Source organism: Corvus moneduloides, chromosome 13 (genome assembly GCF_009650955.1).
Source record: "Corvus moneduloides isolate bCorMon1 chromosome 13, bCorMon1.pri, whole genome shotgun sequence".
NCBI classification, from domain to species: Eukaryota; Metazoa; Chordata; class Aves; order Passeriformes; family Corvidae; genus Corvus; species Corvus moneduloides.
This window is the reverse complement of record NC_045488.1, coordinates 4,317,853-4,461,386: the sequence shown is the minus strand read 5'-3', so window position 1 is coordinate 4,461,386 and position 143,534 is coordinate 4,317,853. Positions and strand designations below refer to the sequence as shown.

At 40.3% G+C, this 143,534-nt stretch overlaps 4 protein-coding genes and 2 long non-coding RNA genes across 20 annotated transcripts in view; 2 read left to right on the top strand and 4 right to left on the bottom strand.

The window, feature by feature from the left end:
• Window positions 1-26,120: 26,120 nt before the first annotated feature.
• LOC116450738 lies at window positions 26,121-35,077 on the bottom strand. 2 transcript variants are annotated; one of them, XR_004242955.1, is made up of 3 exons: window positions 34,977-35,077; window positions 34,459-34,525; window positions 26,121-26,388 (listed from the first exon to the last, which is right to left on the bottom strand). It is a non-coding gene; the product is annotated as an uncharacterized LOC116450738 (long non-coding RNA). The 2 variants fall into 2 exon arrangements; XR_004242954.1 differs by lacking the exon at window positions 34,977-35,077 and adding an exon at window positions 34,644-34,737.
• Window positions 35,078-49,227: 14,150 nt separating this feature from the next.
• Window positions 49,228-56,263, top strand: CFAP161 (cilia and flagella associated protein 161). Of its 3 annotated transcripts, XM_032123286.1 has the most exons (7): window positions 49,228-49,331; window positions 49,443-49,532; window positions 49,701-49,936; window positions 50,590-50,674; window positions 51,555-51,713; window positions 52,375-52,448; window positions 53,384-56,263. In XM_032123286.1, exons 1-7 carry the CDS (start codon window positions 49,269-49,271, stop codon window positions 53,550-53,552), a joined length of 876 nt encoding a protein of 291 aa, XP_031979177.1. In that variant the 5' UTR covers window positions 49,228-49,268; the 3' UTR covers window positions 53,553-56,263. The 3 variants fall into 3 exon arrangements, with proteins under 3 accessions (XP_031979177.1, XP_031979178.1, XP_031979179.1); XM_032123287.1 differs by lacking the exon at window positions 51,555-51,713; XM_032123288.1 differs by lacking the exon at window positions 52,375-52,448 and having other exon boundaries at window positions 53,384-53,494.
• A 10,762-nt stretch (window positions 56,264-67,025) lies between these two features.
• IL16 (interleukin 16) lies at window positions 67,026-105,212 on the top strand. 8 transcript variants are annotated; one of them, XM_032122541.1, is made up of 22 exons: window positions 67,026-67,246; window positions 76,334-76,387; window positions 79,788-80,184; window positions 87,875-88,011; window positions 88,678-88,810; window positions 90,147-90,240; window positions 90,710-90,852; window positions 92,034-92,144; window positions 92,541-92,655; window positions 92,852-92,925; window positions 93,016-93,232; window positions 94,267-94,384; window positions 95,541-95,673; window positions 96,413-96,500; window positions 97,222-97,697; window positions 99,091-99,232; window positions 100,483-101,569; window positions 102,075-102,258; window positions 102,464-102,565; window positions 103,256-103,508; window positions 104,372-104,497; window positions 104,747-105,212. In XM_032122541.1, the coding sequence occupies exons 2-22, from the start codon at window positions 76,338-76,340 to the stop codon at window positions 104,938-104,940; spliced, it is 4,374 nt and encodes a 1,457-aa protein (XP_031978432.1). In that variant the 5' UTR covers window positions 67,026-67,246; window positions 76,334-76,337; the 3' UTR covers window positions 104,941-105,212. The 8 variants fall into 8 exon arrangements, with proteins under 8 accessions (XP_031978432.1, XP_031978433.1, XP_031978430.1 ...); XM_032122542.1 differs by having other exon boundaries at window positions 79,779-80,184; window positions 90,147-90,201; XM_032122539.1 differs by having other exon boundaries at window positions 79,779-80,184; window positions 99,094-99,232.
• Window positions 105,213-107,026: 1,814 nt separating this feature from the next.
• On the bottom strand, window positions 107,027-112,088 carry STARD5 (StAR related lipid transfer domain containing 5). Its single transcript, XM_032122550.1, has 6 exons — window positions 111,975-112,088; window positions 111,847-111,896; window positions 111,613-111,745; window positions 110,130-110,247; window positions 109,015-109,108; window positions 107,027-108,490 (listed from the first exon to the last, which is right to left on the bottom strand). The coding sequence occupies exons 1-6, from the start codon at window positions 112,062-112,064 to the stop codon at window positions 108,343-108,345; spliced, it is 633 nt and encodes a 210-aa protein (XP_031978441.1). The 5' UTR covers window positions 112,065-112,088; the 3' UTR covers window positions 107,027-108,342.
• A 1,153-nt stretch (window positions 112,089-113,241) lies between these two features.
• Window positions 113,242-136,169, bottom strand: TMC3 (transmembrane channel like 3). 4 transcript variants are annotated; one of them, XM_032122546.1, is made up of 22 exons: window positions 134,172-136,166; window positions 132,727-132,870; window positions 131,374-131,449; window positions 128,672-128,753; window positions 128,155-128,261; window positions 127,162-127,260; window positions 126,927-127,069; window positions 125,317-125,464; window positions 123,999-124,042; window positions 123,708-123,855; window positions 122,833-122,942; window positions 122,632-122,710; window positions 121,887-122,114; window positions 120,195-120,323; window positions 119,473-119,540; window positions 119,101-119,229; window positions 118,200-118,310; window positions 117,692-117,817; window positions 116,257-116,335; window positions 116,021-116,063; window positions 115,127-115,424; window positions 113,242-114,398 (listed from the first exon to the last, which is right to left on the bottom strand). In XM_032122546.1, exons 1-22 carry the CDS (start codon window positions 134,279-134,281, stop codon window positions 113,558-113,560), a joined length of 3,342 nt encoding a protein of 1,113 aa, XP_031978437.1. In that variant the 5' UTR covers window positions 134,282-136,166; the 3' UTR covers window positions 113,242-113,557. The 4 variants fall into 4 exon arrangements, with proteins under 4 accessions (XP_031978437.1, XP_031978438.1, XP_031978439.1 ...); XM_032122547.1 differs by lacking the exon at window positions 123,999-124,042 and having other exon boundaries at window positions 123,754-123,855; window positions 134,172-136,169; XM_032122548.1 differs by lacking the exon at window positions 132,727-132,870 and having other exon boundaries at window positions 134,172-136,160.
• Window positions 136,170-141,671: 5,502 nt separating this feature from the next.
• LOC116450282 overlaps window positions 141,672-143,534 on the bottom strand; it is a 22,533-nt gene continuing 20,670 nt past the window's right edge. For both annotated transcript variants that reach the window (XR_004242742.1, XR_004242743.1), the window contains 2 exons: window positions 142,430-142,549; window positions 141,672-142,074 (listed from right to left, as the gene is read on the bottom strand). This is a non-coding gene — a long non-coding RNA (uncharacterized LOC116450282). The remainder of the gene's footprint in view (window positions 142,075-142,429; window positions 142,550-143,534) is intronic.

Sequence of the window (143,534 nt, the reverse complement as noted above, 5' to 3'; positions counted from 1 at the left end):
AATAGTTCCATTGCTTATCTGTTTATTTAATTATTTTTTAAATACCCAGCACAGTAGCCTGTGCAGATATGAAGCATTGATGTTGGTAGCAAATCAGCTTCTGTCTTCAGTGGGGACAGAGTTTATACCATGATTATCTTCACTGGATAAACTCTTTGTCCCTAACATCTCCAGATAGACAGCAGATCTACCAAATGACTACTAAATACTCATTAAATACTAAGTAATTATTGAATTCCTACAAATCCGCATCAGAACCAGCAGCTAGTTGAGATCTTCTGCTTATAAGTAGGGACCTCCATGGGAAATACATTTGGTAAAAGGTAAATGCTTGTCATCATTGTGCCCTGCCAGTGATTTTGGGTCTCTGCATGTTAGGACTGGGAAAGGAGGTGGAAACTTGTTTGGTCAAACAGTACAGCTCAGGGAATAAAAAAGCCCTTGCAGAGTTAGCTTGGATGAGCTGATAAATAGGGAGCTGTAGCTTGCTGATAACTGAGGGATTTGTAGAGCACATCGAGTCACAGTAGCTGCTAAGGGCAGTTGGGCCAAGTCTGCTCACAGTGAACCTTTCTTCTTCATCAGAACAAAAGCTGTATTGTCTATCCCAGGCTGTCATGCATCTTCACCTTTGAGGACTGTGCCTTTTCTAAAAGCACAGATAAAAAACAATGCACCTGTTTCCTATGAGGTATGTCCCAACAGTCATCACTTTTTTGTGGCTGTTTTGGTCCAGAGCATGGCACTATGCCATACTGTCCAGTGATGCTTTACTTTTGTCTTGCTTTTTACACTGTTGCTCACGTATTCCACGGTGCCCATCATCAGACTAGGAGCCATAATTCACCTCTGTTTCTATTTCCTCTCTAATGCTTCCAAAGATCTCTTGTACTGACTTTAAAAAACAGCTGGAGCTGCAACATCACTCCATTTTAAGCTCTGAATTGTATTAGCCATTACATTGGCTCCACACGCTGCTTGGGTGGAGACATCAGTTAAAATTCCCAACACGGCCAGAAATTGCAGCTTTGTGTAAGTGGTGGTGACTTTCTAGTTTGTAACTACATTACAGTAAAACAGAGGATTTTTCCCAGAACAACTTACCAAGAGGGGAAAAATGGAAATACTGTTTGAGGATGACCTTCCACCCCAGTGATCTGGGGGTGACGTTGGCTGACGTCTGTTAGTGCTCAGCTTCCCTGCCGTGGTTTTGCAGTAGTCGAGTGCTTTGTCATCGCTGCTGAGTAGAAAACTCCTGAGCTCACTAAACAGTTTGTGAGGGATTTGGGAAATGGCAGAAGGATTTATGAATGCAACTGCAGAACAAAGTATTCCTCAAGTTTACCTGAAACCAACATGGATCCTGTTGGAGTAGACTTTGCCTGCATTGATTCTAACAATTTCTTCAATCTGAAGTGCTATTCCTGACGCCAAGATCCTGAGAAAGAGAGAAGTGGAGATTAAAAAAGAAGGGAATTACTTTGGAGCACTCCAGCATTGGAGCAGGAAAAGTGTTGTTTTGATTGTCTCCAAAAGAGAGGCAGTGCTGTAATTCTGTTTCGGTTTCGTCCACAGAACTTGGAAAGATTTTTCCTAGAAATGTGTAATGGGACTGTGAGAAAACAGACCCCTCCCCTTCCCAGTAGTTTCCTGCTGAAGTCATTTAAGGCCTCTCACGGCTTTCATCTGTGTAGGCACTGAGAGCTCATGGGCCAAGATTTTTTATTTTTTTCAAAGGGAACACAAGGAAAAGTGAAGCACTTTTTAAAAAGTCATTAGGAACGAAAGTTGGAAGTTTCTCTGCATGTGAAGCTGGCTCTCCACTTAATCAGTCTGTCATTTCCGTTCTGTTTCCGTCAGTCCCACTGAAGTGGCTGTAGGTGTTTTTCTTGTTTTAGGTATTGCTAAAAGCATGTATGTGAGCTGCCCAAAGGGGCGGAGAGGGAAGTTGTTCCTTACTTCACTTCTGGGACTGTCTGTTCAGGGCTTTACGCAGGAGGTGACTTGGAAAGGCTTGTGAATTCCATTTACTGTGCACTCAGACCTGATGATCGCAGTAGGCTGAGCACACAAAACCTGCTCTGCAGGCAACAGCCCTTATGCAGTAGCTATTTAGAAAAGAAATCCCTTTGTGGAACTGGCAGATAGCCTGCATTTGCAAAGATGGGAATTCGTGTTGGTTATATATACTATGTTTAACACAATGATCAAGGCGACGGGCTCTTAGAAGAAGCCATTACTACTCTGAATAAATGGATGCTACTCAGCATGCATTTTCTGACTGGACTGAATTCAAGCCTCCCATTCTGAAATGGATAGCTTTTCTGGATCGCATTCACTTGTCTCTCAGACAAATCTGTAGTGTGAATTTGTTCCTTAGATGAATGATACACATTTCATCTGGTTTCTTTCAAGTTGAACTCTGCCTGGCACAAGCATGATGAATGTTTTTTTCTTTCTCCTTCTTTTAGAACACCATGTTTTATTGTGAAAGATGAACTTCATTCCCAAGAGAGATGAACTGCACTCAGAGGTGGATTTACTGGTACATGTTTGTAGTGCTACAGCAGTGCCATAGGCACCTCATCAGACAGACATACGTTGGGGTAGTCTTGAGCCTTATCTGCACGTATCACCTCTTCTGTAAGGTTTTAATTGGAAGTTATATATCCTTAAAGCCTAGAGGAGTCTCCCCTCTAGCGAGCGAATTTTCCTGTTTTGTTTCACTATTAGTGTTTGGGGGTAGTACAGTATATACAGGTTGTACAGTGTTATACAGGTATAACATACAAATATTTCAGCCTTGGAGCACGAAGAGCTTCCTGATGTTAGCTGTTATAAATTACATATGCATTTAAGAGAAGAAAATGCTAGTATTTAAGTAGGCTGCCAGCATGCTGTGAATGCAATCCACTGCATTCATTTAAAGTGTGTATTTTCATTTGCTATGAAACTGTGCATACCTAATGTGTAATTTTTGGGGCTTTCCTTGATCCAATGGATAAAGAAGCTCCATGAGTTGAGTACAGCCTAAAGCGCAAATTTACTGCTTTGAATTAAACTCCCGATCAGGTCCCAGGATCACATCTGGGATGGCTGAACTAACCAGTACACTTGGAGAAAAACTCAAGTTCACTCCCAGCATCTGACCCTTATCCTGCAGTGCTGCAAGCTCTGAGCATTACCTGTCCCTGTCACCTCCCCACATCCCATCTGTCCTTGTGATGAGACCATAAGTTTGAGGCCAGCCAGACAAGATGTTCCCTGGCCTTTCTGATAAGGGCTGATGTGGCCTGAAGTGAGCACATGGCACTTTTAGACAGTCTTGATTCGGGCTGTCTGCAAGGGCCATCTGGAAAGGAGAAGTTAGGTTGTGGCTCAAGACCTGTTTCTAGGAGTGGCCATCTCAGGTACAATTTAAACAAACCTGCTTGATTTGCTATGGTTCTATTTGTGCTGAAAACTTACCCAGCCTTTCCCAAGGCTTTAGATCCTTACCTGCTTGCTAAGGTATTTTTATTTGTCTGTCTTATTACTGGAATTATTCTTGTTGCTTAACTACAGTGCTGGCAGAAGTTCTTGTCAAACTGAAAACAAGATTTGAACTGAATCCAAAGGCTGTGGAGTCGGTGCAGCTGTATGATGGGGAGGAGCTGGCACATGCTTTCTAAGATTTGAAACTATTAACCATATATTCAAGGAAATGGCATCTGAAATGTCTTTATTTCTGGTGGTAACTGATAATTTTCACCAAGTGCAGCTTCCAATTCTTATTATAACTTCTTCTGTCAAGAGGCTAAGACTAGCCAACCCTACTTCTGTGAGTTAGCAGTGGTAATTAGAGATGCCTGGTCTATTTTACTGTGGTATGTACATACACTGGTAAAGATTGATAATAGGAAACTTGTCACTCAGAAGCCATTCTGCCAAAATCTCTGTCTGCTGTTTGGCCCCTTGTGCAACGAATGGTGCCAGTCACCACAAGTCACTGGGGCTGACCTAATGACCAGTCACCACTAGTCACCACCTAGTCTCAGGGCAGCAGCATTCTTATATAGAATTGCTCTCTGTGAAAGCCCTTCTAGGAATCAGAAGAACAGCTGGCTCAGTAACTCAGGCAACCAACGTACAGGGGTGACAAAAAACTGTACAAGCAGTGTAAGCCTTCCTTGTGAAGAACAGAACAGTCAGAGCTGCTGGCAGAAAGTGATAAGAGTGTCAGTAGTTGCCTAGGTTAGGGAAGGATGGGGTGTGTTCGGTGAGGGGGATAATATTTGTTTAGGTTTTTCCTCCTGGGACTACTTTAGTATTTCAAGCACGTTTGGGAACTTTTTCTTCCCCCAGTGGTCTAAGACGTGAACTGGACAGTGTGTACAGATCTGAGAGAATAAGACTTAGCAATGCTTCAGAGAATAATAATGACATCTTTGTTTCTGGGTGCCTGTGTAGACTCAGTTTTTGCTTGCTGACTTTTCTTTCAGCTTAAAATACACAAGAAGATGTCTGTTGGGGCTGAAAAAACCTAAAGATAGACAAAACTGCAGAGTAAAATGGAGCTGAAACCAGCCCTGTCTGAGGAGTCCCTATGTGTGTTATATCAGAGGGAACAGCTGGGGTCTGCTACTGACACCATTCTGGAACCCACATCACTTTCCACCTGACTGTATGCTTAGTGTGCATGCCCTGTCCAGCAAAATGGAGGGCTGATGTTTGTCTCCTTTTTCTCACTGTCTGTGGGCAGGTCATTTAGAGCAGCAGGGCCTGAGTCACTTTGTCACAAGCCCATTCAAAAGGCATTTGCTGTATGTAAACTGCTCCAAGATGAGGAGCAGACACAAAGGGACATACTTGTACAAGTTCCTATTTAGAGATCTTGAAACGTAAAAACACATAGCTCTGAAGGAAAAGGCCAAGACCCTGAAAATAACTGGCCAGTGTAATGGAAATTGTTAAAAGAATGACTGGGAGCAGCCACAACCATTACCAAAATCATTAGATTAATCAAGCTGAAAAATGAGCCTGGTGGTAGCAGTACATCCAGATGGCCAAGGAATCCAAGGAATATTGGTAATCCATCCATTTGCCTGGTTGGAATCTTGTCCACCCACTAGCTCAGGGGCTCCCAGAGGGGCTCCCAGAATCATGGGCACTGAGCTGCTCTCAGTCTCTGAGCAGGACTCGGGCTCCTCAGCAGTCAGACAGTCGAGGAAGCCGCAGGTCCAGGGGAGCCCTGTATGCAAACCTCGGGCTGTGATGCTGACTTGCCTTGGATGGGGCCACTCCAGATCCTGTACTGCAGTGCCTGGGCCTGAGTGCTCTGTGTGCTGCCAGCATGGCTGGGTGCATGCCAGCAATTAGGGACCCCAAGAGGTCTCTGGAGACTGATGTACAGGCTTGTGCAGCTCTCCTTGCAGCACAACTTTTCCCAGCAGAGTGTGATTGCTGTGACAAGGGAAGGGAGTTTTGCTCTACGCTTGTTAAGTACCCTTATCTCTCAAGTAGCCTAACTAACATAATTAGATTAAACTAAGAGGAATTGGGCCTAATCTCGTCTCTATCTTAGATTCTGCAACTCCTTTTCAGACCCAGAGAAAGGACTTTGAGCCCAAAAGCCTGTCTGTTCTTTCCAATTATATTAATTGGCCTAAAAAAAGAATTTTTGGTGTATGTTCTTTTTCTACAAATTCTGTTTCGCTCTTGCTACAATACAATTGTTAGTTCCATCCTGGAATGATTGGCATGTATGTAAATTGGAATAAAAGGATCTGATCTGAACTGTTAACTAAGTTGGGAAAAAAAAAGCAGCAAAGTGTGCATTAGTGTAAGAAAGCTGTCATTAAAGGGGCAGTGTTCTTTGATACAGTTACAAATCAAATATTATGGTTACCATAATATTAAGTTTTTCCCACAATTCACCTGTCCTCTTAATTAGGAGAAAACTTTCCCCATAAAGCATCTATTTTATTTTTAGACAAAGCTGTGACTATTTAATGTTTAGCTCATTTTAAAAACTATTAGTGAGGTGGAGCCAACAGACAGTGACATTACAACAAAACCCACTCATTTTTCTTTGTAACCTTTTCTATGATACTAATATTACATTATGTTTTCTTTTTTGCACTGACCAGCATCCTCATAAACAACTGCAAAGACTTGATGTGGTAACAATGAGCACTAGAATAGTTGAAACTATCCTAGGTGTCCTCTTGCAATACATCAGCACTATGAAGTGAGGTGTGTGTCATCTCTGTTAGCAAAGTAAAGGTGCCAGGGAACAGGGACATCTTCTCACTTCTCCCATTTATGTAAATGTTGAAAAGACAAAAAATCTCCTCTCCAGTATGGAACTGAAATGTGCTACAGAATGATTCACATCAAATAAATAAATGCTTTTGAGTTGCAATCATTCCCTATTGAGCTGAAGTGGTATTATGCTGTTTTAATCTCATCAGTTCCAGAAAGCACGCACAAATGAAAAGAAGTGATTTTAACACTGTAGGAGGGGGAATAGCAGCTTGCACAGAGCATCCAGCCAGAGGAAGAGGAATAATTTTACAATGACTGACCTCAATTCTATACTGGTTTACAAATTCCATTACAAATAATTTCATTTTCATTTCTCCACTTCATTCCTGAAAAATTAACCCTGCATGGTAACCCCTCACACATTTAACCTGTCCACAGTTTCCACACTTTCTGCCGCATAAGAATTTAAAACATTTATAATCCTTTGCCAGTTTCATCTGATTGCCACTCCTATCCACCTTCACAGGGAAATTCAACTTCTGCTGCCATCTGCAACAACAATCAACCTTAAAGGGTATCAATGAACATAGGCAACAAAGCTTTTGAGATGGTCCTTTTGGGCACAAATGCACGCACAGGAACACTCCCTGCCTAATGCTGAAACACAGCCACCTCTTTGGGAGCAGCATAAGTAATATGACAGCTTGTAGCAACACTAAATAATCATCTACTTAGCCTAGAGCAAAAATTGAAGCAGTGGAAATGTACAGCATTTGAATCAGGGTTTGTTGGGGAAACATTTCTTTTGTGACACAGAAACCTTATTGACTGCAAACATCCAGAACTTTGATAGTGCAGTACCTAAAACGGGTAAATTGAGCAAAAATTCCTTCAATACTCTTGTACCTTGTTGTTAGTACCTATGTACTTTTGGAAAGATTTCTTCTTACAAACACCTTTGTTCTTACAAACTTCTTCGGGAAGATTTGTCGTTTGTACAACAGGAAGCTCCAGTCCTGCAAAAATATAATATTCTGGTGAGATTATAGTTGGAGATGGTGCAACAGTCATGACACTAATTTTTCACGTACAGCTACATGTTATCCTTGAATGAATCTCTCCCTCTTTGGACTCAGCTCTGTACTGCAAACACTTGGTTTAAGGGCTGAATTTGTTCTTCAGTACTTCCATACTCCCAGAGAGCTGAGGTCTGATGTTCCTGTTCACGTGGAAGAGCATCTAATTTCCCAAGGTGTCTATTGATTTGAACAGGATCATTTGGTATTAGATATACCATGGAGATGCTACAGTTAGTGTTTCTGAGGTTTGCCTATGCTAAAAAACAGGACTGCCAAGGACTTTGCTCATTAAAACAGCACTGAAAAGCAAATCTTGGTGACACCTGAATGCATTTAAGTTAGGTTTTCCAGTACACTTAAATAACAACAAAAAATATGTAGGTGATTTTCCTGTGCTATTGGTAATATCACAAACATGTATTTCTAGCATTATTTAAAGTTCAGTTTTTCATTGGTTTTGGAATGATGGAAAGTCCTTAATACAGAAAAACAAACAAAAAAATCTCTGTTTTCCCAGTGGTGCTCATTACAGTGGCAGACTTGTCAAATTGCCACTACATTGCAGAAAAGTACACAAATCAAAAGCCTTCATATACTGGAAATTTTAACAATTTGGCAAGCAGAATATACAATTTATATAGTTAAGAACAGGGAGTAGGCACCAAAAGAATGAAAATATCTTGTTGGTTTGAGGGCTTGTTATTACAAGAACATTGACTTGAAATATTAGTCATAGATACTGCCAGATTATCTGAATTCAGTCCTACTACCATAGCTGCCTTCTGCTTGGAAAAAATACATGCTAAGCCATTGTAGTTAACTAAAAATTTTTTGTTGTTAATTTGAAAACTGCACAGAACTAGTTGCAATTGTAAAATTTCAGATCAAACTGTTAAATTCTGTAACAAAAAAAAAAATAAAATTAGCAATGTTGGAAAGTCTAAACAGATCCATTTTGATAGTAGCCAACTGCTCGCTAGTAAATATGCTCCACCTCTCTACTAGGAAGCAGCAGATGAATTCTTGCAATTCTGTTTGTAACTCTGGTCCAAGTCCTTCTGAAGCCAGTGGAATGATTTATATTAAAACAGCTTATTAGATCTTCATTTTACGTGTTTGTCTCACTGAGATGAGTGCTTATTTCATCTTGTTATTTCAGGGCTTCCAAAGTTTGTCAAGAGCTGGTTTTTCTCTTGAAACTGAGGTAGTATATTAAAGAGAGCACTATTGGATAGCAACAGACATTTGTTACTGGTCCATGGCAAGATACCAAACCATATCAATGCTAAGAATATAATTTCAGTATATTTTGAGAGAAAAAGTCATACTGACCACACAAAATGTCCTCAGGTGACACCTGTAATGAAGAAGTCACTTTTGATAAGCAATTCTTGCTCTTGCAGGTGTACTCTCACAAGGCTGGGAAAGTCTTTATTTTTGGGGGTTTCCATGGTAATGCTGGCAGTCCTAAATGGAAACAAAAATATTTAAAAGGAGATGTTAAAAAAAAGCATGATTCCAGTGTGACTGAAAGTTTGTATTTTTCTAAGAGTAGAAAGCAGAAATGTTGTATGTGGGTTTAAAAATTCTATGTAAATTAAATCCAAAAACAAATTCAGGCACATTTTTCCAAACTCTTGTGGGTTTGGCATCATAAAAGACTCTTTAGGGGTGGCCTTTTAAGAATCAGCAAAAACCAAGGGGACTCTTTTCATGCTTTTTCTGAACCAGGCAGCCATTTTCTACAACCTGAATTTCCATACAATCAAAATAATCTTTGCAAGGGTGAAAATGCTTGCTCCAAAAGTACATAACACAGGTGTCCAAGAAGATTTCATTGATTTTTAGAAATAGCCTTTAAGCACTTCGAATGCTTGAAGTGAAACTTAGGCTGCCATCTTAAAAAGAACAGTCTGCCGCACTGCAGAGATTTTTAGATTTACTTTTTGCTGCTAACAGTGAAACCCTGTGAGTGACAGGACAGCGAGCACTCCCTGCCCTGCCCTGCCACCCTCCAGCCCCTGGGATGTGCCAGGAAGGCTCCGTGGCCTCTGGAGCTGCGACCAGTTCCGCGCTGTCCCCTCGAGAGAAGAGCCAGAGTGACAGACAATGGTGCTCATGGGAGGGCAGTCCTGGCACGGCATCAGCGAGCCTGTGAAGGTGCCACAGATCCCCAAAGACCTCCGGAGAGACAAGGGAAGCCTCCTCCTCTCTGCTCTGGCAGCAGGTTGGGAAGGAGGCCCAGGGCAGGAGCATGTGCTGCGAGCCTTTCCCTTTGCCTGGAAGGTGCACGCTCAGCTGGCCCAGTGCTCGGGCAGTGCAGGGACCTGCTGGCACTGCTAATTATACACCCTGCCTGAAAAAGAGCACTTGAAAGTGCCTCTGTTGTAAGGTCCTAGTTGTCAAAAAAACCCCAGCAATTCCGCATCTGTGAAAACTTCCAAAAATTGCTTTCCTCAGTGCAGAAGCCGGATATGTATTTGTTGAATCAGGCTCTTAATTAGGTAGGACACAAAGGGCTTTCTCCCCCTGCGATACTTCCTGCCCAACAGCAGTGTTCCCCCTGCTAACCCTGTGAACATTTCATGGGGGTCATTTTTTTTATTATTATTTATTTCCACAAAGATTTATTTCCACTGTAGCAATCAGCATCTGAGCCCTTTTCTTCTCCCTTCCCCCACCCCCATTTTAATTTCAGGGGTTTTTTTCCAGCCAAATTTCTTCCCACTTACTTGGTCTGGTCTTTTCATTAAAATTAGTTCTTCCAATGACCCCCAATCATTTGCCCTTCCTGTCCATTCTTGGTTATGCCAAAACTGTTAGTTCACAACAGGAAACCAATAGCTTGTGCTATCAGGAGACATTTCCTTCACAGCACAAAACGTCTGAATAATAATTTCAAGCAAGGCTTCACCCATTTCCTGTGAATGGAGGGAAGTTTGCCTATCCCAGTCCCTCAGAACTCTTTGTTTCCATCCCTTCATGATGTAATCCTTTCTACATAGGGAGGATGGATCATTTTCCCCTACCAGCACTGAATTCAATGTCCTGTGTAAAGTTTTGATACTGCTCTTCAGCAATAAAACATGTAACGTTTACAAATAATAAAAAGTTATGCTCTAGTTTGTACTTTTGGAGTCTCCTTCAAAAAATAAACTCAACGTTTGGCATCTGGAAAATAGCAAGAATGAAAACACGGAGGCTAAATACAGTCTGGTTTATGAAATGTTTTAGTTGCAGGCTATTTAACATGACAACTCCAACTACTGAGTATCCTCCCAGCAGGTAGGAGAGCCCACCTGGGATCAGCTCTTGCTGAGCACCAGAATGTCCCAGGCTGAAATGCCTGTTGTGGCACAGCATTCACAGAAATACTGCAGATGGATGGACTGAATCATCAATTGCTGCACATGCTTAGTTTCATCCCTATATAGCAAAACATGCACTGAGCAAATAGTGAGGAGTGACTGACTTTTCAAAGTGATACATCAAAGCCTTATTATAATGGCAGTGCTAAATTGCAAAAAGGGGACTATCAAGCAATACATGTTAGCTCTTCAGTGCTGAAGTATTTAGAATGCATAATTTTAGGCAACAACTGTGTTAAGCTATTCTTTATCTAAAAATGTTGGCATAGAAAATTCTTTATAGGAGCTACTTTTTCCCATTGAGCCCTATTGTGGTGCTTCTAAACTTATTTTTGTAAAATTATGCAAACTGGAATCAGAATCTGTACTTTATTTTCTACTTTTTCTTTTTAAACAAGCTTCATAAGGGCTTATGATTATGATTTTTTTTACATGATATGATTTTTTTTCCACTGTTAGGGGAAGCAAGAAAGCTTGAAAGGAGAATTTATCAAAGAGTTTGAGAACCTTAAAAATAGCTCGTCACACTTGTTTTTATAGTGCAGTCTTAATTACAGCATTTGCTGTCACACAAAAACCATTATAAATCTCTCCATTATTCTGAAGACAATACAATTTTTATTACATTTGTGTCCTCTCTGTAATTCGAAATGTTCAAGCCAACATGAAATGCTACATCTCTTATTCTAACTCACTTGTTCCCATCAAAAGCCTGAGCTGAGTCGTCACTGTTTTCACCCCTCCTTTAACCAGCACTCCTACTGCTTGTCTCCTCAACTGGGATGCTGCAGGAGGCAGGCACCTTCCTTCTCACAGATTCTAGTCATGTTTGCCTTGGGTAAATAAACTGATTTAACACCTCTGCACAAGGAGCTGTGTTTAAGAGCAGCAGCTTTGTGTTCCAACATCTCTTGCTTGAAAGGCCAGAATGCCGTTTTCTTGCTGCAGAGTGGCAGAACCTTTGCATTCTGTGTTTTCCAGTCCATTTCCAAAAGTGCATTTGTCAGTTATGGACCCAAGCAGCTGAAAGTCAATGCAGTAGGCAGATTTCACCCACCCTGACCACCTTCAGTCCTCACTTTCCCCATCAGTGACTGTAAGATGTGAGACAATGTCAGTCTCTTTGTATTTGCTTCAGAGGAGCTATAAGGATGAATTTTGTTTCACTTGATTTGGGGCTAAGGAAAGCATTTCTGTCTCAGCGTCTTCCACAGATCAGAAAAGTGTTTCTGAAGGGAAAAAAAAAATCTGTAAGGCATCATTCAGTCCTTTTTCCAGTTGTTCAACCTTAAACATCTTGTTGAAAACATCCTTTGAAGGTGATACCTCAAGACTATTGCTGCATTTTGCTCTTCTTTCTTTCCCTTCCCAATTTTGAATCCCCTTTCATCTGGGCATTTAAGTATGACTAAGTTACATTTAAATGTGTAACGAAACCTCAAGTGGTTGTTCATTCAGCGGTTTGTAAGGCCAAATCTGGAAACCCTTGCTTTGTTCTGGCCATCTGCCTCCAAAGCAGAATGGCAGGTGAGCTGGGGAAAAAGCAGTGCAAACACCAATGCTCAAAGACACCAGCTCCTGTGAGATTGGACATGCTGACTATGTCTAACTGTGCCTAATGGCAAGAAAAGCTAATGGCAGTGTTATTCTATGGGCTATTAGAAAAATACAATGCCAAGGTATAACCATGCATACTTAAAACAACAAAAAAATCAGGCCAATCATGAGAGAAAGCTTCCTGTCAATCCCATGTTTTAATACTATTAAAAGATCTTTTATAGTGACTGTGGGAGCACAATGTCCTTTTCAGCTTGTAAAACTACATTTGCAAAGCACTCTGAAAAGGTCTGTGGGTAATACCACAAACTGTCCAGAAGTGACATCCAAGTCCCTTTCTTCCAATTATTAACTTGTATTATACTGTACATACTCGAGTAAACGCTAAAAATCCTACGTGAATGGGAGTTTGTGCAGGATATTTCTGTTTTGCTATGGAATAGATCACAGAGCCCTGTCCATCTGTCAAAACACTTGAGAAAATTATGCTTAATCCTAATTCTCTAGTTGAGACTTGGAAAAAGTAGGAAACTTGGTAGAGGCTGCACAGAGAAAGAAGCAGCTCCCAGTCTGTTAGCCATTACAGGGGCTGCAACTGCACATGCCAGCTTTTGGGACACATCACACAGTGCTAGTGTGCAGAAGGTTCCAGACTTCTCTGTATAATACATATCAAAATTGTCAGAGATGTCTAGTGCCCTCACTGCAGCAGCAGTGATGCTGTCTGATATGGCTGGAGGGGCAGGGAGCAGGGGTGCTGCAGAACAACTCTGATAGATGAGGCAATGCCAGTAGCTGGGAATGATCAAATGTCCCTGCTAAACTCACACAGCTACAAAAGGAGCTAACAGCTGACATTTTTAGCACTGGAATTTTCAGGCAAGTAAAATCATAATTTTATCAGAATAGTGATATCAACATTGTATCATATATAACTGTTGGCTTAAAAGTCCTGGTAGACAACAGAGCACTCCTAGAAACTAGATACTTTTAAAATCCATGTGCCTTAAATAGGTTAAATCCCTCTAACACCTTTCATGGCAACATTTCTTCTGCTTAGCGCTCAGGCTCTCATTATGTTTGACTTTTTATTTCCACTATTGAGTTGTCTTTTCCTTGTTTTTGCTCACTCACGGGGCATGCTGGCCAGCCTACAAAAAAAGTAATTTGAATGTTTTAAACTAGACTAATATATTTTGACTGTATCCTCTCTGACACAGAGGACTGTAATGCAGCCAGCTGTTCATTGTTACTATGTTAAATAAAGTAGAACTCCCTTGTGGTACTCCATATGCTAACAAATGATGTAATGAAATTCTGGTCATGTGAAAATTCTGTCGTTATACCACCCAGCATCCCCCATGAGCACTCAGAGGTTCACAGACTTGCCTGAAAAGCCCCATTAGCACATTGTCCTTACAACACACAACCGCAACTGGTTTAACCTGATGTGCTGCTTGTTTTCTGTGTGCTACATGGCCCAGTAGTACAAGTACACTTCTCTCTGTATTGGTGAAAAAGTGCACAAGGCAGAAAACTTTGTTAACGTGATGTTATCCATCTGTGCACACAGGGTGTGAGGAGCTGATTGCAAGAAATGTGATCTACAAGTGGCAGGTGGGACTGCTCAGGTGGGCAAAGATAGAGGAGGGGAGAGAGAAAGCCATGCAAGGAGAGAAGGAAGCTGCATTCTCTAAGAGACTTTGGTGAAGTCAATTTAACAAGCTTGTCCTTCCTTCCTCCTTCCCTGCCTCCCTTTCCCCCCTCCCTCCCTCGATAAATGTTGTACCATTTCAGTGATCCAGTTTCTAACACAAGCCCACACACAGCTGTAGGATCACAGCTAAAGAAATAAAGAAATGCAGAGTGGGAGGGAGACCAAATGCCAACTGTTAAAGTTTTACATCAACACTGAAACCAGCTTTCATAGAGCTGTGCCCAAAAGTGTGAAAAAAGAAGCAGGGATAAGAATGAAGGAAAAGAAGTAGATGAGCTTTACCTTAGAAAATGTGGGCACAAATAGAAATTTTAATCTTGACTTAGGTGATCCTGCGTCACCTCTGTGACTTACTCACATGAACCAGGGCGGCAAGAGGTACAGCTCAAATGGGCTGGAGGCAGCTGAGGAAGCAGGAAAGGAGATAAAAGCTAGCACAATATTTTTACCAGGGGAATTTTCAGATGAGAAACCAAATAATAGCAAACTAAATTTAAACTTTTAGAAGTTGCAGATGGGTGCCCAGTTCCTCAAAGTAAAATCGACGTGTGGGGTACCATCCAGCCAGTCACATGCTGCACAGGACACTTGGTTGTGGAACTGAGTCCTTTAAATTGGCCAATCAGCTGTGGAAACTGGGCATTTCAGTACAACTCTGAATTCCCTGGAGGTGTACAAAGCAGTAGTCCTGTGAATTATGCACTTCTATTAGATGTGAAACATGTATCTCTTGCCCTCTTCAGAGCCCATACAACACACGTTTGGTGGGCAGCAGGTGCTGTCTGGAAAGTGGTGGGGTGGAAAGGAGAAGGTTCTGGACTAGCAGGGGAGCTGGAGAGAAAAGGACTGAGAGCAGCCATTCCCAGTAAGCAGTGGGGCTTCCAGGGCAATCCTGCACGATGCTGGGCTTTTTGGGCTCTCAGAATAGGATCTCTAGAGCAAGAACAGGAGCATTGTGTGATACCTGACTGTTGGATCTCAGTCTCTTTTATTGGAAACTGAGATATCGGGAGATCCCCAACATTGCATGACCATAGTTAAGCACTGCTAGCAGCAGTGAGGGCTGATTTCTCTGGTGGAAAGGATGTAAGTTTGTCTCCTGTCAAAATGAAAGGCCACAATAAGCTGAAGCATTTACAGAAACGACACAGCCTGAAATTAGAAGAAATCCTAGGCACGTATGAAGGCAGCAAAGCTTTGTGGCCCACGAGGCAGAACTGTTTGGGAGCTACCTCCATTCTCCTGCACAAGGCAGCAGGACTGTACTGCCCAGAGCGTGGCCACACTGAGGTAGCAGCACATGACAATTAGTCTTATGCAAAGCCCCACTGGCACAGCTGTCCTGCTTCGGGCTCTGGAGGAAACTTGTTTGTAGCCAAACCAGGTATCTCTACTGTGCAATGCAGACATATCCCGAGAGCCACTATAAACAGGTTAAAGCAGCCTGAATGCATCTCTGACAGCAGTGGGATACGTTTCTTTCCATGATTCACAAAGGACAGGCAGAAACAATAGGTCAGCAAACACCAGTCCCACGTAAGCTCGGCCTGATTAAGGTTTTCAGAGGAGGGATAAACCTCTCATCCGAGATTGAGCCTGGCTATGCTGCAGTTTTGTCTTGGTGTTTATCTGTTCTTCCCGAGAGAAGTCACTGCAAAAATGTCAGTGGGCTTTCACTAGCGAGGTTGGGGAGGAGGAAGAACACCATATGGCATTTCCCAAACGTGTTCACGTGCCTTTCACATGTTTACATTCCTTGACCATGGTCTGAGCCCAACCTCAAGGTAACCTTGAACCTTGCAAACTAAATACAGCCCTGCTAGTGCAGCTGGAACAGGTGAGAGAGCCAGATAACACTGAAAGAGCTTAATCCAGAGTCTTAAGAAAAGAAAGAAAAAATTACTCCTCAAAATCTGTGCTGCTAGAGCTACCCTTCTTGCTGCACTGACAACTTTTTATTCTGGAAATAACAGTGCAGTATGTTCACCACCACATATCATGGATCTGAATGAAAAATCTTACAGTTTTATTGCCTAAAGAGTGCACAGGATAAGGACACCTTAAGGACCCAGACAGACTGCTGACTCACCCACCCTTGCTTCCAGCTGAGCAATAGCCTTGGGGAACTGTGCAGCAGAAAAGCCATTATACAGATCTGCTCCTACTCTGTACTCTGCCTGAAGAAAATAAACAGATATTCCCTTCCTGTACCCTGGATGGTGTCTGTGAGCAGTGCTAAAGCTGTCCAACTCCACAGAGTCCCATCTATGCCCGAGCTCCCAGGAGAGCTGCTGACCCAATTGTAGCACCTGGGGGAATCCTGTGTTAGAATTCCCATGAGGAGATTCAACTGTGAAGCTCTGGGCTGTGATCTAGGGTCTGAACCTTCATGAAGCAACATAATTTGTGACATAAAAATACTGGCACTGAAGCACCAATAACACAATTCTTAATTCTTAACATGGCCTCAGACTGTTGAATCATAAAATACACATTCTACATAACATTTATTTTCTTTTTTTAATTCACTTTTTTTTTAAAAAAACAAATAGAACTCCCCTCCCTACTCCTCCTGGAAGACAGATAATATTTTGTGAAGTATTTTGGCAGAAGGCATAGATTATTGTATTTATGGGTGACATAATAATGAATTATAGTAAAAGGGGAAAAATAAAGCTATTACAAAGAGGTCAAATTTCAGCCATTTGTCTGGAGTAAAGTTCAGATTTGAAGTAATTTTTCAAAAGAGATTTTACAGTTACAAGTTATAATGAGGTTAATTTGAAACTGAATATGCTAATCATTGGTTTGAAACCCTTGACACCACAAATGTATTGCTTCCCTTGGTGTGATAATGTTACTTATCATCTTTCTTTTGCTACTCTGTCAAAAGAATAATTTCAATTTCAGTCAGAGGCTCTGACTTTCATATTCATGGAAGATTGTGCTGTTCCATTATCTTAACACTGGAAAAAACCATCTCTGGATGAATCACAACAATTGGAGTTGGTAAGGATGGAAAATAGGATGCTGTTTGCTGAACACTACCCTTTCAGGATTGCTGTGCATAGGCTGGGAGTCTTTCCAGAGAGCTGAGCATGAATTCCACCTCATCTAAGTTGCTGGTAAGTTTGTTTGGTTTTTTTTTTTTTTATTACTTACTTTTTTCTGTGACTTTTCTAGTGTCATCTATAGAACAACTCCCAGAAAGTAATGAATTTAAATATTTTCAGAATTTGCAGGTTTCATCCCCTGACTTTGAAGCACATACGAATTCTACAAGGCAGACAAATGAAAATAATGGTTTGCCTCCCACCTGTAAGCCACTGAGCTGAATCGTACTGCCTTGTAAGAATTGTTCAGCAGCATACTTGAGTGATGCTTATACCTTCAATACATTTCCTAACTTAGAGTCATTAACAACATCCAAACTCCTCTTCTGTCTAGCCCTACACAGCCCAAGTCCTCTGGCAGAACTTAAAAAGAGAGTGAGAATTGAGAGAGGCAGCAGCCCTAACACAGATGTTTACTATTCAATTAATTAATTCTGTCAGTGTTAGTCACTGGCACACTCAGAGAACGGAAGTGTGCAGGAGGGAGACAACATAACAGGAAAAAAAAAAAATCACAAGAAAATGAATCTATTTCAATATTAATTGGGCAGAAAATAAAATGAAAATTTCGATCCAAAACCCATGTGCTCTGCCCACAAATCAAAACTGACAAAACCACCCTGCAATATTGTGGTTTCCATGTTTGTTCTGAAACCCAACACACACAGAGGCATTACTGTGGAGGGAGTCCTGTGAAGAGCGAGGGTGCACAGTCCTCCTTGGCCTCCACATGTCTTACACAGCTCGGGGTATGTTCCTTCTCGCAAGGCTTCACCACTACACAATTTTCCTCTTTCCCCATTCCTGCCCAGCTCATAGGAACCTGTGACCACCTATGAACTAGCCGACATCCCCTTCCACCCACCTCTTTTCAGAGGCTGAAACACATGGGTCTACACGGAGGAACTGCTTTCCTGCTGGGTGTTTTACTGCCTGGACCAAAGTGTTCCGAGCTGGTGCGTCTTAAACTGTGAGAAAATAGCTAATGTAATGCAACAGCTATCTCCAGCCTAGAGCCTGTGGTTTTCCAAAACCACAAACTGACCACATGGCAGCCAAGTTCCCTACTTTTTTATATATATTTATGTATATGTGTATATATTTATAGAATTATATGTGCATTACAGTATATTTATACTCACTAAATGCATAACGAAGGAATCTACTGACTTATACACAGAAGATGTCAGTGTAGGCCAGTTTGGATGCAGGATACAGTTTGGATATAGAACTCCAAGAATTTTGTTCAGAGAAAAAAACATCAAAAATATCTGTTACACAGTTAAACACACTTATGAGCTCTGCCTAACCAATTACTTTTGTACGTTGGCTTGAAACTACAGCTGCAAGCTGTACAAAGGAAATGACGACAGGATATAAAGGACTAGGGAATATTCAATATTTACTAAACAAAGATCTTACTTTGAGCATGTGTTCAGTCATACCATAAGTATTTGACAGAAACAGCTCTCTGTGCCCGGACAGTTCAGACAGTCATTGCTGTCATTTTGCAGTGCACATACAACAAACCACCTCGCATTGAAGGTACATGGAATAGCTGACCTTGTCCTCCCCTCTTAAATTATGAATTCAAGCCAGAAAGGCTCTGGCAAGCCAAAAGCCATTGATAAATATCAGGACAAAACCTGAAACCCTGAAAGACCATGAACATTTTGAGAAATTAATTTCTTACCTTAGTTGTTCAAAGGAACTCTCTTCAAAGGAAGAATTTCCAAGCTTGGACTTGAAGACAGGTTAAAGTCACACCAACTTGTTGAAAGGGATTTTACAACTTCATCTGACTTCTTGGGTGACTGGAGAGCAGTTCAGAACATTTTTAATTTACCAGATGAGAGTTGTTCCTTTAACACAATGTGTTATGTCTTCTCCTTGGGAACTGGAGAAAAGGGCTATTGTAAAATATTATTATTTATGAACTGTGTTATGGTGTTTGCCAGATGACTGTGCAAGGGGCCCCATGTCTAATCAGGCTGTACAGAGCTTAGGCACTGTAGTGACAGACTGCCACATTTTGGGAGCCTTTAGTCTGCAGGGGCAACAGAGGCAAAAGATCGGAGCTGATTACCCGTGTTGGAGATGGCCAACAGTGACTAAATTACTTGTCAGAGAGTGAGATCTGCCATAAAGCAGGAAACTAAGCTCATGTCTCCCGAGGCCCATGGTTACACCACAGTTAACTCATGGTTGATTAATGATAATTAGGATTTCTGTTATGAGGGATCACCCATCTCCTCTGCCCTTCATGTTTTCTAGGACCGCTTAAGTGGTCATATTTTACCAGCACTCTTTTTTGTAGAACTTACTTTTGAGGCCCAGATATCTAAACATCTGCAGACATCTTGGTTCATAAAAGATGATAAAAGACATGAGAGAAGACTGATAATTCCCTGCCACTCATCCGAGCCACTGCAAGCAAGCGGCAGTCCCAGTTCTGATAAGGTATACATGAAAAGACCTTTGCTTTGTCAGTTGTGAATTTGGGGAAACTCTGATCTCTTTGCAGTAGCCCTTGACAAAAATAAGAATTACAGTCCTAGAATAAATTATTTGCTAACTCCTTCAAAGTAGACTCTCTAGGAGGGGGGAAGCTCTGGTGGTCCCACATTTATGATGGGCTTGCTTCTGCTTGCAGGTTTTCTGCTCTCATTTTATCAGGATCCTCTGCCATCATTGCATTTCCTGAATTTTCCCGTCATGATTTACTTTTTTGTTTAGATATATCCCTACTTCTTTTCTCAGTTGCTGCTTATGCAGAGATTCGAGCAAACTGTTAAGCAAACTGGATCAGTGTAAAAATAGGTAGGTGCTAACATAGGTACCAGATTGAAGAGAATCACAGAGACAAAAGAATAGTGGTAAATCAAGCTTTTTACACCTTTTGAACACCTTTGTAATGCATCTTATTCTTCTTTTACCTTCACAGTTCCATAGTGAACTCTAAAATAGATGTCCCTTGTTCAAGTAAAGCCTGACTCCTGTGTAAGATAGCAGAAAGTTTTACAGCCCTGCACTTCCCACTCATTCCAGAAACACTATAGCCTTCTCTGAGCTGGCTGCAGATCTTCCTTCCTCCCCCACCCAACTGGAAGTTGCAGGAGCAAAAAGTTGTGATATTTAGTTTCTCTGCAATTTTTTTAGTGCTGCTTATCTCTGGAAGGGGTTTGATCTTTTCCTGCTTTGATTAGAGGATGACCCAGATGGGAAGTTACTGTTACTTTGTGCTGTCAGCAGCATCACTAATTTGTTCAAGTTGACAGCCCACTAGACTCTCAGTAGGTGAGAATTTATTGTAGGAGGCCTTAAGGTATATAAAGCAACAAAAATAGCTGTATAGTATGTGGCTAGCAAGCCTTACCAGAGTCATTTACTTCAGGTGTGCTTGACATTTCTGTACGGGGAGCCCAATCATTACTCCGTAGTTAACTTTCTCTTTTATGATCTCCTTTCTCCTTCTAACTGTGAAATGGAAAGGGTTTTGCTCAATCCTACCAGCTTGTTCCAAAGCCAGGGGAGACTACATCCAGTATTGAACAACACAACAACATGTCAGGAAAAATAAATGAAATGGCTTTGTGGTGTCAGTTTGTGAAGAAATGAGATTAAATACTTTTTCCATGTGCTGAACGAGCCCAGACAAAATCTGTCTAGATACTAGACTCACTACAACCTTCCTGTAGCATTTTTGGAGGAATGAACAGTCTATTTTATGGCAGACACTCAACCATGCTACACACTCTGAAAAATACTCCCTTTTCTCAGAATAAAATTCCTTCATAGCTAGATAAAACAGAATGGAAGTTATTTGGTAGAGCCTTCTGGAACAGCAGAACACATTAGCTGTGGTTCTATACAGCACTCATATTTTTTTCTTCATTTCTAACTCCTCTTGAATCAGAACTAAATGAATAAATCCCAATAAAAGGAGAATTCAAAAAATTGAGCTCTTGTTCCAGGTGACCTCATATGTTGGAGAGCAAGTTCTGGGTGACTGTGGGTTACTGGAAGTCTATTCTGGCTGGAAATATATGTGATTTTTTTCTCCAGGGCTAGGATGAAGCTAGCTTAGCTTCTACTAAGCTGATTTCAGGTAAATACATATTATTTAAGCCTTAAATTTTCAGGTCACAGAAAGTTCAAATTGCCACTCTCTAATTCAAAACAAACAAACAAAACCAAACCACAAATACACAACAAAAAATCCAACACTCCCCCTGATGAACAACACACACACACACAAAAGAACCCCCCAAACCCAAATGAATATGAAGTCCATGTTATTCCAGGGAGGATTATCCAAGTGTAAAATGTGCATTTTTTCTGTCTTTGACCTTCCCACATTCCTGTGAATTTCACTTACTCTTAAACCACTGTCAAATAGGAATGACAGCATTTTCTGTAACTTGCAGCTGGTAAGTCTCATTTTAAACACTGAAAATATGACAGTGTCCAGCTTAAGGACAGCAAATTGAGCATGAAGAAGAAACTTTCAGGATAAGCTTTATGTGCAGAGCCTCACCGTGTCCTTGGGGGCCAAAAAGTATTTCAAAGAAATAACTTCTTTTCTTTTACAGCCAAGAATTCTTGAGTTTTCATTCACAGCTTCTAAAATATAAGTACATTAACACTCATAAAACTGCTTATTCCACAGCTACATTGCACATATTAGAAAGACTGTTTATTCACAGCAATTACTGAAAGCACCACCCATTCTCACTGTATCTCTCAGGCCACAATCACTGGTGTCAGATGTGTTTTTACTAACGAGACTGTGGAACTGGTGAGCAGAGAGCTTTCCCACCCTTCCCTTCTCCCAAGCATTCAACAAGCTGCAGTTTCAGGGTGGCCACACCCTGCTTGTTATTGTTAAATTGAAATATTAAAGGTGGGTTCTTTTATATTTTCCTTAGCTTTTCACCTCTATTTAAAAGAGAGTGCATTCAAGGGACATCTGTGTTACTGGCAACACCATCACATGGAGGAGCTTTCTATAAATAGCACCACTACTAAACAAACAGCTGGAGCATAGCACTCACCAGCACCATGAAGTCAGTATTGTACTATTTATTCTTAGTAGATCTGATGATGAATGAATAAAGTATACATTTATTTTCATTTTGAAATAATACCGTTAAGATGCAAAAAAAATTAAAAGGTAAGAGTCAGAAGACACATTGCCAAAATTGCTAAATTTCTTAGGAGACACTGGCAAAATGACTGATACCTGCATTCAAAAGGGGCTCCTGAATTTTTGCACTTACGGTTTTCAGAGGTCACTTTCAAAAGTGTGGTTTCTCATCTCTCTTATCTCTGTGTTTTTCAGCTGTAAAATGGGGTTAATAACACTTAACTAGTTCACAAAAGTATTATGATGGTGAAAACATTCACGTGAGTAAAATGCATTAAGTTTCTCTGACTGAATGAGTCGCTACAATACAGAAATTACTTCAATTTGAGATGTTTGGCAAGTGAAGGAGCAAGGTAAACACCAGATCATTTTCTTCTGTTTTCACAACTGAAAAAATTACAAACTTTATAAAGCAGAGGCCAGACTTTCAAAGAGCTATGGAAAAAGCTATCCAAATATATTCATAGCTTTATGTAGACATCCCTCAAACCCATCCTAAATTTGCCTGCTAAGGATTTTTCAAGGACTAGTCAAATCTGTGATTTGCTGGTGCAATTCAGTAAATTACTTGCTCTCTAAACTAGTACTTTTAAATACACTAATTAGGTAAACCTAGTTTGATTGTTTATGCTCTGAAGATATAATTGAAGATAATCTAATTTAAGCAAACAACATGATAAGAATTGGTTTTGTCTGAGAGAAACAGGGACAAGAAAAAAGATAAAAAAGGCATGGAAAGTGATAGCAGACATGATTTCACCAAGTGGACTCAGTAACAGCAAGCCAATTATGGAAGAAAATCTATGGAATTCATTACAATAGTACATAATTTTTCTATTCCTAAAACATTCTGTGTAATTTGATGAACATGCTAAAAGAAAAAAATGTGTATTTTTTTCTTCCCGTTAAATGAAGTAGTTAAAAGAGCTTCATAAGCCACATGCAAGACAGTATTAAGTACACAGAATTTCCAAGCATAAAGTCTACAGTCTACATTATATTTCTATTTTATGCTATTTTTTTATTTTTACATTTTAAAATGTATATGGCATTTCTCTAAAGGAGAAACCCATCCAGTTGAAAGTGATGAGCATTTTGTTAAAAGATTTTTATGTATCAATGCACAGTCCTTGGAAATACACAGGAATTGAAGTAGAGATGCCTGTCTAAAAACTGGACCCACCATTCCAAATTACATAGTCCAAAATGAAATCTATGTGGTTTCTGAAGAACAGTAAGGGTATCTAAGTCTTACTGTGCTCCAGGGTTTTCAAAGCAGACCCAAAACACTGACCAGTTTTCCTAATTTTTTTCTTTTCAAATCGCTCAACATCTCTTAGAATAAATTCACACAGAAAAGTCTAAGAATAATCAGGAATGAATAGAGAACCAAACAAGAAATATCTTCTTGCCACCATGTAAACACATTATTTACCTACATCCTATAGTACTACATGCAGCTCTGGTCCCTTTTCTTCTGAATCAACCACTGGGAATAATGCCACGTGTCATTAAATGGAAGTGATATTTGTATTATTTTTCAGGACAGATTGACTAAGATCTTAGGTATTTTTTATTGAGATGTATCCTTAAAATATTGAATGCTGGAATCAGTAAGGTTGGAGGAATACAACTGCCAAGTAAAACAAATCAGAATTAAATGTACATTTCCACTGCAGAGCTCCCATGAGTTGGTGTATGAGCCTTAGGAGAGGAGTAGGCAGGTTAGGTCTCACAGAGACTTATTTTCTTTGGCTGGTAAAAAACTAATAATTTTTTTAAACTTGGCTCTTGTTTCAGATATCACATTCTATATAACTGCCCTTATGTTCCCCTCTTAAGTATTTTGAGTTTCTTTCACATACAGCAAGGTCTTCTAACTCAAGACCAGTTTTTCACTTAGAATAAGAAGGCAATCTGCTATGTAGTATATTAAAGGGAAAACAAATATTTTTGGTGACAACTCAACACCTAAGGGTTCAAGCTGACCCTACACCAATGATTGTTATCCTATCCTGTATTCCCCAAGCCATATGGATTTTTGATTACAGTGCAACCACAGACTTGCATAATAAAGCAGGCACTACAGTAAAACACCAGTAATGACACAATCAGAAGTGTAACTTGTGCTGCTCAGCCATCAGTTGGCATCTGTGGGGAGCTGCAGCACCCCAGGGAGGGAGGCTGGAGCAGACACCATCTCTTCCAGACCAGCCTCACAGGACTGAGGACAGCAAAGCTTGCACCCTCTCTTTTCAGTTAAGCTGATTGACTGGCAGCTTGTTCTCTGGCATGACTGCAAAAACTGGTTTGGAGGCACTCAGCAAAACGACTGTTCAGGAGCAAGATTTCATGGGTTACCTCAGGCTGAGAGTACAAGCTCCAGCTGTGATGGACTCTTGCAAACTTTCCGGGGTGCTGGACTGTGGTGAGAAGCTGGTTCTCCTTACCCTCTCCCAGAACTGTACATTTTCCGGCATACCCATCTTCTGAGGAACTTCAGTGGGATCAATCTGCACCAGCTATGAAAAGAAGGTGCCAATCATTTTACAATTTGTCTGTCCAATTCCAATTACCCTTTGATTCTTCTGAGCCCCTGGTTTGCTGGCCCTGGGCACCCATACCCATTCAGGCTGGGGGCAGGTCACTGTCCTAACAACAGCACTGCTCACTTGGGAGGTCATTTCTTCAGAGCCACAGCATTATTTTCTAAATTTCACTCCTGATAGCCACCCACTCAACAAAAATCAATACATCTACCCCAAAATTCCCAATTTGTTTGTGTAATACCTTTCCCACTCCATCCAGGTCTCCTATGGTATTCCAGCGGCTGACCTGGATTTGCAGGCCATGCCTTAATAGCTTTGCACTACCACACCTGTGAAAAACAGTGATATGGCTGTAACTAAGCATTTCATATTAGCAGACTGATTAGGTAAGATAAAGCACTGTGGATGTCTAAAGTGCAACCCAAACACTGTATTTCAATTACAGCTACAGCTACAGCATCTAAAGCAGGTGCTGAAATACCTCAGATATATCCTGGCTAAATTAGCTAATGCTACTGGGACTGTTGCATAATAGGTCAAGAGATTCCATAACATTTCTTGAGACACACTGTTACGTGTAAGGTTTTAGTCCATGGAATCACAGGAGAACAAATAGGAATATGCACAACACTTAAAAAAAATCAGCATTTCGGTTTTAGGAGAAATCCACTAAGCTGCACATTTCATAAATGGAGAACGGTCATGATTTGCAAGTGTACAGTAGAAACCAAGATATTTAAAAGAGCAGTTCAAACTTCTCAAACTGCATTTAGTGTTTCTAAAGATTTCTACAGTTTACAGACCTGTTTCTTCCATCAGTTAAATCCATATTACTTTCAAATAACGGCTCCCTTTTCTTAGTTTCAATAATCCTGGTTTTCTACCAGCTGAACTTCCATTGAAAAAAACAGTCTCTGAAAAGTAGACTGGCACAGATACTCATCTGCATTAAAATTTTCATTTTCCCAGTTTGCTTCTTTACACACAGACTTCTCTTGATTCATTTTTTATTTCCCTCTTACTTGGCTCTGCCTGCATTTTCATTCATTTTATTTTATTTTGTTTTGTTTTTTTCTTTTAATCTCTCTGAAACTTAATGAAAACATGCTGCATTAAAGGAGTCTTGGAAATATCATGACAGGACTGTATATCTCAAACATAGACACATTCCTTTTTCTACAGTTATTTGATACCTTCCTCTTGTCTAAAAAAGAAATCCTTAAAAAACCAATTATACACATAGAGTACTTAAGAATGGCTGTCTCTGTGGGCCAGTAGCTTTATTTTAAATTCTAATTTCTGAAAACTTGACAACAAAATCACCTCGTTCTGTATATACAGAATGGTCATTCAAGAGTTTATTTATAATTTAATCATACACACACAAAAAGACACACATGCTTTAGGAGCTACTCGTTAACTGACTATAACTGCTGCTGCAGTCCTGTGCTAACAAAAATTAATGTTAAAAAATTCAGCTGACAAGCTTAGAATCTTCACACAGCTTTCTTTAGCACAAAATACAGATGTTGCTGCAAGTTCTTCAGACCAAGTGCGTCTTGAGGGTGGGAATTACATTTTCAGTGCACTGTTCAGGAGGTTGACTGCACAACCTGCGTTCATAAAGAACAGTATTAGTGCTTTTTAATAGCATTTTGAGGGTTTATAAGTTAAAGTAATGAAATACAGCTTTTATTGTGGAGCAAGAACAAAATATTTTACTCTGCATATATTCGTATTTCTTGATTAAAGATAACAAAGTCAGATCACCATTCAACTATTGTCCTTTTACAAGAGTCAGAAATTTATGTCTGAATTTAAGGGAGGTTGCCCAGACTCTTACAGATCTGATTCCATACAGGAAACATAAAAGCTGCAAGAGGAATCAAATGATTGCTTGACAGGGCAGTCAGGTCACGAAACAAAAATGCACCAGAACTTTGCCTTCAACAGCAGTCCCAGGTCAATCAGGCTGCAATCACACTTAGCATCAGAGGAAAAGTGCACTGATGGCAAAATTATGCTCGGGGCAAACTTATTTAACCTACTTACACAGGTCTGTACTTGACACTGTTCTAGCAGACAGCATATTAATCATGTGTATCTGACACTGTTCATGAGGATTCTCAGTTGACATCTATTACCAGTGCATTGCATTTACTTTATGGCTTACTACGACTTGGAAAAGAGCAAACTGGCTTTGCTGATGTTATACAGCTATTTCTGCAGTTTAACTTTTGGACAAACCCCAAAACTTTCACAGCACCAAATCCCAAAATACTTACAATCAAGTATTAGCTCATCTGGGAACTACTGAAAAACATTATTTCAAATAAAAGCACACAGAGCTCAGCTAATGTTTGTTAGTCTATCAGAATCAAACCAAAAAGAATTATCTGAAGAATGGCACAACATTAACAATAGTTTCAATATTAAACATCAGCAACATCTGGTTTTGTTACATCTTCTGTTTCCAATACAAGAAAAGGTAAAACCACCATACCATACCTGCAAAGCCTGTTTTCTCTCCCATCTACATCCAAGAGAAGGTGAATGGGGTTTTTGGACTGTGTCAAAGAGGCAAGCAGAGAGGAAGTGAAAACATCCTCACAGCCTCATTCACTGAACTCATTATGGGAATGCACCAGAGTCACTTCTTCTTAAACAAGGTGATCCCCTCAAAAAATCTGGCTTCTCACAGGTGACCTGCAGGCAGCCAAGTCAGACACCTGTGTGCCAGACAAAACCAGCTGTCTGTGCACTTCTGCCAGCCCACCTGCTCAATATACTTCCTACCAGAGGGCTGAGATCTTTCAGCAAATTCCCAGTTCAAGCACAAGGTTGTTTCGTGTTTTCCTTCCTTTTGCTTCTCCTTTTCTTCCTACTCTTCCCTAGGACCTCAATTTTGAAAGCATCCATTGATTAACTACAGTGACACAACTGCCTTTATTATCACCAGCAGCTGAACAGCACGTCCATTTTAGCTGATTATGGTAGAGATATAAGTAACACACACACACTTAATGAGTTACTATTAAATTGCTGTTGCTTCATCTCTCATAGACACATAAACACTGTGTTACTCAAGTTTTTGACAAAAGAATTATAAATTAAGGATAAGATTGTGTTTTCACACAGTTAAGCTATCAAAGGATTCAAGAAGGGATTCTGTAAGGGACAATAGAAATCTCTTTTGGCTGTGTCCAGCATTCAAAAGTAACTTAGCTACTATGGAACATCCATATATTTCACACACACACGCAATGGATAGACAAAAGGGATTGTATAGGTGCTGGACTCAGGAAGGAAAAAATATTTAAGTTGCCTTTCATTTCACCTCTGGGAGCTCCACAGTTACACACACAGCTGTTATTAACAGTATCAGAGCCTGAATTTATATCGAGGGAAGAAATGCCACCCCATCCTCCCTTCTCAGCAGAGAGGTTTTCAAATCCATCCTCACAAAATGAAATTTTCCCAACTCTTAACAAGGTATAGGTGGGTTTGTTGTTTACATGTGTAGCAGTAGCCACAGAAAACCCCCATTAAAGTCCCACAAAACCAAACTTTGTGAGTTGTCTCTGCTATCAGGTCTGAACACGGTACCCCATTGCTCTAAACATACAACAGGATTTATTTTTCCCTTCCTTGCCTACGGACCCACTTTCTCCTTAGTTTCCAGCTTAGTTGCTCCATCTGTTTTGGCAAGTGTGTAGACATTTGTCAGGATGAAAGGTGTCACTTAGAAAGATTATTTATAATAATTTTAACCTCTTTTATCTCTCATCCTGCTCATTGCTGTGTTACTGTTTTGAAGGAGGAGGATGTGTTAAATTTGTACAGAAAATGTATTGTGTCTGAAGAGGAATGACTGTGCATTCACCTTTGAAAAGTTCCCAACAGCTTTGCTCTCTGTTTGCTGGGTGCAGGGAAGCTTCTCCACACAGTGAACTCTTGGTTCGCTCTTTGTTCTCACAGACTGTCTATTTTCAAACTGGTAAAGCTGAACTGGTGCTACACAGGATGTGCCTGATCAGGGAGGCTAATACAAACCAGCAGGACACTTTCAGCACTGTGTTCATTCCCTTTCTATGATGTCACCCTACTGCTGTCGGGGGGGGGGCGTGGGGGGCTGGGGAGGTGAATGGATTTATGACTTACTTTTCTAAAATTTATAGGCAAATTACATAAAGTAATTGAAAATTCCTAATTTCAGTACATTTTGGTGTATTTTCTGAGGCAAAATACATAAGATGAGGTAAGGTAGAACATCCTCCCTCCTTTCCTAGCTTGGAATTGCTTGCTGTAAAATTTGTGTGTATCCATGAACTGCAATTTAAGTATGGAAGTTTACTTTTAAATAAGATGATGTCAAAAAGATTTTGGAAGTGAATCATTGTATTAATTCTACAGTACCTTTGTAAGTATGCAGATAGCATTCCAGTGCAAGCTTTGTTTGTGCTATCTGTGAGATAATGTTTCTCTTTGTATGGGATAGTCTGAAATAATAAGCATATTATCAAGGATTTATTAGGGTTAACTATTTCACTGGTTGGGATTCACGTGTCTTTAAGCCTTCCTGATTCCCTTTCTCCAAAAAAAAAGAAGGGGTGTAGCAAAGGAACATTCACATTTTTTTGAAGGAAGAATTTACAAGGGTTTTGAAGTTTTCTGTGTATTATTTCATCATTGCACCTTCTTAGCAGAGAATGGGATGCATGTCCCACAGCTGTGCACCATCTTTCAGAAATATTTTTGTTAGTGGTACAGATCTGCATTGCTTGCTTAACTATGGATTGGTCCCATTGAAACTGAGCTGGCAGAACTCCTAACAGTAAGAACTGGGAAGTTCTGTTGTCTTTAACTACATCCAAAGAAAAGGTAAAAACCCCCAAATTATTTTCAATTTGGACTCAAAAGCAAAACTATACTCTCGAATTCACATCGATCATCAAAATATGGGATGGAAAATGGTTCAGAGTAGGAGGATACATCTCAAGTTCATTTCTATTTTTATGTAATGTTTGTCCTATTTGCTACTGTCAGAATGGCAAGAACTCAAACAGAATATTCACATCGAGGTCACAGTTCACCCCTCTAAATACTGATTTGTGTGAGGGAATGCAAAGAATTTAATACAAGCTGCAAATTGTTCCATTTCCCTTAATTATTTTCCCTGTGTCAGATACAGTTCTTTGGTGGGTGTTTGTTTTTGCAACCATAGTGATGAGATATATTTGCTGGCTGCAGTCAAAATAATTCCAAACATTTATCTACTGGCATCGTTTTTTATTCTGAAAATCCAGACATTTGCCTGCTTTACACCCAAAGGACAGGAATTTGGAGGCTATACTCCCAAAATAACTCTTACACTATTTTTCAAAATGAGAGCAAGAGTTTTGGGGTTTTATTCATATTCATATATTCCTACAAAAAATTATGGTCACTGCTCACAGCGACACAGAGCTGCATCCATTTAAAATTTTCTTATTCCTTTCTTGAGAAAAATCCCCAGATGATCTCATTTAAATCATAAATATAAATATTCTTCAGAGCAACTTCCCTTATGACATGTGTGCAATAAATCACTTTTCCCACAGTGCTGCTCTGCTACTACTCCTCTTGGTGGGAAAAACTCACAGTATATGATTTGACAAACTGCTGACAAAACCAGCTTCATTTTAGAACCATGGAGGAATCAAATGCTCACCAGGAGATCGTAATTAACAGGCAGAAGTGTATTTAAAAGCATGTGTGTACATGCATCTAAATACACATTGGCTAGTTGACTTCACTGACCTCGGATGCAAGCAATGATTTTGACAGATCCATACTGGTGACAGCTCTGAAGAACAGGGTTTAACCCTCTGCAATGAGTTTGGGGGCTCTGATTACATTTTCTGCTGGAGTTATGAGCCAGCAGGATAGTGACCTTTTCAGCTGCTGAAGTCAAAATCCAGGAAAGACTGTGAATTGGAGCCTTCATCAGCTGCTGCTCAGTAAAGACTGAGCTTTATGGCTGCTTGCTCTGCTACCCCAGACAGCAGTGTCTCAGGGCAGGAACACTGCCCAGCTGCCACCCCTCCCAGTGGCCTGACAGCATCCAGGAGAACAGGCAGAGAGCTGGAAGCAGGAATCTCTTTAGTTATGCCAGCATGAATTGGCAGAGCTTGGGATTCCAAGCACGTAGTCACATGAGCAGGCCTTATTCTCAGAGCTGGAATAGCCCCATTGATTCAGTGTATCCAAAGTAATTGGATTATGAAACAAAAGTTAATTCTGTCCTCCTGTTTTCTCTACATCACTTCCTCTTCATAATGTGCTACTTTCAATTCTATTTTCAAAAAAGAGAGCATGGCTGCAATATAACTATGCTTAGAGTGTAACCAGCCAGTTAATAGTGCTGGGAAGCTGTGGGCTGTGAAGAGCTGAATATGCTGGTAGGAAAGGAAGGAGATACTTGATTTGGGAAAGCATTAGTGGTTAATACTGTTTCAAGTATTTCTGGGCAAGTACCCATCTATTAGAACTCAAAAATTGTCGCAGAGCAATGGTGATTTTGCCAACACTTCCCAGGAGGTGCTCTAAGACATTACTGGAAGTAGCAGAGGACTAAAGATTCAAATTTTTTGTCAAATTTTTGAAAGGAAACTAAGGCATAATCTTTGAATAAACTGTAATCAGCAAAATACTCTCTGTCTCTGGCACACAGTTTGAATCCAAACTGAGGGCAGAGATGGTTTCAGGGCTTTAGCTGGTCCCCTGACTGACAGCTTTCCAACATATTCACTTTCTGTCATGAAGAACACGCTGTCACAATGACTCTGAAGAAGCCTTTGTGCAGGACTGAGTGTAACAATACAGCATTGTGGAAGTAATTTATTTCCTTTTCATTAATGAAGATGTATAGGACATGAAGTACTGGTCACTGACTTTTCATCGTTTCTGTTAGAAGAGATGGCATCTGCTGTTCCCAACTTAAGCAGGAGTTGAGATGACTGTCAGAGCAGTTGATGTCCTCTAGGATGGGTGTTGCTAGAGAGTATTATTGTTTAAAAATAAAAATAGTTTCTAAATAAAATGTCGTAGGAGGATAAAAGTTCAGTAGAAGTTGGGCAGTGGCCAGCCTGGGCTTCATGGAGTAATTGCTAATTGTGTAAGCTCTGCCCAATGCTCTGTTTACCAAGGATGTTTTGCCCATTTTAGCAGAGGTGGGGCTCATTTCCTTAACAGACACAGAACAGAGCTGCAGTCTGCTCTGTATCCTGCTTGACAGAGCATGCTCAGATCCTTAGGCATTCATAAAACGTGAAAGTAACTTCTCCCCCTCCCTACTAAATAGTGAGCTCAGATAAAAGGATCAGGATGTCCCTCACATTCAATATTTACATTTTCTTACTTGAATATGTCAGAAACATTCACGGTCAAGTTCAAATCAGTGCTTATCCCAGTTAGTCCTTCCTGTCAGACTTGGTTTAAATGCAGCATTCCCAGTATTCCATTTTGACCATTAGGACATGGGAGCAGTATAAGAAACTGAATGCACAGTCCTTGCCTTGAGTTTGTTCAGTAACTCCTCACAATTACCAGCAGTACAGCAACACACGTGGTTGCTGACACGAGCAAACCTTAGTCCTGACTGCAGTCAGAGGAAAGATAAAGTTTATTTAGCACCAAAACTTGCTGTGAGTTACAAGCTCAATGGTGGATATTAGAACATTCATGTAAGTGATTTAACTCACATAACAGCCACTAGCTGCAAAACCACAGGGTATAAAAGCATCAGGTTGTTTGTTAAGGAGGTCTTGTCTCCTTCATTATAAAATTAACCCAAGGCTGAATCAAATAAAGAAGTTTTTAAAATAACCTAAAACTTAAAGCATGTGGTATTTGATTGAAGGAATGGTTTTAGGATGCTCAGAATTCTCTGCCAAGCATTCAGAAACTACAGCCACAGCACTTCTGCAAATCAGTGCCAGGTCAGAGGATTATAATTACCGTTTTACTATGATTATTCCTCTCATGCCACATTACACTGGTAATTGCTGCTACAGTTGCCGATAGGGCACCCACTTGTACTTTCTTATCTTGTAAACGCCACATTCTTAGAAATTTTTCAGATGTTTTGAGGTATTTATATAGTCCCATGCTAAATCAGAGCACTTGAACGAGTATCCTGAGCCTGTTACGTGGAACTGGGTAGGCACTGGATGGCCCACGTGGAGCTGCATAGCTGCGTTACACATAATGGTGCTGGAGTTAATTATGTCTGCAGCAGCAGTCTTAGCTCTGGATTCCTCAGCCTTCACCAACTTACATCTAGAACATGGAAAACCTTGTATGACTCTGTTTGTTTAACAGGAGTATGATCCACATACCTCCCCCTTATAAACAAGGAGTAAAGCGCTGGGTCTGGGAGCCTTTCACTTTTCACAATGACACGGCGCTGGAGAAGGCAACAGATACCAAATAAAGCAATTCCTCGCACCCTGTCCCAAATCTGAGTCATAGCCCTTGGGACCTCAAGACCTCTGAATAGTATTTCCTTTGCCTGTTGTCTTTAGCTTATTAGCACATCCATCTGACTGAAGGAGACTGCTACTGATTGTGTACCACCTCCAGCAGTAAGTCAGGGTGGGTCCTGGGGGGAAGGATGTTTGAAGTGCCTTGGAACAGAAGCCCTGCAGCCAAAACTTTAAGCAATATTGTTCCCCAGGGTTTAAGCTCACTGAACTGCATGTCAGTGCTTGAGAATGTGACACACCTGCTGAACAGAGGGGACATCCAGTTGGGCAAAATTTGAAGAAAATTAGAAAAAAATTCCTACTCTCCAGGAAAAGTTGCATTCTGTGAATTGATGTTCACAGGCTTCAGTATACCCCTGGCAAGTTCTATTTACAAAAGGTGGCATGTTTTGTGTTTTGGCCAGGGTCACTGCACATGCTGATATTACACTTTTGTTTCCATTCTTTTCTATTCGTGCATGTTACAGTCCCACAACTCCCTACAGCAGGGTTTGGCTGTCATACTTTGCAAGATTTCACAGACAGTGAAAACTACGTGCTTATTATAAAATACTTCAGCACTTCTGGTTCATGTTGGAATTATTGAGAATACTCATATTATCTCTGCAGAAGTCTTCTGTGATACTGCCCTAAAAACATCTCACTTACTGCAAATGCACTCTGTGTCTGTCCTGAAAATGTAACATGAACATATGTGGAATCTCCAAACTGCACAGTGTCTCTGCCTGAGCTACTAACATCCATAAATCCTGGACAAATGTAGAAAAGGCTCAAATTCCTCCAACAAACAAATTTCCTGATGGAAAAAGAAGACATGCACGAGGAAATCAGACCAAGCAGACCCTAATTCAGAGATGCCTTGCAATGCCAGTGCTTTCCCTTGTCAAGAAGGATGTGTGCACACAGTCTCCCCTTTTTCTATTCCAGTCTCCTGATCCTTCAGTGGAGAAGTCAGTGTTTCAAAGGTATCATTTGACACACACAAAAATGCCATTTAGTTGAAGAAAAGACCTTGCCTAATCAACTCAGCAAATATTTAAAAAGAATGTTTGCTACAAATATGGCAAACAAGAAGCACATATACCAAAACAAAGCATCTCTCCATGCTCTTCCACTATCTATTGCTTTGCCTTTAACAATGAAGTATTTTCCAGTTACCTGAATAAATGCTTCTATTTCCCTCCTCAAATCAGAGCTGTATCTCATGGCGAAGTTTCTCAAGAATCTGAGAAAAACAAACAAAAAAAGAGGTAAGACTCTGTTTCCATTCTCTTTTATGCCATTCCTCCCTTCCTTGCTGTGGTCCCACCCTTGCTACTTGCCCAAACTACGGCACTAATCACCTATTTTCATGAATCAATTGGGTTTATTCACTCGAGAAAATCCTGCCCTTTTCTTCCTGGGTGAACAGGTTAAAGTGGACTCTCTCAAGGGCTAGAAAACACACCAAGTGCTGGGTGTGTTAACCGGGAGCAAAGGAACAAGGTTATCCCTTCAGCAGTGGTAAACTACTAGATCAGCTCACCTTGCCTCGTGAAACCACAGGCTTAGAGGTTTCCCTCAACACCTGGAGCCACGCAGAAAATCCACTTAACCCGGCGTCTTTGCTGGGACTCTGGGGAAAGAACGTGCTCAGCCAACAGGATCGTGCCGCCCTCTGGACCCAGAGAACTCACCTGCAATCCAGAGCTCCTTTTCTGCCACTGAAGGAGGAGAACACCTTCTTCCTAGCACCTCTCGTCCAGAGCTCCACACACGGCTGCATTTACACCACGAACATCAGTGGGGCTGCTCCTTTGGTAGACATGGAAAGGGAGAAGGAGGAGAAAGAGAGAAGGAACCAAATGAGAAACTAAGTGCATTTACTGTTCCCTGCTTGCTTTCTCTTTTATTCACACACTCTTCCAGACCAGAGATTAATTCCTACTGCATGCTAACAAAATTTGACTTCATTGTTTGCGGTGTTTTTGGTTTTTTTTTTTAACAGAGACTCACATTTGCTAGGGTAAATCCTTTCAGATGTCAGAAACTGATCTATTTTAGTTAAATGGAAAGCAAAACTGCCTCCAAAAAGTTTGTTGAAATCAAAATATATGGAAATAGAGAATTTTCTTTCAGCAGAATTTAGGGGAAAAATCTGCTTTTAGCCATAGCCATGTAATATATTGGTACAAAGTAAGATCTAGTTTATTATGAAATGTTGGAGCAAGTTTTAATACCTCTAATGTCACTTTTAAAGTATCACAGTATAAACTTATATATAACATCATTTATAGACTAGTACACATTACTGACTGCCTTATTTCTAAAGCTTATAATTTCTGAAATTATGTTCCATAATTAAACCAAACAATACTATAATATAAGAGCATTAGTTTAATGAAAACCAGTTATGTATCAGTCTTCAGCTTAATTTGCTCTTCACAGACTCCAGAAATAAAGGGATTAACAATTGCAAATCCTCCTGGTACTTTACATTTAATCACAAGCAGTTTATGATAATTTATTCCACATGTCTGATGCAACAGAAAAAAATTTGCAAATAAAGCTTGCTGCTGCCTCCAGGAAGTGAGCTTTCATTCTGTTCTAATATTAGCAGCAGCCTGCACCAATGCAACATGGAACACTCACTCCATACCCCCAGTGCTGTCAGCCATCATTTTATGCACGTACAAAACCGAGTGTCTGACAGTGATTGGGCTGAGGAACATCTGCCACATCAGCACTGGAAGACTGTCAAGAACTGAAAAAGAAACTTTATTGATGTTCCAATCCAATGGTAGAGGAGTGTCAGAATTAATTTGCTGCTTTTTTCATAATTGAAGTAAGGTCTCGAAGTGAGAAAATACTTTTAACTATGGCACATGTTTTCCTGTCTTGATACTGCACATCCCCATAGTGATGGTTTGTTTTTCCATTTTATTTAAATCTGCTAGATTTTTGACAATCATAAGTTTCTTCTTATACTGGGATGCTGCAATAGAGGAATTGCCTTCTAGGCTATTGCCACCAATGACTGGCCAAAATACCCCTTGTATGGCAACCAGGGGCTCACAGCTCCTGCTGGATTTCACGGCAGAGAGATCCTCTGGACTCACTGATTAGCTCTATCCTGACTCTGGATGAGGCCAGGGCACCTGGCTCTCCCTCAATTTACAGTTTAGAATTAACCAGGAAACCTACTATTGGCACACACGACTTCTAATTTGGGAAAAGAAAATATTGTCTGGCAAGCTTGCAAGGCTGCTGACCCTGGTCTGCTGGAACAAGACAAATCACACTGCTCTGTGCTGCATCCTGAGCTAATCAGTCTTTCCTTGGCTTGCACAAATCCTTTTAAACTGGTCTGTGTGAAGAGGAATCTGTGTAACAGATCCACCATTTCTCTCATCATTTTATGTCCAGCTTTAGGGGTATAAATTTGGCATTTGATGTGATTTTTTTCTGAGCTTTTTAACTCCCATGTGAAAGCACAACATGGAAGCAGGCTTTTTTGGACCTTTAGGGTTCTGTTAGGCAAACAAGCACTCACTAGGAAATCGTGGCATGAAAATGCCTGTCTAGCAGCTGCCTCCATGGCCTCCAGTTTTTATTTGAAGAAAAAATACAGTAAAATGAATATTTAGACTGCAGAGACAGGCCAGGCTGGCATTTAGATTTAAATATTAATTCAGTTGACATATTAACGACTATTTTTCATTTGTCCATATTTTGGAAAGAGTTTCAAGGCTGGCTTCCCCCCCTCCTTCTAGAAACATTTGTTCTCTATCTTCCTAAGCATAGCTCTTCCCTAAAGGCTGTAAACCTAATTACGAGACAACTACAGAAATTGATTAATTTCCCAGTAGCACCATGTCTTCAGTCACCATGTGTATGTCATTAAGCAATACTTTGGTTTCTCAGCTTGCTGTCTTTTTAAACCCATTTTCTGGCCTGCAGAGACCAGCAGTGCTGAGCAACAAGAGCCATCTTGGCACAAAAAGTACCATTGACCTTGAAATTCAGATTATTAATTCACTTCAAGCGCTTGTTGCAAAGCATTATTTCTTCATATTATATAACATCTTGCTAAATGAGGTGATAGGATCCAAGCTAGAAAAACTCAAAGAAATCCTGCATTATTAAATGTCTTCAATCATTAGTAAGTAAATCACTTTCTTGAAACTAACTTAGAAGCACAAAGCAGGTTTAAAAGGCTAGAAGTGCTTGTGCCACTGGTAACAAAACAGCAATTCTGAAAAATTTAAAACATCAGGTCGGTTTTCTTTTTACAAATATTAACATGGAGCAGAAAATCAGGGAATTAAGATTTAAGAATCAGAACTTTGCTCAGGATGCTGGTTTTGTTCTGACAGATTAAACACCCAGAAAAATTGGGAATAAGGTTTAAAATATTCATTAATTTTCATTAGAAGTAAGAAAGAATAAGACCTGGTTGGTGTGGCATTTCTGTATGATTCATCTGGCTTTGAAAATCAGAAGCATTGTTACACATCTGATTAGGAATATTACAGTTTAACAGCTCTGAATGCAGTGGGTAGAAATAGAACCTTTTGTGTCCCCTGCAATCAGATTAAGGAGCATTTTCTTTAAGTTTTAAAAATAAAATTCCTGCTATTTTTGTCACCAGGGAAAGTTCTCAGACATGTAAATCACTAAAACTGCCCCCCATGTTTCAGCAGAATTCATGCCATGTTTACAAGCAAATATAAACCAAGGAAATCCTTCCCAGATACAAAGGCTCTTACTGCCTATTGTTTTCCCCAGATTTAAGCCCCGCTTCCTCCTATATACCAGAGCTTTTAATGCTAATCCACTACTGATGTGTCAGTTTTTACGGGCATTTTCAAGAGTTCATATGGTAGCATGTTTATAATTTGGGCAATTCTTTGCTCTCAAGCAGCTCCTGTTTTCTCTGAAATCCAAAATATCCAACAGAAATTACATGAGCAAATACACAATTCTGTCACATGAATGATGATCTTTGAACACATTTCAGGAAAAAGCGTGTGCTGTTCTAAACAGCATTAAAAATAGCTTCTGTGCAGACAGATTGATTTCTGCCTAGTGGTATTTGTTCTCTTCTGTCTGTATAAATGAATCACCTTTACAGCATAAAATGTGAGGGAAAATGATGAGGAGGGGAATGAGTGATGTGTATGGGAATCTCAAGGACGACACAGTTCCACTGTGTCTTTGCAGTGTAAATCTTTCCAGCTGTAAGGTTACAAAACACTTCAGTTCAGGATTTTAGGGCAGGTTTGGTATGTCCTTCCCTGAATCTATGGTTGGGTGAGGGTTCAGAAATCTTTCTACTGGACACTTCCTTCTAAAGAACAAATCCAGTTTGCAAAAACAAAAGTAGTTTCTTTTCTACTAGAAAGTATTAAAGCACAGGTTTGGAGTAATTCTCCTAATAAAAGATAAAAATAGATTTGAATAATTGCCAGTTTGTCAACATAAGTTAGGTCTGCATTAGTAATTTGGGCACAAAAGGAATGGACTAGTACATCAAAACAATTTATTCTCAGGCCTTTATGCTTACACAGTGTACTTTTCTAGGGTTTCTCTTTGGACTAGATTTAGTCCTGTCCCCAGATTAAATGTCTCCCACATGTACAGTTTTACATCAGCCAAAGGATCAGTCACTGGTACAAACTGCAAGGTTCCCATCAGGGCTTACAGTAATATTGAAGAGAGAGGTATAGTTAATATTTTAACCACTGTCCTCAGTAAAAAAATGAGTCTAATTAGGGTGAAATGGTATTTTATTCACTGAGAAAATAGGCATCCATCCTAAATTCCTTTCAGACTAAGGCATGATGACACATATGGCATTGTGGTGCCATAACACTTACCTGCAGGACTGACTGCCACTGAAAAACATTTTCCTGTTCCTGTCTTCAGCAAATTTCTAGACATAATCAGTGTAACAAGTGGAACAAATCAATTTCCAAGGATCACAGTGCTTTGGAATATCTACTGCTATAAACAAAAAATCACCAAGGTATTATTTGCTGTTGACCACATTGAGAAAAATCATTCTGTGTCACTGCCTCCTCTTCCTTCCTGAAGTTCCAGCCTTGTTCTCCATTGTATCCACAAGGCTGCTGGAATCATCATTTGCTTTGCTCGACACTCATCACGTTTCATTCCCTCCTTGAATCTCATTTACAGATTGCAACCTCCCTCTCCAAACTTCTTGTCTTTACCCTTCATGTCTACACAACCTCGCCTCCAGTGCCTGCTCTGACTCTAGAAGATTGTGCTGCCCAGACAGCTGAGGTACAAATTGCACCTCAGTACTTCTTTTAGAAAATACACAAAAAGCATCATTCAGGATACTGCTGTGGCAAAGCCTGAGGATTAGAACAACACAGAAATACACGAGAATAACTTGCTGCTGAAAAGAATGGTAAGGCCACTACAAGATTCCATCTGCTACCAACAAGCTTCTTCTAGCAACAAGCATTGAAACACAACTGATAAGAGCCTGGACAACAAAAAATACCACAAGGATGTTTTTAATTTCAGTGCTTTGAATTGCCTTTTTTTCCTTTTTGCACTAGTGACTGGTATAAGCATATAAGCAATGTTAGTCCAGTTAGAACAGAAAAAATCTGGACAGCTTTGGATGTCAGCTCTTCATACTGCGCTAAAATGCCTGTCTCAAATAATTCAGTGATTATGAATGCTACTCAAAGAAAACTGCCCTTAAAATCTTTTTCTCAAAAGTTCATTTCTCTTTCCAAAACTGCAAGTAATCCTAGTGCTGAAAATGGCAACATAGAAGAAGTTAATTTATTACACCTGGCCAAAAAATGAAAATTTTACTGGCCTATCTCAAAAACCATTGTAATAACTGCCAACAAAAGTGAATATTTTCATGCCTCCTAGGGATATCATGCATTATCCAGTGTACCCATCACCCTGGTTTTGTCTGAGATGGGAGGAAAGCTGAAGCATAAGCTGGAAGTTTTTACAGCTCTAAGAGATGCACAGATGACAATCCAGAATTGGTCCTCTATGCTGCCCAATCTCAGTTTGAAAACAACAAAATCATAGAATCATAGAATGGTTTGGGTTGCAAGTGGATCCTGAAAGGTTTCTCTTTTCCAGGCTGAACAATCCCAATTCTCTCAGCCTTTCCTCATAGGACAGGTGCTTCGTCCTCTCCTGGGTGAAGGCTAAGAGAACACTCACTGGAATTTGGTAGAGATGCATTCTGGACAACAAAAATGACCATAAGGATGATATTTTGTAATTTCAGTTCTTTGAAGTAAACACAGCTAGGCACTATAAGCAGATTGTGGTTGCATTTATCTGCCATTAAAGTGAGAAGGATATCATAGTCAAATATCTCCTTTACTACTTCCTGAAAAAAAATCTAGTTTAATTTTTGTTACATTTGATAACCTTTGCAAGGACTAGCAGTTCACCAGCTGGACACAGGTTAACAAAGGAATAAATTAAATGAGTTCATGCCAGGATATGAAACAATGAGAACAGTGAACCTCAGTAGCAAATTAAGCATGCTAAACTGGCATGCAAATATGAACCTCTTACAGGAGCAGCAGAAGTTATGAAAGCAGCAAAGCTGTCCTCCAGATTTCCAAATTTAACTAGAATCGTGCAGGATTCATAGCAGCACAAAAGATGTCATACAAAAAAAATTAAGACGCACCAGATATTGCCTGGCTTCCAGCATATCTTCCTCCTGTTTGGAACAGAATCATCCCTCATGATTTTACAGACTGAAACTCATTATTTTGATCAGCTTAGGCTATCAGTTTGCAATAGCCAGGACTATTTCTAACAATTTGTTTTGCAGGACATGGTTTGGCATTTCCTAGGAGTACACAGAGAGAAGAATCAGCCATGCTCAGTTGCAACCATTTCTTCTTTCTGATACGTGTTTATTCAGTTTGTTTGCTTCCTCCATTTTTTCCCCCCCCCTTGGCAAGACTTCACAAACATTTCGGAGGAAGAAAAACAGATTTAAAAATCATTATTATAAGTCAATGCAGACTGTGTAATAGAAAGACTTTAACTGAAAGTAGGAAAGCATATAATCTTATTATGAATAAAACTAGCCAAACTTCACACAACCATGACATGTACCTGCAATTTGGGAAAGGCCACATCTAATTTCCACAAATCATTGCTGCTTTTAGTCTCTTTCATATGCCATAATATGGAAGATGCAGCCAACAGAAGATGCTTGCTACAGAAATAGTGTTATAAAGGCACTCCCAAATAAGACACACTTATAAAAAATATGTAAGGAGCAACAGGATTTTTGATATAACTTTCATAACAGATCAAGGCACTGCCCTTCAATTCTATTGTGGTCCACATTTTACATAGGATTTAACAAATAAGCACAAGAGAGGAAAAGATAGAGGTGGTTGCAAAAAATAATGGGTAAAATAGCATATAATAGCTATGATACAAGAATTCATATCAGCAAAAATACCTATAACAGCAGCACCTCATCTGAAGTGCCTGTGAATTCCCAAAGGACCAAGCAGCCCTGACAGGTTATGTGAAATAGAAGATTGGGAAAAATAACCAAACCAAAATGAATGAAGAAAACAAATTGAAAGATAGCAGAAGTACATGGAATTTGAGAGGTGCAGGACCATGAAAGATAAGAGAATGGAAGGAGGAAAAAAAACTATGTTCATTCTAAAGCTTCCTTTAGAATGCAGCTGTCTGCAACTCCCTCACAAGGGGCAGGGGGCAGACACTGTTCTTGTCTCTCTGGTGACAGTGACAGGAGCCAAGGGAACGGCGTGAGGCTGAGTCGGGAGGCTTAGGCTGAATAGAAGGGAAAATGTTCTTCACCCAGAGGGTGGCTGAGCTCCGGAACAGCCTACCCAGGGAAGAGATCACAGCACCAAGCCTGACAGAGCTCAAGAAGCACTAGGACAACATTCCTGGGCACATGGCGTGATTTTGGAGTGGTCCTGCAGGGCCAGGAGCTGGACTCAATGATCCCAGTGGATCCCTTCCAACTGGGATAGTGTAAAAGATATTCTGGTTTTATGATTCCTTCTCTGTCATGATGTCACTGTTGCATTCCATATCAACCAGAACCCCATGGTCAGATCTGATTGTTTCTTCATGCTCCAGGTCTGAAAGAATCAGGAGAATGCCACCTATTCCTCCATCCAGCCATCAAGAGGTAAACTTTTCTCTCTCCTTACAGCTAGTGTTCAGATCTAGCCGGTCTCCCAAGATTAATTCACCTTTATCCTTTCTGAATTTATTCTCTGTTTTCCTAAGTCATATCAAATGCAACTAGCCTAGATTTCCACATGAAATTTCTTTGTTAATGTAACCAGTTTTCTGATGTTTCTTATTTTGCATTTTCACTAATATTTTGACATAAAATCCTGCCTTGTCACCCTAATTGCATATTTGTACTCTTAAGCCTTGGAACTTGCATCCCTATATGACCATCCCGATTGAGAATTTTTTTATCTCAAAGCTGACTCTACTGAATCACTTACATACCCTGTTACATCATGGGAAATCAAGCAAGTCTTCTGTAAGATACCATTGCTTCTTTAAGTTTTGCCAAAGACTGCTGCCAGGATCAACAGAGATTAAAAAGTTCTTTGTGGATTTAGTGATTGTTCTCCACAGAGAACTCTATCACCACATTAATTTTTTTAAGAGAGAAAAGAGTTTTTGATGCCAAAAGACTACATAAAATGGAGATAAATGCAAATGTATTTCCTCTTTGATAATCATCTTATGCAAATATCAGTCCACTGACATCAGTTGTGTACCCCACAACAAGAAGAAAATCTAACAGCTTTTCTCTTATTGAACATAACTCATTAGTTTATAATCATTAATTTTTTTCTTTAATTTCCTGTTTGTCATAGCTACTACTGCTTAAGATTGCTCAAATGTATTTGGGGTTTCTCTTTCCATGTGAAAGCCCTGGTTAAAAAGCTAAATAACCTTGAAATTTATCAAAAAGGAACAAACTTTCTTAGAGACCGAGTAAGATATGAACAGATCGTATGGATTAGGACAACTGTACATTCTTTTGTGTATCTGCTTCCTCCCTCCAAGATGGATTCTCAAAAGTGTAAATAATGGCAATGCCTATGGCCTGGTGATCTTCATCATGTGTCCTTACATTCCCATCATTTCTGAGATATTATTGAAAATACTCTCTGCTGTCAGAAGCCAGGAGAAGGGAAAGCTGCTCTTTGATTACCTCAGTGAACATAAATAACACATTTCAAACACATTTTATTCTGAACTTTAAGCAAGAGTTCCCTTTGCATATGAGACACCAGGGCATTTCTGAGCTGCTTCCAGGAGCTCCCCTGACCAAGAGGGGAGCACAGACCCACTTTGTAGAAGCTGCTGAGGGCTCTGTGTGATCATTAGAGACCCCAGGAGAGCAGCACAAAAATACTATTCCTGCAGACAGATCAGACACCCTGCCTCCTTTCTAAAGAGCTCAGCCCTTGCTTTTACACTAACCCATTTTATTTGTTAGTTTGTTTCTAGGAGGTTTCAGCTAAAACTCAGAGAAAAAATGGCCCTTTCTGTATCATTCCATTCCACTGAACAGTACAAACAAGAGGACTCTTTCCAATACTTAAAAGTTATTTCAGCAAGAAAATTGTTTCTCTGCAAAACAGGTGTCCATGGAATGAATGGTCCAGCTTTTCAGTTTAGACTGGCAAACTGAAAAGCTCTGTATATTGTACACTGCAGTGACCACTTTAGCAAATTTCTTATTTATTACATTATTGGTGTTCCATCCGTTGCATCCTCAGCATTACATTGCAGCAGCACTGTGGTCCCACAGCTCAAAGAAAAGCCACCAACTGAGCAGTGCTAATTTACAAACCCATTGTGACATAGAAATACCAAAACGTTCCAAGCCTCAAATTAGAGCAGTTGCCAGGGTCTTCAGACATATAAAATATTTTCTGTAGGCCGTGATGTCTGACATAAATACACTGCCAGAGTAGGGTCAGCCAACTCAACCCCTTAAATAGCAGAATGGTGGCAGAAAATGTTAAAAACAATTACAATACACATGTTCTTTCCCCCTTAGGACAAAAGATTCTCATCACGTTCCTTTTTGCTATGCCAGAAATATTTAACTGATTCATGTTTTGTGGTATAAATACATAAATCAGTTTCTGTTCCTGTTTCTCGACAGTTCATTTTATGTAACACAGATTCATACAAACCTAAATACTCTGATCTCTCTAATTTCCTTATCTCTAAACCTTAACTACCACAAACAAGCTTCTGATGGGGGCCAGTGGGATACAGCTTCTAACAAACAAATTTAGGAAAGGTTTGAAGATAGACTGACGTATCTCCGGTGTTAATTGTGTACATCATTACTCTGCTTCAAGACTGGAGCATATATTTGCACCATGGAAAATGAAGTGAACAGGCTGGTTTCTATCTTAACTCTATCTTCACAGGGAAGCAAAATCCAAAAGGAGGAAAGTGACATCACGGGACAATGATTGATCCAATGGGCAATTCACAATAAAGGAGAGGGATCATGCTGCAGGCAAGGCTAAAATGGGAAGCAAACACCAGCCCTGAGCACTGCCTATAGATAGCCCTAAAGTGGGAACAAACAGAATGATCTGGGTCACAAGAGGTCATGCAGAAATGCTGCCTTCCAGCTTCAGGAGCAGTATGTTCACATTGGCAGGACTCTATGCCTGAACAACCCACACAGTCAAAGTCAGCTTAAGTCATGGAGTTTAGGGCTATTTTTTTTTCTCTACAGACAATCACACTATTGCTTTTTACATACAAAAATTGTTAACAAAAAGCAAATTTCAAAATCTCGAGCATGAGTATTCATGGAAACTGAAGTTTAAACAGATCAGTAACCAAGAGAGACAGTGACCTGATTTCCACCCATTATAAACAGGACCACGCCTCAGGCACAATGATTTTGTGTCAGTGCCTGTGGCTGATGACAGAACTCTGCAGTTCAGCACATGCAATGCACTCAGTACTTTGCAAGTGGGTGAACATCATAAGTCTCTTCAAGTAGATCCCTGGCGAGCAGTTCTGAAAAGAAGTCAGCTGAGACATTTCCTTAGCCAATGACATGGCCAGTCTCAGTGTTCTGGTCATGATACCTTGGAGAAATACTCCACAGCTTGGAAAATAAGCATTTTTAAATTGCGTAAGGGTAGACATACACAGTGCACAGTCCTGTGAAGAGGTAAATATAAGAAGCTTCTTATAAGAATATAAGAACTTTGTTAATTGTGTGTCTGCTCACACTAATAAACACCAGTGTTCTCAGCTGAATTATTTCTTGCTGATGAAAGTATTTTAGCTTATTCAGAGTTAATACAGATCTCTGGAAAATACAGTGTTATTTCTTGGAATCATACTTTAAAATTTCTATATTCTTTTCATAAATTACTATTTCTGAAATGACAATATTTTTCTGAGAGATACAGAACTCTAGTGGTTTTTCAAGTCCATCTGCTGAACAAAATTCAGCCAGGCAGAGGAGAAAATCTTCAAATAGCTGGCACAGTCAGTCATGACAGAACAGATCAATTTGAAGAGAAAATATTCATTATACAATTTCTCTAAAGGGAATGCTCTGTACAAGTCTAAACCAGTAGAAAACACCATGGAGATGTGGATAACTCAATCCAAACTAATTGGCAAGCATTTGGTGGTCTTAGACACATTGCAAATTATTCTCTTTCCCCTTCCCTCCTTCTCCAACAGAATCTTTTGGTTATAAAACACTAAATGAGCAATAATAGCCATTTTGGATGTCTTTAACCAGATTCCATATAGGGTAACTTTCCACTCATCACTTTATCAGCAAACTTACTGCCAATATGACACACAGGAATCCTGCTCCCCTTTCTTGTAAAAGGCAGACTGAAAGATCTGTTTAATAGATTGCTACACTTCAGAAAATAATGTACCATGAACAGGTTTATTGCTTCTCAGCAACAAGCATTACAGGAAAACTCCACACTGAATCCACAGCCAAAACTGAAGGCATCTCCACAAGTGGCAAAACAACAATCCTTAAATCATATCTCATAAACAACTTAATTCCTTTTTTCCTGTGAACAGAGGAGTGTTTGGAGACTAGGTTAGAATAAGAAACTGTAGTTGTATTATTAACAAGCAGATGAATCACTTTAATAGCCAGAAACCTAATAACAGTGAAGAAAACTGATTCATAGCATGTGTCAGAATAGTGCTAGTGTAAAATAATAAGATGAAAGGAGACAAATTGTTCCAGAGAACATTTTCCTCCTGTGCAGTATTATTTAGTCTGTACTGTTAATCAAGCTTGGCATACCCACAATTTTCAAAAGGAAAAAGAAAAGAAAACAGGAAAAAAATTCATAGACACACTCCCAAGGCAGAAAAGGCAGGTATTAAAAACATTCTCATCCAACACATGTGTCATTTGATGACTTATTTTTAGTATTTTTTGCTCTGCCACTTTCTCCAAATAAGATTGCATTCATCTTTCATGGACTTAATATATGTTCACACCCGTTCAGACCTTGTCCTTTTAGCCTGATTGGACCAAACATGATAATTTGTACTTCTGATGTATACCAATGCTTGTATAATTTAAAGTATTTAAAACATGTTCTAGCTCATACATTTCTGACAAGCTTAACACAATTAAAAGTCCAACCAGGCCAGCCTTTTATGTAAACTAATGGCTTAGGCAACTCTATGTGCTTTTTGGGGTTTTCTCAACCATCTAGCTCCCTTTCATGAAAAAAACAGAAAGAGAAGATAAAAAGGGTAAAAGATCTGTAACTCCAGACAGTAGGAGAAGAGTCTCTGAAAGCAGATTGCTATAATTTTACCTGACAGTGACTTAAAAAAAAAAAAAAGGGGTAATACTATTGTTTTCAATAAATCACATAGACATTTAATTCTGGTCAATTTGTATTCTGGCATAACTTGACACACAAAACATAGATCAATTCTTCCACAAGCACAGCTTTTCTTCACACCATTTAATACAACAAACAACTGTTAGGAGTAAACACAGATTTTATCTGCTCAAAAGGAAACTGAGCTGAGCTGAATAGGCCTGTAACCTTTCCTGCAGGGAAGATGTTCAATTTTCAAACATGTTTATAGGGAGCTCTTCTTGTTTGTTTTCAGGAAATGCTATGTAATGAGAAATTAAATCCTTCCAGGTGACAAGGATAGTCCTGCTAAGAGATGCTTGGAGATATTTCTGTACACAACTGTATTTTAGTACAAATACTTCTCTCTGCATCAGAATGCATATGTAACCAAGTACAGACAGTGCATAAAGCTACAAAAATGTGGAAGCTTGCTGTGAATTCTGTATATCAGCTACATGCACAGCAAGACAGTGCATGGGCTCTTAACGACACGGCTAAGTATGATAGATGGTTTTATAACAATGATATGTTACTGAATATTGATTTAAGTGGCTTAATTCTGAAACAAGAAAAAGGTGTTTGGCTTTTGGCATTCAGCTAAGATGAACAGAGTTTCTTCCTTATTTTAATTAAACAGTTTCAGCATTGCTGCCAACAGAGCTGGGCGCAGGCAAGTGTGACTTACCAGAACTGAACACTGAGTGGTGCTATTTGAACAAAAATGGATAGCATCGGGCCCTTAAAAGGTTCGGGATGTGCTTAAGTAACTTTTTGAGTAATAACTTTTGGGTTAAAAAACAAACAGAAAAGAGCCAAGATTCATGTGAATTGCTGTCAAAATTGCCTGATGATAACATGTAGCCCCGCTGTCCATGCAAAAAACCCGTTGTCTTTTAATCTTTTTAAGTTGTCCAGCATTGAAACCATAGAATAGCAAGCTTACAAGAAAACTGTGACAGTTGTAAAGGGATTAAATGTGTTGTGCAAGGATCTACACCATCTCTGAAGATCATTGGCTTAGCCTATCTGGAAAGTGAACAAACACACGGCATAGTCACTTAGCTTAACTTGCCATGTAGATTCCAAACAAAGATAATAACAAACCAAAACATTTACAGCCAAAACATTCACCTGATGCATTCGCTCGCACTAAGCATAACAAAGAAGTTTTTTACAGTGAGCGTGGTAAAACACTGGCACAGGTTGCTCAGAGAAGCTGTGGCTGCCCCATCCCTGGAAGGGTTCAAGGCCAGGTTGGACGGGGCTTTGAGAAACCTGGTCAGGTGAAGGTGTCCCTGTCAACAGCAGGGGAGGGCTGAAACGAGATGATTCTGAGGGTCCCTTTCCATGCAAGCTACTCTATGATTCACAGTATTCACCAACAGCGCAGTGATAACGGAGTGAACTCCTTCGCGGCGTTAAGCTGATGCACCTCTTTGTCTAATATGGACTGTAAAAGGCAAGAGCCCGAGGAGGGGCACTCGACTGAGCCGAGCTGTTCTTACTACCGGGGAGAAGAGACCGAAATGTTAAGTGGTGCAACAAGAGGAAACAGCCCCAGGTTGCTCTGGTGAAGTTCAGACTGGAAACCGATACATCGAAAAGGGTTGTCAAGCACTGGAACAAGCTGCCCAGCCCAGTGGCGGAGTCACCACCCCGGAGGCATGTAAAAGATGTGCAGATGTGGCACTTGGGGGACACGGTTTAGCGCGGACCTGACAGTGTTCGATTCACAGTGAGACGGGATGATGTGAAACACCTTCTCCCCCTCAGGCACTTCATGATTCCCGGCCCCTCACGGCCCCTCGCCCTCGGCGCCGCTCAGGCCCCGCCCCCTGCCCCGCCCTCCCCGGGCTGGCCAATCGCAGCCCAGCCCGCCCCGGGCTGGCCAATCGCAGCCCATCCCGCCCTGGGCTGGCCAATCGCAGCCCCGCCCTCCCCGGGCTGGCCAACCGCGGCCCCGCCCCTCCGCCCCGGCTGGCCAATCGCGGCGCAGCGCGGTCGCCATGGCGACGCGGGACGCGTCCCGGCCCGGCCATGGCGTCCTACAGGCTCGGGGTCCGCGTGGGGAACTGGCTGGAGGAGGAACTGGCGGAGGAGGTACCGCCACCCCAGGCCTCGCCCGCCTGCTCCCCTGGTCTCTAAATCCACTTCAGACGCGAGATTTTGGGTGCCGGCTAACACGTCTGCTCCTCTCTCCTTTGCCAACAGGAGCGCCTGAGGGATTTTATCCGTAAGAGAGAACAAGGACAACTTTTAGGACAGAGATTGGCCAGACTTCAAGAGAGTGTTTTCAAGAAGGTAATTTTTAAAGAGGGTTGTGTTCATCCCCCCAAGACCCCCCATGGAATGGCATAGCTCTTATTATTGTTCTGCGTGCGCTAAGAATGCTACGGAATTTATGTGCTAAAATACTTCTGATATGAGGTTCAGATAATGCTGTAAAATACTGTGTAAATTTTAATTTAGGTAGAGCTGTCAGTATCTTCTGATGGATTTGTTCACTTTGGAGACACTGTGTTGCTTATGAACCCAGACAACAAATCCTCGAAGGAGAGGGAGCCCGAAATCTCTGGTGATGTGACTCTGGCTGTTGACATGGAAGAAGTATCCCTGTACTCGGATGAACCCCTGCAGATCTCACGTGGACTTAGTGCAGTCAAGAGCGTGGACCCTATGGGTCGAAATGCTTTCTGTATTGTAAGGTCTGGTACTTTATTCTGACTTGTTTTCAGCTATTATTTTAGCTTTAGCTACCTTGTTTTGGGAAATAGGCAGCGACGTTTGCTAATATACAAAGGAATTTGAGTAAATTTAATTTATTTAAGAAGGAGTATTCAGTCATGCATTATGCTTGATTCTGTGCTGCATAATACTCTGATTAATTCCAAGGACCTCTAAATCAGCTTAGGTGTGATAACAGAATTAAGTTCACTGTATCATTTGGTAAATTCTGCAGCTGTTTTTATTATGCTCATATTCCAGTTGCAGACAAAACATGTCCAAATACCACTACTATTAATATTCACTCTCCTGCAAGCAGAAATATGTGTCATTGCTTTTGCTTTCCATGAAGTGGACGTGGTTCTGTTGTCCTAAAAACCCAGCATATTCTCTTTCTCAAATATATATTTAATTGCTGCTCTTTGTTGGACAAGAAAGAGAAGTACAGAGTCCTGCTCAATAGTCAAAGCCTCTGCCTTAGGTTAAGATATTTAACCTATTTTAGAAAGTAAACAATACAAAATATTGTTCGCAAAGCAACATCTAACTGTAGACCAAAACAGACAAAAACCCCTAAATAATAGTAAAACTGATTATTTGAATGTATCTTTTTTCCTTTTTACTATTTTAACAGTGTTGATGGAAGTGCAGTGGGTGAACCACTTAGATACGGGCAAAACTTCCTTATTGGGACAAAAGGAGGGGTTTCTGACAAAATGGTAAGGCAATAAAATTGCAAATGGCAGTGGTAGCATATACTGATAACGTGCATTGAATCCTTATCTAAGTATAGATAGATAAAGCTGTACAGTGGTTCAACATCTTAACTTCACACAACAGGCTCAGAATCATGCATAGATCAAGACAAGTAATACCTAATTAGAAAGTTTATGCTACTTGCCTGTGATCAGGTGTGCAGACCAAGGGGGCTGTTAGCCAGAACAACTGAATAAAGGAGATCTAAAAAAGGAAAGAAAAAGAAATCACGGTTAGACTGTGAATCATTAAAGAATTCATCAAGGAGATTTTAGGTTTTTTCACTTTGAACAACTCACTTAAGAGTTGGACTTGATGATCCTTGTGGGTCCTTCCAACTCAGAATATTCTGAATATTCAGAATGTTCTGAAACTCCAAGATGAGAAGATTTCCTTTCTTATGAAGATGATCTATAGCAGGAATACAAAGTCAGGCACTATTCTATCATTCCAAGGGAGCAGATTTCTATTAAATGGTAACATTCTTTCCCTCTGCAAATTAAAAGCAAATAAAGTATTACCTGTATGTATACATGCAAAATAAATCACCACAACTTTGAAAAATTTTTCCTTCTCAACAGTCACTCTGGTGAGATAAAAAATGTTTGGAGTGTAAATTCAATTTTAAGTTAGTATTCACTAATCTGCATATAGAATTACTACTTAATGAGTTTATCAACAGCATAGAATCTATCCTATGGGTTTTGCTTGCATAATTTTAGCTGGGAAGACTGATCTGTCAGAAGCCAAGAGAAAAGATTTTTCTTCAAAAATATGTTTTAAAATTATGTATCTTGTTTCTTTGACATTAACACCATCATTAATATATATTTTTATTTACAGTTCTATCTGGCAAGTGACCACAAAACATTTCGAGAATTTGCTAAAAAATCTCGCCTTCAGAAAGTCTTTTTGACAGCTGAGCTTTCCTATTTGACTTTCTGGCAAGTTAAGGCCTTGGATCCACAGCTGCGTCTTGAATATGAGGGATGTCCAGTTCCTGTAAGAAAATAAAACTGTAGGAAACGTTATGAAAATTTAATTGAAACAGGTGGATTACTGAGAAAAAAAAATGTTATCCATTTTATTCACATATTTCCTTTACGCCAGTTCTGACCTTGACGTTTAGGAAGGGGGAGAGGGAAGGAACAATCTCTTTAATTAGGGAATCTGCTTATACAAATATTTGTTTCTGGTGTTCATTTTGAGGTTGACTTGTTCAGTTTTTCTCATCAGAAATTTTAAAAGGTTCACATTTTATCATGTGAGGGTGCAGTACTTACCTGTTTTTCAGGCCTTTTGAGACACTAGATTCCATTTCCAATGTTTTGAGATGTGATTAAATAACAGCTCCTGTAGATTAAACGTCTAATAAAATTCTCAAGGCATCTCAATAAGTGGATGATTTTCCAAATGTTTTTAACCTTTTGCAAATACAGTATTTTCCTGTACCAGATAATTGCTAGACTTCCTGAAGTGCTGGTGTACAGCAGAGTATCACAAATACAACTGTTCCCCTACAGCCTTGAACTGGGACTCATTTACATGAATCAGCTCACTAATCAACAAAGTCAAAATTATCTAATTGTTAAAGACGGTCTTTACTCACAATATTTGTTTAAAAACGTTTGTCAAGTGTCTTCCCTTGTTCTTTTTTTTCCAGACAGAAACTAAAATTATTATTACTCATTGCTATACCAATCGCAACCTAGCCATTCCAAGGACCTTCTGTGTGTGGTAAGGATAACTTACAGCTGGCACAGTGTGTGCACAGTGATGTGCCAACATCAAGAATTACTCTAAGGAGCAATAGAGGTGCTTTAGGAACACACTGAGGAAATGGAGAGGAATGCAGAATGCCATTCTCCTTTCCCTTATTTTACATTTTGGCCACTGTGTTGCTGCAGACAGTTGGCTCAGTCTTAGTTGTTTGGATTTTTTTTTTTTGTTTCATTTTCCATTATCATATCATGCTTTTAGTTTTCTCTAGTTTCTTGGTGGTTGTCCCTTTGAGTATCTTGGGCAATGTCAGTTGTTTGGGTTACTTTTGAAGGAAAAAAAAGATATACTAAGAAGTGTAAGGAACAAGGGAACTGAATAAAATCACACTGCTTAAAGCTCTGTATGCTTATGTCCATCTGAATCAATGTCTCTACAAATTGAAGTTAATCCAACAATTCCAGTTAATACACATGCGTTAAATTAATATTGATTAAACACTGCTAAGAGTATACCAATGTTTCCCATTAACTTCTTAGCAAGACTGCAGATTTGTATAAGATTTTTGAGGATGCAAGGTCTGAAAGTTTGAGGCTAAAAAAGTTGAGTAGCCAGAGTCTTCCTCAGTCAGAGAGAAGTGGGGATGAGGGCTTAACCAGCTTGTACATATTGAGTTGGTGTATCAGGGCCTTATTCTGCTGGGGCTCCTTTTAGCTCTGAGGTGAGAAAGGTGGCATTTGCCTTGGATTTCAAGTTCCTAAATTATTCATAGGAAACAAAGTGGGTTATTGTGTTTCTTGTAAGGATCTGTTATTTGAAAGTGCAGGGTGATGATTCTGAGCAAGCCAAGAGAAAAATGAGAAAATCTTGAACAATTCACAAGTAATGAAGATTTGCTGAATTTGTATATGTATTAATTCTCCCTGCCTATCCCCTCTCTTTTGACTTTGCAGGTCTTATTTTGGAAGAGAATTTGAAGTAATTTGTCACAATTATCTGGACTCCCACAAAGTTGAAGAAGATCAGAACCACTGGGAGATAGTTACAGGAAATCCTGGTCCTGAAGATGGTATAATGCTTGAGAGACCCGAAGCTCTCCCAGAAGGGTACAAGAATGAATGAGTTTCATGAAAAGACAGAGAATATAAAAGCACAAGACTACAGCCAGTAGAGGTTGATGAGACTCTGATTCTTGTTTCTTTCTGTTTAGATTTTAGTTTGAGTGATGTTTGTTTTAAAAATGGAATTGAAAGTCTGCCATTAGCAATAATTGCATATAGATTTTCATTGAATTGCTGGCTCTTGGAGTATATTTAACCAATTCTTCCAAAGGCAAACCAGTGTCACAATTTTTAAAAAGGTCAGTGGACAGTTTCCAAAACACTGAAAACCAAGCACATGCAAATTTATCATGGGATATTTTGACATTTAAAGTTCATCTGAAAGAAAGCTGGTTGTTGAGCTTATTCCACCCTCCATCTAGCACAACATTGCCAATTATTAAATCACAAATGAGATTTTTTTATCTTGAAATAGTCTTCTAATTCATGGATATAAATTGAGCTTTTTATGTTTGTCCACATATTCTAAACACTTAAATATCAAGTAACCAAGAACTTGAGCACAGTGATGCACACTAGATACTTACAACAGCCTTTTCCATGCATCACCATGTTCCATTTACCTCTCACCCACAGCATTTTCCAATACGTGGTCATTTCTAACAAGTTTGAGAGTAAGGTAAAATTGTCAAAGAAAATTAGGCACCCACAAGTTTCATGACAGTAAATGCCAAACAGAAAATAAATATGAGATGCTGTAAGTTTATCCCAGTAAGAAAAAGATTGGAGTCTATGTTCTTACCTAATTAAACAACAGAAAATCCACATGAAATTAAACAAAAAAAAGGCCTTTGAAGGGTAAAAATTTCAGCCAAAACTCACATATTCTTAAAAAACAAAACCAAGCATAAAATGCAAAGACTTGGAAAACAGATATCATTACTTCATAGATTTACCTTTCTTTATATGGAAGCTGAAAAAGCATCACAGAGAATCTTTTAATGTATGACATTCCATTATATCCATTGAGTTAAATGTATATTTATTTCATCTCTTACTGTACCACAAGAACAGGCTCTTTCTGCACAAAGGAAGTGAATACCCAAGTAAAATACTACATAGATCTCCATTCATAAAAGATTCCAAAGATCTTCAATGATTATAATAAAGTCAATTAAAACTTTCTAAGTTTTCCCAAAACAAACCCGCTAAACTTTCACAAAAGAAGGGATCTTTAAGCTCTATTCCCAAATAGTCTGTTTGAAGCCCACAGGCAAGGCTTACAAAGTTCTTGCCTTTATTCAATATAAGTTAAATCAGCAGACTGCAGCATCAGCTAACTGGCACTTGGCATACAGGATCTCAGAGCAGCAGACAGCTCATGGTGCTGTGACATGCAGGTTTGCTTTGAGGGCGTGCACTGCAGAGGACAGCTTTTGAATCACACTCCTTGTGTGCAAAGATTTACAGATCTGTTATAGATGGGCTGTTATACAGGAAATGATCTATTATAGATGGGCTGTTATACAGGAAATGATCTTTAGGAACCTTTTCTTTTGCTTTTCCTTTCATTTTCTGTGTAAGGATTTGTAACATGATGTGTGATGTGTTTGTAGAGGGTCTGTTAATACTTCAACATTCAGAGGTTAAAATTTGCACATTTTCACAATGGATTGACATGAATCTACTTATATTTTGTAGATATTAAATTAGTGAAACTTAAACTGCATGAATGCACTGCAGTGTTTCTAACTTGGCCATTGTGGACTTCTGCTGGTGTTAGATGCAGCTATTTCGACTCTAAGTCTCTTTCCTCTGGGTCAAATGTAGGAAACAAGAAGAGGCTTTAAACCAAAACCATTTCTGAAACAAAGCTTCGTGTGAACTCATGCAGGAGTGAGAGCTGTGTGGGCAGAGTGCCTGGGCTGGCTGATGTTTTGGGTAGGAGTGTTTGTGTGTGCATTTTTGTGGAAGGAAAGCAATGCAGGCTGTACAAAAACAAGTTTTGTAAAGATTTAGAGGAAAAACAAAGAGATAAACAGATACAGAAATGAGTACACAAGCAGGTAATGCTGGAATTGGGGGCTGATTAAAAGTGCCTTGGAGACTTGTGTGTTTTCATCACTTTGTGCTTGTTGGAAAGGACTTCTTGAGCTGAAAATAAACAGGATTGAATCAATATTCCTGATTCCATTCGCACTGTTACCCCCACAGATTTGTGCATATATAATAGATATTTATAATTCATCTAATTCACGATAACAAATACAGATACTTACCTGTTTCCCAATTTTTCTTTTAAAAGCCGTTTTGCTTTTTTGCACTTCTTAATATCGGCCACCCGATGGCGGCACATCTTTCTAAACAGCAGAATTATTGCTCCATCTGTGAAGCAACCTGAAACGTGTAAATCCAAGTGAGTCCCTAATACAATGCCACAGAAGGAAAACAAGTGAAAACAGACTTGAATTCTGGGCTACAGTATGTCATTAATGTTAAATCATGGGTTTTTTTGGAAAATAAAGTTAAGCACAAAGGTAGACAGAGCAACGTAGGACATTGTGAATTGGGTACAATCAACTTCTTTCAATTAATTGGAACATTAAGTAATTTGTAACCAAAGCATACTTAGAGGAAACTGGGAGCTTTTCCTTCACTTTCTATGTAAAGATATGAAACTTGATGTGTGCTGACCAATGCATATTTTTATAGGGGCACTGTTGTTGCTTACTCCAATTTACAGAAATAAAAATTATGTACATTTTCACGACAGATTGACATAATTCTGCTTTGATTCTGTTGGTATTAAACTAGGAAAAAATCAGGCTGTGTAGAGCTCAGTGTAGGGTTTGTAACTTATCCATTTGTTGATAAACACAGGATTTAATATAAAGAATTAGAGGATTGAATATTAGTGGAGAACATGAACAACCCTGCAATTTCCAGTTAGAATCACAATATTTCTCATGGATAAGGCAATGGAGACCTGAACCATACTCCAGACCTGACCACTGGGTTGCTTTTTCTTGTCCTAATACTGCATATCATGAAATATGGGCAGTGATGCTTCCCTCCTTTGCAATGCACTTTGCTTTTTGTTGGTGTATGGCACAGTCATATTAAGAAAGCTTTCAATGCTTCTTCCAAATTAGACCCAATATGGATAGCTCCACAAAGTACATTGTGGGAAGATAAAACTGGCTTTGCCTCCATTCCAGACAGTTCAAAAGCTGTTAGCATGAAGCCAATCCTGAGCTATTAGCCCTTGCTGAGGGACGGGGTGCATTAGTTCAAATTTAGTGCTGTGTTACAATGGCTTTTCACAGGCCTGAGGCACAGAGAGTGCTCATATCTGCACGTTTTTCTCTGCAGTTGTGTGTTAGCAGCACAATATTGAAGTAAGGGAGAAAATTCAGAGTCAGCAAAGAAAAGGTGACTGGTTAACTCACACTTTGGTAACACTGGAAAATGAAAATCCAGTTTCAAATATGCCTTTTCAATTCCCTCTCTTTTGCATTCTTCCCCAACTTATATTTCACATCACATCACTTCTCTGCCATGTTGTCTAGCCCAAACTTACTGATTTACTGTGGTTATAAAGTGCTCTTCTAGCACTCAGCACAAGTTCTTGGGCTCACACCTAATCACATCAGTATCTTCAGAGGCTGCTTTTCTCTCAGTGATTGTCATGAAGTATTCTTTTAGCTCAGATAGCTGATAGAGGAAGAAGCCATATGCAGGATTAGTAACTGGATAAAACATCTGAGGGAAAATGGCACAGAGAACATTACAATAAAATTCCACACATCAGTGGAAGAAAATATCCAAGCACTGGAAAATTTGGTGGAGTTGGCAGGTAAGAGGATGATTTTGATAACATCTGTGCCAAATCATCCTAAATTAATATTGCACATCTGTTGTAATTTGAGTGGGGTGGGTGTGAAATGATCTTTTAAAACCATAGCTGTTGTTTTAGAAACACTTAAGACTTCAATGTATGAAAATTAAACTAAGGAGGCCACAAAATAAAAAGAATACAGATGTGAAATGCAAAATACATTAAATACAAGTGGAAATTATGAAATCTCTGTGTCATTTTATCAGCTACACTTCCCTTCTAATTCTGTTCTGTTTTAGGCTTTGTCCCGGGTCTTGCCTCCATTCTCTGCCTGACCTGCCTTATTTCCTTGCCCACACAGAGGGGCGAGCCTTGCTTTGTCAGCTCCCCCCTTCATGCTGGTTTGCCTTTGCCCTGGAAGCTGTAAAAGGGAATCTAATCCTCCACACTTGAGTCTCCTGGCAAAGAGGAGAAGTGGGAAAATCTGTCACCTTGCTGGATGTGTGCTGTTTCAGCAGCCATAAGGGTATCACCTACAGGATTTGCATGATAAATAAGCATTAAGAGGGACGACTTGGCATAAAGACATAGGGAGAGCCCTCCACTTTGGGATTTTTGGGGGTTTTTTTGGTTGACACTGTGTGTAGAGTGTATGTAGTGAAACAATTGACACTTTTCTTCCTTTTATTTTTCCCACTGCTGGGCTTGTACAAGGCAGCATCTTTCACTCAACAGAAGAGAATCGTCAGTATGGTGCTAGAAAGTATTATTACCACAGAGGCACTTTCTCTGGAGAAGTTTCTACGTGTTCTGGCAAGGAGGATTCAAAGTACAGCACAATAGGCACAAACATGTAAAAATGTCTGATGACATTAATACCCAAATTCAGTGGTGAAATTAATTCATACACATGAATCTCTAAGTTTATATGAGAAGCTCAGAGAGCTCATTTCCCAACATCTGTTAAATGCTGCTTCATACAATACGTCAAAACAAAACTAAACAGACCATCCAGTTAGAGGGCAGCTAGAATATATGTTTCTATAATGCTGGTCTTGTTTTAATTATAACCTCCTTGGGGCAGGGACCATATCTTCATCATCATTGTTTTTTTCCGAGCACGTAGAACTACAGCAGAAAAGCTCAGTAAGTAATAGCATAAAGCTGTTATTAAAAGTGTTTGTAAGATGACAAAAAACTGAAGTAAACCTGGTGCAAATAGCCAGAGATATGGGCATATGAAATCTACACATAAAGCAATGCCAAACAGTAAACTCTTAGTGTGGGGTATGAAGATTCAGCTGGCCAAGTAATTCTGACGTTAATAGGAGTTGCTAGGAGAAGATCCCACAAACCACAGTGCTGTCCTTGTGGGTCTGACAAACCCACAGAGGGGAGTAAGAATTATCCATGGTAGTATTTATTTTTATACATATATTTAGTTTTTTAATTACATGGCATACTAGTCAAAAATACCTAACCAACCCTTAGCACAAGTCCCATTCGCAAAAGAGACACCAGTCCTGAGAAACTGAAGATCTGCTGCTTCAGTTTGTTCATGTTAATACTGTCAGGAATGATGTTGTACATACCTTTGGAGATCTTAGTCTAAGAGATAATTTTCAAAAATCATATTTAGATGTTTCTGAAAACATTACCTGTACGATTTATAAAGATATTAAATCCCTAAGCAAAATGAAAGCAAGAAACTAGTGAATAAACGAAGCACTGAAGTTTGAACTACCTTTGCTTTATATTCAAACATCTTAAAACTCCTAAAATGCTGATTACTGTGGATTATTGTTTTAGGGTCACTAAAAGATCAAACACAGAGTTTTTAGAAATCCATGTCAGACAGAATTTTCTGTCCTTCCTCCCTGGTTTCCTACCACTCTTCTTCCTTGGGCTTTCTGCTTCTTCTACATCCTGAAGAAACAACTGAGCAGTTGTTTGGGGAAAAGTTTAAGGTTCATCAGCTTTTCCGGTCTTTTTGCTGACAATTTTGGCAGCATCATTATAGCCAGAACACCCAAGATGTATTATAGTCTCAAAAATAACCAGAGAATTCAACTCTGTCATGAAAATAAACACATACAGAGAAATATAAATGAATTGCTGCTATATACACATACACACACTGGGAACTTTAATGCTGACACACAAATCACATCCAGTTCAGCATATGCAGGAGAACAATCTTTCCTCATGTAAGAGTATTAACTGGTTTCTTTTTAAACTACCTGAAGTAATTAGTTCTTTCAGTGTAATCTGTAGTGGTCAGGGACTTATTCAGGTCTGGTTATAAATGGCTCCACAGCATCACATGGTGATCCAGAGTAACACTCTAGCTATACTGACTGCTCCACCATCCACCCTTTTTCTTATCTGTCTTCATTCCCCTTTCTGCTTTCTGCACGTCCTCAAATCCAGCTGACCTCGGGTTCTAGTCACAAGTCTTACAGAGAAACTAGAAATTTGCTTAAAGATGGCCCAGCTTATGAGCTGTGCTCTTAGCTGCTCCTAAGCCGGTCAAGGTGATAATTCTCTCCAGAGCATAGTGAGTGGAGGACCTAGATAACTTTGTGGTCAATAATTCATAATTACAACAAAAGCAACTTTTAACCTTGTTGGTGTAAGTTTTATGATAAATTCCTAATTTATTTTACTGTGTTTTGTGAATTCGCTGCCAAAATGGCAGTTGAATTTTACTTTTAAGGCTTTCTTATTGAAACACCAGCTTTGGATCTAACCAGGAATTCTGCCAGAAGTCACCCTATTGTAAGAAATATTTATGACCAATAAAACATTTTTTGTTCTTGAATCAAACTAACTTGCATTAATAATTTAAGCAGGTTGCTGTGGTATTAGCTGAATGCATTTCGGGAGTCCCAAGCAGGCAGAGTTGAGATCATCAGCATTCAAGCTCTTAGACAGAACAGGCAGCTTGAAAGGCAACTAAAGAGTGCCTCCTGCTTTGTTGTCTTGGGAGGGGAAGCCAATCAGGATAAAAGGGAAGGGCTGAGTATGAAACTGCAAATCTCAGAGACTTAGGGCAGTTAACTCTGGCCTGGCAAGCCCTTGAAGAAAGCAGTCAGCCATGGTAATCACCTAGACAAGCACCATGGGACGAGGCAGCCACCCACAGCTGCACAGCAGTACAAATTAAATCATCCCTACTGTGAAGTAGAATGTCTAATAGATCATAATTACAAAGATGGGGTCTGGGCTAATTTCTTACACAGGTGGTAAATTGCTGTAGCTCAGGTAAGGAGCATTAGTAAACTTTGTCTTTTGTTTTCATGGCAACACTGGAACTCAGTGATCATGGTAGAGGTAAAAAACAGACCAGGCAAGCCAAAAATCCCCTCTGTTTGAGATTTGTATCTCTGGTCACTGTTTCAAAGGAAGACAAACCTGTTTCCATTTCCCTGTCTAACACAGGGAATTGTATTCTGCTCTGCACTCCCTCATGCGTGTACCATGTGCCCTCTCCCCTCATTCACTGTGTCTGTGCATCACTATCCCTACTGGGCATAGCTCTTTCATAAAGGTAGTAAGAAGTAGATTGTGGATGTTTATTAGGTGCTAATGAGAAAAACAGAAAAAACATTACAAAGCAAATATTTTCATTGTTCTTAAATATGTTGGCATTCCAAAGTTTTCCATAAAATTCGTCTGCATATGCTTGCTCTCAAATGGCACCAAATTCCACAGGTTGAATGAATCAAATTAATAATTTTGATTAAGTTATCAGTTTATCCAGACACAAGTTCCCTGGCTCTCATGTCTTTCTCCACATTCCTTTTTCAGAAACAAATTACAGTTTGTTTAAAAGGAGTGCACGTAGCTATCTCAATAATTACATGACCTTTGTATGGCATCACATGTATGACCTTTGATACAACATAGCTTATTGTTCCCACTGCTTATTGAGAATTTCAGTGCTTCCAGAAGTACTTGAAATTCAACATTTTTATCTGTCCTTTGCTAATTAATATCTAACTATAAATCAGCTGATTGTGCCATGCTGGGCGGTTACGGAATTTTGTCGGTAAGTGCCAACTGATTTTAAACAGTGCCACGGTTTGGGACTACTGAATGGTTTCCTCTGAACACTGGGCTTCATACAGCATTCAGAAACACCAACACAAATTCCTGCTTCCCATGAAATTAGCTTAACAAGGATTTGGGGAGTAACCATTTGCACTCTATGGTTGATGTGTGCAACCTTTTCATCCAAGCAATTATTTCTGAGAACAGAACGTTCATTCATCACGGAAAGAATTGAGGCAAAGTCAATTTATACCACACATTTGGCCTGACACATGACACAACCATTTGCTGTTTGGTTTTAGAAGTTAAGCATTACATATAATCCAAAAAGTGGTGAAGGTTTTTTGGTCAGCCCATGTAACCTATAACAATCTTATATTTTCAGCAGTAATATCAGGTTGTTGTTATAAAGAAAGATGTCAGAATTGGTATAAATGCACAATAGTAATTTTTCAAATATATTTGAAGGTATTCTACAAAAGAGAACTTATTATTGTGCCAGGGTAGGTCAGCAATTTTTGCCAATGAGCAGTGTGATTAAGTGAGAACAGTCCTCCTGTGTAACTGTCATGAGGAGAGTATTTGTCACCTGGAATTCTGTGTGCTTCAACATAACAGCATGCTTGGCTACGGTAAGTTTCCTGAGGGTGGGACAATGAAGTTGAAACTGAAATGATAAGCAACGAAAGGAGTTCTTAAAGAGTTCAGAAAATACATCCATGAAACCAAATTTACAGAGACAGAGAAGAACACAAACTAAAGCCCTTCAAAATATATTTAAACTTGCAGAACTACCTCTCCCTGGGGAGGATCCAACATGATATTAAGTTTCTGCAGGTGAACCTAGGTTATTTTCCCCACAGAAATAAACAGTGATCATTACAATTTAGGAGACAAATATAGCCACAGTTATATTCTTCAATAAAAGTCTGTAAAGCTTTGTGTTGATACATTTCTCCCTTGCTCATTGAAGTTAAAAAGTTTCCTTGAAAGAGCATTTTAGAGATCAAAGAGAATTCACCTTTGCCACAGTTAAAACCAGTTTGTCTCATACAGTTCCTGTTACTGCAAAAAATATACTAGCATGATAAGCCACTGGTTATGGAATAAAAAGTGTATTGGGTTTGAGTCTCACATTTCATTAAGCTACGTAACATTTGCTTGTTGAGTACAATCAGGACAACACACAGTAACTTACAATTAATAACTTCACTTAGGTAGTGAAAACAAACCATTATTGAGGTGAATTCCTTTCACCTGATCTTGCCAATTACTACATTGCATTCTTCCAGTCCAGAACATTAATGCAAAATATGAATGACCAAGCAGGCTTTTGGAAAAAGTGCTAAACAGAAACGTAGCTCCCAAAATTGATCATGAGAGTACTAAATGCTGAGATGAGATCAGCCACTTCGACAAAACCAGTATATTCCTGCTGTGGCAAATTGCATAGAGCAGAATAAACATTCCAGGAAGTTCTAATTACCGTCATGATGAACTTTATGTGACCACATTTCTGATTCAAATGCATCTGCCTTCACATTCCAGTGCTCTGAATTCTGTCTCATGACGGTATGTACACAGACAGCAAAGACATCACATTGCAGCAATCTGCTGGAAGAAAATGAAACAAATTATTTCGTCTCTTACTGCAAAACACACTCCTTGGACTTCTTATAGTGGTTTTCTGAACTCTTCCCACCTTGTTACCAGCTGTGCTAAAGTGAGCGGGTGCCAGAATTGGACATGGAGTGCTCATTTAATGCTTTGTTCAGTAGTAAGGATCCTGTTCTTCCTTGATGCCTTTTTGGCACATGCACTCATTTTCAAGGCTGCATCCAAGATCTCAGTGAGGGTGGGTGGCCTGGCTGGAGAAAAGAGTTGCATCCTCAAACCCCACTCCTGTTCTCATTTCTCTTTGCTTGAGCACTTTGAGAGCAGCACAAGCTGTTCCACTGGGGCCAAGGAAGCAGGGAGGGGAAGATGGAGAAGTGACATTTGTTGCACAGAAGAACGTGCTTGGGCTCTGTAGTTAGACTAAGAGCACCTGAGAGCTGCTTTTCTGAATTCAGCTGTGAGAGGATTATTCCACGCAGCTCTGGAGAGGTTGAAAGAGACTCTTCTGCTGAATGGAGACTTTGATTCTCTCTGTCCTGCCATTCTGCTCCTCTAGGTAAACTCTAGCTTTGCCTATAGCTACTCTGGCTGAACTTGTCCCTGTAGAGTAAGTTTTAACAGTCAATTGTTGTTAAATTCTTTAATAAAGACATTAGAACAATGGATAAAAGTATAATTTCAGGAATATAATCTAGTGTTTATTTTAAATGTCATCAAGTTTCTAAGGCTAAAGAATAGCAGAGGACTAAGAAATATATTATGACTCAGAAAGTTGTGAAGTCTGAATAAAAAGATACAAGTCAATGGTTATTTTGAGCTGGGAAGGATATTAAAAAGTGGAGATCCTACGACCTACACCAAAACTGGGGTTAATTTAATCTCTTTGTTACTCATCTGGAAAGCAAGCATACAGTAGCAGAGACAGCATAACTGGGAACTATGTGATTATTTAGAAAAGCCATGACTTAAAAAAAAACCCAACAGCAAACAAGACAAAACAAAAGCCTAAAAGAAGGGACGGAAAAAGATGGCAGCTGAAATTTAGTGTAGGCAAGCGTGAGGTAATGTGTACTAAAAAGAACAATTTGAACTACTCACATACACTTGATGGTTTGCAAAATCACTCAAGAAAAAGATCTAGGCGTTACTGCAGACAGCTTAATGGAAACTTCTACTCAGGGCACAGTAGTGGTCAAAAAAAGCAAACAAAATGTCAGGCTATATTAAAGATGGATGGAAGAATAATACTGGAAAGAACAACAATACCACCAAATATGTCGACAAAGTATTCTTCATCTTAAGATCAGGGTATTTTGCTTTCTTTATGTGAAAAGAAATGGGAATCACAGGGAAAAAGAAATTAAATGGTATTTAGGGGCATTGATAAACAAAGTGAAAGATATTTAAAGGGTATCAGAATGATGACATCCTTCAGATTAAGGGTTTTTTTTCTAAACAGCTTCTCTGTTCCTCAGCTGTTGAGTTTGCAGATAGGGTTAGCAGGAGGGTATCTGTCCCTTTGTCATGTCTACTGAGACAAGTGACAATCAGACTGTGGATGATCTCCTTTTGAGCATGAGGCCTGAATGTAATTTCTGTGCTGCTCTAGAGAAAAATGGAAAGGCTCAGTTCCTCACAGAACCTCCCTGCTCTCCCAAGCCCAGTCTGCAGAGCCCAATCCAGTGCTAGGTCTTATCCAGCTTAGGCTCAGCTGATGCCTATACCCAGCACCTTGTGTTCAGCCTTTACCCACTTGCTCAATCCAGCCTAGCACCCAACCTGAATTCTTTCCTCCTTTAATCCCTTCCCTCTCCTCAACCCCTGCACTTACATTCCCAAAGAACCCTCTACTGCTTCCACAGTCTCACACCAGTTACCTCCCTGCTCCCCACGTGGCTCTTTAGCCCACTTTCCCCTCCTGCAGGCACATTCCCAGCTTTCTTCCCTCAGTGTGTGCTGTCAGGATTATCAGCACAGTTGGAGCCCCAGGAATTCCCCGCCCTGCAGTCCCTACAGGTTCTTCCCAGGCTTTGCAGGCCCCCGACAGAAGCCCACAATGCTGTTAACGTTATCAATTACTGTTCAGAGTAAACATGGAAAAATAACATCAGAGGTTAATTTACAGCAGATGAACACCCCCTTCCACCCCCCACACACCACCCACCTTGGGGCTTTATCGTGCCTCAGTGCTTAAACTGCTTAGATATTAATTAAGGCAGGAGGTTTCTCTCCTAATTGCTTGACATGCCAGGTTGAAAGCTGGCCTGGGGATTAAGGACAATGATACACCTCTGTGGTTCTTAGGGTAGAGTGCCTGCTATAAATAGATGCCAGAATTGTAAATTTAACATTGTTTAGTCTGAGGATAAGTGAGGAAAATGGGAAACTCATTTGCTCAGCAGTAGCAGGGTGTGGAGTGTTGTTTTCTGCCGAGGATTATTTTTATTTTTATTACTAAACTCTTGAGAGCCTAGAGATGTCACAAGGTCCTTTTGCTGTTCTGGGCCGTGAAATCAGGAGAGGAAAATATGAACTTATGCAGTTTTATATAACTTACAAATATGTTGAGCATTTTCTCTGACAGTGAAGGCAGTCAGAAAATTTAACTGTTTCCTTTGTGAATTTCATTTTGTTTTTCTGGAAGTTTGATCTGTTTCAGAGCAGGGGCAGGACATTTTCCTACATAAGCAAAATAATGTCTAATTACAATAAAAGGGGGAGGAAGAAAGAAAAACTGAAGTTGTGCTGTGAAATGGCATTATTACCTCTCTAACAGGAAGCATATGGAATAGTAGCATGCACATAGGTCTGAGAGCCAAGAATAAATCACTGCTAGTCTAGACATGCTGATTCCAGCTGTGGTCCTGAAACAAGCTGTTAGGGCTAGAAGCTGATTAAGTCTAGTGTCCATCTGGAGAGGAGGATGAATGAAGGCAGAGGAACTGTCCCATCAGAGCTGTTGGGAGAACAAGGGTTACCCGTTGTAATCCCCTCTGTCTAACAGTGACTGGGCCCACAGGCAGTATCAGAGATCAGGGTGGTGCATCCTATGGAATGGTGCCTTATCACACAGCCCCATGCCCTGCACTACAGAAAAAGAAGCAGAGGAAATGTCTTCATTTAATCCTGTTTTCCACTTCTTAGTGTGGGCCTCATTTATTGTTCTGCTCGTGCTTTCCCCACTGTGGTTATAATTAATGTGGTTAACTAATATTTATAAGCACCCAGAAGATGGAAAGCCTATGTATTATCTAGATAGATAATCACCTCACAAAAGGACCTAAATAAATGTTGATCTAATTCCAGAGAGCAAGACACTACCCTCACAAAAATACCTCCTCTCTCGTCCTGCCTCCACTCAGAACAATGACTCCATCTCAATTGATCTCATATGAATAAATTACACTTGCACCTCCTTTACTATTACCTTATTTTCACCCAGCAAAAGGATCCTAGTTCATCTGTTTGCTGTAGCCTGAATTCTGCCATCCTCAGACAAAGCTCTTCCCTCCACTACACAGACTTTATTCACCAAAGGAAAACCTCCTAAAGCCCTTACAGACCTTATGAAAGACGTTTTCACTCACTTGGGTTAAATGAGCACTGTGTGTTTTCTTTCTTCCTTTTTTTTTTTTTCCTGGGGGTGGTGTAAAAAGTAATAAATGAATCATTTCAACTTTGGGCGAGAAGTTTAGGTGTTGTATTTGTACCATGCAACTACATAAACACAGAAGGAGCCAGTTAACCAATGAATTGCAGGAATGAGAAGCAATGAGATGATCTAAAATGTTTTAACACATTTTCCATATATTAGTGCTTGGACTAGTTGTGTTTTGCTTTCTTACAACAGACACAAGTCAGTAAAAGTCCAAAAGGAAAGTCTGAGGTTTTATATTTCTGTTTGTGGTACAGGAAAAGGGTTACGATCTCAGTGGTTGATTCAGTGAAATAACATCTCTTTTATACACATCTGCCTAGCAAGTAGGGCGGTAGTTGGAAATACCCAATCTAAAGCACTAAAGATTTGCTGGCAAATAGCGAGGCATTTTCTGCAGAGGAAAAGTTGTTATATTGAGTAGTCACTTTGAATGCTTAGGAATTACAGTCAAACATCCAAACACTGTGGAGTTACACCGCATTTATTATTTTCTCAAGTATTTAGCACACTGGGAATGGACTCTCCTGCGTATTTCAAATCCGAGAAGAAATGATAATAGCAGATTTAAATAAGAAGATACTTGGCAATGGTAAGTGATATTTTTATAGCAAATTATTTGGGCATCATGCAGACAGCTCTTATTACATGTCAGTATGTATTGTTTTCAACTGCTTTAATTTCAGAATTTGAAAGAGAAGAATAAGCAGATAAGAGGTATTTCACAAATTATGTTTTTGTCTGTCTATACAGTGTTATCACTGCTTTGTTTTTAAATTATCTGAGAAATTTGAAGCAAATTATTATTGTTCAATGATCAGCATTATTAATTAAACAGAGATGCTCTACATGGAAGTACCTTAATTTAGGACCCTTCTAGTTTGCTGTAAAATATTTCTCCTTTTTCTCTTGATGTGTATAAAAGCCTGCAGAGTGGACCAGAGACTTTTGTGAGTTCACAGCTTTCTTCAGTTTTGAAGGCCTCTGGATACCTGCAATATTATAAGAGGCAGAAAAGAAACAAAATCACAGATCAAATGATTTGTTACTTAGAAACATTTTAAATCTACAAAGTATCTCAACTAAATTTCATAAATAAGGTTAACTAATTTCAAAAACCGATGGAAAGGAGAGGATATAGGGTTTAAATAGATTTATTTTAGCTTTTGCTAAGCCCATTTTTTTCCCAGAATTTTCTCTAACCTTTCTACTCATTTCCACCGTGCTGTGTAGCTGAAGGCTACATTCTTTGAATATTTTATTTTTCTTTAAAGAAGCAATACAGAAAAAATGTATTCCTCGATGAGAACTAGAAAGGGGCAGTATCTAATAATCTGAAAACACATATTCAAACTATTTTAAAATTAAACATTAATAGAATTGCCTACTACAGTTCCAGAGCATAGATCCAAGCAAGACACTCAAAAGCGGTATTTACTCAAATCTCTGTATGAACTAGCCTATACAGGAAATCAGTAAATTGCTCCTGAGTCTCAGTCTCAAAGGGGATACGTATTTGTTTAGTCATGCATTATAAATAACATCTGTAGACTTGAAACCTTGCCAGCATTATTAATGCAGTGTTCACTTAATAGTGCCCTTTATCATGTGCCTCATTAGTAACTGATTCAAACAGGATGAGCCCACAGAAAAAGGTGCAGGCTGGTGTAGCACACGGATATTGATGCTGGGCTCTCCATACTGCCAGGGCAGGCTGGTTTGGTGGAGCTGGTGTGCCCTGAGCTGGGCACACAGCTCCTGCTGAGCAGAGCCTTGGGACACACAGTCACTGCAGGGGCTTTGGAGCAGCCCCTGCTGCTCCTCTGCAGGGGGATTGCTCCCAGCGTGGAGGTGGGGACAAAACACTCCCCTGCTCCCCCGCTGTACCAGCCTGTGCCAGGGATGACATAAAGCTGTGGGGCTGTCAAATTGCCTCGCTTTGTGCTGCAGGACTGACCTGACAGGCTCCTCATCGCTTCTGCAGCTCCTTGCTGTCAGAGAACACCGGGGATGTGATCTGCTGCTTTATTTGCCTCCTGCTGTTACACCATTTCTGCTCCCTGTGTTCCAGCGTGGCACATACTGCACCCTGTCAGATAGCTTCCATGCCCCATCATATGGAGTAAGCTTTGTACGCAACAGATTCTGCTTAAGAGGAGATGGGTTGCTGTAGGATAGCATTACTTGACACCAGCAAATTCTTGTTGTGTTCTAAGACCAGTTGTTAATTATTTTGTCCATTGTCCCATTAAAAAAACCAAGCAACAAACATTTAATTTTCTTCCAGTACTTTTCATCAGAGAAATTCTCACCCCACACACCCAAGAAAGAAGGTGACCACAAGGCCATAAACCTCTTTCTTTGATGAGGACAAGGATTCAGAGGGAGGGAAAGCAAACCTTGGGTCAAACCAGCAAGTTGCCATCAGAGCTGGAAGGAGATCTCCAGACTCAATTAGAGTGTTCAGTCAAAAATGAGCTGGGGCAGATTTTCACTGCTTTATAGTGCATTAGATGTGGTTGGTAAGGTTCAGTTATGGGTAGTTTACTTCTTTGCCCAAGATTAATACAAAGCCTAAACTGATATTGTCAAAGTCTTATCATTTTCCTGATACCAATTTTATACATCTAGGGTCCTTTCTTTTAGCCAGAAATAAGAAAAAAAACCCCTCAACTTACGCAACTCCCAAATGTCTGGGTATTCCTAAATGTTTGAGTTGACTCTTTAAAGATTCAGTCAGTGAATAAAAAGACAAAAATTTATAATCAGTTTAAAAGGTGTTGAAATAAAAAGGAAAGAACCAGAAAAAGAAAATCCTGGGTAATATTGCTGGTCATATTTTCATCTTGGAACAGAGTTTTGGACAATTACTTGGGAGTTAAATCCCAGAAGAGCTGCTTCTTTTGGGAAATCCAAACTGAGACAAAGGATATAGCATTTGTTCTTGTGGAAATCATTATTTGGTATTCTCTGGATCAAAAATGAGCATACATAAGAAAAGGACACTGGAAAATTTGACTTCCCTGAGCACATCTCTGCTGCGGGGTCAGGGTCATTCAGTGGCCAAGCACACCAAGCCTGTGTAGTAGATGGCATTGTGTGAGTGTCAGCACACTGTTTCACACCAGCTTTCTGTGTGGATCCAGAGAGCCTTTCCAGAGTCTATTCACAAGTCAGCCCCATGTCTGGAGGCAGAAAGTCTGTTCCACAATCCAGTTTATAGCTGCTCTTCCATGACCCCTCTCACTCCATGGTCCTCCTACTGATATTCATAAAAAGTGCAGGGGAAGGGATCATAGGCTTTTACTGGGCCATAAAAGCAATAGTCAAGCTCTTTTGGGCCAGCACAGGGAGAAAGGCAAATGAGGACACAGTGATGTTTAAAAGACATGGTAACTAAGCAGTGTAACACTCTGAGTGTATAGCAAGTTTCCAAGATCAGTGTAATAATGTCTTTACATTCAGATTTGGTGCTTATTTTAAGAGATAAGCTTTAGCTGGAGTAGGAGTTATTTTCAGCAGTGCAGGAATTACAGGTTAACATTTTCTGTTCGACAGGTTAATTATACTAGCTAATTAGAACAACTTCTTCTGGGCTTGAAAACTGATTCTGCAGAAAAATCAAAACCCAAGATCAGGAATCCTCAGCTGAGATCTCTCAGCCACTAGCTCTAAACTACTTAACATTAGATGCTGCTCTGGAAGTGCAGGCTGCTTTCAAAATGTGGAAGAGAAGTAATCTCCCACAGACACTAAATCCTGACTGTTTGGGATCCTACAGCTGACCCCAGCACCATTTATCCCACCTATGACCAAGGTATCATCAGATCTCATGAAGCGCCAGAAGCATTGTGTTTTGTGCCTTACCAGGGACTTTTTATGTGACAGATCATACTGTTTCCCTCATGGGAAACCTGTAAAATAACCTCATTTTTCTGTCAACAATAATGCTGGTGGAGTGACGTGTGGTGTGCACTGCCACTAAAGTCAGAGTTAAAAGCTACAGTATTGCCAAAGAACAAGAGAGCTGCCATCGGAATTTTATACTGTTATCTTCAACACCACAAACAAAAACTGTCTGCTCAGCTTCATTCTGATTGTCACAGCCTTAGAGATAAGGTGCAGCAGCAGAAACGTGAAGAGCCCTCAAGACTTTTCTAACGCAGCCTTAAGAAGCAGCCTGTGTTAAGTAGCTTTGCCTCTGCCAAGCTCCAGGAATGACAAATACTAAGAAATAGCTACTGCTTAAACCTTGTGCCTGAAATGACAGCGGTACAAATGTGGTGAAGTCATTTTATTCAGACACAGATATCCAAGAGAAGAGGTTGCTTAATTCATCACCAATCCCTGACAACGCTACCTGAGAAAAACAAAGAAACAAACGAAAAAGCCCAAACTAAACCATAACAACACCCTAAAACACTCAGCAATACCTTCTCCCCTTCAAAAAAAATCCCACAAACAACTCAACCCAAACCAACAAACCCAGCAACTCAGACAGGACCACACAGGTTATCTGTGAAATGCTAAAGTATAACAAGCCCCTGACTCTGTTGAGCCTGAGATCAGACTGCTGTAGCAAGTAATGCCCAGACCAGAGTGTGAAATACAGAGCAAATTCTGCCACTGTTTCTCAGGTGGACTGAGTACATTCACCTTTTCAGTACTTCCATCCATTCACATCTAGCTGTTTAAGGAGTAAAGAAGGTAGTAGCAACAAATATGACAGAATCCAACATGGATTCACAATAAAAGGTTAAAAAAAAGGCAGGTCTAAATACACCTTTTAACTGAACTCATGAAAAATATAGACAAAATTTTCATATCCTTTTTGCAGGTAGAATAAATTCAGTTTTCTTTTGCCCTTTATGTTTTTTTCCCTTATAAATCATAGTTTTTGCTATTGATAATTCTCCTTTCATTCAACCTAAAGGGCCCTTTATGTCTGCCTACAGTTTAGGGAACTATAAATTAGAGGGAATACTGAGTCAGATGAAAAAGGAGCATTATGTGACTGGAAATGTGGAAAGAAGAGGTAAAGTCATAACTTTTGAAAATATTTGTTTAAATTTGACTGACACCATACAGGAGAGCTCACATAATGCTTTTACTACTCTGGTGCTGCATTAAGTTATAAACTGTGCATTAGTCAGTGGTTTTAAAAAAAAATGGGCCTTTCCTTCAGTACCAGATATTTAGCAACTTCATAGCTGACATAAATATTTAGTGTTTCTCGAAGGCCAACATAATGTCATACACGTAGTCTATATACACACCATAAAAATATTAAAATAACAATACAGCCCACAGCACTTAGTTGAAAGGGTACCAGTCTTGCCTTGCCTCATGCACCCCAGCATGGCTACAGCCAACACCCTCTACACTCACAGTGCTGCACTTTTTCAATCACACACTCTCAGCACAATCACTTACGTAAATCACATGGGCTACTTTTTCTGTAAACAAAGCATTGTATGCATAAAGTAACATATTCTTCATGGAGTTCCAGGGTATGCTCCCAAGATGAGGTAAAAATACTTTTTATGGGTGTACACTTAGTGTTAGACCCTCTTGCATGGAACTATGTAAGCAGTATTTTACTGCTCATCTCTGGGGCACTGCAACAAGAAAGGTTCGTAATCACAGAGTGGGAGTGCAAGTCATGAAACACAAATGTTTCTGGCAAGACAAGGTCTAGGAACTTTTATTAATTCACAGGAAAGCAATTCACATGAAAACAGTCTAGGAGGTTGCAGAGCTGGAGGATACCATCATGAAATAGTCAGGTAATAAAGTTCACAAAAGGAAGTGAATTTTTTCAAAAAGGATCTGAAGCAAAAGGAGGAGTTCCAACCTTATGTAAGCAGCGTGAAGCTGGAAGGAGGGGCAGAAGTAAAAAAGATAAAAGTCTGTAGAAGATAGAATATGACATCAGTACAAAGATCAATGAGAAAAGGATTCCATGGAGATGTGAAGATCAGAATATTTTTCCTAGTACAAGAACTGAACAAATCTTAGAGGCAACAAATTTAAAACAATTACAAGGAAGTACATTTATATGTAACACATGAAACTCATTGCCTGTGGATACTCTTGAAATCAAAAGCTTAATGGGAGCCAGAAATGGATAAATTACAGTTCTACTACACAGGATTCATTTCATGTGTACAAGAAAAAAAAAAAAAAAAAATCTTTGTGCCGCCTGGCAAAAGTTAGGTACCAAGTAACAAAAGGAATTAGAAAGAGATTCACCTAATTTGACACAATGCAATACTTATCTATGATGGGGCTGTAACTTCTGGTAAAACAAGACTGTCGTATCATAACATGATATGTCCAAGAATTTTGGAATAGTATACAAAAACCTCCGAGTGCCAGTCCACTCTACCAACAAGGTACTCAGGAACTCTTCCTGAAAGCAAACTCTATCTTTTTTTTTTTTTTTTTTTTTTTAACAAGTTAATCCCTTTGAAACAATTGCCATCAGTTATTTCTGGAGAAGGATACCGGATTAGCTGGGCTTTCAGAGTGACTCAGCATGCCTTGTTGCTGTGTTCTCATGGATGGAAGGGCAGTGTGAACGTCATGAAACCCAAGACAGAGATGACTACTCCAGCCTGCCTTAGCAGCAATGGGGGGATGGATTGTCCTGTGCAACATAACTGTAGTCTGGAATATGGCAAATGTGCAAACTGTGACTGTGTTTAAGGCAAAAGTCATTGATCAGTTTGCTGAATAATGTAAAGACAGGACAAAACTTGAACACTCCAAACTATTGGCTTTCTTTCATGTTAACACAAGCAGTATTTGCAGTTGGGTGGAGATCAGGACTGAGGCTGTTCCATCATTACTTAGATCTGCTTTGCCCAGTACTAGTGTCCTGTTTAAATTTATATGTTCCTTTTTGGAAAAGGTTATCACCATTAGCAACAGGCAAAATATTTGGTACTGAATAGTCTGCATATTTGTCCTCTAGAATCCAAACCTGTGTATATGGAAAACAATTTGGAGAAAAGAGGGATCGACTCCTGTATCTGCTATGGTTCCAGACACATCCTGATTTTAGCCATGCAAGAGAGAAGAATTGCCATAAGTATTAAATCCAGTGGCTCCTCTCTTTCCTTTACCCACTGCCAATAGACACTAACTCCAGACATCAGCAACTTACTCCATTTTATGGTAACTATCCCATGGCAGGAGCATCACTCTGTCTGTGAACTGCATTGTTTGACTTTCATTCTGGAGCAGGAGCTGCTGCACCCTCTTGGGGTGAAATCTCCGACTGAAATCAAAGACAAAACAGCTAACTTCAAAGTGCCCATGATATCTGCTGCCTTCTTGTTCCGCAGATTCATTATGCTTTAGATTTTAAGTATTTCCTTTTATTTGTTTGAACACTCTTTATTTTTACCACATTCTTTTCCTGTCCCTCACATTAGAAGGAAGTAAAGAAACCACACTGATTTACCTCATATTTCCTATTATCTCATAAACTTTTATCAATGCAGTTCCTTTCTGCAGAGGAGAGTCCACATAATTTCAATCTTTTAATACAAAATTCCAGCCTCTGATCAGTGTTCAATGCCTTTTTCCTGCTACACTACCTTTGAGCTAAGTAATGAAGATTGACCACAGTATCCAATATCAAAGCATACCATTAGTGCAACAAGGCAGACACAGTAGAAGTTCTCTCTCTCTCTCCTTTTCCTTATGGCTTCTAAAAACCTGCTTTTCTGTTCACCACTGGGCACTGAACAATTACTGTACAGAGAAGATGGAAAAAACTGCAAAAGGTTAGAGTAAAGCAACATGAAAAAACAGCCCCTCCTTGTGATATTTATGTTTCTGCTGCTGGCCCTGGCAGAAGTCCAGACTTGGAATGAACAAAACTCCCAGTGGCTTAGGGATGACATTATTCAGTCCATAGTCAGGAAATGCAAAAGCATGTGACAATGGGAAGAAATAAAGCAAGCTTTCCAATGCTTTGGAGCTTCCAGCTCAATCAGCTTGGATCAGAACTCAGGGACTGCTGAGATTTTGTGTGAATGAGTTCTCTATTGCTAAACAAAAACATGTGTGTGTTGTAGTGAAAGACAGTGAAGTGGTAAACAGTATGTGGCTTTGCTTCCTTGTTGATATTTCGTTTTTACAGTGCTAGCACCACATATAAAACCTCATTTTATGTACAAGGCCACTGCCTTTTCTCTTCAAATACAGGGACAAACTCTTCCCCAAAATAAAAAGTCAGCTCCCTATTTCTCATCCTTTCCAGGAAAGCTACCTCGTAACTGTTGATCACTACTCAGCACCAAGTCTTGGTTCTTCTGAAAGAGTTGGGTAATGTTCCACATCATTTGTTAACTAGTGAGTCATGTAAAAACTGTGTCCTTTAGAGAAGATTTCCTTTGGGGAACTAATATCCCAAAAACTTAGATGTTAGGAAAATAACATCAAATTGTCTTGATGAACATTTAAAATACAGAATGCCCACAACTGTGTTGTCAAGGACAGAGTTTTCCAGGGCTCCTGTAGACATGGTACAGGGCAGAGAGTTCATCTTCCCTTTTTGTCCCAGGATGGGAATCATTCTCATGGAACAGATGTTTGTCCTTACAGTCTGTGTTTTACCTAGAAGTCATAGGACCACTAAGCATGAGACCCTACCTGCGCAATATTTTAAACCTATTTTATGATTCCTCTCCCTCTTTTGCAAGGTTAGTGACAGAGCAATAAGACCAGGACCTTTAAGACACAGAACACAGAGGGCAGCAGCTGTTTAAGCACTCTCATGTTGACCATTTCCATGACCAGACAGGGCCAGGTTTATGCTTACATTTTCCTGAAAAGCACAAGATTTATGGTTTATGAGAACACTCTAAAGAGGCCTGATTATTTCAATAAACTGATATTAACTGTTTCAGATACAATTTTTTCTTTTATGGAGGTTTTTTTTTTTTTAAATTTACAAACTCCCTATGAATCTTGTCACAAATTTATTGAGAGCAAGCAGTTTTCTGCAGCAAGATTGTTTTTTGCCTGTCTGAGCACAACTGAGGGTCGACAGGTGGGGACTGACATGATCTGTGTGATAAACAACAATTTTCTGACTCCTTGATCAGGTGGGATCACAAAGTTGCAGTCTAGCCCATAAAAGGGAAAGTATTTAAGAACTTGTAGGTTGATTGTGTTCATGGTGAACAATACGGGGGTCTGGCATTCAAGAATGCCACCTAATATGTTTTACTCCCAGAGTGGAATTTGTGAAACTCCTCCTAGCTTAATATTAAAATATCTGCTGAAAAATACAAGGAACATGCCTGCCATCTCAGCCTCCAAGAGAAAACCTTCACTGGATTACACAGACTCTGGTGTTGCCCCAAGTCCCCTCAGGTAGGTCTAACATGCCCAAACCCCATCAATCCTAGGACCAGAGAGTGATGGGTAAAAACAAATGACACAAACTCCTTAAATGGTCCTGCCATCTCTGGGTAGCTGGGAGCCTGCTGGAAACAGTTTCCCCAATACTGCATCCCATTGCTTTTGTTTATCTAGCCTTGCTGACATTTTCCTCAATTAGGAGACAATAGCTCCGTTCCAATGTACTGAGCAGAATTACTGAAACTGAGTCACGTGGCACCAGGAGAGTGTGTTTTCAATTATTCACTGTCTTTTTTGCCAGGCCTATGAAGAGGAACAGCCTTCTGCAGGAGTCAGGTTTGTCTGCCTCGCTGTTGTAAGTTCCTCCTTTTGAATTTTTATTTTACAATTAGGGGGTTTTTTGTTATTATTTTTTAATTCAACTCTCTGAGAGTTTCTTACTCTTTATTAGAAAGCTTCCAAATCTTTAGCTTTTCCTACTGTGTGGAAACCCTAGACATCTGCAGTAGTTCAGTGCTAATAGTACTGCTCAGTAATGAATCTGAGTAAGATCACAAGATCTAGATTAAATTAGGATGCAAAATCTAGATTAAAAGAGGATGCTGCTAGCACTCGGTAATGTAAAACTCACCTTGTTCTTGCTAGTAAAGTTCTGTCTTTTCTACTGTCTGGTTAACAGCAGAGCATTTGCATTCAATCTGGGAACTACACCAAATTATTTGTATCTTGTAAACGCTTGGTTTAATATCCAACCAAAAATTTGAACCAAATGGCCACAGCTCAGATCATGTATTTTGTTTGCAGAAGACAGAGTGAGTTTGGGCTTTTTAGATTTAAAGCTGGAAAAATAAAGCTTGGGGAAAAAAAAAAATGAAACAGAGAAGGAACATTTGGTTTGCATTACAAACCACAGACAGCTTCCATCAGGCGATCTGGAGGTATAAGAATGGCAAAAAAAAATGACAAGCAGTGAGTGCACTGGAGAAAAAGATGAACGGTTTGGAGAATTGACTTAGAAGTAATTGTCCATGCCATCAATATCTCTAATTAAATTTGGTGGAAGATGGCAATGAATCATAGAGCTTCTCTGGCCCTGGTGATAGTGTATGCTGCATAAAATAACATTTCTGGATATTTTTATTGGAAAACTTATAGACTATGTTTTTGGTACCTCCTATATTTCTGTCACTTATGCAACCCTGAATCGGCAGCTCTGGAAAGAACGTTGCCTTGGTTAGGACTTGTGATCTAATACTTATAGCAAGAGCAAGTATTTAACTGGACGTTTTCAGGTCTACTGGGTTTATTTTCACATCAGCCACTGGCTCACTGTGGGATTAGGTAAATCATTCAGGGTTAAACTTGGTCTTTGAGTGGATGGAACTCTCATGGGGGTGGGGGAGGAGGAAACAGCTGAGGAAACTCGTTGCAGCAGGGCAAAGAGTTCTCTCTGCATAAGGTGAAACTCCTCAGGAGCATTACAAGGGGATGGGGAAGAAGAATGCACTTAGACCAGTGTTTCCTTCACTGTTTCAACAGGTGCTCCTATGTGTCCCTGCATCCCAGATGTTTAGCAGAGCCAGAGAGGCACCTCTTGGAGATTTAATACTGGTGGCAGTTCTCCCTTCTTAAGCTCAACAGCTTCAGGCAGAGCAAGAAAGGACGTCATTCTAGCATGCCAGTCTCCAGAGAGCTGCATTTTGACCATTAAGCTATCAAGTCCTCTGCTTATCCAAATGCTAAATAGCTCTTTTTAAATTCTTCCTCTTCGAGAAAAGTAAGAGTGTGGTTAATGTTTGTACAGCACTGAAATCCTTGAATGAAAAGTGTCCTTTCTTTTAGTTTCCCCACACAGGCAGGATTGTTTGGGTCTGGATGTGTAACTGGGGTTCATTTGTGACATTGCTGTTACCAGTGTCTAATAGCAATTGCCAGGAGCACTGATCCCTATTGCAGAGTTTCAAGTGAGGCACACTCCACTCACTTCCAGCCCTGTTGCTTCCTACCCAGGTGCTGAGAGTAGAGACTTGCAGAAATTCCCATCACCTCAGACATCTTTTCTTTTTCAACTCCCCATTCTGGTCTGATGGGCCAGATTGCATTTTTACCTTCATTTAGACATACAGGAAACACAACATCATAGGCTTTAGCAAGATGAATTTCCTAATACAGCAGAGATGCTAACAGGGATTTCCAAATTCAAAACCTGCAATTTAGTTCACGGATATGATGGTAGCCTAAAACTTTAGGCTTACCAAAACACTAAAAAGGGCATCTTTTAAAAGACACAAACAAGATCTCCAGACCTGACATTGGTGTGCTCTGTGTCACAGAGAGGGAGAGTGGCTGTGCTGCTGGGCAGTTCTCCATCACACCAATCTCGTCATTCATCAGAGAGGCTACTCTAAAAGAAGAAAACAGTAGAATGTTCTGTGAATTGAAGGGACTGGAGAATATGCAAGCTCAGGTTGACTCTGAAAGCTTCCCTCATGCCAATGGCAGGGAGGCTGGGAGCCCAGTGACTTCCACTGCCCTGTTCCAGTCCAGGGGGGTCAGACTCTCCCACAGGAGCAGAGAGGATCCCAAAGACACACAGAGAGGGGCAGAAAGCACACCAGCTTTGGAGAACTTGATGTATACTCCTATACACCCACAGAATCTTTGATTTATGCAATACTTAAGTTTAAATTCCTATTTTCTCCAGAATGGCAACATACAGTATCAGTTAGGTTCTGTGAGGAGAATAGGAAAGTTTGTGTAGTAAATATGATGATAAAACAAAGGTGAGAGAGTCAAAGTAATTAATTTCAATTAATTAAGTAATTAATTAAGATGTCCTGGTGTTGAATTTTCAGCACTGACACCTACTTACCACAGCATTTCTAGAAAGCTTTTTCTGAGAGAAAACGAATTTTACAGAACTCCCATTTGTTATCTTAAAATGCTCATTACGTTACTCATTTTATAAAACCTCCAACCTTTGCTACATTTTGATTGTTTATCTTTTTTTCCAATTTATCTTAATTTTATATGCTGAATCATGTGCTGAAACAAACCATTTCTGTAATAGGACACTTTTTGATTGATGTACTGGAGCTGTATTCCTTTGCAGAGTTCAATCCCTAATCAGATATTCACATCTTAAGTGCTTCACTGGATCTCTCTGTTACTCTTAAATGCACAGCCTTAAGTGAGTTCTGGTTTGCAAAGGTTGAAATTTTATGGCAGCCTGGCATTCCTTACTCTCTCAAGGCTAAGATCTACTTTTGCTAAACCACTTACAACTCGGATGTGCCAGGCAGAGAACTTAGTGTCGACAATTTGATTAATCTGCTTTGAATTATAGTGGTTTCATGAATCAAACTTCAGAAGGAGCTTCTTCTTTCCAAATAGTATTAGGCAGATAGAATAATGCTTTTAAAGTATCTTCCTTTTCAGTTTGGGATTTCAACATGCAAATTCAGCAGATGCCCAAAGCAAGCAGACAATGGAAGCATCACAAACATTTATTAAAAGCACTCCACTCTGCTTGGGTAACATGGCAAGAGAATGAAAAGGTGAAGGAGAATCCAGTAGAGCTCTGCACAGAAGCAGAATTAGCAAGTCATGAGATATCACGTGGCTGTTCTCAGACTGAAAGGCTCTGTTGATTCGATTTATTCATCAGGGCTTTCCAGTAGCGTAGGTTATTAAGTGGGAGAAAGTGGGGTGTATTACAACTTACTTTTATATTTCCTTTCCTGGAGGATATTTAGCACAAGAGAAGCAGAGAAAATTATTGAAAGTATCATGCCACATAAATGGGAGAATGACAGGAAAAAGAGCAGTGGCTCTCTGAAGATGGATCAAAAGAACCATGCTGGGAACAGGAAGTCAAGAAAGTTTCGCTCCATTTCAAGATCACTTATACTCTGCAACGCCAAAACCAGCGATGATGGCTCAAGTCCCGACGAGAAATGCCCCGATTCCTTTGAGATCTCTACCAGCTGGGGCCAAGAGGATTTTGACTGCTGTCCCAGGACACAGCTGCCATGGACATCAGAGACAGAAGACAGCCCACCTGATCCTCCACGTGTGGTCACCAGCATTCTCCAGTCCAAATCTGCAGCAAATGAGAACTGCAACAACACCAGAAGAAAGTTCCTCACCAAGGTAGGCAACTTGTGCTGTGTATTGTAATGTTCCCCACTGCAGTAATTTCTAAATGGATTAATTAATATTTCTCAGGAACTGAGGGCTCTACTTGGCTTTTTCAGAGCCTATGAGCCTGCAGTGTTCCCGCTCTGCATAAAAAGCATGAAAATATATTGGCTTCCCTGCTGTGCTGTTGCACCCTGCTGATGGACAATCTGCTGGAATCAGTGCCTCTAGGCCACTCGGTGCTCAGACAAGCACAGCTTGTTCTATCTGCAGTAGAGTCTTCAGCTCAAAATACAAACCTGTCACTGTAGCAAAGCGCACTGGCAGTGTGGTACCATGATATCTCACACACCACGCAAGCATGAATTGTATCAATACTGTGTAAGGCACAGGAGATTCAGTAGGCAGATGCTCTTTCCCTCTGATCCAGGAAGAAGGTAGTGATGGCTCTAAAACCACCAGAGATGTCACGTTTCCTAGACATGCAAGAAGTCCAAGAGCCTCATATTATGATATTATTCTTTAATATATTCTTTAATCTTTAATTTAATATATTCTTTAATCAGCTATGTGAACCCTAACAATCTGAACAACTTTTCAGTCTGAGCAATATGTTTTAGATGCCTTTAGAAAGCACTTTCTGTAGGACATCTTAATTTTTCCACTTTCTCTCTACCTGCTCTCTCTCTGCTGCGGTGTATAAAAGGGACCTCACTGCAAGTGTCCTCCTGGCAGCTCCTTTATTACATGCCTTTTATCTGTGCAAATAGGTGCTTACGTGAAAGAACTGATTCTTTCACCTAAATTGTACTTCTTGTATATTCTATTTTATTTTATATAAAATAAAATATATATTGGCTAAAATTAGACCTCTATGTCTAAACACACAGTGGCACAAGTGCTACTAAAAATCAGAATCCACCTTACTCTTGATAATGACCACGGCATGCCCAGCATTGCAAAGACTGCAGCAGGATGGATGCAAGGTGTGTGAACCCTTGGCAAAGTCCCAGCAGGAAGACAAAACCAAACCAGCTTGCTATTGCATTCTGACAGAAAACAAGACCCAAGTCCCAAAACACACTCAGTCTCCTGCAAAACCATACAACTCCTTTTTGGAAGCAGTCCAAATGCACCCTGCTGATGTCTCTCTCTGAGTGAAGAAGGAGCTGGCCTCTGTGCACTCCCCCATCTCCTCTTTTAAAAAGTTGAAGCACTTGGGTGTGTGTCAGCTGCCACAGTCTATTTGCTTGCACATCTCCTAAGTGTGCAGAGCTCCAACAGCTGTTGTGATCCATATCCACGTGCAACTGCTCAGGATCTTGCTGCAGAATGTAAGTTTAGATCATTTGCTTTTATAGCTGGCAAGCAGCTAAAATAGGGATCTGGGGAACAGAGTCAGTCCCTCAATGCCTGTGCACATATAAAATAGACCTGCTAAGGGTATAAATCCACTCTCAGGCTGAAGCATGAGTGTCACTGAAGAACATGTGTCAGATGGATGCTGACATAAATTAGTCAGCAGCTCAGTCCCTCATAGCAGCATTTGGGTTGCTTAGTGCTGCTGTAGACTATGGGTACCATTAAATTCCCACTCCAGAGCTCTCATTGCAATCTAAACCTCTTCAAATGCTACTTGCTAATCTTCCATACCTTTCAGAGTCATGGATCAATGAGTGATTCTAAACAGCCTTATCTTGGCATGCTAAGTAGGATGAACATTGGTAGCAGCCACACCAACCCTGTCCTGTGCTGCTGCTGCTGAGGCTTTCCCCCTGTAGTATGAAAGCAGTGATCTCTACCTTCCATACAGCACAAGCCTGTCAGAACAATCTTTCTGTGCCATATGTCTTACAAAGCTTAAGCTTAAGACATCTCTCACTGAGAAGTCGAACAAGTATTTTTTCATGTTCCAGTGTAATTCTCTCTCAGTCTAAATGTGACACTTCAGAAATTCATGATGTGTGACTCAGAGCTGAAGAATCCTCATCTTTGTTCAAGGAAATTGATTCCATTCTTTCTGTGGTGTTCTTGAGGATATTCCACTTTTCTTCTGTGTTCCAGCACCTCCAGCCCTAAGCATGACTCTGAAGGTGTTAATAATTTCCACAGAACTGAACAACTTAATATTTGATGTCACAAGGAAGGAGAGAAGAATGCCTAAAAGTGCTGCATGATTTAATGCTCCCTGTGCATTTCTTCTCCAGAGCAAGGGGGAACCTGTAACATCAGTATTCAAAATGCAAGATCCTTTTTTCTGTTCAAAACCTTAAACTACTTCTCTGAGCCATACTCTACTGACTGCATGGGATTCACCATAAGCAGTAAACCATTAGCAAATCAAACAGGGTTTCAGGACAAGATAACAGAGATTTTTTATTTTTTTTTCCTTCTCCAATATTCTGTCAGCAATGAGAGCAGATGAACAGTTTTTTAATTCATTTGGTTTCCGTGATCCACTATTCACTTATACTGACTATTGCTTGCTGTGTCTAGAGGCCCGGGGTTACCTTGGTGTCGTTTGTTCAGACACTTTCTGAGATGAGGTGTGCTTGGTCTGGTATGCTGGACTGCCAGCTGGTCCATGTATAAACAAGCAGGTCTCCTTTTTAGTCTGCTTCTCACAAAATCAGCAATTTTCACATGGCCTGAAAGGAAAAGAAACCAAAGAAATGGTAAGCAGTATCTGATACCATGAGCACGGGCACAGCAAACCCTGTGGAAGGTGCCTTTGCCTGCTCAGACTGAAATCACTCCAGTTGTTGGGGAACTGGGCAGGAATAGATAATATCAACTCCTTCAGAGAGCAGCAGGCTCTGCTGAGTGCAAGAGCTGCTTCTAGAAGCACTTCTACTCCTTCAAGAAGCATTCCCTCTTCCCTGCACCCCCAGCACGCTGGGAAGCACTGAGAGCTACAAGTGGGGCTGGCAGCAGGGTTGGAATAGCATCTAGAATAAACCAGAATACAAAAGGGCTGACTTTTGATGAAATAAATATGAGAGCCAAGCTGACCTGACTGCATGGCTCTGCTTGGTTCTAGAAACTTCTGCACCCTTGCTTCCTTTGGTCCCTGACCCTCTGCTTGAAGGAGGGAAAAGGCAAAAGGTAATTTTTCTCCTTTGGTCATCAGCAGAATGTAATTTTCTTAACTTGCCTCCATGCAAACGCCAGTTAGCTGATACCAGGACAAGTGCTATGGCAACAGACTGTAATGTCTCAAACACAAGCCCACGGGCAGGATGGAAAAACAAAGCCAAGAGAGGAGACTGCATTTATTTAGATATTTATGTGTTCTCCTCAGTTTTCACACTTCTCTCTTTCTGTCTTCCCAGCCTTCTTGCTTTTGCTGCACAACAATCAGGTCATGCTCAGACCAAGCTGGGGAAGGGGCTGTTCCATGAACACAGCGTGTGCTGCAAAATGCAGGCCAGGCAGAGGTTCCCAGGGAAACACAGCAAAGGGCAGATGATGGGTGGAAAGGTCCTTCTGTAACATCTGATGTGTCTAGGGCAAAACTTGATCCCATGTCCTGCTCCTTGCATCATCCTTGCTTTCCAGCTTCTGCCATTTTACTGGTTTCAAAGGGAATATGCTGCTGGGAAAATGAATTACATCTACTATAAATATTTTTTTAAAGACCAAGGCATTGAGCTTGGGTACGTCAGAACCAGTGGAGGGAGTTTATGCCAGAGACACTCTGGCTCTTTCCCTGTTAGAACTGATGCAGAAAAAAATTCCTTCTTGAAGAGAATCCCCAAAGACTGTACTCTCTTGGAAATCCCAGCCATTTCAAAGTCATAAAACTAGAAAAGCTAAATGTTTAAATACATTATTGTACTGCTGTTAGATACATTTCTTTTTATTATTTTTTCCTTTTTTTTCAAACCAGCAGTCAATTAGCTCATTGTCATGCACTTGGTTAACTGAGTCCAAGACCTTACTTGAACTAGCCTTGTATAACATTTCAGTTCAGACAATCTAACTACTGTGTCTTACTTCAAGAGTGCACAAAAGTTTTTCAGTTTTCCACAGATGCCATGGTTACCCTTAATTCTAAACAACATCTGGAATTAGATGTTTTGAGACAGGACTCTGGGCTAGAAATGTCTAATGAAAGCACGAAGGAAAAAGAAATCTTTTAAATGGCAGATAAAAAACATCCTCAGAAGCTTTGCATTTTGAATGAAAAAAAGGGGGAACAGGAAGAGAGAGTTGGCCTGGATGTGCAAATTACTTTTCCAGAATTAAACACAGAAAAGTTAATCTATTCTCACCTGTGGAAAATTCAAGAAGGACCTTGAATTCCTTTAATTTTTATCTTTCAGCCAAGCAGACTCAGTTTAAATACAAATTTTGCTTTGAGTGGAACTTACAATGCAGAAAAAAGTTTCCCCAGAGTGTTGAATGCTGGGAGACAAAGCAGAGAGTTAATTCACTGGCAGCTAATACATGTTTAAATATTTGTTCTAATAACGAAGAGACGAGGCTGACCTAGAATCCACCTGCCCCCACACCAAACCTGCCAGCCTTCCTTTAGCAGATTTTCAGTTCTCACTATGTTCAGACCTATGAATCACCTTTCAAAACAAGCAGTACACTTTAAAAAGGAGAAGGATACAAAAATAAATACTGTCTTTACTCTTGGAACCATCAGCAGTATTTCTATGCATAAAATAATCAGAGAGACAGGAAAAAAGATATTAAAGAACTAAACCCAAAGCAAATTGACTGCTGGCACATGAATTGGTCAAACATTTATTTTTCTGAAGTACAGCTTTTATTAATTTTCTGTCATGTTGCAATAACTTGGATATGACTATAATGATCTATATCCAGGACTCAAAAAATACAGATGTTGACAACATACAGATATTTGCCACATGTCTGTAGCCCAATAAAAACTTTTTTTTTTTTTTTTTTTTTTTTTAGTAATTCACCTAAATGAATTGCAGCAATGATTGAGACACAGAGCTAATTTGACATGTAGCCCAACTGGGTAAGATGACTACATACATAAACAAAAATTGTTCCCAAGATTTTTCTGCAGTGTGCAAGGGATTTAACCTCTACTTTCCTAATGACTAAGTGCATGCAACTTACTGTTCTTGGAAAAATCTTCGTATCAGTTTTGATTTGGTGACATTTCACATGTATGTCCCAAAACAAGCCAGAATTTCCAGCCTGGCACGTGTCCCATTGTAGAAAATACAGCACCTTCCCCAAAGGACTTATGTGGTGCTGAGATGCAAAACCTCAGAGCCAACCCCCCTGTGCTCGGTGACGTCCTGCGGAACTGGGCAGAGACACTTCACTTTTGGACAATTAATTATGAAAATATTTATAAACACAAACACTGTAGCTATGTACTGTGAACAAGCTGTAGGAAGGCATAAGTGTGACTGCTTTTAACAGAGGTGAGTTGGGGACAGTCTGAAAAGGCCCATGAAAATCAAGAGAATGAAGTGTGGGGAGCAGCTGTGCAAAGTTACGTGCGTGTGTCTGACAGGTATCTGTGAGAGGATACGTGTATCTTCCAAGGGAGCATTATACAAGAGTATTCCCTAAGAAGGGAAGCTGGCAAGCCCAAGCTTGGATTTTGACTAGAGGAGAAAGAAAGGAAATGACTCCTCTAAACACTAAGTTTTTAATACCATTATTCTTTCGCAACAGCCCCGATCCACAAGCAGCTGACATCTCAGAAGTACTCAGCCAAATGGCAGAATAATTTCCTACCTTTAATAGCTGTCTTACATTTCTCATGTTTTAAAACAAGCACACCAGCTTATTGAAAACCCTGTGAGTTTTAATGGATGTTTCACATATGCAGAATGTGACCTGTAATTTCATAATCATACCTGAAATAAAGGACAGTGCAAACAGAAAAGGGAATTCTCATTTTTTGCTACTCAAGATCTCAAATTTTAAGGCATCAGAATATTAATCTTTGTCACCATGCTGAAGACTTCAAAGCACTGCCGTAAGATTAAAAAAAAAAAAAAAATAGAACATAATGTAATCCTGATTTCAAGTAAGTATTTCCCAAGATATTTACCTCGGGTGAAAAGTAAATATTAAAGCTCCAAAACTAATATTAGAGTTCAAGCAAACTGGTTTAAGATAGAATTCAGTCCATGCTTATATCCTTACCAACATATTACTCACTAGAAGCACTCTTCACGAACAAAAAAGGCTTCGTAAAATTCAGACACTCCCCATTAAAGGCAGACAATCTGGAATGTAAGCAAACCCACAGAGTTAATGGGTCAGTCAATACAAGCATAGCCCTTATCCATTACCTACTGAATTCAGCCTGCAGTGAGCCCAGGGCTCCAAGTTAAATATTTCATTCATTCACAGCCTCAGATTTACTCTGGCAGGTTTCAGAATGGGAGCCAGGCTTCGGCAGCCAGCCTAAAAGATAATGACCTTTATTGGCATTGCTGTAAATTTGCAGCTTGTGTTTGCTGTCAGTCAGGTGTGATGTGATCCCTATTGATTTGGGGTGACGGAGCATAATGATTCTCATCCTCAGGGCTGGATGAACTCTGCCTAGGGCAGAAATGAAGCCCTACTGATGGTGAAAGTGGCTACACAGCTTTCCTTGTGCTCTCAGAGGACTACAGATTACTGGAAATAGTTTATGCCACTTTGACCAGGGGCCCTGGGAGCAGTACAGACAGTTGACCACTGTTATATTTTGTGGCCTGTCCTAACATATGAAATTTGCCTCCCCTTCAGAAATCTATACCTCAGTCATACAAATCTTTTGGGAACAAGCATGGATCCAGGATACACTGAGAGCCCTCTTCACTTTGTGGAGTATGGAGAGGCTGGCGAGGGCAGAGGAGGTGGGTTCAGATGGGAGCAGAATGAGAGAATACTTGAATCAGGAGAAATAATAAGCAAATGGAAAAGAAATTGTGTGCTAACTTTCCAGCTTTCATCACCTCTTTAGAATTTTCAGGTGTTCATGCATTTGTGCCACAGGAGTGTATTTCCTAGTCAAAGATGTTGTGCTTCAGATGCTTTGTTGCTACGTTCTTTGCTTTCTTTATACGTCTCGAAACACTACTTCTCCTTCTGTATGGCCCTGTGTTAATGATTCCTAACTGCATTCAAGATATGCTTACAATTAGTCCTCCAGATGCAACGCAGACTACAGCAACTGCAACCAGTCTGGAGTGGACAAAGTATTTTCCACTGCTGCAGAACTCTCTGGTGCCCTGCCCCCACTTAACAAGTCAGCAGGAGGGGTGGAGCTTCTAGTGTTTTGTACACACTTATTTTCCATTCAGACCACTTCTGTCTTCCAGAGCGTTTAATTTTCTGGCATGTGTTTATTTTCCTCCCTGTCTTTTCTTGCAATAGCTAGCATAGGCAAAGTTTACCCAGTTACTATGAAAAGTCTATTATCTGTTCTCTTCCCCTCATGCAAAGGGACACTATATTTTAATTCTTCCCTTTTGTAGCCAGAAGCCACTGAAGTCCTAAGGAAAATAACTTCTGTAAAACACTGACTCTATAATATCGTTGTTCTTTCTCAAATGGATATTGTTAAAGGCTCCTGTTCTCCTTGGAGGCAACCTGGTTCTAAGAACAAGAACACTTTCTGTATTTCTTAAAAAGGCTCAGAATAAGTGTAAGTAACTTTCAACAGCTTTAGTACATTTTCTCTCATGCAACCTTTCATGTTCTGGATCAGGACAGCTGCATCTGCAGGCTGTGTACAACATCAGGGAACAGCAGCTCGGGAATCAAGCTCTCTAGGAGTCCAAGATGTGCATCTTTCTGGAAAGGGTTCACAGGGAGCCACGTGCCTGCTGAAGGCTCAGCAAACAGGTACAGTACACGTGGAGTTAGCAAGTTCTTACAGAGACATTTGCTCGCTCATATTTTGCACAACCAGCTTTCTGTGCCAAAGCCTTGAAGCTCAGCTCCAGAGAAAAAAGTGATGTCTGGGAATCATTTCTTACGCTGCTTCCAGTTCCAGACACAGGTCAAGATTCTAGAAAAGTAAAGCTGTGCCCCTCAGGGATCGAATGCTGTTCAATTACACTAAGAAATAAACCCTGGAAGAAGGAGAGAGTGTACATAACATCAGGTTTTCAAACAGTGATGCCCTGTTAAAGGGCAGTGTAGGATGGCACCAGCCCACAAGGCCGCTGGAAAGCAACGTGAGCCAAGGTTCCTGACAGGGACTAAATGTAGTCTTTGATCAATTTGCAAATGCAGGATGGTGAGAGAGGAGGAATATCTTGTCAGGATGCTAGCTGTGTGTGGAAAGGCGGCCAGTGAACACCAGGACTGAGCAGAAGAGAGCAGCAACAGGAAAAACTCCTAGCAGGGGATGGGGTGTATCACACATCAAGGCATCTGATGGCAGCCCAGGTCAAGGCAAAGGAAGAATTGCAGCTGACTCCTCAGCTAGTGAGACAGGCAGCACATGGATACGGCTGTATTATTCCTTGTGAAGTAATATGCAAACGTTTCTTTTTTATCTGTAAGGGATGGTTGTCTGAGCCCAAGGGATGAACTGCTAACGCTCAATGCACAATCACTGAAAGACCTGTCCAGAAAGGAGGCTGAATCTCTCATTCCCCCAGTGACAAGGCTGGTGAACATCATGATGGCTAACAAAGTAAGCATGAGCAGCTGTGGGGTGATTGGACATTTACTTCAGAGAGAAGAAGAGTTTGTTCATCAGATGTTTGAAGAATATGATTTTGCCTTTGCTGACAAAACCCAAAACCTCTTGTGGTCAGACTCTGGTGACTTTCAGCATAGCTTTTTCCCAGATAAACAGAGGCTGTGGGGAGGCCAAGGCCTTGGGAAATTCTAGCAAGGGATGTTCAACCCCTCCTTTTAGAAACACACAGCTTGTCAATGTTAATTTTCCATTTAGAAGTTGAAGAAAGGCAGAAGAGGGTTTAAGGGAAGAATCCCAGAGAAGCCAGAGAGCAGGCCCTGTAATGAAGTAGTTTTGTGGATCTAGGATCTGTGGTTAATAGCAAAGACTTTTCAAGCTAACTAGCTTGGTAGGAGAAATACTGAAAAATCATTTTCAAAATTCGTCTTTAAGGATCTTCTCTGTATTTATTATTCTGACGAGTTCCCTAAGGGAAGGGGACTGGAAAGCCCTAGCAGGATTTTGCTGTTTGGCAATACCCCCACCTGCTGTCCAAGAGGAAAATTAGCGTTCATTAGGTCTTGAAGTGTCCCAAGACAGAACTCCCGAAATCAGGATTCTGGAACAAAGTGTTTGTCTTGTTTGGCTCCAGTTAGATTGGAACATACAGATCGTGCTCTGACTCTGCTCTTGTGGCTTTCTCAGCCCCTGCACAATATCACTGAGCAAAAATTTGGCATTTTGTTTTATGTATATCAGTTTCCACATGTTGTCTGTATTTAGCAATGTCCTCCCTTTAACTGGGATTGCCTCAGGATGAAAATAATTGTGTCACAGAAACAGGATCAGAATCAGGACTTGCAGGAGCCATACAGATCCAGAAATTATTCTTAACATCAACTGTTATTCAGATGTGAGCATTGATTTCCAAATAGCTCTAAAAAACCTGCATTCAGAAAGCGGAATGTTTCATCTTCAAATTTTTAAATGCTAGGATTAGTGGCCATATTTTCAAAAGCAACAGGAGATTCTAAGTGGAAGGTACTGATTTTTTTGAAAACAGTAAAACTTAGTCCTCAGGGGTTTTTAAACACTTGAATTGTATTTTGAGTATTTATATCTTACAACTTTGTTATAACCACTTTATAGCAAAATTTTGAGCTTCATTCCCATTTATCCTCCTATTTATTTTAAATAATGAATTTTGCTCCGTGTTTTTTGGCTCAGGCTGAAATGTGTGGATGCCAAATTAGAGGAAATTTTACTTTTAAGATTAGATCACTTTGGAAATGTCTCGCATAGCAATAGGTTTTGCTTGTTGGGGTTTTGTTTGTTTGTTTTGCTTTAGGAAACACCAACATGTAAGGAAAGGCCCTTGGAAATACAGAATGGTTTTCGGCACGGTAAGGCTGCATGTCAGCGGACTCGCAGTAACTCCACCAGTAAGTTGCAGAGAAAGAATCTGCTTTCTTGTAATACTCAGGGAGTGCAGAGCACAGCCCCCCATTGTGGGATGGCACTATGGTGCTAAAAGAGCTGTTGTACAAATTTAGTCTGGGATCCTTAGCTAAGAATTGCTGATGCAATTCTAAACCATCTACAATCATCGGCTTGTGTGTTCACAACATCCCGCAGCCAGGTTTTGTGCATAAGGTTTGCACTTTATGGTTTGGGGCTCTTTTTTTATGGTGTATTCTAAATAGTCCGACAGTTCTTGGGTAGCGAACACTCGCTTTCTGCTATATTTAACATTAATGGCGATCCCCAAAGTAACAGCTGAAAGCATCCACCAGTTCACAGGGAGATTGACAAAGGGAAAAACATTCCTAAGTAACATTTACCTGATAAAGTGACTGTGCTAATGTGTCCAAGCCCTGTGAAGTAACACACCTCTCTCCCCACGCCTGGCAGGTGTGAGCCCGTTCTGGGCCGGGGAGGTGGAGGGCCCAGCGCCCCGGAGAGCTGTGCCCCTCAGGGACCGACAGCCCCACGCCCTCCACGCCAGCCGAAAATCGCTCTCCCAGCAGCTGGACTGCCCTGCAGGGAGGGCCCCGGTAAGAGCTGCAGGAGCCACCTGAACAACACACACCAGCAGGGCTCTCTGGATGACCACGGCAGCCACTCTCCTGCCAGAACCCATCTGCCCTGGCAGGGACGATGGTCACTCTTCCTCCTCTGCTTTCCACCCCCAACACCTCCTCTGTGAGGGGCAGAAGAGAGGGAAAGGCTCTGTGCCAGCAAACCCCTGTTTCTGCAGGTTCTCCCTCCCATTGCCCAGCAGGTTTTATGGTGTGTCTAAACCCCCAAGGGTGGTTCACACCACCCCACTCTGAGCCCCGGTGCCACCAGCCTCCCCAGTCACCTGCACTGGGCTGGAGGTGTGTTTTTGGTGTTCCATGTTTACCTCTTAATCCTGTTCCCAGTCCCCTGTTGAATAGATAATCTGGTTTTCATGTCAAAATTGAGACTTTCTCGCATGTGCAGAAACCAAAATTTTGGCTGATTTTCCACACTCTTCAACAACTGTTAGTTTCACTTTGCTGCATAAAATAAAAGTGTTGAACCCTCTTGGATGTGTAATGAGTGCAATTAACTCTGACCCTGCTGAACTTCATGCATAGTTAGCTTTGGGTAATGACTTCTGTCAGTGCTTAAATTATCTTGTAATGCCCAATTCCATGTTAAAATAGGAGGTTTTCATTAACCATTTCACTAAATATTTCACTAAAAGTTCATTAAAATGGGATAAATCTCAGAGGCTGAATTTAAGAAATCCAGCACAAATTCGTATTTTGGGGAAAATACTAGATTTGGCATGTCCCAAGATAAAGCTTTTTAGTCATAAGATGAAGGAAAGATTTTGAATGTCTTGATTCTAGTTCAGTTCTTAAAAGCAAAAATTATAATACTTGTTTATGTCCCCTAATGACCACAAATGGGATTTTGGCATGGGGAATCGAGTGAGAGCACAAATATATCTTTCTACACCACTTCAAGGACCAACATCCTAATTTTTCTCCAGTTTAGTCCCTACAAGACAAATTCAGTGAGCAGCGATTTTCTGAATAACAAATGGCTTATGCATTAGAAAGACTTTAAAAAAAAAAATAAATTAGTACCGTCAGTTATAAGGAAGAAAATTTAAAATAAACAACTTGCTGCAATGAATGTTCAAGAACTTCTGCTTATGCATAAAAGAGAATTGTGAGGTTGTTTTTTATTTTAATGTTCACAGGCAGTTTCGAGGCCATCTAGGTCCCTAAGTACAGCACAACTAGTGCACACATCGTGTGGCTCACAGGCTTCAGTAATTTCAAACATTGTACTGATGAAAGGACAAGGGAAGGTAAGACTGGCTCTGTTGATTTACCATGGGTTTTACTGCACTTCACAAATGTAATCTGCCAAGTGCAGAGAAGTGGCTGCAGGTATTAACGTTGCCACTTTTGGGCTGCCAATTCATATCCCAACAAAAATAAACCAAAAATAATTTAGACACTTTCCTATGTGCATGTAGGATTTATATAGAATTAATTGATTGCAACAAACAAAAAGCAAATCATAAGGGGATTCTGCTGAAATTCCCATTTACTCTTACTCAGGAATGTGATTGACTATTTTTTCATGTATTATACTACTCCCCTGACAATACTGCCCATGTAGGTAATGCAGAAGAAACTGCAAATGAGCTGTTATGAGAATTGAACATGAGCTCTCACACACTTTGTCTTCCATAAATTAGGGTTTGGGCTTCAGTATCGTTGGTGGTAAAGACAGCATTTATGGACCAATAGGCATCTATGTCAAAACCATCTTTCCTGGTGGAGCTGCTGCTGCTGATGGAAGGCTACAAGAAGGTGGGAAAGCCCTCTTCTCTCCCTTTTCCCACTTCCCAAAAAGTGACACTGAATGACAGATTGCAGCTGAAACGAGCCATAAGTGACTTTTACACCTGCATCCATTTTTGCATTTGCAAGACTCTTTTAGAGTACATGCATCACGTAACTTATTGTACAATACAGTAACACTAATATTTTTTCTCTTTTGAAACAGGTGATGAAATCCTGGAGCTGAATGGAGAATCCATGCATGGATTAACACATTATGATGCTTTACAGAAATTCAAGGTTATGTACTCTCCTTCCAGAACAAGCTCTGTTTTTAGACACAATGTGTGTGTGAGCTCAGCAAGTTCACTCATTGTCTGTTCTTTCTAGCAGGCCAAAAAGGGTCTTCTGACACTTACAGTCAGGACAAGCTTCAGCACACCTCATTCTGCTTCCAGCTGTCAGTCACCCCTCTTGTGTCAGTCACTGAGCTCCAGTACATGCCTAACCAAAGAAAACAGCTCTTTCAGTTCGGAGAATGCAGCATTCTCGTTAAATCCTACAAAGCCCAATGACAGGGTCATAATGGAAGTTACCCTGAACAAAGGTAAGTGTTGACATCAACTGAGCACTGCCAACAAAGCATTGACTGACAAACCACTGTTCATTTGCACTCTGAATGTCTTTCCTCACTAACCTGATTCTTATCCTGATCTAAGTTTTTTAATACAACAAATTAGGTCTTGGTGCCTGTGGGTGCTAACAAGTATCTATCAACAGCAGGATTTTGAACACCATCTGTCCTCAAGAGCCAATCACTGAGGTTTTTTCACTCAACATCAGAGTCACATTCATATCCTTCACATGAAAAAGTTCTTGTCAACAACTGCCACTTATTAAGCAGACTGTGCAACTCTTACCCATAATTATGCAAGCAGTTAATTTCACTCTTGAAAAGGCTTAGAACCAAAAAAATAAGTATCTTTATCTTGTAGTTCTTTCACCTCCCCTCCAACTGTCATCCCCTTCTACTTATAAACAACTACCAGCACAGTGAAATAAACTTTTAAATATGGGAACATCAGAGTGACAAACAAAGCAAAGTCTCTGTGAGGTACCAGTGACTTACCAAACAAACAGTATGGGATCTGGCATCAGTGACTGCACAGAGAAAAGGGTGTAAACTCACAGAAGTGTTAAGCTGTATCATATAAAACTGAAATAGGACTGAAATTGTATAGCTAACAATAGCCATATATCCTTAGGTTTAGATTGTTTTTCCCCTTTTTAGCTCCTTAATTTTTTTTTTTTGTATTCTGTCTCCTTGAAAAGCCATTTGAAGCCTTCTGTAATGACAGATATTTTGCAAAATAAACCTGCATTGCATTGTGTCTGTGACACTTTACTCATGAGGGGGACAAAACCCTCCATAACAACCCCACAATAAAACAATAGAAAGGAATAGAAGAAAGCAGTGGAAGCAGCAACGAATACTGAATGTGCAACATTCATGAACACAAGACTTTGGTTCTGGTTTGTACAGAAGAAAGAATTAAATTTAATTAATTTTTAAAGAGGCTCTTCAATGGTTTGCTTTGGCTGTTCCTTATGCCTTTTTAAAATTATTGTTGATTCTTTCAGAGCCGGGTGTTGGCCTTGGAATTGGGTTATGTAGCATCCCTTGCTTCCAGTGTATTTCAGGCATCTTTATTCACACCCTCTCGCCAGGCTCAGTGGCACATATGGACGGGAGACTCAGGTAGGATGAGAAAGGCTGTCTGTCTTATGCCACAAGTTTCTCATTGCTCTGTTTTATCGGTTTATTTTTGACCTGTTTGGGCAGGAAGGAATATTTATTTCTGGGAATTTCAGGATTAAAGCACGTGTGCTATTCTCAGGGTTGGAGCATGTGTCTTCAGGATATGTAGGATTTCCAGAAATACAGCAACCCAGTGAAATCACTGCCTCTTGCCCAAGCTGGGCTAACTTTGAAGGTCTCAGAAAAGCTTGTAGCATTGCTACTGGAGGAGATTTCCAAACAGAAAGTATTTGGAAAAACCTAAACATATGGCATAACTTGGCTTGTTTGAGCACTAGATTTTTTCTGATACAAGCTCCTCAAATTCTTGCCCAATAGAAAAACAGATTTGCTGAGATGAGCTTTAGTGGGAGTGTAGAAATGTGTAGAATTTTCAGAGATTTTTTTTACCCACTATTAGTGTTAAACAGATTGAGAACTGAGCAGAACACAGTAGTTTTGGTGAAGTCTTTTTGATTTAAATTTAGGTGTTCTGTAACCCTCCTCTCTAATACTCTAGCTGAAAGAAATTCAGTCTTAAATTATTTGAATATTTGTGTGATACAAATCAGTGCCTTCAGTCAGCCTCTCTTAATGTGTGTGGGCACTAGAGCAGTGCAAGGCAGTCTCAGTTTCCATATGAACCAAATTTGGATTTCATCTAGAAAGAGCCAGTTTAGCAGATTTTGATTGTTTGTCATCAGAATTTTTCTTTTAACAAGTTACTCACATATGTAGCAGAAACATAACATCCTTTCTGACCTTAAATAGCACTAACATAATGTAAAGACATGAAAAGTGAACTCGAAAGGAAGGAAGGAAGGTGTAGGTGGAAGCAGCAGCTGAGCTGCAGACAGCAGAAAGATCACAGTGTGCACAGCTGAACGTGCAGGAAGCTCAGAGGTTGTGTGCAACATGGCAGATCAAAACCCCTTGACAGGCAACTCACTCCTATTCCATTTTCTGTAACAGGACAGAATGACAGATTTAATCTGTAATCAAATTAGAGGTCGACCTTATGAATTTGCTTTTTGTATGTTGCCACATGGGTGAGACAAGGTCAGGAGAAAATCTCTTTTGTTCACATCCTCTCTCTTTTTTCTTAATATCTCTCTAGGTGTGGAGATGAAATTCTTGAAATTAACGAAACTTCAGTACAAAATACAACTCTTAATGAAGTTTATGCTGTGCTAAGCCATTGTGACCCTGGTGCAGTACAAATCATTATTAGCAGACACCCTGAACCGCAGGTAGCACACTCTGTATTCTTTCTGCCTTTCAATATAGCACATACTGAAAACTAAGAGGGAGCAAGTGCGGATCTAAAACAGGTGGAAAAATGTTGACTACAAAAATCCTGATCTCCTTATGATTATTGCTGCACACAAAAAAATCTGAGATATGCACTCCCTTAAATAGGATCATTTAGGACTTGAAGGTCACTGGTGACAATCTTACATGAGGTTCTGTGCAGTGAATAAGGAAAATACAGAAATAACGTTTAAGGAGTAACCCAAAAGATAGTTCTTATGTGAGAAAGAATTGACAATAATAAATAACTTGAAAGAGGGTACATACCTCCCCAAAAGGAATTAAATGTTTATACACTTGGTTTTCAGTAATTAAAATTTAGGTCTTGCCCAACCAATATTTATAGTTAAATTAATATTGAAGTACAATATTTTATTCTTGCAAGGTTTTTCTACAAAATGCTTCCTAACACCAAACACTGGTGATGTTGATGATTACCAAGTTTAAACTGTTGCATAAATTATGCTGTATTAAGTTACCTTATACTGGTAAATCCAGGACTCCACTTCTAGTGAAATCTGCAAAAGAACGTTTACCTTTGAAAGATCCCATTGTACTTAAACAGCCACTAAAAACAGCACACCCATAGACATACTTCATATATACTGAGATATATACAAATATAATGGTGTGCAAATAACTCACCTCATGAGAGTAAAATGGCATGATATTTCCTAGGTGTCTGAGCAACAGCTAAAAGAAGCTGTTGCACAAGCTGTGGAAAGCAACAGATTCGGAAAGGAGAGACACCAATGGAGTACCGAAGGTAAGGGAATAAATGCATTCACTGAGACGTGGTAATTTTGACTTAAAATATGTCAAGGATGAGTACATGCTATATTAGGATCATTGGGAGCAATCAAGTAACCCAGAGCAGAAAAGAGGAGGAAATCTCACAGGACAACCCTCCTAACATGTCTCCTATGATATGTTACCAGAGTGATGAGAACAGCCAAAGTGTGTCTGACTACAACAAAAAATTTTGTGCAAACTTCCTCCCACAGCTGCTCATCCTTTCCAGTTCACAACCTCTGCTTAGAGCCTTTCAAAATGTAGGTGACAGGACTATGACAACAAGGAACTGCACAATGAAGGTGATGTCCTCAGGGCAAACCTTGTTAATCCCTTATTGGTGAGGAAAGGCACATGCAGTCACAGCTGGAGCTATTTGCCCAGCTCAGGTATGGCATCTTCTCACAGTAATGTATTGGAATGATACTCCTTTGAGAGTCTTCTAAAGGAACAATAGGCAACAGAGTCATCATCAGTAAAACTATACTGCTGACATACCTATATATATAGAGAGAGAAAATGTTATTTTGGTGTCCAGGAACTTGGCTGTTGACTCTTCACCCTACAAGGCAATGCATTAACCCCACCTTTGCATCCACCCAGAATGATATTTAGTGCAGATTTCATCAGCTGACTCTTAGGAGCAAGCACTTTGCCCGTACTGAACAGACTTTTCGAACATGTTCCTGACACAGGTGTTAGGAGGCTGGAAATGAGCTGGCATGGAAGGCACCCCTGTGAGAGACACATGGACAGGATCGTGGGTTACTGCGGCCGCAGGGCACAGCGGCTCATGACCCGCTCCAGCAGCGACAGCAGCTACAACCCGCGGGCCTCCTGTGCCACTGCTGCTGTGCACCAGCTCTCTGACTTGAAGGCAAGAGTACACAGTGTAGATGTACCAATCACCAGGCAACCTGGCCTGCTGTACTCGTTCTCTGCCAGTAATTCAGAGAGAAATTCCCCTCCGACCTGTAGTGAAGGCGGTCAAGCCTTGCAAAACACTAAGAAGTCATCAGAGATCCTCGTTAGAAAACCCAAATCATCAAAGCCCAAACCTCCACCAAGGAAATACTTCAAGCAGGACTGCACGTGTGATGAGCAGGGTAATGCAGACAGAAAAGAAAAGCTTGCATCACAAGTGGCTGAATCCCCTTCTGCAAGTGTTCAGGTAAAGTAAAATTTACAACATTGTTTTTGTGTCTGCATATTTGTGAGGCAGGGGAAAGAGGAAGGCAAAGTGACTTTGCATGATAGCAGGAAGAAGGGCAGGAGAGAAAGACAAAATGCATACACATGGGAATTGGGGAAGAAGATGAAGCTCTTCTGTTTTGAAAGTAAGGTGGGTATCTTAGTGAAGCCAGTTTAGTACCAAATGATATGTTCAAAGTAAGGTCAGAAGGCAGAGAAGTGTCTGAAGAAAATCTTCTTCCATACCAAGGTTTCTGAGTTAAAATGCCAGTGAGAGCAGCAGCAAGAATGAATCTGTCCCTGCCATTCCTCAGGAGCACTAGCCACAGCATCAAATCATTTATGAAGTAGTCACAAAACAATTTCTTGGTTTCACTAGTGGATTTTTATTGGAAGAAAGCACTAACATTATGTAGAGCAGGCAATCTTGGCCTCAGATACATTTCTTGAGACCAGGAGTTATTAAATAAACCCATTTAAATTGTGGTGTACATACATATTTGTCGATGAGCTACAGTATTTGAAAACAGTGTACATTTGTACATTGCTAAATTTCAGTTCCCTCTCTTATCTAAGACAACAGAGAGTGTTTCACTTTTGCATGAGTGTGAAGGACTGTGAGATCTGTGTGTTGAAACAAAATTGTGGTTTGCTTAAAACTGAAACCTCTTTTCCCTAGGTTTAATAATATGCCAGCAGAAATGAATTGTTCTCAATGCAGTGCAAAGGAAAAAAAAAAACAAAGAAAAAAAACCCACAAAACCCTCCCACACAGTTCCCAAGTTGCAAAGATTAATATAAAATTATATAAAGCAGACTGAAGTCCACATATAATGTTACTATCCAAGAAAATTTCAGTTAAGCACCTCATGTAAGGTCACTTTTACCATCCCCTAAGTAGAAACTGCTGCTAGAAAATCAACTTCCAGAGTAAAATTGAGGGAAATAAGTACTTGTTGAACTTACCACTCCCTGCAACTTCTTATTCTTCAGCACTTAGTCATGCTAAATGACAGTGAGAGAAAACTAAATCTTAAGATTAATAAAATCCATGAAAAATCAAGGTCTGTTCAGGAAGACAACTTCCTCTATTAACACAGTCTCTATATATCTGTATATACCCAAGAGAGAGGGTTTCTTGTCATAATGTATTTCAGATCATTAGGAGAAGGTTTTATTACTGCTTTAAAATTTTTAACCTTTATTCCCTCCAAATGTTGTATTAGTCAGTCTGAGGCCTGCACACCACATTTTTATATTGGGTTTCTGGTTTTTTCCAGATTCATATATTTTTTCAGACCTTTCTTCAGCTTCATATGTAGTGTGGTTTGCATAATTACATTCTGACACACTTCTCTTTCCTGTTTGTTCAGCAGGAAGTTGGAGAACCAATGTTAGAGGGACATCAAACTGATGTAACCCACGGTGCCTTCACCACTTCTCCTACAGCATATGATAAGGAACACACAACTGCTGCTCCAGTGGGCAGAGATCAAGAAAGAAAAGAAAAATTAGGTATGTTTAATTCCATGAACCTTTCTTTCCAGCTAAATATGTACTATTTAATTTGGATTCCAAAATGGGTATTGAGCTGATTTCACCTTCTCTTTAAATGTAGTCTTCAAACTATATCTGTAAATCTTGGGGTGAACAGATGAAATTTCAAATTATTGATTAATCTCTGTAAAGAAAGGGAAAGTAGATCAAAATCAGCATAAGAGATGATTTATTTTAAGTTTTAAAAATTACTGATAAATCTTTGTAAAAAAGAGAAACTAGATCAAAAGCAGCGTAAGAGATGATTTATCGAAAAAATTGTTAATGGACAGGTACAATTTTGCTGTATTGCTTCAGATGAAACTGCTTAGTTACCCTGAATATCTGACACTAAAGGTTAGTTTTAGCATTTCTAAAGGACATTTCTAAGCACAGTTTCAAGGCTCTGGTGTTGCAATGGTACAAACCACTGGTAAGTTAGTTTTCTGCCGTGCTAGTTAGAATCCAGGAAACTTAGTGCTAAGGGAACAAGACAATCTCAAGAGGTGTCTTACAACATCAATGCTTATGTAATTCTGTGAGTTATGGCTCAGATCATTAAAAAAAGTGAAAATGTTGCCTTAAAAAAAAGTTGACACTGAAGCAGATAACAGTACCTGTGCACAAACAGAAATTTGCTGCCATTCGACCCCACCATGTCTAACAATAAAATGCTTAATTGCTCTGTGATGTAAAAAGTATTCCCATATTAGCATCAAGTTTTTACTTATCAGAAAAATCAACTGGAAATGCCTGCAGAAATTTAAGGAAGCATAAGTATTGAAGATCTTCATATGAGAGTCTTTTTAGAGTAAGATACACTTATAAATGTAGAAAAGAAAAAATGCTTCTAAAAGGAATTTATTGTAATATCAGCTTTTTCTCTAGGCTGCAAACAACATTACAATTTTAACCTTCTCTTTTAGCTGTTGTAGCCTGTATCAAGATTTCAGCATCCCAGATTTTCAGTATTTGTAGACCCTTTAAAAAGGGAACTCATATTTAAGCATGCAAGAGCCTTGTTTTTCAGGTAATTTCAGTGTCTGGATTCAGAACTTGTAGATCAAGAACTATGAATTTTTTAAAAGTTTAAACTTCTTAGAAACTTTAAAAAAAACTCTATCAGAGGCTTGAATGAAATTCAAATTTAATGAATTAATAATGATGCAGAGATAAAGGGTGGAGAGGTAGAAGGATGTTTGTTTATAATGGATGTCTCTTTATTCCAGGGACTCCACTTTCATCAATACAAAGGCCTGTGCTTAAAAGACAAGCACGGGTAGATTATAGTCTTGATACAACAGAAGACCCCTGGGTTAAAATTTCTGACTGCATAAAAAGCTTATTTAATCCTACCATGAGTGAAAACAACGTCCATTTAGATTTGCAACCTGGCATCGACAAAAACAAAGAGAATCAAAATCGAAGCAGCTCAGAGACAGTTCTGAAGAAATCAGAATCAGAATTAGTCGGTTCCAAAGTGCTAAAATCAGATGAAAATGACAGTGTGAAAAAGGGTCCTCCTGTTGCACCTAAGCCCACCTGGTTCCGCCAAAGTCTGAAAGGATTGAGGAAAGCAAATTCAGATCTAAAACCACAGGCAGATCAAAGTCCTCCCAACCATGACAGTATTTCCAACAAAAACCTGCAATCCAGCTTATCACGTGTGTCTCCTGGAGGATCATCAATAAAGCAAAGAATAAGCTCATTTGAATCCTTGAGTGCTCCACAGTCACCTGAAAACCCCCCCCGAAGGCTGAGCCTAAAACCATCGGTCCAGAAAGAACCTTCTCCCACTGCAGCAGGAGCAGAGGCAGCTCCAGTCTGCTCAAACCAACCCTTCCTCCAGCGTTGTGAGAACAGCCAACAACAGCCACCTGTGGCCATGGCTACAAAGAGCCTGGACAGGTCTTCCTCTCGCAGGGAGGGTATTGCAACCAGCTCAGAGAAAAGCAGCAATGCCAGCACTGAAAATTCATCAAGTCTCTTAACTCCAGGAGCTGTTGCAAACTCCCATCTTGTGTCTGTAGCAAAAGCACACAGCCTGAGGTCACGAAGTTTCCCACTTACTGCTGCCCAGGCTTGTGAGATAATGAAGCCATGTGATGAGAAGTGCAGCAAAATCTATTCCATCAGCAGCCAGGTGTCATCTGCTTTAATGAAATCCCTGCTTTGCCTTCCTCAGTCCCCAGCCTCTTCCGGAAGCAGTGCATGGGAAACTCTGGACACAGTGTCCCAGTCCTCCATGGAGGAAGATGAGAATTCCATCTCACCTGCAAGTGAGAATCACCACCTGGACACTGGGTTTTCCCTAAAGTAAGACACCATATTTAAAACTCAGATTTACAGACCAGCATTGCTGAGCAGCTGTGCTGATCTGCTGACAGATTAAAGTTCAAAGGTAGCATCACACAGAAGTAAAGCACAGACTAAATGAAGAACTTTTTAGAGATAAAGGTTAAATGACTCACATGACTGTTAATTGTGGTTTTAATCTGTATTATATATAGGCACATGTGTATTTCAAACATCCTCCTGTTTAAGGAGCAGTATTTCTAATATCTCTGTGATAAAGCAGATTTAAGTGTCTTTGCCTGAGGCCATGAGATTATTCCTATTCTTTAACGCAATGGATTCTACTTCTTTTAAGTTAACGTGATTAATTTCCATTTGCCCATATTTATAGTAGTTGTAGGAGTTACCACCCCCATTACATGCTAATAAGATGAAAAGATGACTGCTCCAAAACTGCCTTTTGCTTTAGTGGGTATGTTCTTGCATAGCTCAATGTTTCTTTTTTGTTCTTGTCACAATGGGACAGCCTCTCCGAGCTGAGAGAATACACGGTGAGCCTGGCAGACAAAGGGAAGGAGGAAGACAAACAGGAACACGGCTCACCTCAAGCATCCGGTGTGTCAGGGCAGTCAGTCATCTCTCTGCTTTCCCCTGAGGAGCTGGCAAAGCTTATAGAGGAAGTCAAAGCCCTAGATGAAGAAACCTTAAAGGTAAACCTGATTTTTCTTTTCATGCATGGTTTTCAAAAAACTGTAGAGTGAATGTGTCTGGTTAATCTTTGCAACTTAATATTATGCTTATGGCACTAAGTCTCATTATAAAATGCACAATAGAGAAAAAGAAAATATGCTGAATTTCCAATCATTGTGACATACCTTTTGGGAAGTTCTTGACTTTATTCTGTTCTCTGTCTAGGAATTTGATGATATTCATGTTACAGTTTTGCATAAAGAAGAAGATACCGGGCTTGGATTCAGCCTAGCAGGGGGCATTGATCTAGAAAACAAAGTGGTAACAGTAAGTAGCATCTCAAAATATACTCCCAAATCAACACTCTTTCTGCAAAAGACATACCTTACTGGTTTTCTGCTACAGTGTTTGGCTTTCAGATTACCAAAGCAGGCAGCTGTATTGATAGGTTTGGAAGGACCATAGTCTCAGTAGGTGAAAACAGGTTCCTTCTGCACAGAGCTGCCTCCCCAGGTGTCTGGCAGCAGTGTCCTGCTTCCTTGGGCCCCTCCTCCCCAACAGCTCTGAAAGCCAAGGCAGAACACACAGCCCTGTGCAGGAAATAAACATCTTGCTCACGTGCTCATAGAAGGCCATGCAGGGTGGTCTGGAGGAATGGGGTGGGTGAATACATGTCTGGAAGTTAGAGATAAGTCTCACACCTCCCTCCTCCCACGAGCAGAGCAGCGAGAGGGTCAGGAAGTAGCACGTGCAAGGTACGTACCACAGGCAGCACAGCTTTAGCCATCTGGTACCAGGGTCAGACTGCTTCCCTGGCTGCTTGAGGAGGGATGTTCTCAGGAAAACTTCTCCGTGCAAATTTATTCAGTCCTCAGTCCTGAAACATGATAGAAGCAACTGGTTCCTGGCAAAGAATGAAAAATGCACATGGTGTAAAGTATTAAGTGAGCGATTTAGTGACGTGGCCTTTCTTTCTCTTCCTTTGTGTGTGTGTGTGGTGACTGGGCTCTTCAATAGGTTCACAAAGTATTTCCCAGTGGACTGGCCTACCAGGAAGGAACTATTCAGAAAGGAGATGAAGTGCTCTCCATTAATGGAAAGTCTCTTAAAGGTGCGACTCACAGTGATGCCTCAGCAATCATGCGACAGGCCCGACAACCCAGACAAGCTGTTGTTGTCACCAGAAAACCTAAAGATGGAGAAAAAAATCTCAACGTTTCAATCAGCTCTAGTACATCCTCGGTAGCAAGTGATGCCTCACAAGAGTCTGGTAAGTTTAGTGGCATTATCTTGCAGCCCCCACCTGATAAGTGTTTACTCATCACCTGAAATCCAGGTGTTCATAAAACCAGCATTGGCTGCATAAATCTGTGAACCATGATTAAAAACAGCACAGTTAATAAAACATCCCTGAAATAGACATTTGAAATCACTTTATTGAAAAGGGAAAGAATTAATCGAGCTCTGAAATAAAAGAACTCCCTAAAAAAACCAAAGCAAGTGTGATTCTCTATGTGAATTTCTGTAGAAGTACAAAGATGGTTGTTGTAGCAACACACCTAATTTAAGGTATAATGACAACTCAGTGAACAATGATTCTTTATTCTAATATTATTACAAGACTTGTCTCCATGAAAGAGAATTTCAGTTTGAACAAACAATGTGCTATTGTTTGATATAGCAGGTGGCTACATCTGAAACACAGCAACGTCAGAGTTTTGCAGAATATTTTACTTTCAGAATAGTTTCGTGTTTTGGTTTTGGTCTTTTTTCTAAAGCATGATCTGGAGATCTGTAGCTTTATTTCCATACTGCAAATTAGCAGCCTTGTAGTCAATAACAACTTCATAACTAACATGAAGTCAAATATTTACCTTAGATTTTGTTCATTTCACAGATTTTTGCAATTTACTAAATATCTTATTATCCCATTAATTCAAACACAATTTTCTTTCCCCAGCATCCCAGAGGGCCTTAAAATGACAAAATGAGAAATTAAAAGTTTTAGCTTTCTCTTTCACTTGGCAGTTTATAGGACCTTTGCAAACAATCCAAAAGTTAATTTTTTGTAACAGATGTTCTAGCTTTTCAGACTGTACGCTGTCCATCTGGTAACTTTCCATTTGTTTCCAGCCACTGGAGATACAATCTGCACTGTAACTCTAGAAAAAACACCTGCTGGTTTAGGATTCAGTCTGGAAGGAGGGAAGGGCTCTATTCAGGGAGATAAACCCATCATTATCAACAGGATATTTAAAGGTAAACACACTTTGCATCTTCCCAACTCAGGCAGACTTGTGGGGTTCATAACTGACTGCTGATTTATAACTATGGAAATGCCATTTTTTCAAATGCAGCATTATCTTGTTTGGTGCCAGTAATTTGTTGCCTGCTGGGACCAGGTGGTTTACACCAAACGTGCTGCTGATCCATTCGCTAGTAAGTGAAAGATCCACCAAAGCTTCCCCCACAGAAAGAATTAAAGGAAAATTGCTTTTCTCTCCCCAGGGACTGCACTGGAACAGAGCAGCCCTGTTCAGCCTGGTGATGAGCTCTTACAAGTGCACACAACAGCCATGCAAGGACTCACTCGTTTTGAGGCATGGAACGTCATCAAGGCATTACCTGACGGGCCCATCACAGCGATCATCAAGAGGAAGAATCGCAGCTCTGTCACCACCAAGTCACCCAAAACTTTGTAAGAGGAAGGATTAGACTACTGCTAATATTCAAACAAGGGATTTTGTTACTTGCAGGCACTTGGCTGGCACAGTAAGATACTCAGCACCCATGAAGAGTACACTGGATCTTACTGCCAGTTACAGAGAAAGCTCTCTGGGATGAACTTAGATGTGCAGGAAACGGGCATGATTTTTATTTCAACATTCAGAAACAGATGTTATGAAGTGTGTAATTATAAAATAATGACTTTGTTAATAACATACTGGTTGTAATAAAATACATGACAGCTATAGTTCTCTCCTTTTTGAAGCCATTAACTTAACAAGTATCAGAAGCACATCCTGTGTTTTCAGTGGTACTCTCCAAGTCCTGTTCCCTACCTTAGCTTCCCAGGAACAAGAAATGTGTCTACGAGCCTACAACTAAACACTGCCTCAGGGAATGTGTAGGGCAGAGGAAGGGGGTTGCAGTGCAAAACAACGTTCCCTAGAAAAATCCAACTTTTCTATTAAAAACACAGAACATTCAGGAGAGCCAAACCTGTAGAGGTAACTTTCTACTAGCAGTTGACAGAGCCATCTCAACTGCAGCAGGCAAACACAGTGTGGAAAGGAGTTCTCATGGTATTCCAAGGGGGAGGTGTGGGTAATGTAGTGGAAGCTTTCCTAACCTTCATCTGGCCAGAGGTCTTAAGAGGACTACAGCAGAAGAATAACGAGGCCATTCAGAAGAAAATCTTACCTTCTAACCACACTTTTCTCTTTTAAATGTCTCTGTTAATTTTGCAAGGGAAAGTACCAGTGAGAGTACTTGGGAACCCAAGTACTTCTGAACTGAAATGTTTATTCTGGAAAAGGCTAAATAACTTGGAGACAAATCTATCCTATATGCCCTGTATGGAATTCTACCAGCAGCAGACACGTACCTATGGCAAGATGATCTTGTGCACCCACTCAATCTTCTCCAACCTCCTTCACCAAAGGGAGAGAGAGATGCAAGGGCAGGATGGAAGTAGTAACCCCCCAGCTGACAGCCAGGTTATTGTCCTTGGCTGTTCACCTTCCCAGCGATGGGAATTTTCTGTACCCTTCTTCAGTTACTCAATTTCACCAGGAAGAGATTAAGGAGCTCAGGAGCTGTTCTCCATACACTTAACACAACGCCTCAAAAACAGCAATTAAGGGAAAGGGAAGGATAGGCAGGAGAAGGTTTTAATTAAATCCAGGCATTGAACTTGCTGCAGCCTTTTCTCACAAGACAACTGTAAATTAATCCTTGAAAGAACATTCTTGACAAGCCATCTGCCTCCACACTCCCAACACACACTCAGCTGGAGCTGTCTCCCAAAAACTAATCTCTACCTCAAAACAAAAATTTGGTTGGGTAGCAACCAAAAAAAAGAGAAAAATGGGAGAGTGAATATTACGTAAGTGCCAGTTCAAAAAAGTATTAAAAAAGTCTTTGCCAAGACATTTCTAACTCCAGTTTGGCAGGGCAGAAGGTTGAACATGAAGGGCTCTTAATTCCTGGATAGAAGGTGTTGAGCACTCAGAAAAGGGATTCTTAAGTTATTCCAATGAAGAGTCTCACCACCTTTATTTCTCAGAACAATAAAAAAAAAATATAAATAGCTAATAAGAAGCCACATTGTCTGCAAAAATAATTTGCGTTACTTGCAGAAATAATGAGCGGTGACCTCAGCTGTGCTTCTTGGACTTTCTGCTAATTAAATTCATGATAATCCTGGAAAGACTTGCCAAGATATTATAATTCATGCCTAATGACTTCAGTACACTTATAAAAATATATTTAAGCCTCTGTAATATCAAGGCCCACTTCTTTTCTCAGTGAACTTGTTACTCTTCCTAAGTATAGGAAGCAGCAATTGGAAATAAGGACCAACCAAGGGCAAGTACCTGCAAGGGTGAGTGTTCTCACCAAAACACCTCTTCCCTTGTACACATACCATCATCAGGGAAGGCCTTTCCCCTCTTTTTGCCTTAAATTCAGAGATGCTGGAGGTCTAAGCAGCTCCTAGGCTTCCTTGACAGCAGAACAGGTGTATGAGGAACCATTTCAAAGGATGATTCAGGAAAAACAGTAAGATGTAGCAGAAAAAATATTTATTTCACCACACTCACACAAGTTTTTACATCTTTGTATACAAAGGAGACTGGACTAAAAACTGTTTCCTTGAACTCCATAGGGTGAGGTTTACAGTGGGAAACTTAATGTGCAAGTCCATGCCCTATACATATAAAAATAGAAAAAAATACAGGGACAGAAAGCAGAGCACGTTAACCCTGTTAAATAATCGAGTTACCACACTAAAATCACAACCTGCATTTAACTTCCTAATTCAGCAATTATTTTTACCTTTGTAATTATATGTAATTCATAGTAATATCTGATGTTCCTGCAGCAACCAGCACCATAGGTATCTCCCAAAGATGGACACATCTTGGCACACAAAATCAGCTGCTGATTTCCCAATGTAATGTTGGGAGGCAAACCAGTCTTAGAAAAAAGCAATGTCCTTATGGCCTGTCAAGGCAAAGCTACTGAAAAGATTATTTACCCGTTAAAACCTCTCACCACAGGAAACCAAAACACATTCAAATACAGTTCAAAATGGTCATTTCACGTCCCATTTAAAAAATGGCAAGTAAAGTGCTTAATCCTCTTTATTTATTGCCTCTGTGTCAGTTCAGTTTGTTTCACGACACTGTGAAACCACTGGTTTTGGTACAGAGAGGGGAGAGTGTCTGTTTGCCAGCCCACACACCTGTGCATTGATTAGCACTGCTGGACCTTGACTTACAAAAAAGCACTTAAGGCATATTTACCATCAATATTGATGTCTGCTGGAACAAACCAGTGACATCCTCTACATAATCCCCTTTGTTCTGGCTTTCACCATTTGCTGGCTTGCACCCACTGAAGCATCTTGACAGCTCTAGGAGTGCTGGCAGCAGGAGAGATACATCTTCTTCTGGGGGAGAACCACTGATCCACAGGAATCTACAGGGAGCTTCAGAGACCAAACAGGGCTGACCTGCACCTGGCTGTGGTGCTAAGTGGATTTTAGCAATGCTTAACCTCCACAGACACTGACAAAGAGTGACCAAGAACAGATCCAGTATGTGCATCTTCTCCCTGCAGTCACTACTGCTGCCACCTGGTGTGGTATTTTTCTAATCATTAAAGTGAAGAATTTCGTATTACATAAGAATGCATTGTTCTGCATGGAGTCAGGTAGCAAACGCCGTTTTAAAAATCTATTGTCCTCAGTTCATTGTTTCATGTCACCTTTCTTAAGTATCTTAGCTGATAGAAAAGTCCTGAGGCCAACTTTGTATTTTTGCCCACAAGCTGACAGGCTGTTTCCTACCCTCAGCTGGTGATCCCAGCAACTCATCTTGTCATGCTTTTAATGCCTTAACAGCTTTGGTGAGGTTGCTGTAAAATCCAGATATGCTAGATGGAAAAAAGGAATCCACCACTGTCTGGGGAAGATAGCCACCAAGATCCGTCTGAAAGAAAGTGAGGAGCTCAGTCCTGTCTGGCTCCCTGCAAAGACAATGAAAGTGATTTACAGCCAGTGGTTTAAGAGCATTAAGAACTTTTCAATGACTCTTACTTGTATTAAAATAGCTATTTCCAAGAGCTTTCCTTTTTTTAAACAAATACACAAATTTCAGTCAATGTAGCCATGAAATTAGTTTATCTAGGCCCTAATTACCTACATGACTCTGTCTATAAATTATGGCAAATCAACCAGATACTCATTTACCAAAAATTAAGACCATACTTGTATGTTTTGCTGAATCTCTGCTCAAGAGGTCAGGGAGAATTTTACCATGATAACAGTTCCTGTAACATTAAAGACTTCCCTCTAGAAAATGAGGGGAAACTAATTCATTGCACAAAAATAAGAACAAGAAGCGCACTCAGTCATAACGATTACTGGGAAGACAGAAACATGCCATTGCCAAGAGGCTTCAGGTCACATGTGGCCACATACACATAAACATACCACACAATGGATAAGGAGGTCTTTAGAATTTATAACATTCAAACAGGTTGTCTCTTACCCTGGAACAGGTATGCAGAAACAGCCACAGGGATAATTAAAACCTCTCACAAAATTTGGTTGAGGAGGACACAGCGGGTGTTCCACATTGGTGGCTGAAAGAAAAAGCATTGAAGGAAAGTGTCATTCTTCCAGAAAATGGGAAAGAATCCTTGGTACTCAAAGCTCCAGATGGGAAGCAAACTCACTATTCAAAATGTATTTAAAGAAGAACGGCAGTACAACCTTTCCAGTGTGGAGCTGACAAGTGCTCAGAAAAGACCACTAAAAGGAACCACTCTGTCCTTAGCATGGGGAAATCAAAGAAGTGTTGAATTTAGAAGCAATTGTTACTGAGCTCTGAAGGAGGAAGCATCGACACTTCGACACAGTTTCATTGAGCCCATGCTGTGTGACAGCACTGCTTTTCTTGAGAGGTCACTTGGGTTACTTCCAACAATCCATGGCACACAGATCACTTGGCTGCTGAAAAGCTGCACTCTAGCAAGTGTATAAATTCCTGGCAAGGCTTTTCTGAACAGCATGGGAAAATGGGACACCTGAACAGTGGGGCAATAAAAGCTCTGACTTGTAACAGTCAAACAACAGAACGAAAGAGAAAAAAAAAATAACATTCTATACAGTGGCAGTCCTGTAAAAATCAGCACTATTTCTTTTCATAAACAAAACTATTTTCACGTACAGGAGTGGTACATTTATTCAATGGCTTCACTGAAACCTGTGCAGAAAATGCTAAAATGGGATTTAGCCTAAATGGGACTCCTTTTAGAAAGTTCTGTAAATTCTTAAAACAACAAAAACACACACTCAAAATAAGCCAGAACTTAACAGTAAATTAAACAATTATTCAATCTCAAAAGCATAGCAAGGGAACAAATCATAGGCCAACAGTATCATCATCATCTGACTGTTGAAATGATTTATATACTCTGGGAACAACAACGCAGAGAGGTGACTATTATTTTATCTTCCGATCAAGATCAGGTCAACAACTACTGAACAACATGTTAGTTTTAATTTTATGTTTATTTCTGGTACCTTTGATTTTATAGCTTCCAATAGATGCTGGTTATTTCCAAACATAACATGAACCTGTTGAGAACACAAGTGCCTTACCAGCAGACAGCATAGTCCCATCTTCATATTGCTTCATAACTACTACATCCACAAATTCCCTTGGTGAAATAATCCTCATGCAAGCTGAAGGGGTTGTGGTTCTGCATACAGAGACAGTCTGAATATCACAAGACAGTCATGTCAGTTGATGTTTTCAGAAGTACAGCAGAAAAATCCCTGTACTTTCCAGTTCTCTTTTAGTTACACTTTCTAAACTCTCTCAAGGAGTTCTACTACATCCTTTGTTGAATGAAATGTAAATCAGCACAGTCAAAAGGCACCATGAACAATCAAGGACAAGAAAAAAAACAGAGTGACAAGGTGTTGCTTCCATGTTCAGAGAGGACAGATACCAGAAGGGATGCTGAAATGCAAACCTGGCACATCTGTGCTCGTAAGACAGTTAAAACCCTTGTCCTCGCCAGGACACTAGCAAAGATAACTTCCTTGTGTAGTATATGCAGGATACAACTCGATAACCCAGTTTGTTACACTTCACCAACATTAACACTACCATCTGCTTCTGTGATTGGCTCCCAAAACCAGAAGTTTCTACCACACTGGTATGTGCTGGCAGATCTGTGAATTTCAACTGGCAGGTTGCAGCATTCCTGAAGTTGGCTATAATGAATACTAAATGCCTACAGGATTCCCCCAAGAAAAATAAACTTCCTGGAACTTCCAGAAACATTTCTGGGACTGGCTGTGTTTGCACCTGGCTGCCTCCAAGCACATACACCCGCTTCAGATTTGGGGATCTAAATCCAATGCCCTTTTAATTTTCTGACATGCTATAAAAAAAGGGAATTAAGACTGTACAAGTGTGGCAGCAGAAGCTGCTGCTCATACAGAGCCCTGCTCATCTGTGTGCTCAAAGTGTAGCATCCCCACTTTAATGACAGAGGGAAAGCACTAGGTGCCGAGCCCAGTTAAGGCAGGGTGTGATTGATGTGCAGGGCAGAGCATCACTGCCATGGTGAAAGATTGGGCCTAAACTGATGGCTGATGATGTGAACACATCACTGCTTAGCTAAGTCTGCAGTGTCTAAACTTCCTCTTCCCTCACACTGAGCTTGCTAAAAACAATCACACTTAGCTTGATTTGCAGTATTAACAACACTGCAAGAATCTTTAATGTTATATATTTAATGATATACATACATATATATCATGCACTTGTAGCTTTTAAATACACAGTATTTAGACAAGAATGATTTGCCTTTCAGAAAGATAAGCCATTATTTACATACATATATATGTTAAGAAAATGTATAACATTTATGGAAAAGGAACAAGAAAAAAAAACCAAAACCAAAGCAAAGAAGGTTTCTTATCCCAGGATCGTCCAGCTGATCCGGCCAGAAACACAGTACAATTTAAGACTCTCTACCTCCCTGCACATAACATCGGCTGTCTCATAAGGCCCAACGCTGCTGAACACACACTGCATTAATCTCACCGGAACAGTTTGTAAGGAACTTACATCGCTGATGGCTTCAACGACCTCGAAGTCCTTCACGTTTTGGTCCCACTTGGTCCTGAGCCCGCCGGCCACCGGCTTTATGCACTCCCAGACATCCCGCGGGCTGCCGGGCAGGATCCCCTCTCCCTTGTACCTGCGGGGGACGAAACGAAACCGCACCGCGCTGCTCTGCCCTGCCCGGCCCCGGCAGCACCGCGGGCAGGACCCCGCGCCCCGGCAACCAGCCGTACTCACAGGTTGCCAGCGAACTCCGTCGAGGGTCTCCAGGACACCGCGACTTCCCCCTGCGGGACGGGAAGCGTTCAGCCCCCGGGCCGGCTCCCACCCCTCCCCTTGGCTGCCCCGGCAGCCCGCTCACCCACCGTGCTGCGGCAGCCCCGCCAGCCGCCGGGGTCCCTCCGGTAGAGCCGCAGCTGCTCGGCCGCCGCCTCAGCGCGCCCCGCGCACTCCATGGCGGGCGGGCGGGCGGGGCCGCTGCTGCGCCGCCTTTGAGCGCCCGCGCCGCGCCGCCCCTGGGCCGATGGCGGCACCGCCCCCTCACCTGAGGGTGACGCCCGCCCGGCCCGGCCGCGCCTCACGGGACAGCGGGGATGGGGACGGGACAGCGGGAACGTGTGTGGGATGGGAGGCGGAGCGCTGCTTCCTTAGGGTTGGAGCTGTGTGTGGGAACGTGTGTGGGATGGGAGACGGAGCACTGCTTCCGTAGGGTTGGGGCCGTGTGTGGGAACGTGTGTGGGATCGGAGGCGGAGCACGGGTTCCTTAGGGTTGGGGCCGTGTGTGGGAACGTGTGTGGGATGGGAGACGGAGCACTGCTTCCTTAGGGTTGGGGCTGTGTGTGGGAACGTGTGTGGGATCGGAGGCGGAGCGCTGCTTCCTTAGGGTTGGGGCTGTGTGTGGGAACGTGTGTGGGATCGGAGGCGGAGCACGGGTTCCTTAGGGTTGGGGCCGTGTGTGGGAACGTGTGTGGGATGGGAGGCGGAGCGCTGCTTCCTTAGGGTTGGGGCTGTGTGTGGGAACGTGTGTGGGATGGGAGGCGGAGCGCTGCTTCCTTAGGGTTGGGGCTGTGTGTGGGAACGTGTGTGGGATGGGAGGCGGAGCGCTGCTTCCTTAGGGCTGGGGCCCCGCCCTCGTCGTTGGCGTAATCGCAATCCCAATGGGACGGAGAGAAAGAAGCGGAAAAGCAACCAACCAGACTTGAGTATCTGAAGGAAGTGCAAAATTGCAGTGGTGTATGAAAAACGGGATAGGATTTAGAAATTACGAGTAATGAAGTGAGTCTCTTAAAGGCCATGGATAGAAAGTTCGCCACTGAGAAATTTACCAGAGGTAAATTTACCAGGTCTAAGGCTCACCAGAAAATTAATAGAGGATCTAGGATTTAATCAAGAAGTCTGACTCACGTTGCTACAATCAAATAACTCCACTGGCCGTGTTATACACTCTAAAGAAACTCGCTATTCTCTCTAATTAACCTTTTTTCCGGATTCGTTTGGGCCACAGCATAGTCAAACAAGGCACATCAAGATGTACTCTAAGTAGCACATGCATTTGCAGGAAGCTGATTCTCTGCTGAACTTATTTAGGAAGCATCTTCAGCTCTGGCTGTGTCAAATAAAAAGAGTCTCATCTGATGTATTTGTGTACGGGTTTAATTGAAGTGCCCCGGGTACATGGCTTTTGATTTTCCAGTAGGCAGAGATTTTAGGTTTTGACAGTAAGGAATAAATTGGAATAACCTGCTTTTCTCAAATTTGCGGCATAACAGTTGTGATATTAAAGCAAGGTACAACAAACAGTAAAACACTAGGCTTTTCCCACCTAGAGTGGCTGCATACACTGTTGCTACAAAAACTACGTTGCAGTTATTCTGACAGACCTCAAACAGCAAGTAAAGTACAACTGCATCTACACCTGCTCAAAACACAACGAGGCTGGGGCACTTTCTCAGACATTTGAGCACACCAGTTCACTAGGCTCAGACACACTTAGATCAACACTGTTTTTTGTTTTCTTTTTGGCGAGTTTTGTCCCAGCTTTTGGATACTTGTCCTTGCTATGAATGACCTGGATGTACTGATCATTGCTGCTGTTCTGCGGATCACTGCTGGATTCAATGGAAATGGAATCAGACTCTGTTAGAGATTGCTCCAGCTTTTGCTTTGATTTTGGTTTCACACGTGGCTCAGGATAGTTCAGGTGCACTTTCCTGTAAGCATATGGAGGCCTGTCCAGATCCATCTCAAAACCATCATCCCAGGATTTGTAATGCACTCTGGCTAGATCTTTGCTCATTAGAATGTGGCCATCAGCATGTTCCCCAATGTAAAACCGGGGTGCTGGGCGAAGGTCAGACAGTGAGCGAGGGCGATGGGATCTGCTCATGAATTCTCTCTCAAGTTCTTCTTCGTCGTCCTCGTCTTCACTGGGATGGGGGGAATACATCTGGTGTGGTGTTCGAACCACATATCTTCTGATGTGGTGTGGGTACAACTCAATAATGTCTCCCGATTCCTCCTTTCTGAGATGCCTTTGGAGTCGGGAGGTGGAACGGAGTGATTTTTTGCGGGACTCGTTTTCATTGACCAGAAAATACCTGGTAGCATATGGTCTACATCCCAAAAAAACAGGAGGCCCTGCCCCAAGGGCATCTGAATTTACCTGCCGAATGGCTTTTCTGAAGAGAGGGTCAGAATGAACATCTTCAGTGTGCTTTTTGAAAGTCACTGGTGTGTAGGGCTTTGTTTTGCACAGCTCACTTGCACTCCTGTGAACAACACTTGGGTATCTTTAGGAAGAAAGAAAAAGTGAGGAAATATTGATACACACACTTATCAATTAATGGAATTGAAAGATACAAAAAAATTCACTGCTCTGGAAGTCAAACACTAGGTTTAAAGAGTGGAGATCTTCATATCTCCACTGTTCCACATTTTTAGAACCATTTTGAGAAACATACCGTAGAAATTAGGAGATATATTTGTTCTTCTCTAGGAAAAGGTAACACAATTGTCCTCTCAAGTTTCATTCCCTTTCTGTTTTCTTATTGTTCTGGGAATTGTTCTTTATCCACTTGGAAAATAAGCCCAACATATAGCTTAAAGCACCCATCTACTGCTATCCAAAATTTGTTGTCCTGCAACTAAACCTGCACAGACATTCTGCAGAGAGTTCCTTCACTCCGTGTTTGTTTTGTTCATGGAGATGGTATCCTGCACAAACTCTTTTAGTTATGTGCCTGAGGGCAAGTGTAGTATTTACCTTTGCTTGAGCTGTGTGTAAACTTCATCAGCTACCTCATTTCAAAAGGTTTATAATCCCATCTCGGTTAAGGGAGAGTTAAGGAGGTGGTGTCACCAGCAGTATCAATGGTACCCGTGAATTAATCTGCTTTTAAAAAATTCTTCTGCTGTCTTACAGCTCCGGACAGTCTGAATACATTGCTGTTTTGTAAAGGAGCAGGTTTGGCATGGAGCTGCTGGAATAAGCGTCATTTTATAACCAAAGCAGTCTTACCTGTTTGTGATATGATCATTCCTTGGTTTCTGTACACTTGACATGGAGGGAGCTGGTGTTAAAGAGGTCGAAGTTGTGGGAGTTGCGTTGGCAGGTCTTGCAACATCAGTTGATGGCACAGATTGGGGCACAGACTGGGAAATGGTTTGTATTCTGGTGCCTTTGCTCACGGGAGATTCAAAGTTCAAGACGCTGCCATTCTTTCGGGGTGTTGAGGACCGAACAGAAGACTCCTGGCTGATAATATCAGTTTCTTGCTCTGGTCTCTTGTCATTAGCATCCAGATTTTGGATTCTGGCTAGAAAAAAATTACAGGAACTATCAAAGTCTCTAAATTTAGAAACTTCTGTATAAATGTAGTGGCTCAAATTCCCCCTTCAGTCAGGGATCCAAGGCCAACAGAACCCCCTGTGTTCAGAAAAGAGAAACTGGTGTCACACTGGGAGACTTGGTGACAAAGGGGTGGATCTTCATACTGCAGTACATGGCAGATGGAGTACTGGGGACACAGAAAAAACACTGGATTTTGCCCTGTAGGATTCCAAAATGGGCAAAAAGACATTTTTTCTTCTGCCTACAAGCCTCTGAATTGCATGCAAGTTCTGAGATGATTTGAATCCCCAAAGGTTCTCAGGTTCTGCCCTATTGGTAAAGAAAGCAGGAAAATACCCCATGCAAAGATTCCAGGTGAATTCAGGTTTAAACCGCGCCCCATGTCTTTCAGTGTTGCCAAGGTTAAGGCAAACTGAGCTCAGAAACCATCTCAAGGGAGGATTCTACAGGAAATACAGTTTTAAAATTGTACTTGTACTTCCCTATATTTATGAGAAATCCAAATGTGTTCATATCCAAATGCTTTATTAATAGTGGCATTTCTAAAGGTCACCAACTTACCTACTGCCATCTGAACCACCTTTTTCTTATCTTCAGTTCTTTCCTAAAATACATGCAGAAGGGTGAGAATCCGTAAATTATTATGGATTAGAGAGTACATCCCCTGCTGTGTAAGGATGAAAAATACAGGATTTGTTTTACATTGTGAAACACTAGAAGTGACTTCAGAGATTTAATTAGCCTCTTTACTGAAGAGACACCAAATTACATGTAAAAGTGCTTTGCACCATACTTACTGTTTGTATCTTCATTCTCAGTTGATTGTTGGTGAATTTTAATGATCTTGCAATACTTTGCAGGTAGTAGATTAGCATGCTAGAAGAGCAAGGGGTGATATGAGTCACTTCAGACATTCTTGACAGTTTCTTTTTGAGGGTTTATAGGTCAAAATGATGTGCAAGTTCAGCTGCTGCTTTGTAGCATTTCCTTGTACTGTAATCATGGATTACAGCCTTCTTTCAAGCAAACATACACGAAAGAAAGAAATGACACTGAAAACAGATTTAGCAGCAGTTCTAATTTTACCTGTGTTTTTTGCAGGTCTTTTCATTGTGCATGTAACCTGGGATGCATTTCTAGTTGGTTGGTTTGTTTGGTTTTTTTTAATTCTGGGCACTTCATTTTGACAGATATTGTCTGGTTTGGTTTTTTTTTTCCCAGTCCAAGGTTACAGAACAGAGACACCAGAGTTGCAGCTGAGTTTGCACAACCGTACCAATGCAATTTTGTTGGCTGGCTGAAATAACACCTTGTTTACCCTGGCACAGCTGAGATCAGATCCTGGCGGATTATGGCCTGACCTAATGGATTGCACTGGCTTTCAGACAAAGTCTTATAGCTAGACTTCATACCACAAACAATTACATATGTGCTTAGCCATCAGTTTGAAGCAGTCAATAGGAATACTTAAATTTGCAAATATTACATGGCTGGGACCTTAGAGGAAAAAGTTACAGATAAAAGTGTTGCTTTGGTCTTTCTGATTTGACTGAAAAGCCACCGGTGGGACAAACTCTGCCTTTGTCTGCAGTTTACAGAGGAAAAAAATGGTACAAAGGTACATGCAAAACAAAATAGAACATTTCATAGAAGCAAAGTGAATTTCAGACAGCTCAAAGTTAATATTATTTCCCAACTGTGAACAATTATTTATAACCCAAGTAAGAAAAGACTTCCACTGGAGAGTCTGCAGCAGGTTATATTACATTAACACTTAAGAGCAGACCGTCATAATTGATTTATCTTGTCAGAAATCAGGATGACTGAGTAGCTTCTTTAAATGACAAACCAAGCCCTGTTCACTGTCACAAACAGAACTAATGTCCATGAAGAAATGGAAAATTTATTTCTGAGGAACTCTTTAGAGGAAAAATGGTTCTTAAACTTCCTGGAGCCATCAGCACTGCAAGCCTTGACACAGTACAGTGAACTTGCTCTAACAAAGCATCCCAGAATGAGAAATTCCTTTTGACAGTCATTTTAACATACTTTCATTCCTGTCTGATCCATATACCACATATTCAGTGGGGAGTTGGAATTGTTTTTTTAGTTATGCTTAATGAAACTGCAACAATGCAGTGTTTGTTCCTCAGTATCTACATTTGACTCTCCAGAGATAAGGCCAGATTAATACACTCAATTTAACCTGCCTACAAAAACCAAAGTACTTACAATAACAGTAGTAGTGCAGGGAGGACAACCACAGGACTGCTGATGTAAGTAAGCACTGTGTTGAACCACGTGGGAAAATCATTCTGAATCGTTTCAGAAACAATATCATATATTTTTTCTTGACCACTGTAGGAGGTATGGGAGGGAAAAAAGGTAAAATTAAGTTGTAAGGAATCCTGACTACATTTTGTTGCACTGAATAAAAAACAAGCTTGGAGAGTGCTTGAATTGAGACACAAGGCAGTGATGTTTGGGAGATTGCTCAGTGGCACATTGCATTATGTAAATATAAACTAACTAAGTTATGTATATAAAGCAAATCAACTCAGAATGTTGACATATCCACCTTATTAAACCATAAACTGTAAAATATTGGTAGCAGAAAAGCATTGTCCTATCAACTTTTTTAAAATTTACATCTGTAATTTGTGTATTATGGAACATGGTAAGTTTATTGTAAGGGGGGGAATAAAATCTTTGCAATTTTCATTAGTCCAGTGTACCTTACCTGAAGGGGCCACAGCTTGAGGATGGCTTGTATCGGGCAATAGCAAAAATTGTTGGTAACATGCACAGGAACAACATAAACAGCAACATGGCCAAGTAGAAATTATTGGATCTGCAAGAAGGTGTAACATGTTTCAGATTACACTAATCAGAGAGAAAACCAGAGGCAACATAAAAGGTGCAAGTCTGAATCTATCCAGTTCAACATCAACATGTCTGAAAGATTAAAATCATTCTGCTATAATTAGAAGGTCTGAACTGAGCTGGTTTGAACAGACTCTTAATGAGCAAAATTCTATTTTCATGGCTTTCCAGATACTACTGCTGCAGCCAGAGAACTGGTTACTGCACGCTTTGACAAAAGCTGCCCTTACTGCCCAGTTGTGTTGGGGGGGGGGAAAAGAACAGTGGCAGAAGTCAATTAATCTTAAAAAAAAATATGTTAGTAATAACTATTAAGAATTAACGATGCTCTAAATTATTTGCATTTTGAATAAACAATTAAGATATTCATCATGATGAAAGAAAAATGAGGAAATCTTTGTGCAATGCAACAGACAAAAGCAGATACTGCATGGCTTTTAAAGAGAGAAACATCAAGAAATAGGACTTGTAATAGTTAACACGTAGTTATTGTGCTCTGTTAGATTTGTATGGAAATAAAGCATTTATGTTAGGCCATAATAGCTCTCTGGGAATATTCCCTGACATATTTTTTAGTTCTTGCACATCTTTAACTACCCTGCTTCGGTTTTTTTCCACAGACCTTTGCTATCAGTGTTAGCGTGTCATTTGATTGTCAACTTTTAGAGCTAAAAATCTCCTGTCATTTTCTTCATGTGCACAAAAGACATTTCCTGCATTTGATTTATTCCTTATCTTTCATTCTCATTTTGACTCACCGAGATGCTCTGAAAACCTGCTGATGTGGTACATTGCACGTCAGCACAGCCCAGCTCCTCAGGTACATGAGTCCAATCAACTTCAGTACATTGAATGCTGGTAAGCACGGTGAAAAGAAAGCTCCCATCCTGGGAAAATCGTGTCATGTCAGTGCTCAGTGTAGCCAGAAGCCATTTTGATAGCAATAGAATACACTAAAAAAGCCCCCAAACCCCATGCCAGGCAAACAACCACTCACTATTAACAGATGATCTCTTAATATAAAGAGCTACACTGCCAATATCCTACTTCAATAGGTTTTGTTTAAATCATCAGATTGACCTAGCAATCAGCCCACAAAGGACAATAAAAATCACATAAGGACTACATACCAGATCATTCCTTGGTTGTAGACCAGATGCAATACATTCTCTGCAATTTTGAATTCTCCATATTCTGGCTACAAGAAACACAGTGTAAGATGAATACCTTTGTCTTAATCTTGTTTTCAGATCATTTATTAGAAGCATTTGACTGAATCAGTTTGCAGACAGCACATAGCCTGAAGCACCCAGATCGAACACCAACTTCTGGCAGGCAGTGGGAACACAGCAAAACCTACTCTGCAGCCAGAGATTAAATGAACTAATTCCTCTCTAGTTTACTTCACATCTTTAAGGACAAAGAAAAGCCCTCAGCCTTTCATGCCAACAGCTTCTTGCTAACCAGGTATTAACCACTGTAGTTTTCTTAAAGGGCTGTGTGCTGTTGGTTGCTGTTTCTTGGACCACTATCTATGTTAGGTAAAGATGTTACAGCTGCAGAAAAGAGGATGTGGGGAACAACTACGTGCCCTCTGTGTCACCTTAGACTGTGGGAACAGCTCTATGATCTCATTTTGTGAAAACCAAAAATTTTTGCACCAGAGCCACACAAATAGGCTTGAGAAAAACAGTAAATCTCAACATTTATCTCAGTGTGAGCTGGGCCTTTATGGATGTGTACTACCAAGAAATTATTCATCTGTGGAAAGTCTTCAAGGACATTTAGTACTGAGGGAAGGAGCCTACCCATCTTCAACATCTTAGCTTGATAAAATAAGGACTGTACTTACAAACTTGCTTTCTAGATCCCAGCACCAGCAATCACTCAAGTACCGGACACACAGTCCACGGAAAAAATCAATTAGCAGGATGCTTGCGACTGTGAAAATCATGTCGATAATTGAAAGCTTTAGCATCTCCTGAAATACACATTGTTCACACATACTGAGTCATTCTGAAAGCAAATGGACTGCATATGGCTCTTTTGCATTTTTACTTGTATTTTTGATTCAAGTTTGTATTCTGATAAAATATGAATTGAATGTATAAATAACTTCCTTTTGAGCTTTTCCTGTTTGACTTTTCCCTCACTTGTCTTTGTTCTGTTAAAGAGAATAAATATAATCAAGCTTCCAGAGTGCCTTTTATTGCTTGCAGCAATAAAATTCTGGCCATTATGGTATCAAACTTTCTTTTTAATGTTCTAAAAACATATCTAGCTAAACTGAAATAGGTTGGCTTTTTCTATTGCATCCAATCTTTTATTAAGCTGACTCTTGTGATACATATTTGCAAAGTGCTTCACAATGAAAAAAATCTTATTATTCAAACACCCCACAACCCAATGGCATAGGATTATCAAACCATAAAAGACAGTTGTTTAGTGCTTACGAAAGAATGGGGTTATCCTATATTTAATTGAGCTTTAAAAATATACAATTAAATAGGAAAAAATCAGTTCCATACGTGTCTTGGCAATTCTGGGGAAAAAAGCAAACACTCAACCCCCCCTATTTTCTATGAGGCTGTGCAAAAGGGAGAGGGATATACAAGAATAGAAGTCAGGCTAGGAGGGGTCTTTTGCTCCCAACGATCAAACAAGACCTTTAATATTCCTCACTCTGGAACAAGAAGCTCAGCCAGTCAGAAGCACACTTAACATCTTTAGTCCAGTGGCTTAGACATGAGTGTGACACTGACAGAGACCAAAGTCTCAAATGGATCACTGACATCTTTTGCATTTTTGTGGTTAAAATTTCTCTCTTAATGTATTAGTGCTCCTGGAAGTCACAAGTCATGTACCCTTCACATGTAGGGAAGCAAAAGGTCTCATATTAGATCTGCAGATTTTCTGCACCCCAGCTGCGGGAACATGGCACTGCCATCCAACTGTCCTCATTCCTGCAAACTGATGGTATTTCGAAACCTTGTGTTGTTGTTCTCTCTCCCTCTGAAAAAGTGAAGAGCACTTGATTCTCTAGAGATTTATTATGGCAGAATGTATAGAGACTTCAGATATTGTACAAAAGACCAAGAGCACAATCTCATGCTTGTTTCAGGTCTGCATCTCCATCTCTTCAGGCAGCAGTCTGAATCTGCACAGAGTGCATGGTGCTGCTTATATGTCTTTACAGTCTTGTTTCTATGTAGTGGTTAGAAGGATGCACCCTGTTAAAATAAGGATCTGTATCACAGATCTGTACAGATCTGCCTGTGCAGAGCTGAAGACAGACACCAAAGCCTGGCAAAAGAACATTTGAACAACACTGAATATGCCGTAGATACTGAACAAAACCCAAAGCTTGTATCTGTGACCGTACCACTTTGCACAGTCTTTACTCTTCCTACACCATCCTTAGCTAAATTCTGGAATTTATAGAAAAAAAATTTCTAAAATTAAACACAGTACAACATAATTTTAATTTTTTGTCAAATGTGGATTAAGTGGACTAAGTTGATGACATAATGAAACAATTACATACTTGACCAACATACGTCTCCCAGCACTGATCCTGTGGGTTCTGGGTGTTAAAGGAAATTGTTTGGTTAACCAGTGAGTCAGAGACCGTCAGGCCTTGGGTGCGATGCTCTTCCAATGTGACAAAGCCGTTTCTCTTCATTTGTACATTAGGAATGGTTAAATTGTCATCCTTGGAAAGAGTTGCTAAGGAGGTGGTAGAATTACTTGCATTGTTGTTCACATCAGAGTCCTGAAATAATAAATGTCCCAAAAGCTACTTTTTAACTGCACATGGGTGCTGATGTCTGTACGTTCTACAGCACACACACACACACACACACACACGCACAGACATTTCTTCATATGTTTTCAAGCAGCAGTTAGGCAACTGTTAAACAGCTGTCAATGGACAGAGTCAGATGGAACACCAAAGGGCAGGACTTAAAGCTGATTTAGGCAGGTGGAAATATTTGACCTAGAGTGATGACTTTTTTTTTAATAGTTTAGCAATGCACAGAAACTTATTTATCTTGTTACATCAGCAATCAAATGAATCCAGTTGTCCTAAAAGACTAATTTTAAAACCCCTATAAGTAGCTGTAAATGAACATTGTTATCTAAACTTAACTCTACAATCCTATCAAACTATAATATTTTAATCAATTTCAAATAAATTTTCATCTGACTTCATATATTTTACAATATACATAATTCTGTCTATGAAGTCTACTAGCTTTACACATCAGAAAACATCAAGTTAAACTTACAGTGACACTCATACTGTCCACTTTATCCAGGAGAGCAATGATTAAACTGTAGAGGTTTCCCAGGTATAGGACAAGAACCCTGAAAAGAGAATAAAATACAGGTTACCAGCATTTGGCTGCATTAAAACACGCAACCAGAACACACCTCTCCTATTCCTCCCTCTCTCCCCACGTATTTTCTACACTGCACAATGCCCATACCTGGCAAGCTGGAAGCGAAGAGTGGTCCTTGGATGATACATCTCCAGAGCTGCCACAAGTTCAAAAGCAGAGGGTGCAATCATTGTGATCAGTGACACAACTACGCTTACCTATGGAACAGAAACGTGGCATTTTTGTATCGTTTGATGAAGATCTTCTGTGGAATCTTGGGTGCTGATTGAAATAATGCTGAGGCACGTGCTTTAGTGATTGCTTTCCTTGGAGGAGATGCTTTAAAAAGTTATTATTGACATTAGTAATAACAGTAGTTATGATCCAGAATTATAGATCTGGAATATCACTCGTGAGTCTTTACTCCAGATATTGTAGCTTCAAAGTTCTACTTTATTAATTGAAATTAAAACTTCACATGGAGAAAATACTAAGCTAGCATGTTCCTCTGAAATGGGTGAGTGGCTTCTCCATACCTATCCACTTCCTACTCTCACTCATTCCTCTGAATGAAAATATTTGCAGAACATTCTATATCCCCTGATACTGAATCAATCACTGTTATCAAGGTCAATTCCTTTCTAGTCTGTTGGCCAGTGTTTGCTCAGCTCAGTCCTGGGTGTAAAAGTAGATTTGTAAGTGATGGGAGATTAAACTTTGTCCTCACAAAATAGGGACCTGCTAGAACTGCACTCTGTGTGAAATGAGCATCTGCAACCCCCTCTGCCCAGCTCAGCTGCACTAACACCTGGCTGCAGAGCTGAGGGAGCAAGCGTGCCAAGGCAGATCCAGGTCTGCCCACTCACTCCTCATTTCTCCTGGCTCATCCCTTGCTATTTACACCTCTGTGCACAATATTGCTACAGAAAGCCCCCAGACAGCAATCCTCCTTCTAACACAGAGGTGGCATAAAGACAGTGTACCTCATTTTTTTCCCAAAGAGTCAATTCCTTTTTGGTGCGCTCTAACCTTTGGGATCGATCCACGACAAAGTAGATGATGTAAATACTTCCAGCAAGGGAGAGAAGCACGAGGATGTTTGCAATAATTCTTAAGCTTATGGTCACTGCCCTAGGAAAAAAAGAAAGATGCAACCAATACAGCAGGTTGGGGGTCATTTCTAACATGGTTTAGAAGTACAGGACAAGCAGATTAGCACTGATATCTGCATCAAAACAGTGCTTTGAAAAGTATCTCGTATCTTATATACATACAAGTTCTTGCTTTTCTTCTTTTCCTGCTCTTCCAATATAGCTTCCTTGAAAGAAACACAGCATTACCATTTTAATAATGTTCAGCAAAAATAATGCTCGTATCTTTCACAGAAATTAAAATACACTAACAAAAAACCATCACATCCTGGAGGTGCAAGCAGATAAATACCACTGCCCTCATTGATTTGTAACACTGATATGTGATATTAAAAAGTGATGGAGATTTCTGAGGAACAAATACACAGTAAGCAGATACTCGTGCACTTTCAGTCATGCATGTTCCAGGAGGTATAACCAGAGGGTTACACTTCCAGATGTTTTGGCAGGATGCTCCTTTAAAATCTGGGTGCCAGTTATATAATACAGTACTGTCAGAAATTATCCTCAGTCACTGAAATAACTAAATATCATAGCTTATTAATTTACCCTTGGCACAATTTGAAGTAATTTTTGTTCAATGACAATACACCAAATTTGAGAAATAAATTACTTTTGATGAAACCACATATGCTCTTAAATTCTAAATGCACAACTTCTGTATTTTTAGCAGTTTTTCTTACATTGAGAGACCTGTACGATGCCCCTCATTTGTTACAGAGAGATTAAATAAACCAAAGAATTATAGAATATCTCAAGTTGGAAAGGACCCATAAAGACCATTGAGTCCAAATCCCTGCTGCTCAGAGGAATACTTAGAACTAAACAATTTGACTAAAAGCATCATCCAGATGCTCCTTGAACTCTGACAGGCTTGGTGCCATGACCACTTCCCTGGGGAGCCTGATGAATAGCTGATAAAATAAAGGAGAAAGAACGATAAATTGTGTGCAGGAAGTTATAAATCAGAGAGAGATATAAAACTTATTGTCATATAAAAAAGCATCTTGTCAAATATGAGCTGTTCTGCTTCTCCACATGGATTCCCTGAGGCATAAAACACTTCCTTTGCATAAAAACAATTATACATTCTATAAATTTGTTTATTTTCCTGCCAAATCAGTTGTTAACACACATTTGATTCCAACACTCAGTGAAATTTCATCACAAGCAAATTTGTTTCTAGTTATCTAACTTCTTGTCACACATACAGGGGCATTAAATAAAACTCTCCCAAGGAAGGACACAATGGCCTTGCCAGGACAGAATGTCAGCAAATATGACGTGCTTGCAATACCACACAGATGTGAGACCAGCCCTGCCCTAGGCAAATAGATCTGTAAATAAATACCAAAACCCAAGAGGATGAGAGGAAAGACTTACATGGCTTACAGATTAACAAGTAAATCAACTTGAAATAATTTGAAGGTCAGTTGCTCACCCTGATGCTGTTGACTATGGCAGCAGCTTTGCTCTCTGCAGCCTCAGGGTTCCCTATCAAATAGTCCCAAGCACAGAACAGTCTCCAGCAGAAAGTGTAATTTTCATCAGAGGCACTTGCTAAACTCATTCTTGAGTTCTTTGCCATTCTGTGGAAAAGTAACAGATATTTAACTGCTCCAGTGTGTGAAGATGGTAATGAGGGAAGTCACTGGTTTGGTTTATGGTTTTCAGATGTTTACACATTTAGAGCTACCAAAGGTTTGCAGAAGTTAGTATCACTCTTGGCAGCCTTCTGAAGAGCATAAAACAGGGTGACATGCAGCCCATGAACTTCACTTTACATCTATAAGAAATGACTCACTGTGGAAGAGCATTTCAATATTTACAGTCTTTATAACTGACAAATAAAGCAAATAAATCTCACTAGAACTGTGGACTTACACCTATTTCAGTTTTACAACCTCTAGGTAGCATCCAGCTGGAAGATTCCGTCACTGAGATCACTGTTACAGGAATTAAATCTAGTTTGGCATATAACTAGTGATTATGCACAAAATCTGTTTGTTTGCTGTATTGTTTTCACCCTCAAAATATATGTTATAGCCAAATAGAAACCTAGTGCCGTTTTACAGACCTTGGGAAAAAGAAAGAAAACCCCTCCTACTCATGTCAGGTAGGCAAGGTGGCAGAATATTGCAAAGCATAGGAAATGAAATGAAGATTAATAGCTTATGAAAGAAAGGGCCTCTAAAAGGACAATGCTAAAGGGGAGCTGTACACAGCTGAGCAAAGAGTCACTGAGCTAAGTCAGGAGAAGAGCTAATCATATCCAGAAACTGCAGATGCATAGATCAGTGTCACATATACCAGAGACCCTTGGCACAAACTAGCAGGTAGAATAAAAATAAATGAAAAGGAAAGGTTTGACCTCAAAACTGAGAGCTATTGCAGACAGCACTGAAAATGTCCCTGGACTGTGCCAGATAAATAGGTATCCAGAAGGGAAGAGAAAGCAAATCAGGAGAGGATAGAGTGACCTTGCCCCTTCTCCAAGCATTGCACATCCCTGGATTTATGGTCAGCACTGGCAGTCTTGCTCTCTCTAAGTAACTCCTACTCCTGGCCCTTCCACAGTGAAGAAGTTAAGCTTACATTCCAGTGGGATGCCACATACCCCCTAAAGCAATGCAAGTGATACCACACCTAGGATGGAATTTTTATATTTGTATTTCAATAGAGGGGAATAATAATAATGCTGAAAGCACTACACTTCAAATATAAATTTCTGTCATAGCAATATTTATAACACAAAAGAGGAGAAGAGAAAGGACTTCCACGGGTGTCAGGCCTTAAACTGCACGAACACGAAGTGCACAGATCATCATCTGTGCTGGCCTCCTTTTATAGGCTGGGAAATGGAACAGAGAGTGACAATGATAACAAGATAAAGGGCAATCTAGAGTTGAACTCAGTCTACCTCTCTGATACTAGCAGAGTTGAGCATGTTAATAGAAGGAAACAGAATGGACACAGAGGAGGTGGAGTAAATACCATTGCTGACTGCCTGAACACACAAGTTTATGAACAGCAGTAAGTGGGAGGTCTTACTTTTTTAGAAGAATGATGAAGCTGTAAGCAAACACAGCCATTCCAACAAGGAAGTAGGCAAGAGGCAGCCGGTATCCAGCTTTCCCAATCTTCCTGTCACGACCGTAATAGCCATAAAACAGAACAGAGTACTGGAGGTAGCCCTGCAAAGACCAGAACCTGACAGTAAGAGCAGTAACCAACAATTACAAGAGAACAGTGACAAAAAAATAATAAGGAGTGGTTTGAGTCTTGCCCCTAGTGACCAGATGGTGTCCAGGTCTTGAGCGGATGCGATGTGCTCCTTGGGAATGGTCTTGCTGACCGTGCTGCCGAACGGTGCTCCGGCCAGGAGCTGCAGGAGAGAGAGGAGGTCTCAGAAGATAAGCAAGAGAGAGAAGGTTTCAGGAGCTGCACGAGCCCATCTGAGCCAGGGCTGCAGAGTGGAACCCATCAAGAGCAGCCCACAGGGGTGGTACTCTCAGGGTAGCAAGTACTGTGTCAGCACTGCGCCAGCTTTAAAAGCCATGCTTTTAATGTGAGCATTTTTAAATTAAATGGGGCAGTGTTTGATCTCAAAATGATATTTCAGGATTAAATTTGCTTTTCATTAAAAATTAAAAAATGAAAGTGAATACCTTTTTTTTTTTTTTCCAGTTTACCTTTTATTTGTTTGAGCGGTATTTACTTTTTTACTTCGCGCAGTGAGAATAAAATCAGGTATTCCCATGTTTTCTGATAACATTATTAAAGCACAGGGTAGGTGAGGCAAAATAACGTTTATGAATAATTTAACAAAGTTTAAAAATTGCCTTACTTGCATGCAAGAACTAAACAAAATTGTGGCTATTCAGAACTTCTAGGAAATGCTTTCTAATGGACAATAATCCAGAGTCTGGAGAGGGATGCTCTTTTTTTCTCCCTGTAAATGACACTAACAGGACTTGAATGTACTCAACGCCCACTACATCTTTCAAGAATGGGTTCTCTATTCTAGTAATCAGATAAAAACATATTCTCTAAAAGCATTAGTACCATGTTGACAAAATACCATCTCTAAAACTAATAGCAAAAATCTGCTACCCTTCGGCAGAGAAAAACCTCTTAATAGGGGAATTTGTTTTAAATAATTCATTTTACGTTGTACGTTTCAAGCTGATGCATGATCTTAAGTGTGGTGTTGGTTCCATTCAGAAAGGAAAGTGCAACAGTAAGCGTTTCTCTGTGAGTATTAACAATGAGTTCTCACCTCTGGTAGGACCACAAATGCTCCCGTCATTATGGTGAGGACAATATTGATTCCAAACAGCCATCTCAGGAAGATGAAGTAAGAGGCAACTCCAGACCCAAAATGACCTTAAACCACAAAGAACCAGTTACCTGACCTGCAGTGTATAAAAGCTCGTGTCATTTATCTGGGAAGTGTTATTTGAATAACAGGCCAAAAGAAAAACCTCTCTTAGGCAGGGCATTCAGCAAACAAAGGAATTGTTTTGTTTTCAGAATCCCAGTGGGACAAATTTCACTTTTTCAAAATTTGCCCCCTCCCCACCCCCAACTAAGAGCATCAATGAGAACTGTTGCATTTCTAAGGTACCTGGAAAGGAAGAAAAAGCTAAGTTTTAAATAAAGAATTCCCTGCTGAAAATTTGCATTTAACTCCCTCCCAAATATTATTTAATGCAGTACATTAAAAAAATACAGCATAAGACTCGGCATTTTAGCGAGTGTTCTACTATCCAATACCATTAAATCTTTATACTTACTCTCGATTTTCTTTATTCTCATTTCCCAAGGAATAAAGATTACCACAAAATTATATGCAAGTCGAATAAACTTCCTCCAAAGCTGAGAAAAAAGCAGAGAAATGAGAAACATGACACTTCTCCACATGAAAAAAAAAATATTAGAAATGAAGCGCTGAGTAATTTGCTCATGTCTTATCTTTTATCACAAAAATTGCTACAAACATTGATGACTAAGGTCTTATTAGGAGCATAATGCCTCAGAGGAAATTCTCTTAGAGGAAAAAGAATCTTTTGTATTCAACAGCAGCAAATTCAACTGCTATATTCTCAACTCTATGTATTGCAGCCGACACCTGCAGAAATCCTGTGGTTGTATTTTGTAGAGTCTTTATTCAACCTCTGTTTTTGGCATGGTCAGAGGATCTTCCTGCACACACTGAGGTGTGCATGAACATGTGGGAGAAGAAATAAAATCTACTTGTGCAAAAGTGAGTGCAGTTTTTGAGTTGTTGAGTTAGAGCCATAACTTCGAAGTATCAACAGGAAAAAAAAAGTTGTATTCCGGGCATTATAAAGTATTTTTAGTATAGCTAGATATTAAAATCCCCCCTGTATTTTAGGCATTTTTAATAGCAGTGTCAATATTATATCATGTAATCTGACCTCCTAAAATTAAAGAGGAGTAAAAAACATTTTAATTACTGAAAATATAATCAATCTCTTTGGCCAAAGTTAATTAATATTTATGGTGATAATTTTTTGGTAATATTTATGGTATTTAATTGCATGAATGGAAAGTATTTTAATTAAACAAAGAGATTGTAGATGCTGGGAACTGCATGGGAATTGCTGGGACTTCAACTTTCAGTTTAAAACAGGGTTCACAGGGATGAGAAACGACTCAAGCAGCTTGTGCCAGCTGCACTACAGATTTATAAAAAATACCAATGCATCCACAGTGAAGTAATATTTGCTAAAATTATAATTTGATATCTATCATCTCTTTTCCTCCCTACTGCGTAGCTGAATAGATAATTTATACTCTTTGAATCCACAATATGGGCATCTGGCTTTAAAAGGGAAAAAAACCCAACAAACAACTACAAAGCAAGTGTAAAATAATTGAATTGAAAAAAGAAAATTGCTTTCAGCGTCAAGATAGTGAAAGTGTATTTTAACTTCAATTTTCATAAATAATAGCATGAGTGGGTTGTCCAATCATGAGCAGTATATATTTTGCAAATTAAAAAAACTTATGTAAATACATGTACACTCAGCAGCTGCATTTTGTTCTTAGCACATGTTCAGCTCCTGAGTTCTTAATTTTGATGATGTAGTGCTTGTTTTTCTGTGCTACAATTTTTGTCTCCTTGGTCACCATGCTATTTTCTAAGAAAATATGTGGAAAAAAAAATCTTCTAGTGAAAAAAAACACAGACAAAAAAAGCCCCACACCAAAAAAAGGCAGCTCATTCTGTTGCTGAATTTAGCCCTAATGTAAAGGCTATACTCACTAATCTGTGCTAGGATAAAAGAATACAAATCCCCTACATGTAATGAGCAGTACTAATTAACTGCTGAATTACATCCCTGTGCTGAATGTCTTCAAGCAAATACAATAGAGGCAATTAGATTAGACACAAACTTTTATTTACTGTGAACTCTAAGATGAAAGCTTCTGGTTTTGTATAAGGAGAATGGTATGAACAAGTACCGAGCCCAATCTCTGATTTACTGACCTTCTGATTTAGCACTTCTCTTTCTAGCTAAAGTCCTAGTTCCACTCATATCAAAAAAATAGGGGTTTTTTTTTAAGTTATTTTAAAATTTTATTTTAAAATAAAATAGCTTATTTTTTACTTCCACTTCATTTGCCAGCCATGCAAAAGCAGAACAAGGAAAACTTACTCTTTCTGCATTGGAAAGTGTACGTTGCTTCTGGGGGCCAACATCACAGAGCAGCAGATACCCATTCTCTTGTTCATGTGAATAAAATGCATGGTGTTCTATCTATTGGTACAGCCCTGTCTTTCTAATTCAGATAAATTAGTAATTAAAAGTCTGCTTGTTATGATGACAAAAATATTCTCGACTGCTTAGATGACTAAAGAACTCTTCTCTTGGTTGCTTATTAAGTACAATTTCCTGCATATTATAAATTTCCAGAAACTCAGCCCAGAGTCTATTTTCAGTGGTGTAAATAGATTTGCTAAGATTTGATTCAAATTCTCTGAGTATTATGCAATCGAAAACCCTTCTTTAATAATGTATTTCCCATAAGCTATTGTGGGATTGTCTTCCAAACTAAAAACCAGACAGATTTTTCATACTAAGCTATTGAACTGTGGCCCCAGTTTGTTGAAAAAGCCCTTCAGAGAATATTGCATCGTGTTGTTGTTATCCCATTCACATCACCCCCTCCAGCAGGCATCAATATTTGTAGGCTGTCTGAAAAGAAAGCTTATACTGCATTAACAGAAGGATATTCATCCCTCAGCACATGAAATGCATCTGCAAAAATGTAATTAATAAAATTACAATGATAAAAAAAGAAGAAGGAAAAATACAAGAAGCTTTGAGCTGCTTTTTCCTCTCTCTACAGAGTTCCTGAGCTGGAGGATCAGGACTGCATAGCAAACACACACTTCTCTGAATCAGAACTGCAAGTGGCTATTTGTAGGAACAAGAAATTTAAGATATTTAAGACAAAGCAGCCGTACCTCTGCCCCAGCAGCCTGGTAACCTCTTGTTCTCGTGAGCCTCCCTTCGTACTTCAGCACGATCTCCTTTGCCTGCCTGCACAAGGGGGTGGAGGTTCAGTCTCTACATTGATCCTGTGGCCTCTTATCCTGCACAAGCAGCAACTACCAGATTCTCTGAAATACAGCCATGGGCTGTCTCACCATCAGCCCTTAATTCAGGCAATGCTTTTTTCTCTGACTATTGATCTTTTTGCTGGTGCTTTAAAACTACTCAGAATTTTGTCGGAGACAACTCAGCATTCAAGAGTTTGACTGCAGGGGTAGTTTTCTGTTCCTCTAATTTATTTCTCTGTCCTTTTGTTTCAAAGTCTTTCTTTTAAAATAGTAGAACCCAAATGAGCAAAATGACAAGATCCCCTTTACAGCCTGGTAATCTGCTGTGGATACTGACACCTTTCCTGGGGTAGCTCTCTTGTGAGATGGAAAGAGGTGCATGTTCATCTGGTCATACACAGTCTTTGACCTCAGCAGAAGGTGATGGGGACCACCAAGATCTGATCAACAGGAAAGCAGCAAGTCACAGACTCTGCCTAAGAGAGAAAAATCTCTCTTTGCTTCCCACATTACACGAGGGCTCTGCTGCTGGTAGGGATTTCTCATGGCTTTATTGCCATCTGAGAACCGTCCAGGGTTTTGAGAGAAAATGCCAGATGAAAAGGGAAAAAACCCCCAAGTCTCAAACAGGTCATGAGGTGAAAACCTGACACAGTTTAGACAGGTGGCCCAAAGATTAATCACATTTCATTGTCAATTTGGAATTATAACAATTGAAATCCTAAGATGTGGAACATTTTATTACTACACTGACCCTACTTTTAAAGCTACAATTGTCCAGTATTTACTGCATTTACAATATGTTGCCTTAAGATATGACCAGCTTCTGTTTGTATACCATGCAATTACCTTAAAAAGGCAGACTGGTTCTCCTTTTTGGCACACAGTGAAACAGTTTAACTTAAAAAGAAATTATGGAGCATTACCAACAGCCTTTCCTTAGACCACTGAACAGCTGGAACACTCTTTTAATAGTTAATAGCCAAAGCATGATTTCTTGCTCTCTTTTGTGCTGTGACACTCTAAAGGGAGCCACAGGCATGCACCAGAAACAACTTCACTTACAGACTGTCCACCCGGAGGCTGCTGCCTTCAGCCAGCTCTCAGATCTTCCCAGAGCATCCTCATGGCACACTTTCCTAGCAGCTCTTAACCATTCCTGTGCACAAACCCTTCCAGCTTACACTGAAAAACTGCCGAGGCTGGAAGCACTGTCACGGTCAGTGAGCCTGAAAACCTCTGTGCAAGCACCTTTACCTGAGCGCCCTCAGCTTCTGCCTCATCGGCCACGGCCGGCAGCGGATATTGGACATAATCTCCTTCTGGTACTGGATGTTCTGAAAGATCTGCTCTGGGTCATGGCTCTCAGCCTTCTCTTCACCAACATCATCATCTGAGTTGCTGGCAGCCCAGCACACACCCCACGAGAGGAAAAAGAGAACAGGTTATTCCCGTGAGGATTCCCAGCAAAGTGTTGATTTGCACAGGATCCAACCTATTAGAGCATTGTAACGACAGGGATCTAGGGAACTCACATGACCTTATTGTTTTAAAGTTGATTAATAATTTGGGTGATTTCCCCATCTCCAGGACATGCCTCTTTCCCTCCCCACCACTTGCTGGTCAGTCATAAATTATCCCCACTCCCAACCACGAATCCCAGTCTTTCCTCTCCAAGCATTTCCAGCCATTCAGCTTGTACATCATGCTAGCAAGACTCTGTGTATTTTTCTGGAACAAAGTGCTGTCTAAACATTTCCAGCAAGAGCACGTAACATTCATTTATTAATCATATCTATTATTTTGATTTTAATAACGATAAAATATTTCCTTGTGACAACAGGGGGAGCAGGGGATTCAGTCGTGGTCACCATTTAATCCTATTCCCTGCTGACAGGGACAGGGGTGTGGGACCTCACATACCAAGAATTACTTGTCCCTGTAAAAAGATTCATGTGCCTTTATGCAGATTTCTGTGGATGATTATTAAATCATCTTTTCTGATGCTGTCACCACATTTGCTAAGCTACAGCTCTTTCAATTCCCTGTTGGTCTATGAAACAGCAGCAATAGTCATTTTTGCAGAGGCTTAGGTCTAAAAACCTGTGGTGACTGTTTCTTCCTGAATGACATCAAGGGATCTAAAGTACTGCAGCAGCCACCAGCCAGGAAGTTTCTCAGTTGTGTTGCTATGTGCTTGTTGGGAAAGTTCCCTGCCATTTAGCTGAAAAAGCAGCCTTTAAATCACTTAGAAATAAACCATAACCTAAACCATGCCGTGGAATAGTATTTGAGAGACATACTTCATCAGACCACTAATCCACTGGTCTGCAGTCCTGTCCCTTCAGTCACAGGGGACATTCAAGGGAAATTTATAATTACACAGGAAAAGAATAAGAGAATTCTTACCATGCTATACCCTGAACTCATCGGAGTTACTTTGCTTTATGTACAATGTTATGTTTCGGTATGAAATGTGACTTTGGCAGAGCAAAAAAACCTAAAGAGGTTTGAAATGTATCTTAAAATACAGAGAAAGATTTTTCTCACACCCATTTCCATGCTACCACACTGTTACTCGAAACACACTACCTCTTCCCGTCTCTGACATGCACTCTGTCTGAAGGAAAGTGAGAAGACAAGATCCCACTGCTGTGCTAGATAAAGCAGACTCGCCCTTCAGGAGAAAGGAGCTCCCTTACCTGTGGGGTGGCTCCTGGTAGGTGTAGATGCCAGTTTGACGCTTCACCGTGCGCTGCTTCTTGCACGCCTTGGCAGCTCTGAGCGCCGGGGAGCCGGGCGCTGCTGCCATGGTGGCAGGTGGGACTCTGCCGTGCTGGGAGGCAGCTTGGAGCTCTCTGGTCAGCCGTCTCAGCAGCAGCCAAATGTTATTAAGCAGAGAGCAGCGAGTGCTGCGAGCCCCGCGGAGCAGAGGATCATTGCCTGGTGCTCCAGCCTGGAGAAACTGCTGCTGCCCGGCAGTGCCTTAAAGCCGCAGCACACGGCAGCCCCACCACGGCCCCTCGAAGCCCAGATCAAGGGGGAAAGCAGAGCTCAGAGGTGGCCCAGCTGCAACCCTTAATTCACAGCCAAATTCCCCTAGTTGTGCATGAGGGACATCCCTCCCGAGCACCGTCCCAGTGCACCACGCTGGCCCGCTCTGGGTGGTGTTTCCAACTCATGCTCTGTTGATGTTTCTGCTTCCTGTGCTTGAGAGAAGGTTCTTGCTTAGGAACAGCAAGGTGGTTTGCATTTTGGCCTTTACTAGCAGAGAAACCTGAATGTCATTCTCCCACGGGGCTTCCAATTTTCATGGTGGAGAGTCCCCTGACACCCTTCCTATGGTCAGCACCACCACCTCTGCCAGCATCTCTGTGATACTGGGCTTGGTTGCCAAGATAGAATAGACTGCTCCAGGTTCTGCTGGGGGGAGGGAAGAGAATTGTCAGTGCTTTTCTCCATCATAGAGGTTACAGATATTCTGGTCCCATTATTAAAACACAGCAAAATAGACCAAAAATGCTTGATATTAATAGCTCCTGTGGCCATAATTTGATGCTCAGAAAGTGGGACTGAAAGGAAGAGTTTGCAGAGAGTTTTCACTTGTTCCTAACTTGGTATTTTCTCTCCTTAAGAGCTCTGCACACAGTGCAGCAAGGATTTTGATTGCATAAATCAGTGGTCTGTTGTAGTTAACTTTTGTTTGCAGCGCCCAACAAAAAGAACATTAAGTCCTCTCTTCTAAATTTCCTGTAGAGAATAGCACAGACTGCTTTTTCCCTCTGTCCTGAATTAATCTGAAATATTGCCACTTGGTGAGAAGTTCTATTTTTTTGCTGTCTATTGTCCTAGACTTATTTAGTTAAATAACTAAAGGGCTAAGTAGTCACAAGCCTTACCTTTTGTTACAGTATTGAAAGAGTATGTCTATTTGGTGTAATTCACTTCATCTCTGAGATGACAAGGACCAGATAAACATGATTCTGCATTTCCAAAATGTATCTCACAATAAAGCCCAGAGTTCTCTTGGTGGGTCTGGTTTGAAGCTCCCCCAGAAATCTGGGAGTTCCATTAGCACAAAGAAGAAGAGCCCCAAAATTGTAAAGAAATGCCCCTATTCAGAGTTCAGCTGTATTCTGCACCACAGAATGTGTCATATGCATGACTGTTAAAGTCTGCTAAAACCCAGTTACTGCGTGGGGCTTTTTCTGTGAACTGAACTCTCTAGTCCCAACTTCACTCTGAGCATCTCTTGCACTCACCTCCCTTAACCACAATAGAGACTAAAGCCTCTGCACTCCAGTTTCCAGATTACCACGGATGGACCACAAAAAAGTTCACTTTTTTCTGTACTGTGTTTTATTATTCTTCATTTGAAGTCAGCAAAACAGAGGCTGTTGGAGCTTTGACATCTCAGTCTTTCTGTCCCATTCCTAAACCCACAAACCTCTGAATGGCTTTCCTATTTGTCTTCCAGTTCATCCTACTACCCTCTCTCTGTGTCAGACCACTCATTAAGTGAAAGCAAACAGCCAAAAGGAATAGGTATCAGCCCAGAAACACATCTCCATTAAAAGTCTTATCACCTCTTCCCAGCTGGAAAAACAAAAGAACTATTCTGAATGCAGGGAACGCCCTTTAAAGCTTCGATGCTCAGAGTACTGCAAACCCACCCACATCACCACTTTTTTTGACATGCCACAAGATACATTTTCAATTATATAATTTAAAAGCAGGAATTTGTTACTTCAAATGTACTTCCTTGGCTGTCATTATTGTCCTTTGCATCTCAGCCAGGGGCACAGCACTGGGGCCAGGTTCTGCTGCCTTAGCTCATGAGAGTAAGTGCCCCTCTAGTCAGGCCAGTCTACCACAGTCCATTAACTCCTTGCTTATTCCAGTTATGTGCCCAAACGTTAATCTCCTGTTGCAGATAAACACTCACCAAGGAAACCCCCAGAAGGCAGGTTTTCACACAATAACATCCTGAATTCCCCAGAGGACATAAGCTAGATCTCCAAAAACTGCAGGAGAGAAACACAGCTATTTCTCCTTCTGTGTCACCATTCCTGCTTCATACTTTTCCTTGAGATTTTACATGTCCTACTTTTCATCTGGAGGAACCACAGTGGAGAGATTAAAATCTAACATCATCCTAGAGATTCCTCTATTCCTCTGTTCCTAGAGATTACTCTATTTCACAAATAAAGCACTATCCTTTAATATCATGGCATTATAGCACTACCAAAACCATTAAAACACTAACATTACTGATTTACATAGATTTAATTGGCTAGTGTATCTTAACGTGTCAACGAGGCAGACAAATTTAGTTTCCCTTTGTTAGAAGAAAGCTGAGAGTCTAAAAAAAACCAAAGGGACAATTGAAGCCTGACATTTATACAGCTCTGATGGTGCCAGGGCTTGAGGCACATCCATCATACGAAGTTACTACCAAACACTAAAAGCGCAATGAGCAGCAAGAGACTTGGGAATTCTGAGCCCATCTGACAGAAGGATGCAGGGAAAACAGAAAGCAGGCTTCAAGAGCTTAGTCCTGGTGTTGGCAACACCCTCTGTTGCCCATGATCCCTGCAATAGCCCCTTTAAAGAATTCAAGTGTTGACTCGGATCACAAAGAGGGTTTTGGTTTTGCTTTTCAACTCGGCCAGCAGTTCAGCAGCCAGAACACCAGCTGCCCATTTCAATATGCTCTATTGAATCCAGAAACCTACTTGGGCTTGTTTTAGTCTGAGTGAATACTACAGGGGTTATAGATTTGATTTCAATTGCCATTAACTGGATGTAAAACAGGACATTAGCCTTTTACTGCAAAACTTTAGCTCTCTGTGTGTAATAGGAAGACTCACATTTGATCCATAGGATCATTTTGCATTTCAAACACTTATGCAGGAAAGAGCTGTGCTGGTGAGCTCTGCTAATTGAAAATTCAAGGAAACAGTAGGCTTTATTCTTTCCCATGTACTCTATTCCTATAGAGGTACAGTTTAAATTTTACCCATCATTCCAGCACTGCAGTTCAACTTGGGACCTTTTCAAAATCTCCCTGCTTGGGAGGTTCACAACATCTCTGATCTCCATTTCAAGGTAAAAAAATAGGAAAGGGACAAGTTTTCCAGTCATCTTTGCAACAAAAAGAGAATATTATCCCTCTAGATCCTTAAGTACATAAAACAAAGGGGGGGGGGGAAGCATTTGGAAACACTGACCAAAACAACTTGTGTATCTTTAAGTGACCTAATTTTTGGAAGTGCTGAAAACATTCACAGAGCACAGTGATAGGCAATGATGCTGTACAGCACCCAAGTTTGTGTGAAAACACTGAAGCTCCTCTTAGTTAGGGGGCCTTTACTTTTAGAGCTGAAAGTACTAAGATCAAAAGACGCCCCAGCTAGACTTCAAAGACAGACATTTCATTCTCAAATTGCAGTCTCAGTTCACCTGTTTAGTCCCCAGAGGTAACACAAATGTGCAGCTGGACATAAGGGCAGTTATGGGATTTCCAGGGTAACAATGCCAAAGCCATCGTTTTCACTTACTGAGAATAAAATTGATCTACTGAGCTCTGGTAAATCATTCTCTCTAGATTGTTTGGACAGTCTAATTTCATACAGTAGGTTCTGCTCTTCAATTTCAGCATGTTCATAACTCTTACTGACGTTTATCACACTTGGATCAAGGGGAATACTCCCATTGTAGTTCAATTTTCTTTGTGAATTCACATCCCACATAAAAAAATATTCCATTTAAAAAACTCCTCCTGTGCAGTTAACTGATCTTACAGCATCATGAGATGACTATTTTTATTCTTGGATGAGTATCATGACTTTTAAAATATAGATTTCTGTGACAGTACTACTCACAAGAGAATATATTGAAACCAGGAAATTTTCAGGAGTGTTTTAAAGACCTGAAAACAGAGGCTAAGGAAAGAAAACAAGGGAAGCAAAGGACAAACAAACAGCCCCATGCCAAGCCAAGCACCCATGGTGGGGCAGAACAGGCCTCAACAACTTTTACAGCCACTTCAGCTGATGCCTGGCTTGCAGCACTGCCCCGGCCAGCCTGGCTCACTGTTCCTGGGACTTGCAGCTCTCTACTTTCAGGTGGCAAAAAGTAATTAAACACCATCAGAAACTGATTTTTCAAGGATAATACATAATCTGCAGCTACTTCTGCTATGAGGAAATCAGTATTTTGTGCAGCTTTGCCTACCCCAGCCGTATGATGTGCATCCCACAGACATGTGCATGTCACCAGACACCTTTTTGAAAGCACTGTAACCAAATTATTTTCCAGACTTACGTGAGTCATTGCAAGCCAGACCTAGGAGTCAGTGAAAATGAAGACGATAATTTTAGAACGTTTTATAAATAAATTTTTAAGAAAAGAATTTTTTCATTTTAGAATAAGAGAGGAAGAGTTCCAGGAGCTCACAATGGCAGAAAGTAACTGAATAGCCAGGGCTTTCCAGAGTGATGACACCTGGGACAACCTTACTAGTCAAAAGCCTGGAAGAGGTGGGATGTGTCTGGAGCAGACATCCATAAAAATCTATTTCTAGTTTCCTTGCTTTTTGTAACATCCACTCAATTTCCCAGGACAAAATTGCACCCTAATTTTAGAGGGTTTGGCACTGGAATAGTAAGATTAGCTCACCTACATTTATTGACTAACCTTTTCACAAAGGAGATGTTCATAAAAAAGGGGTGAGGAAATTCAGATGAGCTTAATTCACTGCATAAGGAATGTTAGTAATTCTATTACAACCTAGGAGGTTGCTTAGGTACACAATACTTAACTCATTAGCAAACAGTGATCATCATTGTCCAAGAAAAAAACACAAAGGCAGCTACTCAAATTACTGTCTGCAGAGATGAGCTTATTCCTCTTCTTTCCAGGATATTGCACCAACACTGTACTTGGGAAAGCTGGGGTTACCAGGCTGTGGTAACATGATCACCTGAATTCAGCACCTAACACATTAATTTAAAAAAATAGATCTAGAAATAGATCAAGAAACTGCCAAGGGGAAACTCTGAAAGTGTAACATAACAAAAAAGAAAAGCTTTGGAGACTTCAAAATATGACACCCTTGCTTTTTTTTAATATTCTTCACACAAAGGCAGTGTGTGAAAACTTTTTTTAATATTCTTCACACAAAGGCAGTGTGGCTAAATGCTGCAGTAACTCAGTGCAATAAATTTGGAGATTTCTTCTTACCCCGAAGACACACCCCTACAGCTAAGAATAATGATGTTGAGATTGATGTTTATTAAAAGCAGACAGAATGTTTTTAATTTTCTACAGCCTCAGAAGCACTGTGGTGCCTGAGCTTAGTAAATATCAGATGACCTTGAAAGTGCCTGAGTCATGGGCAGTCCAAGCTGCAACCTAAACAGCCATCTTAAATCTTATATATTGTCACGTACTCATTATCTGGACTTTGTACTTTCCTGCCACTAAGGGATTTTCACATAAATTATACAGGAAATGAAGCAAAATGCAATTACAGTCTCCAACAGCTCCAAGGCAGATAGATAGCAAAGGCATGCAGCACAGTTCAAGAGCCAGCTTTCAACAAATGTCACCTATTAGGAAGAATCTAAATGAAACATACATCACTAAGCCACCCACTTCTAAATTATATCATTATCTCATCACTAGAATAAGCAGTTATAAGGTTACAGCGATTTCAGATAATCAGCTTTCAAACAGATTTCTCAAAGGGACTTTTCATCTTTGCTTTTACACATCACCATTTGGACTTTCACATACACTAGAAAATTCTATTATGCTATATTAAATTGAGTTATCCCAATGAAAACATCCCTAGTAAGGTTAACCCAGACACTTCATAATCCATTAGCACCCTCACTTTTTCAACATAACAAATTTTCTCATAATAGCTTTTCAGTCTCAAAAGGAAAAGACACAGCTATAGAACTTCTGAGTGTTCTGAATTGATGGGATTCAGCTGAACAGGGGGAACACTGCAATGATGAATAAAATAATATTTTTGCCCCTGCCTTCAGTGGATGGGAAGTCAGTCCCATAGCCTTTGCATTAACTGCTCATAGCCCAGTTCCTGGGAGACCACATGGAGCACTCACATCTTGAAGGGAGGATCCTTTCTTAACCCATTTTTTAAAGTGAGGATCTCAGAATTTTTTGTTGCTTGCATTTGGGGGGCTTTTGTGTGTGCTACACTCAGTGCAAAAGGATTGTAAAAACAACACAAAATGCAGCTTACAAACATTAGGTAAACACTAACAAAATCTTAATACATGTATTTCAAACAGTCCTTTCTTCCCAGGATCTCACCATGCAAATACCTTTATCTGCTGCTGAATTAATTATCATTGAGGTTATGGACATCAAGCATTTGAGCCCAAATGTTACAAGAAAAGCCTGAAATCATATAAGCAGTGAGGAGACTTTCTTAGTTACTGTGGTAATGATCCCCTTCCTGCCAGCACACATTAAACACATGCTGGTTTTTGTAAGTTCATCTATTGTGCTCACTGGTCTCATGGTACGTTTTATATCCTCTGTAGGTGGAACGTTTTGAGAAAGCTCTTTAATAGCCAGCATGGGCTTTGCTAAATTAACCCATCTAAGATTTGAGATGTGCTATGAAGATGCATATGGGCAGCCTCAGAGGCTCTGCTCGAGCAAAACAATTTAAATCTTAATAAGAAAATTATGACTCACAACCTATCATTAATATTTAGCTTTTCATTAGTATTGCACAACAAACTAAGTCTGATTTCTTTTTTTTTTCACTCCCCTTTCCTGTACTTCCTGCTTATGGTATAATCATTAAGTTCCCACTTTTAAACAACCCCATATATTCTTCTCAAGGTTTCAAGATGTGCAGTTCTTTTCACAATTTAAAAATGTTTCTAAGGTGACATTTAAATGAAGAAAATATATCAACAGAATTCAATCAATTTTTTTTATGTTTAATTAAATGAGTGCAATCTCTTCTCAACTTGTAAATCATCTCAGCTGTAACTAATACTGACTTGTTTAATTGGGTAACTGGTTTAAATGCTTAAAGAATTAAACTAAACCAACTCCAAGGTAGGAAGTTATTTAACTCAGCCGGTGCAGACCTTTAGATTTGTATTGTAAATCAAAGCACATGAAGGTGAACAAGAAAACAGAACTACTGGAAGTATTGGTGCATGGTTTAATTAGTTCTTTCAGGATGTGTATTCACTTCTAAATGGATCTATCAATAGGAAAGAAAAAGTGATGAAAGTAGTGACATCTGGAAAAAAACCACAGAAAGAACATCAGTGAAAGTTCTTATAAAAAGTCTTACTTTTTATGAGTAAAAGGATTTTCCTTTGAGGCTCCTTCTATTATCACACAATGAATCTTCTGCCATCACAAACGCAGATGTTCCCTTAAGTCTGCACAAATGCCAAAAGCTCTTTGTCTTAATATCCACTCTGGAAGGGCTTCTCTGTTAATGAGGATGTATTAGCAATTTATTAAGTAATGTTCCTGCATCTGCTGCTGGTCCTTAGCCTTTCCCTTCCATGTGATCCAAGTCAAGCTCTGCACAAGATGAGCCTGGAGGAAGGCAAAGCAAATAATGAGCTTTGTAGGCAGCAGTCCCGTGGGGAACAGGGTGAGGACAGCACCCTGCTTTTATCTGTAACATAAATGTATACGTGTGATGGATTTGATGTATCCGGGGTCATCAGCAGGATGAGAACCCCTTCACCTGCGTGTGATAGGAGGCCAAGAGTGCAGTCGTCATGCTGAAGGCAAACTGCATTTGCTGGCCTGAATTAAACGCACTGCTAATTAATTTCCCCATTAGATGTCGTTTCCAGACCTGGGCAGGGGCAAAAGCCATTCCCACCTCTTATTACACGTATAACCATAAATCACCGTAAAGATCGGTGCTTCCGGGAGAACTCACAGGACTTGCAGCATCCCTTTGTGCTGGAGGATCCCGGCAGCTTTTGGAGCGTTTCTCCATGCAGAGAGAGAGCCGAACGCTCCACCGTGTGGCCAAGCTGCTCCCAGCGTTAACGGGTTCCTTTGGGGAGGAAAATTGAGATTAACTCTTAGGACATAAACAAAACATCGAAAAGAAGGTGTTTTCAGCTAAAAAAAAAACCCCTCAAATAAATGCTGCAGATTCAGTCACAAGTTTAATTGCAGAGCATAGGATGGCAATGGGAAGCCAAGATAAACCCAAGAGCACTAAAGTCACAGGAGACTGATGCAAAAGTCTCGAAACAGTTAAATCCCCACTCGAAGTCCAGGTCAGTGTTCAGAACTAAAAAGCCATTCTTTTGATCTGCTAATAAGGAGTGAGCAATTGATTAGGAAAAAAATCCCCTAATATGGAGAAAAAGCTTTTATTATCCTCCTTCCTCTCTTAGATATATAAACTGCACCACTTTTTCATTTAAGGTTGGGGTTTTTTTCTTTACTTTTTAATATCAGTAACATTAAGAATGGAATGTTTTTTACTTTAACCTTTTTTGCTTAATTATTCAGTGAACTTTTTAGGCACTACTTCTTCAGTATAGCATAAATATCCAGTGCCACATTAAATGCTTAATATCTGCAGGTGGCTAGAAAAATACTATTGTTTTTAACATTTATCAACAGCAAATCTAATTGAAGGGATATTTAAGCTCCCATTCAGAGCCTACTGAAGGTTTTCAGTCCTTTTTCCAGTGCTTGCTAAGGGCTTTGAAGATGCTCTAGTACAACCAAGGATTCCAGCCATAAAAACCTTGGAAATATTGTTTATAGGACAAGGACTCCACCTTCCATTCATTGGCCATCGTGGAGCAGGGGAAAATGTGGGGATGCAATAACAGCTTTGTTCAAAGGCTGGTCCCACACCCTCTGACCGAGAACAAATGAATACATTCAGAGAAATAATATCTTCTGCTGAAAGGTGAAGTTCTCATCAGTCGTTAGATGATTTCTTATACAAAAGGGAGGGGCCTGATTCCGATGAGTAATGTTTCCTAGAAATGTGACTCCATTGTCTAATTTTCATAAAA

Excerpts from the sequence above, each read along its gene's own strand:
- TMC3 (XM_032122546.1), bottom strand. The coding sequence starts at position 134,281 with ATGGCAGCAGCGCCCGGCTCCCCGGCGCTCAGAGCTGCCAAGGCGTGC. Across the intron at positions 122,943-123,707 it reads CTCTTTGGGAAAAAAATGAG|GTAAGCGTAGTTGTGTCACT; the intron begins GTACACTGTCTT and ends TCTGTTCCATAG. Across the intron at positions 115,425-116,020 it reads GGTGGTTCAGATGGCAGTAG|CCAGAATCCAAAATCTGGAT; the intron begins GTAAGTTGGTGA and ends ATTTTTTTCTAG.
- CFAP161 (XM_032123286.1), top strand. The coding sequence starts at position 49,269 with ATGGCGTCCTACAGGCTCGGGGTCCGCGTGGGGAACTGGCTGGAGGAG. Across the intron at positions 49,533-49,700 it reads AAGAGAGTGTTTTCAAGAAG|GTAGAGCTGTCAGTATCTTC; the intron begins GTAATTTTTAAA and ends ATTTTAATTTAG. Across the intron at positions 50,675-51,554 it reads GAGGGGTTTCTGACAAAATG|TTCTATCTGGCAAGTGACCA; the intron begins GTAAGGCAATAA and ends TTTTATTTACAG.
- IL16 (XM_032122537.1), top strand. The coding sequence starts at position 76,338 with ATGAAGAGGAACAGCCTTCTGCAGGAGTCAGGTTTGTCTGCCTCGCTG. Across the intron at positions 88,811-90,146 it reads ACATCATGATGGCTAACAAA|GAAACACCAACATGTAAGGA; the intron begins GTAAGCATGAGC and ends GTTTTGCTTTAG. Across the intron at positions 93,233-94,266 it reads GGAAGTTACCCTGAACAAAG|AGCCGGGTGTTGGCCTTGGA; the intron begins GTAAGTGTTGAC and ends TGATTCTTTCAG.
- STARD5 (XM_032122550.1), bottom strand. The coding sequence starts at position 112,064 with ATGGAGTGCGCGGGGCGCGCTGAGGCGGCGGCCGAGCAGCTGCGGCTC. Across the intron at positions 109,109-110,129 it reads TGGGACTATGCTGTCTGCTG|CCACCAATGTGGAACACCCG; the intron begins GTAAGGCACTTG and ends TTTTTCTTTCAG. Across the intron at positions 108,491-109,014 it reads TTCTGCATACCTGTTCCAGG|GGAGCCAGACAGGACTGAGC; the intron begins GTAAGAGACAAC and ends TTGTCTTTGCAG.